This window comes from Parambassis ranga, chromosome 17 (genome assembly GCF_900634625.1).
Source record: "Parambassis ranga chromosome 17, fParRan2.1, whole genome shotgun sequence".
Taxonomy (NCBI): Eukaryota; Metazoa; Chordata; class Actinopteri; family Ambassidae; genus Parambassis; species Parambassis ranga.
Genome location: NC_041037.1, coordinates 8,664,919 through 8,769,809, shown reverse-complemented (window position 1 = coordinate 8,769,809; position 104,891 = coordinate 8,664,919). Strand labels below are relative to the sequence as shown.

The 104,891-nt window shown below is 40.5% G+C and overlaps 4 protein-coding genes across 7 annotated transcripts; 1 reads left to right on the top strand and 3 right to left on the bottom strand.

Moving 5' to 3' along the window:
• Window positions 1–2,301: 2,301 nt before the first annotated feature.
• pde1cb (phosphodiesterase 1C, calmodulin-dependent b) lies at window positions 2,302–74,434 on the bottom strand. Of its 4 annotated transcripts, XR_003671982.1 has the most exons (19): window positions 73,718–74,434; window positions 58,282–58,332; window positions 57,608–57,773; window positions 19,325–19,438; window positions 18,312–18,494; window positions 16,730–16,796; window positions 16,475–16,591; window positions 15,849–15,989; window positions 14,098–14,198; window positions 12,798–12,926; window positions 12,249–12,350; window positions 9,461–9,581; window positions 8,619–8,700; window positions 8,188–8,308; window positions 6,934–7,109; window positions 5,807–6,040; window positions 5,465–5,527; window positions 2,815–5,145; window positions 2,302–2,725 (listed from the first exon to the last, which is right to left on the bottom strand). XR_003671982.1 is itself a non-coding variant. In XM_028426929.1 (18 exons), the coding sequence occupies exons 1-18, from the start codon at window positions 73,977–73,979 to the stop codon at window positions 5,309–5,311; spliced, it is 2,247 nt and encodes a 748-aa protein (XP_028282730.1). In that variant the 5' UTR covers window positions 73,980–74,434; the 3' UTR covers window positions 2,302–5,308. The 4 variants fall into 4 exon arrangements, 3 of the variants coding, with proteins under 3 accessions (XP_028282730.1, XP_028282729.1, XP_028282731.1); XM_028426929.1 differs by having other exon boundaries at window positions 2,302–5,325; XM_028426928.1 differs by having other exon boundaries at window positions 2,302–5,145.
• A 1,479-nt stretch (window positions 74,435–75,913) lies between these two features.
• LOC114449911 (vimentin A2-like) lies at window positions 75,914–80,856 on the bottom strand. The gene is made up of 9 exons (XM_028427777.1): window positions 80,243–80,856; window positions 79,912–79,972; window positions 78,045–78,140; window positions 77,699–77,863; window positions 77,112–77,237; window positions 76,702–76,922; window positions 76,574–76,617; window positions 76,411–76,496; window positions 75,914–76,331 (listed from the first exon to the last, which is right to left on the bottom strand). The coding sequence occupies exons 1-9, from the start codon at window positions 80,767–80,769 to the stop codon at window positions 76,290–76,292; spliced, it is 1,368 nt and encodes a 455-aa protein (XP_028283578.1). The 5' UTR covers window positions 80,770–80,856; the 3' UTR covers window positions 75,914–76,289.
• A 5,700-nt stretch (window positions 80,857–86,556) lies between these two features.
• Window positions 86,557–94,795, bottom strand: LOC114449655 (oxygen-regulated protein 1). Its single transcript, XM_028427473.1, has 4 exons — window positions 94,115–94,795; window positions 93,044–93,200; window positions 89,275–92,777; window positions 86,557–88,401 (listed from the first exon to the last, which is right to left on the bottom strand). The coding sequence occupies exons 1-4, from the start codon at window positions 94,793–94,795 to the stop codon at window positions 86,557–86,559; spliced, it is 6,186 nt and encodes a 2,061-aa protein (XP_028283274.1).
• Window positions 94,796–98,639: 3,844 nt separating this feature from the next.
• On the top strand, window positions 98,640–104,496 carry tcea1 (transcription elongation factor A (SII), 1). The gene is made up of 10 exons (XM_028427624.1): window positions 98,640–98,895; window positions 99,913–99,975; window positions 100,058–100,163; window positions 100,731–100,833; window positions 100,925–101,073; window positions 101,174–101,230; window positions 101,500–101,654; window positions 101,733–101,879; window positions 101,978–102,049; window positions 104,066–104,496. Exons 1-10 carry the CDS (start codon window positions 98,821–98,823, stop codon window positions 104,072–104,074), a joined length of 936 nt encoding a protein of 311 aa, XP_028283425.1. The 5' UTR covers window positions 98,640–98,820; the 3' UTR covers window positions 104,075–104,496.
• Window positions 104,497–104,891: the final 395 nt, after the last annotated feature.

Here is a 104,891-nt window from a genome sequence, read left to right as displayed (position 1 = left end):
TATTAAACAGCTTGATATGCAGTGTCTACTTTACACGCCATGTGTAGTTCAGTGGTGAGAACATGCTGTCAGTTCTGGTTAGGTTAGAGGACGGTTCTCTAAAAGGCCAGTTGCACTGTCGCCTGACTGTGGCAGCATCAGAGCTCCGATTCAGGGCTGACACAACTTGATTAACCTATTCGTTTATCAAGAGATAAAAAGCTTCACTAAACACTGGCTCTGAGCCTTTCAATGGATTTCATGTAAGAACCTGTTTATTAAATACACTAAATATGAAGTCACTGTGCAAATCTACCTTATTTATACATTTATTTCACATGTCTTTATTGTGTTTCCATTTGGCTGCACTGCTGTTACATTCGCATTTGTGCATATATTATAAAGAGAGAAAAATAATGATTAGCAGTCAGGAAACAAGAGCTAAAGATGAAGGATGGTGTAAAAGAAAGCCAAGAGACTACATGGTTAGGTTTAAGTATCATAGTTTCAGTCGACAGACCTTTTTCACATTTTGCCAGGCACAGTTGCTGTTTTTCTGTTCCCCTGGTAGGAACCGGCTGAACAAAAATCCAGATTTTTCCTGATAAAGCTTCATAAAGGCCCGGAGGCCCCAAAACCTCTCCACTCCAAAACCCCTTCCATTTGCATGCATGCACATATTACAGCGTGTGTGTGATGTGCAGTTGAGCGCATCCTTCCTGCAGGTGTGGCTGTTTTCCTTTTGATGAAGGAAAAGCAAACTGATTAGCAGGTCCAGGTAACATCAGAGCAGCGGCACGGTGATTAAATCACACAGACCGAGTCTCAGGGAGACCCGTAATGAAGGGACAGGATGGTGGATGCCTTCAAACCCTCCTCCTCCTCCTCCTTCCACTCTTCCTCCATCACACTGCACTGGAGCTCAGCCTGAGCAGGAGGACAGGAGGAGGGGTGGAGCATGAATACCAATACACACTCACACACATGTAAGTGCTTAGGTTGAAGGCATACATGGAAGCAACTGACGATCTTAACATGCATGTTTGTGTACACGCAAAACACACAAAGACAAAGCAGCTGAAAGGGTTTATGTAGTTGTAAAACAGCTTTTTCATGACAAAATAATGGAGCCATCACCACAGGATGCACACTGTATCCAACCACCCTTGACTGGAGTTAATACAGCAAAGAAACTCATTTGCACATTTTATTTCCAAGCAGATTTGATAGAGTAAAAAAACAGCTCTGTAAATCAACAGTGAGCCAAAGCAACAACACATCTTACTCTGCAGCCACACTGAATTCTTCAAATCAGGCCAAAAATAAGCATTAAAAGCTCTTTAAAGTACTGTTGATGGCTTCTGGTTTACAGGCAGTCCCCATTCTCATGCCTGGCAATGGTCTTTTATGGTGAGGGACCTAATACAAGATTTCTGTTCTAGTGCAAACACAGTGGCCATGGGCACCAAGGAACAGCTGCCGTATAATTGAATTAACATTCGCCTTCTGCTCCGGCACTCAGCGCTGTGCTGAGAACTCATACACATCCCTCCACGAGCTCCATCAACCTGCTCCATGAATATGCATGGCACTGCTGATATATATGCGTTCTGCGTCTAATGTTTGTGGAGTTGCCTATATACAGCGGATAAAGAGCTATATACACTGAAGATCCTGGGAGAGTGACACAGTGCATGTCTGAGTCCGTTGATCATTTTTAGTGCTACAGGCTCTCAGAGGATGAGCGCGTCTGAGCTTTACTGTGATTTAAGGTCTAACAGAGACATCTAGTGGATCAGTGGTTAAACTGTGAGGCGTGCTGCTGGTTTGGGATTTCACTTAATGCTAACACTCAGCTAATTCTACACATTTCTTAGTCAAGGCTTGGTCTTATTGTGTCTCGATTAAAGACAGCTTTGGTTGTAATTATTCACATTTTGAAGGTTAATTTAATTTGGCACAATAATTCTTGTATTGAGAGTTATGACTAGAGTTTAAAAAAAAAGTTTGATTTCATGGTTTTCTTTTCATATTTATTGTGTGATTCTTTATGCCATGACACAGTCTGAGTGAATCAGTATCATAGAATCAGTGAACTTAAAATGAATAGAAGTGGACAGGACTTTGATAATGTTCTTCCTGGTCAGGGTACACACACATTTAAATCAATAGCCAGACTGCTCACATAAACATCTATGCATCTATGCAGTGACAGAGACTTACCAGTTAATATACCTCTCAGTATGAAATCAGTGGAATGTCCCGTATAATAATAGCAGAAATAAAGACAGGCAGCAGAAATAAAGACAGGCAGACATGATCTGAGCCCTTTGAGTCCAGATTTATTGATACGGCTGTGCAGTCACAGAGCATGGTGGCACACATGGCCGCCTGGCCGGCACGGGACAGTGACACACACATGCATGCACATACATGCACACACACACCCACACACACACACACACACCCACACATACACACACCATCACTTTCAGTCATTCTGTCTGTTCAGGGATGTAGTGGAGGGTAAAATAAGGCGGTTAACTCTTAGTTAGACCATTCACGCCATTGTTTTAAATTTGACTTTCATAATATGTCTGTTTGATGTAAGCAAACATTTTATAACATGGTGATTGGATTTCAATTTAAAATTTTCTCTCCCATACAAACAATTACCCCAACACAGTCATCGATGGAGCGGGTCACAGTGAGGAGATCAGAAATGCACATTAAGTATTTTGTGTCACTCACTCACTCACTCACTCACTCACTCACTCACTCACTCACTCACTCACTCACTCACTCACTCACTCACTCACTCACTCACTCACTCACTCACTCACTCACTCACTCACTCACTCACTCACTCACTCACTCACTCACTCACTCACTCACTCACTCACTCACTCTTTACATCCATCTAAGTCAGTCACTAGGTCAGCTTTCAGTCATTATAGTGATTCAGACTAAACAAGGAAACTAAACATTGAAACAAACAACACATAATGTGTTTCATCATAACCGTTACAAAACACCATGTTTAGAAGTCTTAACATGTCATAAATACAGCTATGATCATTAGTATGGTCGTTATAAATTCCTGCTAAATATTCATACAGTAGGCTATCACAGTAGCAAGAGTGGAAGGTAAAGCATACTACAAGACTGTACATGTGTTGGTCCCTTGGTACACAAAATATATTCTGCTTTACCAAGGCAGGCAGCCTTTTTTTAATAGAATAACTTTACTTTTAAATCTAGTTTTCTAAGATTGTTGCACTTTAAGTTTTACAGTTTTGATTTTGTTTGTTTTTTTTTCTGACTTCAGAGCTGGTGGAGTGAAACAGAGGAGAGACAAACTGAAACAGGAGACAACCTTATATGTTGAAGACATGGACGATTAATCCTCTGAGTCAAACAAGGAGCGAACAGTACAGTAAAACGTAAACATACACTATACAGCACGAAACTGCTAGAAAATAGATCTTTCCTAAATGAAACAGAGCAAAATATACTATTATAAATACTTCTGCAACATCAAACAGACTTTCCAAGTTCCTGGAAGATATCAACCGGTTTGTTTGTCTGCTTAGATCAGCAGATTCAAAATGACATCACAAACTTTTGCAGTGGAAAGGTGTAAAATGAAAAGGTGCAGATAAGAGGCACACATTTAGCCAGCTGGCATGCTAACCACTGACTGTAGTTTTTAGGTAGAAAGTAGCGCACTGCGTGAAAAAACTGTTGATATCTCACCACGGTGCTGATGCTTCTGTTAAAAATGAGGGGTTCGTTTAAAATAAAGGGGTTAAAAAAATCAACTGAGTTTAAGGTGTTAAAAATTTCTTGAATATACTATGTATAAGCTCATATGCCAAGAGCTGAATCTTGGCACATTAAATTCTGAAACAAGAAGAGAAGACGAGGTAATTAAATATTTCTAGGAAAAAATAAAAAGAAGCAAATACTGCCAAAATGCTTTTTTCCCATTATAACTATATATATACATAGATATATATAGATATATATATCTATATATATATATATATAGATATATATATCTATATATATATAGATATATATATGTATATACGTATATATAGTAAAAGCTGAACCAGCATTGCAGGGGGTTCAATATGTTACATATGCACAGTAAGCAATATTTTGCATTGTCTATACAGTTACATTATGAGTCACAGAAACCAAGTAGCAGATACAATTTAAACTCAAAGCGCGATGAAAAGTGGCAGGCGGGAACGGGTGTACTACGATCACGCTGTAAACACGTGGGTTAAACAACACGCCAACAACTTAGAGGGTAAAGCTGCACAGCAAAAAACAAACAAACAAACAAAAAACATAACTGTTTTCCTTAACCTGCGCCACTCTGCTACAGCTTGAATACATGTAAGAAGGCATCGAGAAGAAGAGTGTGAGGATGTCAGTGCATGATTCATATAGGACGTAATGCAAAACAAATTTAAATAATAAAAAAAGGTAAACAAAGACATTTTACATCTTTAAAAAAACAACTTGAGCATGTGATATGCCTGAAATGCAAAAAAAATAAACAAAACAAAAAAAAGTTGCATTCTAATTTTGGGATGATTTTTTACTACAATTATTTTACATTATATCCCAAAAAGTATGGATGAAGTTCTACCCCCCCCCCCCCTCTTCCTCCTCAGGTCTGCACATATACACACTTTGAATATGTACAACAAACAAGACAAACACACACAAAAAACAACATGTATTTGGCTGCAAGGAACACAGATGTGTGCGGAAAGCACTAAGGAAGTAAACATGTACAAATTGGGGATTATTTCAGAAGCTAATAAAGTATTGTGAATTAAACCCCAGTGTAATATGTTAATATATATTTATATGTGTGTGTGTGTGTGTGTGTAAAAGTCCCTCCGCTGTCTCAAACACAACTTCAAACACAACTGCATTTCTGTTCCCATTTACAATGACCAGAATGGTTCACTATGACATAATATGCAGCAGAGGGGTTTGCACAATGGCTATGTCTGCGGTTAACTTGAAATAGTGTCAGAATAAGACTCAGTCAGTCTGTCAAAGGCTCCATGTTGCCCTCACTGCTGTTGCTTTAAGGTCATTCAGTCTTCAGTAAGCAGGAAGGAAGGAATAATGCACATGGCTCTGCATACAAGAAGTAGAAACAATTCATCAGTAATAAACACGGAAGGAAGCGAGGGTGTCAGTGAGTCCTGTAGGGGGCGACACAGTCCAGCTAATGGTCTCCCCCTCTAAACTGGTTGGCGGCTGAGCAGCAGCAGTGAGGTTATGATGCTCCACAGCTTGCTTATTCCATCACCACCTCTGCTTGGAGATGAAAGATTAGACCACAATACAGTGGGGAAAGTAGGATTAATGAGTCACCAGTTATATTTAACATCTTAAATATGAGATGTGTTCCTGTATATTCTGGGTCAGGTTTAGGCTGTAGGGTTAAACTCACCATCAGCCCCTTTGTTCTTGTTTTCTTCCCCCTCTGGAGATTCAGCCCCTTCTGACAGCTCTCCTGAGGAACCAACAGAGTTGTGTTATTCATCACCGTGACTTGACCAACATGTTTGATGGGAGCAAACATGCATGCAAGTCCCAAAGGAATCCTCCAAAAGCTTTTAAAGTGCACTGTTGTTTCATTTATTTTAGGCTCTGGTGGAGATGTTGGAAGAAACGATCTACAGTATTTCATCTGAAACCTTCAAACAGCTGATTATGATCCTATGTATGCTGCATACTGTAAATAACCTTTTAAAACCAGGTGCTGTGGGAAAACACAGTGAAAAGGATATACCGTTCTGGAGTTGGGGGTTTGTGTGTGCAGCACTGCCAGGCTGCGTCCCTTGCTCCATTTCCCCTGCGTTGCCATCTGGTGGTCTGCTGACCTCTGCTGATTCGGCCGCTTCCCCCTCTGGTTTCTCCTCCTTTGGTTCAGGCTGTTCAGATTCTGTGAGGACACCCTGTGGCTCCATGGCCTCTTCCTGCTGGGCTTTCTCCTCTGCTTCCCTTTTAGCTCTCTCCTCCGCCTCTGTGGTCACCATAGGGTGTGTTATTGTGCATATGTGACAACTTCTCACTATAAACCAGTAAAAGTTTTAAAACCTAATGTGATGCAGAGATGTTAAAATCTATTTAAAATCAAGCAGCATTGACCACTTCTGGCCACTGGATGGCAGCTGAAACAAGCTGTAAACATATTTTCAGCCATATGTTGATACACTGAGTAAACAGTCCTTTACACAACCCAACTATAATTTCCTATTGGCTGACTACTATTCAAATCACACTAGTTACAAAGCTAACATGAACTCAGCCTGCAGTTTAGTCATTAACAACAGGTTTATCATATAAACTAATTGTTGACACCGGTGTATCCAGACACAGCGATCCTTGACTCTTCAGAGAAATATATCTGACTGCTGAATCCTCCATGACATTTACTGGCTTGCCTGTTAATCTGTTGATTATTTTTGTTTATTTATTTTTTTATTCAAATAAAAACTGCTGGTTACTGCATCAGTCCAGTCAGATATGATGACAGGTACACACAAAATGCTGAAGCTGACTATAAAAATACCGAAAACGATCTGAAAGACAATTTGTGACTTATACACATACAAATATGTTATTAAGTTCTAAATAAGGGATATTATGACAACACAATTTTACATTTTTTAATAGTCCAATATTCTTAGAAATTGGTGTTAACATAATTAAATTTATTAAGCAAATGTGTGTGTGTAGACTCAGCAGGGGTGGATTTTTACATTATGATCTAGAACAGATTATCTTCCCTCAAATGCCACACAGGTCATTTAAAATCCTCCTGTAAGTGACCTAAGAGCAGATGTTAGCAGCTTTATATGCCAGTTTTCCCCACTCACGTTTACCATGTTCACTAACTGTTTGGGTGTACGGTACCTTTGGCAGCCTGGGCTTTCCACCGCTCTCTGTTCTGATAGACCTCTTCATTCCACAAGGCCTTGAAGTTCTTCGTGTCCACCGTCAGCAAAGAGCTTTGGCCTGACGAGCCGCTGTCGGAGCCCATGCTTTTGACACTGTGCCTCTTGGCGTCATCTGAGCTAATACTGTTCAGACTAGACAGATACAAAATAGTGATGGAGGAGCAGAGTTAAAACAGGAATAGGAGTCTGCAGTCCCTCTTTGAGGCAGCAGAGCTTTGAGCTAAATGCTAAAAACAGCCTTCAGTTCATTATCACGATGTTCTCTATGTTTTTTTTAGCACAACTTTTGCATTTAGCTGCTAGCTGAAAAAGTAAGAAGCCATTGCATAGACAGATGCAGACATAGTTAGAAAATGCCTGAAAGCAGCTATAAATGCTGTGTGGAAAGCGCCCAGGTGTATTCAGACAAGGAGACGGCACACGTGGCAACACTATCTGAGATTCCTGCTGAGTGATGATAATAACTGCTTTTGAGGCGAGCGGGGAGGCTGGTATTGATGTGCAGGTGCAACAGAAGATGCACAGCCTCCCCAGGTATTTCTGTATTTTACAAAAAAGTGCACTTCACAAGAAAATTTAAACAAAAGGCAGACTCAAAGTTTTTAATTATCTTTCTCTGAATGGTTTAAATATTACTAACACAATCGCAAGTGAAAATTTTCTGTTTGGGTGCTTTCAAAGCTTTACACACACCTGATTTAGTACAAAGCTAAAGAAAATGTATTGAGCCAATTAATTAAAAACAGTGGAGTCAAAGAAAAATCACTTCCTTTTGTGTCTTAAGAGGCTTTTGTGTATGCTGATCCAGCCCATTCATGAATGAGAACGGTGACTTGGCTGGCTTCTCTAAAATGTCAATTTCAAGGTGTGTGGCTCTGCCTGATGAAAAGTGGAGACATTTCCATGCACAGAAATGGATTACTCATGGAGGAGTCATCTGTTGTTCTCAATACTTTCATTAGATATGCTGTTAGTGCAGAAGAGCTGCAAAGGTTTAATTATGTCATTGAACAAGCAGTCATTCACAGGTGTGACAGTTGAAGGGCAGAAAATAACACATTCTAACCCTGATTAACCCGGCAGCTTTATTAAGATATACTCAGATTTATTTGCTCACCCACATCCATTTGCTCAATAATTCCGCAGATAAAATAAAAAAAAAAAACATTTAATTCCCAAATGATTTCTCATACAAAGAACTGCAGCTCACCTTGAGCGCCGAAAACCAGCAAAACCTGAATGCGAGGCCTCTTCAATGAGCGGTGTGACGATACGCTCCATCATGTCTGTCAGCACAGTGAAGGTGGGCACAACAATGTAGTCTATGAAGCCTGGAGACAGGGACAAGACATCACTACAGTATGTCCACATTCACATTATGTACGTTTTGTCACTTGGTTTGTCAAACACTATGTATGTAACACCAGGACTGTCTATGGCTGAGCCTTTGGGATTAGGGCTAAGCTAACATAGCGAGGCTTTCTTTAAACTGTAGTCCATCCCGTGCTTTAGCTACTGTCTCCACCTCTGTGGTTGCTTCCATCTTTAGCTGTAGCTTGCTGTATTGTCAGTTGCAGACAGATTTACCTGGTCCTGATAGCATTAATTAGTAATGTGTGTGGGTGTGTGTGTACCACTTACCGATCTGGGACTGTGCCACCATTGTGGACTTTCTGTCACACAGTGGAGAGAACGGCAGCCCAAGCTCGGCTTCTTTGTCCCCCTGGAAACAAAATGCCATCTTCAGTCAAAAAAATTCCGCCTTTGATTTGAGAAAAATACCCATTGGGCACACACACCTATATCACTCACAAACACACACTTACCACTGCGCACCGTGTGCTCACACTTCTATCAGCACTTTGGATTTGTGTGGGCCCAAACCAAAGTGCTTTTGGGGAAAAAATGTGTTTCATTTTCTTTTCTGCTTTGTCACGAACAGATGAGATGTGTAGTCGAGAAACAATGTTCTTTAGAGAAGCAATTTATTGACAATTCGTATCCCGCGAGACGGAGGCCGCCAAAATAACAATAGCACTGATAATGAGAACAATGTGGATTATTAATGGAGGAGATGAAAGCACCGTTTCAACCACTGTCTTTCTTGATGGCATTTATAAACACACGATTTATTATTTATAGTCAAATGCATTTATTAAAGAGGTCACACTACACATTTTGGTCCTCTGTGGTGCTCTGTCAATTGGCCAAAATGTCAACAAATGCAGGATAAAATGCCACATCCTGTGATGACGTTATACTTTCTGATTATGTCTCCAAAAAACGCCACAACTACAGGACCGGTAGCTCAAAACTTCATCCATCTTTAGTGTTTTTAATGTTTGGACAGCAACCAAAGCCTAACCCACACACCACACACAAAGGAGATAGATGAATATCATGCGATGCAATCTCTTCACCTTCACACCTCCAAAACCAGCTGATGCTGTTTGTCTAATAACCAGCGGAGTGTCTCCACCTACCTGTCTGAAGAACTCCTCTAGGAGGGAGGTGGTCCAGCGGTGGTGGAGGTTCCAACTCTTGGCTGGGTGGCTGATGTCTGCTGTGTGAAGCAGCAGCGACAAAGCTTTGGGCTTGTCAATGCTGAAGCACAAAAGAACACACCTGAGTCATTTGTTGGTTTTACAGGCTTTTTAGATACTTTCACTCTGTCTGTCTTTTAAAAACATGCCAGCTGGAAGAAGGATAAAATGTCCCAGGCAGTGAGTGTCCCAGCAGAGAGTTGGTCATAAAAGGAGAACGGAAAAAATGTGGCACAGCTGTAAATGTGTTCTGTCCACAAAAACGGGACAGTTTGTGCATATGGGGTACAATCCTACTGTGAAAATCAGTTCAAAATAAAGGTTTAAAGGTTAAAAATAGAGGCTTCAGATGAGGCCCTCTTCACTATGAAACACATGTGAAAAGTCATCATTCTGTATGATAGTAAATCTGAAGGAAGGTATGAATTATGAAGGAGTTCCTATATTTCTGTCTTCACTGTAACTGTCCCTCCTGTCCTGGGAGTTATAGGTAGTTGTTTCTGTGTAATCAGTCTTTATCTCTAAAGTGCTGAGTTCCTCTTTTTTCTAGTATTTTCTGCAGCAGGATGATATATATGGCAATGTCAACACAGTTATAGTACATCGGTTCAATGGTTCCCTTGAGAATCATTGTGAGTTGGTTTTGGTCTTTTCATGTTTTTTTAAGCCTTTTTAAATACTGCAAAGCCCATGAAGTGGACGTTGGAATATACATAGACTTTTATTTGTATATACAAAGAGAAATGCACGGGCTCAGAGAGGAACTTAAAACATAAAACCACCAAAAATATACAAGAACAACCTGGGAAACATCATGCCCGTCAATCATGCTGCCTCCATTACGCTAATCGTCCTCCACACTAAAACACGGTGTGAAGCTGCATCATCTCACCTCATCAGAAATCAGTGGTGTCTGAGACATCACCTGATAACCATATCAAAACATCGCATTTAATGGACTGATGCATGAACGGACAGACCAATACGGACAGTAGGCAGACAAATGAAAACACATACACACACACACAGTACAAGGTTAAACAGAGGTGAGAAACACTGGCTCACATTTCCCCTTATTCCATTTGTGGCAGATTGGCTCTTAAAGTGCACTCTAAGCAGGCCTGCAGCAGACTGGTTTGAATTACTTCACATTAGAGTCTATTCAGCATCGCAGCTCTCTGCAGACTGCAATCTCTTACTCATGGTGCATGTGTGTATGTGCACCCTATAGTGCTGCAGCTTGATGATTACCTTGCAGTCAGCACTTTTTGTTTCTGCCATACATTTTACAAATACAGGAAGCATAATGTTGTCATTTCCCATATATACTCTAGAGAGCTACTTATCTCCGTATCAGTGCCTTCCGAGCAGCTTTCAGATTGTGTCGATTGCAGGGCATTATCACAACGAACAGAACGCCCTGAAGGTCAACAACTTTTTTTGCCGTGGTCTCTCATCAGTGCTGCAGAGACATCAGCAGTGATGACTCATCACGTCATATGATAGTCTGCTTGATGGCTCTTTTATTTCTGTTCGCAAAATGCCGCTCTGCGTCTGCATCCACAGCAGTTATCAGTCACTGTGCTTAAAATGTGTGGAAAGGAAGTTCTGTTAGGAAGTCAGCAAAGATATGTTTACCATAACTGTAATGACAAAAAGATATTTACAGTGTGGAAAAAGATGAAGATCAACCTGCCTTCTATCTTTCACTTCTGTTTTATACTTCTTTATTTGTGATTTCAATGCAAATATTAGAAGACTTCAAACGAAACTTGTAGAAAGCTGCTCACCCTACTGGATTTGAAAAGCATCATAAGAACCACTTCAGCTAAAATGTTCTATTTAACCTCGAATTCTTCATCATGTGGGTCTGTTACCAGTACTGCTGCCAGCTCTATTTGTATATCCAGCAGCAGAATGACCAGATAAAATAAAAGGACACAGCTCAATGAATGCAAAACATCCTATCAGCTAAATGTTGCCAGTAGTAGCAGTAGTGTGGCTAGCAGGTGTAACTTCATGACCTCCATGTTGTTTTTACAGGTTGATGTGTAATCAATAACATCTTTGTCCTCTTTGGATACGCTAGGGTTCATATGTGGGTTCATCTATCTTAAAATACCATCTAAGGACTCTTATTATGTTTTCCTGCAGAAAAACATCAGTGGACCTGAGATGGCATGAATTTAGTCTCCTAACCCCCTATTATTTTTTCTCAATGCACTCAGTTGGTAGCAGAGAAAAAAAAAAGAACACCGACAAACCTGCCAGCAATTTGTGGCACCGGCTGTTTTTCACCACAGTGTGTGCAAAAATATTTCACCCTGCCAACTCTGGTGTGACTACACAGTAACTCTGTAGCACACTTCAGAGAAAAACAAGCTTTGCCCGAGAGGACCTGTAGTTATACCCTGCTGATTACCTGTACTGTATAATGCATGACTTTTGGTGCTATTTGGCAGCAAAACACTGCATTTCTGTGTTTTATGTTAAGTAAATAACACTTCAATAACAGAAATCCTATCTTGTTTGTCTCTAACGGACCAATCCATCCCGTATAAAGGGTGTCTGTTGTGTTTTTCTACGAGCACCCCCTTCAGGGCAGGGTTAATTGGGTTGTAAACAGCAGGTGGTTAGTAAAAAGTGGCTGATATTAGGGTTAATGGGATCTAAATTGCAGGGGCAAGGGCAGGAAGTGTAAACAGTACTGAGTGTAAACTGAACTGACCCTTCAGGTTGTTGCAGGAAGTTCTTCATGGCTTTAACCTGCTGGAAGTGGCAGGACATATCGGTGGCCAGCACCATCTCCACCACCAGAGCCCGAAGCTCTCTGGATGAAAACAGAGGAGAGAAAAACATGAGCTGCATGTGAAACATAATAAACTCAAAGAAACTGACTTGTTTCAGAAGTTATTCTAATAAATGAAGGCAGTTTCTCAGAGCTAATTATGCCTGTTTTGACAAGTCCCTGCTTATGTGCCATGTTAAATAGGATTGCAGCTCTCGTCTTAAGTCTGTCATCACACACCAGCTCCATTTAGTACAAAGTTGTTGGACCTTGATTTTGACTGTTAGCTAAATGATGAAAATAGGACATGTGTTTTGAATAGGTGAACACAGTGAAGCTGTTCTGCTTGACCTGCCGGCTGTCACGACTGCACGTCTACTTGTTCTCACATGCTTGTATTTTTACATCAGAGATTAATTTCTATTTTCTGTCACTCAGCTCTTCCCTCTTTCTGTTCCGTGTGCCAGACTCCGAATCAGACTCACTGACCTCCAGTCGTCCTTGGAGAGGTTGTAGAGGATGTTCATTTCATCGTCCTCCTGCAGCAGGCGATAGGCTGCACTGACATGATGGCTCTCCAACACTGAGCGGTCATTATACAGGATTGCTGTGTCTGACCTGTCAGTCAAAGACAAGTTAACAATCTGTTGGTGTTCTACTGTGGATTACAGGCAGCTTAGCGAACAAACATGGATATTGCCACAGCTTTACTCAACAAAAATGAATCATTGTTTGTCAATTATTTGCTCATGTACTTTTTTTTCCCTCCACTTCTAATACTGCAGTTCATGCAGCTAGAGAGCAAAACTCATCTTCTCACCTTCTCATTCACAATAAAAATAATCTGATGTTTGTATATACAGAGAAATGTTCAATAACATACCTTGGAAATGACATATTAGCTAATCAGTGATCAATGTGGTGTGAAATAGGAGTACCATTAGATTTAGGCTCACATAAACCTGACCTGTGAGGCTGCAGTGACTGTTTTTTATCTTGGTGCAAAGATGAGTGAGGCCTGGATGTATGGAGTGCTGACATACATGGATACAAAGACAGCCAAATAAAAAGAAGAGGTGGATGGTGGCTATAATTTTGCTTCCCAGGAGACTGGTGTTTGTCTCCTCTCTAGTAGTGTTGCTTTCTTTTGCTTAGTGTAAAGGCACCATGACCCTTTGTGAATATAACCTCACTCTCCTTTTCACTCTCTGACAGTTTAAGGCATCTAAAATACTTAGTTAAGTTCAAAAAAAGATCAGGATTCGGGTTAAAACAGAGAATCTCTAAGCACTAAACACAATCTTAAAAACAATCTTTACCAAAGTAAAGATAAGTCAGACATGAAGTTAGAGCTAGTACTGTGGCTTTTCTGTTGCAGATAAGTTTCACCAACTGTAAAATTAACTTGCTTCTGAAATGATTCTTTAACAACATTTAAAAAAAATTACTCGATTTTAATAAACTCCTTTTTTTGTGCAGAGAATATTTGTGTTAATTAAAGTGATTTTTAGAAAGGCTAAAAAAATACAGGCCTGTGTAAGTTTGTAAAATAATATAAGCCTAAATTACAAAAAAAGTGTTGTTTTTTTCTCTTCGGGGCATTTAAAAAAATTAATTATGAGTCTCTGTGAATAAACTGTGAGGGTTTGAAGTTCACCTGCACTTCCCATCCTGCAGTGTTATTACTGCACTGCAGGCCATCAGTGTGAGTATAAAGGCCCCTTGCTGTAAATGAAAACATTGATCGGGTGAGTCAGTGCCATGCATTTTTGATTTTATGATCCATTACCTTGTCTGAATGTGGAAGTTGTTTGTGGTCCCTGTGTGCTCGTAGTCGTGCACTGCTGCCGCAAAGATCATGGCAAAGATCTCAAGCTCCGTCAACCAATGCTGGAGGCAAAGGAAGGAGAAGAAGAGGGGGGAGGAAGAGAGGTGGGTGAAGATGGAGGAGTGTGAGGAAGCAGGGGGGAAAAGATAAAGAGGAGGAGGATCATATCAGAGAGGAAAGGGTAAGGAGGGGGAGGCAACGAGATGGAAAAGACATTGACAGGAAAGAAGAAAAGTAATGAAGACACAAGGAAGGAATGGACAGAAGTTAGAGGAAGAGAAATGAGAAGCCAGTGAACAGAAAAAGGGGAAATGTAGGGAATCCCGACATGAGGACGTGGAGGAGAGCAGTGATAGAAAGGATGCAGAGAAGTATTTGGCATGAGGAATACATTACCGTCAGAGATGAAAGGAAACAAATGGGGAGAGGGAGAGAGAGGAAAGGTTAGAAAAGCAAAAAGGAAACTTTAGACAAGCTCTATTGAGAATCACATTTTAAACTGTCACTTTAACACTCCTCCTGCTGCTGCTGCTGCTGCTCTGTCTCTTGACGTCTGGTTTGTCACTGTTACCAAATATAAATACAGAACTCACGCTCTCATTTTATTAAGAGTTAATGTTCTTATGAGGTGAGACCAGACATCAAGCTTTTCTATTTATGTTTCTAGTTTAAGTCAGTGTATTTTTAGCACATTCACAGTACTGTAGGATGAATTATGTATGTATTCATTTATTTAGATGTCCATCTTTAATCTGTATGTAGCATGCACACAGCATTGAGTGGACACCCTTCTCTGAGATGGGGATCTGAGTGTGCTCATGTGCACACAGTGGGGGATTAAGCTCAGGAAAACCGGTCAATATTGGTGACTAATCAACAGAGGGGGGGAAGCAGGGAGTCATTAAGAACAGGGTGGGTGCAAGATGGCCAATCTACCACTCAACATATTTCCTCATGGGCCTGCTTTATGAATGACCTGTTGATTGTTGATTTAATGGAGTCTGGAGGGCCTGTGAACTGATAGATGGTGTTCTGCTGCTCCCCTAGGAGCCTGTGGTTCTAGCTGTAATGTGGTTTACTCTGCAAGGCACTGCCCAAAGAAACACACCATGTCAACAGCTGTCGAAGCCACCTTATTAAGGTGATTAAATAAAAACACTGGGAGTGGGGGCGGCCGGCTGGTTGGGGACTTTGAACTAAGGCTTGCGCATTTTTTTTTTTTTGGGAATGAAGCTCATTCCAGTGGGAAGGAGTGAAATATAGGCCACCACGAATGAAAACAGAACAAAACCAACATGAAATATGGAGTAGGACTGAAGCAGTGTCACACCAAAAATAAGTTCAAATGTTGATGCCATTTGAAGTGTCGCATTTGACTCATATTCTTAGAAATGTGGGTTGACGTTCTAAAACCTAAAACTAAAATTAAACTGTGATTTTCTTTGGGTGTCTTGGTTTTTTTTTTCTATAAAAATATGGTTCATGGATTTTCCAGGATGGAAATAAAGCCATATTTAGAAGCTGCATGTCAGGCAAAGCTGCAATTAGGCTGGCATACGTCAGCCGATAGAGATGTTCTGAATGCCATGTGGATAAAATCCTCTTGATTTCAGAGACTAAGCTTCAATCCAATGAGCTTTCATTCTTGGAACTACACCAACTGGTTTCTGTGGGTTTACATCAGGTTAGTGTAGTGAAAGCTGATAACTTACCACCATGCCGGTCTTCAGAAGCAGGTAGTGTACAGTCTGTGTGACATCAGCAGCATGCATCAGGTTGTGGTAAGGGTTTTTATGTTTGCTGTATCCAACCTCAAGAGCCTCCACAAATGACACCACAGCAGAGATTGGTATCTGACAGCAGACAAAAAGAGTGAAGTAGAGTAAAAAACACTGCAAAGAGTGACAGAAATCTCTCTGGTGATTTAAATGATGACTGCATACAATTTAAGTGTGCGCAGCATCTGAAATTGATAGTCATAAAGTCATGGATCGTGAATCATTCAGGCTTCTGCAGACCACGATTCCCTATTCGTATCAGCTCCATTGCCCGCGTCCATTTACTCTCGGATGCTGTCACTTCAAGTAAAGTGTGCTCAGCTGTAAGATGCTGTGGAAAATGAGCTCCACTACTATCAGACAAAATGAAGTATGTCCAACCCTCCTCATAAAATGGCCATTGTCGAGGCACAACAACATAATCTCACTCTTAAAGAGACTGAACTGTGAGGGCTTGCTTCACTAAATCAAGCATGGTGAAGGTTATTATCTACACTCAACACTTTATTCTTCTTTCAATGACAAAACAAAAGTCTACACTTTTATTCCTGGGATCTTACCTTGAAGCGACTAATGAGGTCATATCTTGTAAGCAATTCGTAGAATATGAACTTAAGTGCGTGATCCCCACTGGCCTCATTTAGAGCGAACACATCAAATGACCACTTGTCAACATTCTGTAAAGTGGAGAAGAAGAAAATCAAATCACCTTTAAGAGGAAAAGAATATTGAAAAAGGACGGTGTGTGTGTATCCAGATATTTTCTTTTACATCTGTGTATTTCAGCTCAAATGTGTGTGTGCACATGTTAATACCTTAAGCACAGATATGACAGACGCTGGATAGCTGAGTCCCACCATATTGGAGGTGCGTCGGTACATCCTGTTTGGATGAGATAAAAAACATCAAATGAAAAGCACCGCTGAGTGTAAACACCAGAGGTTACCACACCGGCCCCCACCCAAAAAAACCTCAGCCTGTAAGCCCCCCCACCAGGACTTTCTCTATCAACACAGCGCAGTGTAAACCTCTGTTAGAAAGGTTAAGGTGAAAAAAGGTAAATGCTCCTGCTAGTCAGCTTTTCCACAAAGGATTTAAGGCTTTATCTCATCTGAGGGGTAGAATATAGTTTAACCTAATCACAAGCTGGGAAACAAGCTGTGTAATTCCCCATGAGATCCGCGGAGTCATTAATTTCAGTAGGAGGAAATTGCTGTGCGTTGCTCAGTGTCTCAAAGTTTTGTGGGATAGAATAAATATGGAGTTTTACAACAGTTTAACTTCTACATCAGGTTGGATTTGTCATCAGGGCAGGCTGATGTCTTATCTTTTTATTTTATTTTTCTGCACCACACTGCTCCACCTTTCTCAATCCATCCTCCTGTTTCCAATCTTTCTCCATTGTAAAAACACAGTGTCTTCTGTAAAAACAGATTAAGAAAGATTATAGCTTACACGTTCCAGGCTTACTGATTTAAACAAATGCATGTTGCATGTTACTGTGTGATAAAGCACAGCTTTGGAGAGAGAGAGAGAGAGAGAGAGAGAGAGATAGCTGTCTGTAACCCTCTGAATAATGGTGCTTAGCCAGGCTTGCCAAGGCCGTGATGATGTATAGTCGACTCAGGTGAGCGAGCTGCTGTGCAGAGGATGCACGCACATTTCCAAAAGATTGAAATTTTAAAGGGGTTGAGCAGTTTAAAAGGCAAGCAGTGCTGCTTTAAATTGAGAATTATTTCCCTTCCTTTCAGGCTGCCAGACATTTTTTCTCAACCAAGCAACCACCGTACTACTTATGTATAAAAGAATATAAACTCTAATTTCAATATAGCAAAATAAATACAACTGATATTTGAATAAAGAACATGGAAGTTGAATTACCCGTCTTACCTTTGCTTCTTTAACACTTTTTTATTGCATACTGCATAAAGATTAGCCTGGTGAATTTATGATAAGTCATAATGACAACTTTTAATACTAAAACATAAAAAATGAAATCCAACAAACTGTGTAAAAGATGACATTGACCTGAAACAAGCAAGTTTAAAGACTCTGACTTTACAGCCAACTGTTTGTTGCCTGTAAGGTTAGAAAATGTTAATTCAAAACAAACAAACAAAAATGTCAGTAGTGTACATTTGCCTGCAGAAAAAAAAACATTCAATTGTGCAAAAGCAATGTCCTTGCCCATTTGGTATGCAAGGCCAAACTAAAGATGTTGATAGAAATGCTTTAAGTCGCTCTGGGCAATGCTGGGGTTCAACAGTGACAGATTGGTAACTTCAGAAGAGAGGGGCGGGGAGTAATGGAGACAATCAAAATGCATTATTTAGAAGTGATGACTGCATGCTTTTTTGTAACTGTGGTTGTGTTTACGTGCATCGTGCAGAGTCTTACCTCTCCACAAATATGCCAGCCTGAACGGCGTGGACAATACTGCGGAAACGAGGTTTTTCTTCATTGCGTCGCAGCATCAGGCCCATCTGTCTGGTGAAGGTGGAGGCCAGCCAGTCCCGCACCTCCGAAGGCACCGACTCTGACTGGATGTCACTGAGCTCATCCTCTGTGTCCACCAAACGCCTAGAACAAGAGACACAATAAGTGCAGATTCAAAAAAAGAAAGAAAGAAAAAGAAAGATACAGCTTTACAGCCTTACTGAAGTATTTAACATTTATTGAGGCTCTTCTTTCACAGAGGATAAAACTCAAATCCCAGCTCTGTCCGTCAAATAATACCAGCTCTTATGTAACATAGAAACATCTCAGGTCTCTTGAAACACCATGATGTAGAATTCAAATCCAATTGTGTGATATAAATCTCTAAGACGTGCTGTTGTGTTGACATGTGTGAGGATTCAAGAGAAAAGCCTGCAAACCCTCTGAACTGAATATGGCAAAGAGAAAACATTTGCATCACGCTGATAATCATGGTGTTACATGGATTCTGCACCGTAGTAGTTCATCATCCTCCATCCTGGAGTGCTCAGGCCATCGCTGACCCTAATCTGCCTGGATCTACATGATGAGAGGTTTACATAATTCCATAAGCCTGGTCATATCTCTGGTCTCATGGTTCAACTGCTGACATATACTATCAACATAAATACCTTACACATTTACCATGACAACATAATATTTTAACTGAGTATCTTCCAATGTCCAAACTCAATTGTGAATATATAAATTATAAATAAAGGTTATTTATTTATAAATAAATAGAACAGAGCTGATGTTTCACAACATTTCTCAGGCAAAGCAGAGACAGACACTAAATGGGTAAAGTCAATGGACATTCTGATTGCAGTCATCAATTTTGCAAAGCCTGGCCATTGTACATTGCTGTGCTGCTGTTCTTAACAAATGAACCATGTCAGGATTTGTTCCACTGCAGAAAGCTGTCGTTTTCTTACCTCGTCTCCTCGATATAAACAGATTCCAGCACAGACGCTGCATATTCCAGGTTTTTCTTGAGGTCAATGAGGGAAGCCTCTCCTCTCTCCAGTTGCTTCACCAGACATCGTAATCTAAAACAGAGATCCAACAGTCATTTAAGAAATGGGATTACACCCCTGCCATTTTGACATGATAAATTAATTGCAACTGATATTGGATTAATCTTGTCTGGGTTCCTGCTGCTTTTTTTGTAAAACCTGTTCCCTCTGCAAAGTAGGACTGAAACAGACAGCAAACCAAATACAATTTGACCTATAAGCTGGAGTAAATTGTGCTCATAAATATGGAGGCTGTTCCACCCACGCCATGGGACCGAACAGAACAACAACAGCAGAAAAAACTAATTTATAAGAGTCTTTATTATCTGCTCTCCAGCCCTTTTCAAACTGAAATGTGGGACCAGACCAAAAGCTAAATTAGGATGCATATTATAAAGAGATACAATGATTTGTCAAATGGTGGTGAAACTATGACTGAAATTCTTTCTATGTACGCCACACTGGCACTGGTATTTAACATCCTGGATCACGACTGGGACACTTAATTGGAACTGAGCAATCGTTAACATTATTAGTTCCACCTATGATCCAACAGTTGTCAATAGAAAGACTTTCCGTTCTAAAAACACACACACTCATCCATAATGTCCGCAGACTACACTCTGACTCATTTGCATGTGTTGGCGATTTCAGTAAAATGACCTTTAATGTTGCAGTCAGTGCTTTTGTTATGGTATGATAATCTATATTTATCTATTTTAGTGGTAATTTAACTGTGACCTTAGCTCAATGTGTGTTTTCTTCTTCGGCCATAGCAAAAGCCCACGAATAATAGTTTTTTTTTTCTCTACCCTGCAACCTCTTGCAGTACACCACCTGCTGCTGTGCCGGAGGTCACACATTCCCTTTCACAGTGAATGCCCAGAGAGCCTTCGCTTGTTGTTGAATTATTAAACAGAAGGGGAGAGAGAGGAGGAGGTTTGTGATGTACTCATTGATTACATTCCCTGACAGCAGGTACAAATTTTACAAAACAAATATTTCGAGAGAAAATGTCCCAGAAACAGAAATCCATCAGAAATCTCATTATTTATAATGCTATAAAAACAAATCTAATTTCCATATTCCTGAAGGAAAGTCACGTTTACAATGATAAGCAATTTTTACATATTATGATTCTCATTTCTAACACTTACTTATAGTACAGAATCGTGACTGCTAAATTAACCCAACCAACATACTTATGGCCGACAATAATAATGTAATGTAACACTACAGAAGTACCACTGCGGTTTATGGGTAAATTATTAGCTTTACAGGTAAGTAGCATGATGCTGTTAACAGGCTGGTGTTGTAACCAACTCAATCATTCAACCAATCAATTGATAAACAAATAAATTCAAATAAAGTGGGGCTTATTCCTCTGGGGAGCATGAATACAATAAGTACAAGGCACAGCCGCAAATAATAATAATAAAAAAAGACACAAACACAAATGTAATGATAAAAAACATTAAATAACAACAGATGCATCACGTGCTGGTATCTCTGGTAAGTTACTTAGAGCTATTTTAAGAATCACAGGGAAGTGAATGGGTGAAGGGTGAGCTGCAACTCTAGAATCACTGCACATGTGATTTGGATGGCACTAATGATGGTTATTAAGAACAGCTGTGGGCCAGTAAGCCTGCCTGCTAATATACAAGAACAGAGAGAATACCCTGCAGGACCTCGTGGAGAAATCTCCTTGTCAGACTGTTATGCTGCATACAAGGTTGAAATGTTTTCTGCAGATTGTTTGCTTTGTTACTTGTACCACAGTAGTGGCGATTTGCTTGTGTTGAATGCCATTAGGACAGGACAGCAAAAGAAAATCACATTTCTGTTTTTTTTTTGTTGTTATGATCACACAGCTTTTGTTTATCTAACAACAGCTAAGCCTGAATGTCCAATTAATGGTTGTGTTCAATGAAATGATAATTTACTACACGTGGAGCATCCAGCAGGGCTTTGAAGTGAGTCTGAAAAATGGAACTATTAAGAGAAAGATTTCTTTCTTTTTTTGCAATAAAGGATAAAAAATCCAATACAGCCATTCAAACTTCAGCTTTGTAAAGAACAACAAGAAAGAAAGAAAGACTTGTGATGATACACTGGATGCCAGGGCAAAAAATAAATAAATAAATAAATGAAGGTCTTTGCCAACCAAAAGGAAACTGGCTCGACTCACCTGCTGCCATTACTATGGGAGGTTAATAGTGCAGGTCAGCACCCAAATAGCTCCTAGGGCTCAGAGCCAGCTGATAAAAATGCCAGAGGCAAAGCTGGAACAGCCATGTAACTTACTCAGGCTTAAAACTGAGGGTATGAAGTAATTCCTTTTAATGTTATAACAACAAAACAGCATGAAGTGTCATTTTTGTCTAGCACAGGAACAGTAGGCCACACAAGACTGAACAAAACTGTTAGTAACAGAGAAATCTAGATGAAGGATTAGGATAGTTTGGGGCGATCAAATGATACTTTTACAGATTTTGTCCAATCATTCCAATTAGTTAACATACATTTCAGATCCAGATGGTTTGTATGTGAAGAGACCATTTATTAATCATCTCCGATAAAGCAGATAGACTCTCCAGCTTTAGTACTGTGGAGCAGCACCATGCAGACAGAGATATAAATGTAAATACTGTCACTGGTGAGCCAATATTAACATAAGCATATACAGAAAGCATAGCCATGAAAGAAATTTTGCTCAAACTACCATCCTGTGTAAATTGCTTATACATATACATGAGCTATATAGTTGACAGTAGTGAAAAATATAGTAAAGGCAGAGGATTAAGTTGGCACTGTATGTGACTTATGCAGGCATGTGAAAAAAATAACATTGCATTGACTTGAAAAAGACCTATTATGTTGAATAAAATACAAAAATTAAAGTGAAAAAGTGCAAAACCATTTACACCCTCACATCCACAACATTAGAATGAGGGGTTCCAGTTTAGGTATCAATGATGAAAATCAGCAGGTGAGATCAGAGCCTGTGTGTGGGTGGATTTCTTTCTTTGTTTTCCTGGTGTGGTATCATGAAAACGTCAACAGGAGAACCTCGAATCAGGTGTTAGAGTTAGCCTGTTTGAAGCAGCAGAAGTCATTTTCAGTGTTACTGATGTAGGCTACCCACAATGCCTCCATCATCATTCTGCTGCATGCAGTGTTATCAACACTGCAGCTGCAGCTGGAGTCAGACATCGCTTAACATGTGACAATGGTGAAGGATTTGATATCAAATGGAAAAACAGAAACTGAAACTGTTAATGAGGCAATCTGTAAACTTGGTCTGATGAGGGTGGCAGCATCTGGAAGCAGCCAAACTAATCTACACACACTCCTTCGAGTGCACCACAGGGGTGAAGCTGCTACAACAAGCCTCACAGCTGCATTAAAGATCAAACATTCAGTGACTGGATTCAAGTAAACTCAAGACGTGACTGATGCACAAAAACAAAAAACAAAAAATCTTAGAACCACATGCAAGTGGCTGAAAGAACTGTGTGTGCAACATTGTTGTACTCTAAGCAGTGCTGCACTATTAAGAATCCTTTTTAGTCAATACTCACTGCTGCTCTTTGTGAAAAATAACAAAAAAAAACAGATTTCTCTGTGAATTGCTCCTCTAATAAGGTGGATTTGAAGTAGAACGTCGATTTGGTTGGTGTTTCTTTTCCACAATTGTTAGGGCATTTATGTGAAAGAGTGGGTCTTTTAAAGACCCTTTTGTGCACACTATACTGTACATCAGACACTCACAAATCTCTTCTTTTGTTAGTCAGAACAACATGGTGTCATCTGCAGACGTGTGTACACAGCTCCCCACCCTGACCAGCTCCAAAGGCCAATGTCCAGACTTTCCAGACTTATGTTACTTCTACTGTTTGACAGGTCAATATTTCATGGGGTAGCTGCAGTCGGGCAGGGTCAGCTGGTGGAGCCTGACCGGTAGGAGCTACAAAATCCTGGCATGTGTATGTGAGCTGTCACGATGTGAAATGAGGGAGCACCAGCACATTAAATGAGTCATACAGACCTTTGTCCCTACAAAGATGGATTAGCACACTTTTTTATGTTGTTCGTCTTGACTGCAGAGGTCAGGTGGGAAGAGAGCTTTAACATGAGCATGAGAACTGTAAATCTGGACATAAAGCAGAACATATATGTGTCTGTGTGTTTTTAATTATGAGGTAAATATCAACATTTGGGATTTTTTTAAGTTCTCTCTAGGACAAGAAACAATAATTACTTGGACAAAATAATTTAACTCCTCATATCACTAATATTGCCTCAGTTTAATTTTCTTCTCTAAATTGTCAAATTGGAGTAGCCGCTCGTTTAAGCAGGTCAGTGACAGAGTACAGCAAAGACACGAGCCTCCAGCTGTTTGCCTCTGTATCTGAAGATGAGAGATTTATTTGTTTTCACTCATAGTGCTGAGCAGGGAGCACAGAGAGGAGATTAGTGTTGGAATTCAGGTTGAGGCTGTTTTTGTCCTCTATTCTTTTTGCCTCCAGTTCTTTGGCCTCAACTGACCCTCTCAGATGAAAGAATGGAAAATAAATCAAAGGACTGGAGCGATCTGGTGTCAAACTACAGCCACCCGGTTGACTACTGTGGGGCTCCACAATGCTCACCCTCTCGACAGCTGTTGTGACAGCCAGAAGTGAACATGAAAAAAGGGTAAATTAAACAGCAGAGGGTAACGTAGCAACTGCTTCCTCTAACAATTGCTTTGTCATTCAAGCAAAAGAAAAAAAAGCATGACCACTGGGAAAAAAATGTAGAAATGAAATGTATCCCATTGTAACCTAACATCATCATAACAGGCCCATTTCTGCACTGAGAAGCTGCAGCAACAGCCTTATTTTCCACACAGCAGAACACAGCAGAGGGATAAATGGGGCTGAGGGGAATGAGAGTACTGCCAGGATGCAAAAATTGGTCACCGCCTGTGTTCCAATGACATTCTAGCCTAGACGGTGTGTAATCAATGGCCTGGGGTCAATGTAATCACCCAGGGAGATTAGCGTGCTTTCAGGGAACACACGCAGGTTTTGGGCTGATAAGCGGAACAAGGCCTGTAAAAACATGATGACTCAGTTAAGCCGTGCTGCCACATATTCCGCAGCCTCCACCGTGATTTGTGACTGCAGCACGGAGGAGGCTCATCAATAAAATACTGCAGTCCTGGGACATCTATGTTTTGACAAGACAGATGGGGTGAAGCATCAATCAGAAAAATAATATAATATGAAATTGGTGTCTAATAAACAACAACAACACAACTGCTCACTGTTTAGCTTAGAGTTGATTTTTATTGATTATGCTAAACAGGACAGTTTTCCAATTGTTGCTTTTATCAGATCTATTGGTGTCTATCTATCTTTGCCAGGGGGCTAAGATGCCACATAAAAGGGAGTACTATTGGTGCAGAAGGAAGTAAGAATAGAGACAAGAAAAGAAAGTGTGTGTCAGCACAAACTATACAATCCTGTTGGTCAAAAGAAAGGTTTTTAAATCCATATTACCATGCTCTTTGTTGAATAAATAATATGACAATTATGGAAAAAGTCTGCAAAACACCAGCAGAGTTTTCACACTGAGCCGTCTTTTTCATTAAAGAATAGCAATATGTTCCTTCGGTGCTCCTAATGATAAACAATAAACAAATCTGGGAAAGAAGAAACATTAAATTAATTGCCAACCTGAGATTTAGTAACATCAAGGACAGAAAAGAACAAGCCTGTAAGCCCCATTAGAATGTCCTAAAACTCCTCCCTCCTCTCTTATTGAGCGCGTTGCTATGGAACGTGAGCTAAATGCCTTAATTGTATGTAAATAAAAATGTTAATGTGACGCCCACACTGAGCGTTGGTGGCCATTCAAGTCTTGAGTGGAAACAGCCAGTGCAGCCGGCTCGGGCTGAATGCTTCTGCTGCCGAAGGCTCTAAATAAAAGTACGAATACATCACATGCAGAGCACGCTCACTGAGCAATATTGGTAACTCCTCCCAAAAAACTTCCAATATCTGTTCTAAACAAAGCCTCTCCCGTGGGAGGTTCCAAATGACAGATGTGACAAGAATGGCGTGGGACAGAAGAAACCTTAAAAAAGATCAGTGGTTGGCTGAATGCAGCCCACTCATGTCAAAGTCTGCCAATCAAATCCATAAGATGGAAGTTAAAAAAATCTTCAACAATGCTATGAGCATCAAAAACAAAGAAAGAGAGAGAGAGAGAGAGAGAGAATCCTTCACAAAGCTTTATTCATATTGTATGTGAAAGGGCTTCAATGGTTTCCTTTTAATGCAACACAAAGACATCATAAGTCTGTAACATTACTACAGAAGCAAAAGACATTGAGTAAACTCTGCAATATATTTACTCTTCAGCATCTTTTACAGAAACTCAGGAGCTATTTCAAGAATCTGCACTCATCACTTCTTCTCTGATCACAGACAATGAACAAAATTAACCATACTCTGACATAACACACAACAAAAATAACACCAGTGGACCCAAGCTGGCATGATGCTATTATTGCAATAGTATTTGAAAGCTCCAAAAGTTTATATTATTAGCATTGATTTGGGTGCCTCCTACTTCCTGGTAAAGGTAATTCAGTATTGCTTTTATTTATAGCCATAACAGTAAAATCCATTCGCTAACACCATGAAGGGGTGCACATGGTCTGCAATGATGTTTAGCCATGTCTCACAGTAACAACATAAAGTTTCCCGGTAAAACACCAAGCACCAAGCTTCACACTGCCTCATGCCTCATTCACAGACCTGAGAAGAAAATCTGATCAAACCAAGTCACTTTGTTCCATTCTTCACTATCCAGGATTCACATAAAGCCTCTGAGGCAAATATAAAAATGTTTCTAGCACACAACGCTGCAGCATGCATACAAAGCTGAAACATTATGCTGCTATCAGTTGACTTCAACCTTGCATACCTCTACTTCAATGTAATATGGAGCCTACAGCATTTAAACTTTGGTTCAAAGCTGTTCCAGGCAGGTTTTTGTTGGAAACTAATCTTATCTAAAGGACAAAGCAACTGAGTCCACCTTCACCTCAGTGGTGGTAATCCATGTGTCTAGTTAAACACTGGTATGCAGAGACAGTGCACCATGAGTCATTTAAATTCAGTATAATAATAATAAAAGCACGTGTGCTTTTTGGTCATACCAATGTGGACCATAAAGCAGTAAAGAAATCCAGCTTCAGCACACAGTGAGTCAATGAGAGGCGATGAACCATTTGGCAACAGCAGAGGGTGGGTGTTTGATTTACCAGCAGCCAAGTCATCATTTTAAAAGGTTGAGCATTCATCTGCCATATGGGCGTTTATCGTCCCGCTTAACTCTGTATGTATTATCTAAAAAAATAATAAAAAAAAAAAAATTATCCGAGCTCCATGTGGAATAAAGTAATATAAATTCACAATGCAACCCAAGAATCTTAATTCATACACTACCTCCGATATGGAAACGGCAAGATTGACTCCACATGCACAATAATGGTGCAATATTGTCCCAAAAAGAACAATAGTGCCTGTTTGTTTAAAACATCCTAAATTTGGCAGTTGTTGAGCTATTGTACTCCAAGCAATTGTTGAGATTTGGCAACACATCAAGGCTACACTGTAGCTTGATGGACAACGAAGATCAGCCAAATTATCTGCAAGATCTCAGCTCATCTTATTGCAGCTGCTTCTTACTTCGAAAGTATCTAAATTATAGTGCACTGGTATTATCCTTTGGTATTTATATTTTTGAATCCCCATAATATTTTAGGAAATAAAAGTGGTATGAGAATTCATTTAAAGAAGCACCGAGGATGACAATGCAAAGGTTCTTAAATTGTAGTACCTCATCTCCTATTATGACAGACCACATAAAGAGACAAGTTTGGGTTTTAAACAGAGATTATAGAGGTTAAAGCTGTGAGTATTAAACAAACACATTACATGTATGAGTGGTTCCACTATCTTATGTGGGTTAAGGAGCAACTGTGTTTGTATTTGCGTTGTGCCTGCAGCATTCAGAAGCCTTCCTAAATCCAAACTACATTTCCTTTAATCCCAGTAAGTGATTTGTGAGTTCTCAGAAGTCATTTGTTCTGCAGGGAAATAAAAACAAAGCAAACAGCTTAACAAAGTACAGTCAGTATGTACGCAGTCGTGCAGCACAATGACAGTCAGTGCTGTGTCTCACAAATATCAAACTTTTTGTACTTTACTGTTTGTGTGTTGGTGTGGTTTACAAAAACAAGTAGAGTAGGCAACACCCAGTAGTGCAGCTGAGAGCCAGGAGGAGACTCTGACTTCCTTAAATCACACAGTAACACAGAGTTGGCGAAGCTGAGAGGAAAAAATTACCCTTAAAGGTGGTGTACTGGCAAGTTTACTGCATAAGTATATTACAAAGAGTAACGTAACACAGATTAAGTAACCATTTTGTTCACATGGCATACTGGGTTTAATCTGGGATTAAGGTTCAGAATAGTTGGTGTAAGAAAGAAATTATTTGAAATCTGAGTCCAAGAGCACATTTGTGTCAAATAACAAAATAAAGATATTCCTTTGAAGCAATCCAGAGATGTTGATCATGTTTGAAGAATAGAACGTCACAGCGACCTCCACCACGAATGCATTCCTAACATTGTCTTTATAAGACCTGGATGGACAAACCATTCGGCAGTGGCCGTCACCAGCCTGTAGGCATGAAAATCACTTAGAAACACTGCGAAAAACATGTTCCAAAAAAATACATGAAAACTTGAAAAAGCAGATACGGCCAATTAAAACTGTCTCCATGACTTCATACCATTAATTAGCAGAAGAGGGGAAAAAAACAGCAGCGAGGGAGCTGAGGTCAAATAGAAGCAAACAAACGAGTGGTAAAAATGCGAGCTTACTGGAACGTAGACACTGAGGAGCTGCATAATTAAGGATTTAATGGACTCAGTAATGACTGTACTTTTGTCTGCCTTTTGTTTTAGGTCTCAAGTGACAGCACGGAGAAGGATTTCAGTAATGCATTCTACAAAAAGCATTTTTTTTGTAGAAAACAGATTATTTGACATTGTACCAGAGGGAGCCAGTATTTACTGGTGAAACAAACATTTAGTTGGTTTAAACCCAGATTTGAGATGTGAATGTGTATCATGCTGTCTGGAAAGGATTTTCAAAGCTGCATTGTAAGTGGCTGACAGGTGGTGTTATGGAGCCCTCCTGGTTTGGAGATTAATGTTCCAGATGAACATAAATGGCTCCTTTCTGAGGATGTCTCATGTGAAAATATTTGTCCTGTGCACTCCTTGCCTCATTAAACTCTATAGCTGTGCTTAGTCCTGGGTGTTTCATCCTTTACACAGTTGTTCTGCAGATTGTCCTCTGTGTGTCAAAGGCCCAGTTTGGGTAACCACAAGTGCTCCTCCATTGCATCTGTACCTTCGGTCCCCTCTGTCCTTAGGGGGGTCAGAGCCCATATGGTTTACAGCTTTGCTTCTTTATAGTGACATACTTATTACATTAGCAATAAGGGGTGGTTGGTCTCAAATGTGGTCAGTAAGTTAGGTAATAGCTGTAATATAGAGTTATGCAATTATTACATGACTGACTGTTCTAGCATTCGTTTTCTTAACGTTTCAATAAAGGGGCCAAACACATTATATCCTTGAATTTTTGGCAAAGGTTTGATTCTCTAAAGGACTTTGTGGTTTGTATTCACCCATCCATGACATAGATTATTTAATGATCAGACCTACTTTTTGTTTGTAGCAAGTAACATCCATTTCTCAAGTCAGTGCAAGTTAAACAGGCCTTGCTGTAAGATTGAAAATCACCTAAACAATTGTATTGTGTGAATCAAGATAAACCACTTCCTCTCTGTTATGCTAACATTGAGGTTTTGTCACTTTTTCCCAATAAAACTATTGTTTTTTTAGGTAGTGCAGGGAGTACACTATGAACAATGGAAGCAACATGTAGTTCATATTTGCATAAATATTTGGAAGCACCCAGATAATATGCCTGTCTTATTCGCTCTATTGATTAACAAAGCCAGCAGAGTGAAGCAGCTCAATCAAATGTTTAACACGCCGCTGCACAGGAACTCAAGTCCACTAAAGTGCAACAGACAGTTAGACATTTGAAATTACAGAAACCTTGGTGTGGAATCAAAGTTCACTGGCCTGACACAAAACAACCCAACTGTACTAATTGACCTCACTGAGAGTCTGCACGACTTCTGTCACTCCAACAATTCACATGGGAAAACGACAAACATCAGACGGTGCTGGAACATTAATGTCCTTCTCTCCAGACTATGCCATCCACTAAAGCCACAGGACAACGCCTTCTTTTCCTTGCCATATGTGTCATTATGGAGTGCACTATAAATGAGCTGACCACTAATAAAGTCCTGCTATAGTATTCTTAGTGATTCGTCCAGGAAAACTATACACAGAATACACTACTGCCTTTCCTTTATCCTTTTTCATTCTATTCTATTCTATTCATTCTATTCCAACAGCCATACCTACAGTATGAGTGGTACGGTTAGACATGCTCTGTCCTATGACATGTGTGACATGTGTCAGTGCTGGGAAGTAATCCCCCAGCACACTGCAGTGCATGAGTTATGTAATCTGACAGATTAAAATCTATCCCTATCTATAGGAGACAGTGACACAGAAGATTTGTCATGTTGAGTATTTTTTATTTTTTTTGCCCACTACATAGTGTTTGAAGCAGTAAACGTTTTATGACCCCAACTTTTAGCCAGCTACTGCAATTTAATTGAAGTGTGACAAAAAATTTTCCAACATTACACTCACAGAATGTTAAGGAACAAAATGTCACTTTCAAAATGTTCAATATATTTATTGGTGGAAGAGCATCTATGAGCAGGTTGTTTGGTAAAAAAACCTGTCACACCTCATTTTCACATAGCTTTAGCCACCCAGAAGTCCATCTAATCCCACTTTATTTTTTTTCTTTTGTGAAATGACAGAAACACTAGATTCTAGAGAGACTATTTGAGGAAGTTGGAATTAGAAGTTAACTAGCTTGTACCAACTGCATATATAAAAATGTAAACACTGCTTAAAGGCACTAATTATACATTTGATGGCACTGTTTGATGTGCTAATTCAGTGTCTTGTAAGACTGATGCTAGAGCATTCATGTCAAAGGTCAGCAGCTGCACTGACGGTTGCATGGAATTTAGAGAATCTAATCCTAAACTCTGGTACTTAGATTGTCCATCTGGGACACAGGGGCTTTCAGTTACAGTATTGACCTGTTGTTCATTTACATTCAGAATCACCTCCAAACACTAGATACAACAAACAGTTACATTCATGAAAACAGAATATATGGACATCTTGTCCCACATAGGACAAACTGTTAACGTGTTACATTTATGGTAACAGAAGAATTGGATTTACTACCTAACATTATCCAAACATAGGACCAATATAGCCAGGTAGATTGGAATGCAGGGGTACAAGCAACGCAACAGATCATTAGTCAGGAGTCTGGGGTTTGAGTCCCCCTGACACAGAGAGCTGCTTTGTTTTCACTTGCTGAGTGTTATCTGTTACCTGTAGTTGGAGTTAGGTATTTAAAACTGCTGGTTAAGGTTAGGCATTAAGATCTGTGTAAGGGGTAAGTTAAATGGTTTGTCCTAACACATATAACAATTCCCTTGCATTTTGGCTGCTATCGCTACGACTCCCTGTCCCTATAAACACAAAGAGGAGGCCAGAGAAACTAGGACGTTCTGAAACATTGACTGACCTCATGTTAGACCTCCTAGTGGGGACAACAAGGTGAAAAATACAAACCGATTTACTGCCTGTGTAGTAGTTTATTTGTTTAGGTCACAGAGGAAAAACATATGCTGTATTTTGGGATCTGATTTGATTGGTAGAGTCACAGCAATTTTGGACATTAACGACCTCTCACTTATATTTTTGGATCACAAGGAGGGGGAAACAAATTTTAGCCACTTAAATCAAAAGAGGTAGCAGTCAACATCCAAACAACATCACAAATTCATGACATTCCACCTGAAATCACACGAAACACCATATAATGTTTTGTGTACTCTAGGACTGAGTCATCAAAGTACCAACTGGAAGAGAACTCTTCTACTGTAAATTGTTTTTTGATGATGCTTTTCAAAGAACGAAAAGAATTACAGCCTCTGTCTGACTTGTTAAGTAGCTGTAACTGAAGACTGGCTGGGACCCGAGGTTAAAATGACCACCAACATTTGAAGAACAGTTGCAGAAATTTGCTCAAGACATTTCTTTCACTGTCTTCATAGATATGCAAAGACAGATGGAAAACAAAATGCCGGACTGCAGCACTTGCCAGAGGCGAGTAAGTCACATACAGAGAGGACTAAAACTTGAGAATGATTTTTGGTGTGAAAAAGGCTGAATAAAAATGATACATGCTGTTGTGACCCATGTTTACTCATGTTTTGTCTGCTCATAGTGATCTCCACCATGTCCCCAGTTCATTACAGGGTCATTAAATATCAGTAATTCACTTACAACAATCTAATAAGGTAAAACCAGATTTTCAAAAGGTCATTGAATTCCCATGTCAGATGAGTCATGCAGGCCAGAGATTAAAAAGGCTTTCTGCCAGTCTCAGCCACAAAGACAAACACAAACACACACTCACGCTCATATACTCATATATAAAGTTGTGAAGCTGCAGGCGGTGGTAGAGTTTGCAAAAGTAATTTTGAAAGTATATGTTTCACTGCTTCGAATCCCAACTGGTTTCATGAATCACAGTGTGGAGAAGGAGGTCTTCCTCCTCAAACTGCCACCAGCGTGCCCTTAGGCAAATCAATTAACCCCACACTGCTTTATTAATGCTGCTCAGTGGCCAAAATTTAAAAAAAAAAATCCAGAAATATGAGGCAGCAGATGTCTGTAATGAAATTAATGTTAAGTAACTAGATGCCGACAGTCTAAACAAGGTGATCAGAATATTCAGGATAAGAGAAATCCCACAATGAAAAAGCTACAAAAGTAGCTCCCCAGTTACAAACATACACATTATCAGATCTAATTGCTGTGCAACAGTTTAAACTTCTTAATAACCTAAGAATAGCAATTAACTCAGGAACAGCCTGGTTTCACAATCAGATGTTATTTTTAGGAGCCATTCCAGCACTGATTAGCCATCGCCACACTGGATGCCAACAGCAGGTGTCATTGCCAAATTCTACCGCTACAATTTTTTAATGTGGATTCTTTCCAAACCGATGTGCACACAGCAAACACAAGTTGCCGAATAACAACAACCAAATTAGGGCTGTTGAGATGTGTGAGATGTAACAAATTAAAATCATAATTACAGCAAAAGAAGTGAAAGTAAATAACTTGATGAATGTGAATAAAGCCTACAGAAGAAGGATGGAGGGTAGTTCACAGAGAGAGAAAGGACATTGTGTTTTTGGCCAGCTCCCACTGAGATGTGAGGTAATTTCCTTGGATAGATGTAAATTACATTAGACAGGCATAAACAGCGCTTCAGTGGCAGGCAGTGAAATGTATTAAAAGTAATGAGTAAAAAGTGGAAAATTAATACATTTACAAACAATTCATAAAATATGTAATGTATGATAGGTATGTTGAATTCTATATAAACCTTGTGCAAACTCACACATAAATGTCTGTGTGGCCCTCACTGGGATGTGTGTTGAGTGGTAATATAGGTTGCAGAAGTTCAAATAGTAGCCAACACAAACTAAAATCTCTAAAAAACTAAAACGTCGGAGAATATAAATGCCTGAAGATACCTGCAGTGACTACATCGGATTATACAGTTCTACTTTTTACAGACTTCTCAGGTTAAGAGTGTGTGGGAGTGAGGTTGTTTTGAAATCCTGGATACTGCCTCCGTAGCACACCTGTTTGGATAAATAAAAGCCAAAGTAATCCAGCCTCCATTCATTGTAAAATAAAAACAATGCAAAAAAGCAATATGGTCACATTTTCACGGCACACCAGTAACAATAAGAAGTCTGTTCATGCTTAAAATTCATATTCTTAAATGCTGATGTGCAAAAAGCATCACAAATGACAAAGATGCACAGTCCTTTCATGGGTGACTTCAGTGTATGTGTTATCTTTTACAGAAGACCAACAAGCCCCAAGAAGTGTAGATGTCAAGGTTGTTGAAAGAGGACTGGGCTGACATAACCTTAAACCGTACGTGCTGCTATATGCTTGAAGCAAAAGGGGCTGAGGTGACTTATAGGCGCTCAAACACTCAAACACACACACACACACTCAAATACAAACACACAAACTCACATGGGTCAGAAGGCTAACTCAATGAAATAGGAGAGGCAGAGAAAATAGTGCTTTCAATTAGATTATCTGTTTGACTCTAAGCCAGCGCACCAGCATAATAACAGATGCATAATACTGTGAGTCTATCAGAGATTATTACAGCAGTAATCCAGAGATTGTAATAGCCAACTATTGCTGCTACTGTGACAATGAAAGCAGGTGTAGCAACACAGAAAACTGCCATATCTAAACCACAGTGTCTCTTCTCTTTTAAGTTGTATTACCTCTGTGGTGTTGTTGGAGGTCAGATATGTTCACTGAAACACATGAAGATAATTTGGGTTAAAACATAAAAGAGAGGGGGAAACGAGGAGAGAGGGGGGAGACAGGAATATCACAGCTGTCACTGTCCTTGTCCTTGTCACACACACACACACACACACGTACGGAAACACACAACCACATAGATGGATCAATAAAAGCTGAAAAGTGGTGCACAGTGGTAAGTGAGGTCATCGCTGATCTGTCCTTCAACCCCTGGACAACCAAGGACAACAGAGTGCACTTTATTTGGCAATGCACCACTTCACACAGGCACACATGCACTGTGCACAAACACAAACAGAGATTATTCCCAGTAAACCAATTAAGTCCAGTCAGAGTGGCCTGAATAATTCACTGCAGTTCACTATTTCAGCATTTCAGTCCATAACTGCGTCTGATAGAATGTTACCACATGTATGTCAAAATACTGAGCTTCACTGAAAAACACACTAAAAACAGACAGAAATATGTGATTGTAGTGTACTGAAATTTTTATCTAACTGAACATCCACTGCTGTAAAGTTTTACTCCATCCTGACTAAACCATGAACCACAGAAACAAGGTGGAAAAGCAAGTTTCTTCTGAGCTGCACAATTTATAAAGCAGTTAAATGATTTAGACTGAAAAAGCTGTTATTGATATCATTTTCCATCATTCTGCTGTTTTTTTGTTTAATGTTTATTTACATGACAGTTACTACTACATACTAATGTGAACAAAGTGGAGTAAACTCTCTCCTTATACTAAAAATACCTGGTTTCAGATTATGCACATTACATTTGTTTAATCAGGATTTGTGCTAATCAGGAGATTCGGGAGGATTCCTGTTGTGCCAAAAAGTGATCGTTTGCCAAAAAGTGATTTCCATCGCAGGAGCACGCACAGAGCCTTAAAGCCGCATCACTGACTGGAGCGGTAAAATTAAATATAGCAACAGAATCAGTGGTGACGAAGGGCAGCAAGAGGCCAGGTGGAGCCGAAAAGTCCAGATTAAAGGTAGGGTAGGAGATTTTATTCTGAAGCACTTTTTCACCAAAACACACCATTAATCACAAATATCCATCTGTTTCCTTTAGAAGTGTAACATATTACATCTTTATGAATTGAAGATATTGTTAAAGTGAAGTGTTTCTTACCAACATGCCTGAACTTACACCCAATAAAAAGGCATTTTAAGAGCTAGCTGCTGTTTCATCTATTCATATTTCACCTCCATGGAAAAAGTGGGCCGGTTTAGGCATGAAACTCCTGGGCTGAAAACGTGGCCCTGGCCAAGAGTGATGCACTACAGCAGTGCAGAGCAGCCTGGTACATTGCAGGGACAGTTGTAAAGACACTGTCTGCTGTCAGTTTAATTTGTAGAGAGTTGCATAGGCATTTAAGAAGTTACAGGAAAGCTTTGGCACACACAGACAGAATGTTCTTCCAAACTTCATCATCCTAGAAGACACAGGAAAAAACACCCAAAGCCACTGTGGCTGTGTGTAAACATGTGATATATGTACAAAGTCCCAGTTTGTTATCTTTCAGTGTTATCTGCATTTTCCTTATTCAAAAACTTCTAACCAGCTGTCTTTAGAAGCAACAAACTAACAAGGCAACCAAGTTTCTTTCTTCTTTTTTTTGTATTAGGGATTACACGGTCCTTTTACTGGCCCTGTAACACCAAATTAAAAATCACATGTCTACTCTATAGACAGTCAAGATTGATGACAACTCCATCTTTTCAAGGACAAAGTATCACCTCACATCACCTCACATATCAGTAAGGGAGGAAAATGTGATCTCAGTGACTCTGACTCTGTGTTTGAAGGTGACAAGTATTTCTGAAAATGTCGGTCTTCTGGGAGTTTCACCACAACTCTGGATAGTTTATGCAGAATGGTGTGAAAGAAAACACCAGCAGACAACAGTTCCGCAGAGGGAAACAACCAGAGTAAAATGGAGAGAAGAGACATTGCCACACTGATTCAAGGGGAGGAGGTGTGCGGTGGCTCAGATAGCAGCTCCTTACAACTGTAGTGAGAACAGAAGCATCTCAAAATGCATACACTTCACAACCTTTAGGCAGATTGGCTACAACAGCAGAGAAATATTGGGTTCCACTAGTGGCAGCCAAGGACAGAAACCTGAGGCTGCAGTGGATACAAACAATTCCTGTGTGCACTACAGGGTACCATCTTCTAATGGCTGCTTCTAGAGGGAAAATGCACCATGTCTCAAAGTCATTTTAATCTCTGCTGGACTTTACATGGTCCCTCAGTCATCTAATCTGAATCTAATAGATTACACCTGGGATGTGGCAAAACACAGCTGACAAATCTGTGCAAATTATGTGATACATTCACATGTCAACATGGGTGAAACTCTCAAAGGAATGTAAAGCTATTTTGAAAGCAGAGGAAGGCTCTGCCCAAAATGTGTATTGTTAAGTGCTGTTGCACTGATGCTAGTGTATTTTTCTTCTGACAAACAGTAAAGTTGTTGGGGGCTTGTTTGTTGATTCAGATAATATTCAGTTTTTATTCTCTGCCCTTCTCACCTGTGAACACCAACATGCACAAGAGAACCATTTATTTAGTCAGTCAGGTCAGTCACACTAGCGGTGATGAGCTATGTTTGGGTAGTCAGTGAATCATGGAAGGAAACCTAAAATGTCAGTTTTAGATTTTGTAAAGATCCTTTTCGTGTAAAATAATCAGCATGACAGACATGTATTAGATTTCTTTGATACCAGCACTGTTGTTTGTGCCTTGGTTACAGTAGTCAAGCAATTCCACCAAAATCAAACTATCTCTTTAAGCCATCTTGAAGTGTCTCCATCAAACACCATGGTTACCAAAATTAGCATGCCATTTATGACTCAATTAAGCTTCATTATATACAGCAGGAACAAACAGCAGTGTGGAGATGAGAGGATTGTCAAGCCCACTGGATACTCCTCTCCATCCTCGTGTCCCCCAGGGTCACTTATTTATCTCAGAGTTCTGAACTAGGAAGGCAGGTTTTAGTTAGAAACAACCAATTGGATGAGTCTTTGCTAATGAAGTGCAAATAGGGTGGAGAGGTTCTCACTGTACAGCGTGGAATATAATAGCTAAATAAAAAGCTCTGCATGCAATTAACCAAGACACCTAATGCATAGAACTGGTGTATATTATTATATATACCAAACATGTAAATAAAGAGCTTGCATATGGTATAGATTGCTTTTTTTAAGGTAGAAGTGCAATACTATATTATTGTGCAATATAATATTCAGTAAATAAGGAAGACAAAACCAGTGGGGAGCGAAAATGTGCATACTAAAATGTGAAAAAACATTGAAGATCTAATAACACTTTCTACAGCTCTAAAAATATCTTGTTTGGATGGATAAATAGAAAAAATAATAAATACATTTTCACATGTGAGAAGCTACAACCGCCTTCAAATAATGGTTCAATGATTATTGCATATGAAAACATTAATTTTCTGTCTATTTGTTGAATCAACTGGTTTGTTTACAGCTCTTGTCCAAACTTATACTTATTGAAGAAAAGCTGACAGAAGGATGTGATCACTATTAAGCAAACCAGGCACATGAGCCTTTTAATCTTGGTTCCCATGAATCTCAGTGTATAACTGTGAACTACTGCACTGAAAGTTTATTTTCTGGGAAGGATGTTTAGTCCGGCTTGTCCAAAAGAGTGTAATAAAAGCTATGACAGAAAACAGATTCCTCAGTGCGTCACTGGTGTGACTTCCAGCTTTCCTCTCAGATTATCATCAAAGAAAACACCGGCAGGTTTATTCACATGCTTGCACATTTGTGTAAAAATAATCCAAACACACACACAAAGGCAAGAACAATGCAGTCACACAAACAGTAGCACACAGCCAAAGTGTTTATTAATGTTGTTGCATCTGACAAAATCTGACAAAAGAGCTTTCTACCAAGTGACAGACAACATGTTTCACTTTACGCCAAATCCCTCACTGTCCACTGTTTACATAACAGCAATAAGCTGCAAAGCACCACATCACTAATCAAGCCATTATCTGCTTGGCTATCATCCTGTAGCAGCTAACAGCATGTTTATTCCAAAACAGTTAACACACTATTTTTAATCTGCTTTTTATGTACCTGCAGCTACAATCAGAATAACATAATGACAGTGTATTTGTAATTTGTAACATGTGGTTTTTGTTTTTCTGTACACCATGTGCACATTAAATCACATGAGCAAGACTGCATACCCAGACTTTGCTGTGATATACTTTATGGGGCACAATGATGTCCATCCAGCAAGCTAGGCTCTTCCCCAGACATTCACCAACTGCTCAGAACCTCTTCCCACTCTAGCATAGCCCACATCACTGTACCACTACCTAAACTTCCTCAGATCAGTCTTATCTATTCTTCATTTCAAGCAGGAAATTTTTTGACTTTCACATTGCTTATACCGGAGTCTGCAGGCCGCAGACGTTTAAATAAGCTAAGATGAATGAGAAGATGGCTGAATGGAAAGAAACACACACACACACACACACTACTCAGATTAACACACACAGATGGCTGCCACTCATCACACATGAATACACACCTTCATCATACAAAACACTGGAGGATGGTCATTACTTTCCATATTCATGCACAGTGTGACCAAATATTTTCACTCTCTCTCTCTAAAAATACATACTGAAAATGAAATATAGAGGGTTCTGCTCATCTTCACTCTAGACAAACAACTAGCAGAGGCCGTGGTTTAGAGGTGAGATAGTTGGAGGAATGCGGGATATAAACAACCAGATTAAGGAGACAATCTGCACAATAAATCTGCAATATTATCTGCTGCAGGCTGCAGGAAGGGGGAAGCCTGCAGAGCCAGTGCCATGAAAGTCGTGACGTTTATGTGCTTGTCACTGCTCAACTTAGGATAAAAGCCTATCATTCAGGCTTTGTAATTAATCAGCAATGCACTTAGCTCAATAATGCCTTTCTGAGGTAGGAAAAGATGGAGAAAGTAATCAGTGTAGAAGCCCTTTTGCTGTAAAATGAAATGGAGCACTCTCAGCGGCACATACATAATAGAGGCTGATAAATTTGAGGGGAATCATGAGGGACTTCCCGGGTATGAGAGCATAGACTGCAAATGAAGTTGGATTTGTCGCAAAAAGATCGAAAGGCACTTTTTTATTTAATAAGTTGCATTTCTTAATGAACACATTTTTCTTACATGCAGCATCTGTTTGTCTTGTTATAGAGAAAAACGCGTCCAATCAAGTGCCTTCAGACATATAATCTATATTTTCCTTCTGTATCGAAAATATACCTAATCACACAACCCCTTACCTGAGATTTAGGCTGACTTTTGTGAACCATTACAACCCTAATCTGTTCTGATGACTTTCTAATCGAAAGAACGGGAACAATCAATTTAAAAGTGATTTGCCTTTTTGTGCGCCTCGAGGGCACTGTTTGGCCTGAATGGAAAATCCACTGGAATCCACCAGAAAATCCATCGTGTTGCGTGTGTAACTATCGTACATTTGTAAACATGCATGTGGCTCAGTTTTTAGTGTGTGTACTGATGCACAAACTGAAGGGTGTCTCTCTCAGCACCTGCATAGTTTGGAAAATGGTGCAGTATGAATCGTGCTAAGTGAGCCGGGTACCAAAGGAGCACCTGATGTGATGCAGAGGGGAAAGAAAAAAGGAGGCAAAAGAGAAAGAAAAAGAAGCTAAAGACTGGTTGAGAAGAAGGTAATTAGGCCAAGCTCGGAGACTCATTTGAGTCAGTTAATTACCCCTCTAATCATCAGGTAGTAGGAGAGAAATGGAGACATGGCGAAGAGAGGAAGAAGGAGGGAAAGGCAGATCAGAGGGAGAAGAGAGGCCTAATCATCAATTTATCTGCTTTTCCAAAATCAATGGGGTTACTGCTGCATAAAATGGAGACAGACAACCAGCCACAGCACATCAACAAAAAAGGAAAACAATTACAAAGGAGCCAATAATAAGAGAAACTAGCTGGATTTGGCAAAGCATTTTAGATATGGCTGAAATGTAATGGCCAAATGTTTAATCACAAAAATGATTGATGAAAATCTGAAAAAAAATGTATTTACATTTTTTGTTAGACTATAAATCCCACAATACTTTGTAACCTAGAGTGAGGTACTTCTAATTAATATCTAATAAACAGTATTCTGGTCAGGCATACCCATTCCCTCTGTGGAATCTCCTCATTTTGTAGCCAGTTCCATTCAGTGAATAGTCACCATTTATCTGCAATGGGCTATATGTGATGACTTGCTGTACAAAAATACCAGCAGAATTGCTGATAACACCATTCACAGATGCACTCCACTGCACCCATTTTGGATGTCTTTTGTCGATACTAGTCTGGTTGTCGCCCTGCCTTCGTCACATGTTTCATTTCCACTTGGTTGTGTGCCTATCCAAATGTGTCCAGAGTACTGGTACTGCCCCCCTGGAAATTGAATCCCTAAAGACCGAACTAATTCTTTGTATAGTAAAAAGAATTAGGATGGCTGGTCAGGCTACATTACCAGTGTGCATACATCATCTCTGTTTTTTAATTATCCGAGCACATCATCATCTTTATTGCCACACTAATGTCTGCTCCTTGTTGCTGGAAAGAAAATTATTGGTTTGTTTTATGAGATGTGATTGTATTTTTCATCCAATAGTCAACGTATCCAAACATGAAACCAATAACAGTATTCCATTGTTGCCTCAAATGAATCATCTTCAATAAATAGCCCAATAGCTGTGGTGACTGACAAATGGCCCCAAACCACAGAAAGAGAAGCTCGGGTAATGGCATATAATGGGCTGTTCTTGAAAGGCAGCCGATGCCTGGATTTGCTCCCTGATTACTGACATTAACCGAAGAGTTCAATTTTCCCTTGTGACTCTCAGCCTGACAATATCTAGCCTCCTCTCCATTGTTCCTTCCCTTTTAACACTGTCAATGCGCTGATTTCTCTATTCAGCATTATCTCTTTTGTTTTTATTTACTTGAACATTGTTCAGTCATAAAGCCTACAAACACAGGAACTGGTATGCAGTAAGTTCAAAAGTTCCTACTGAAATAATACACATACTGTACATTCCCAGCGTCCTCATTGAATGCTTATGTGTTTTCCACTCTTCTTCATTTTCTAAGAAAAAAAACTGTCAGTCATTGTTTCTAGAAGTAAAGACTTTATCTCCTATGGAGTTTAACACTGCATATTTTAACATGTCCGCAATTACTTTTAATGGGTCGATAGTAATAGCCATGTGGCAACAGCTAAACTAAAATTTTTCTCTATTCACACGTGGGCATACACAGTTGCTGGTTGGATAAAGTCAGTGCCTGGCCACACAAGCGTTTTCCTCCAGGTTATGTCTGCAAAATGTAAGAGCTGTGGTGCATGTGTGAGGCTTAAGTGCCAAAATAAGAAGTGCACTTATCTAAGCACAAACAGAGCCTCTGTTACTGTCTCTGAATACTTCTGTCCAACAAAAACACACATTTACAAATACAGATTGAGTGTATGTGCAAAGTGGCCAGGACCAGGCTGCAGATGCTGCCTGAATTACTGCCACTGCAAACATCCACTGTTGCCCTGCAAAAGCCTCCAAGGCTGCAATCTGAATAAACATAGCAGACCTGGGAGAAAAAAGAAAGATACAAAAACCTCTTGAATAAACACACAGACACACACATTCCACAAAGTTGCCAACTGGGCTGACTACATGAGGCCATTTAAGGCTGGAGGCTTGCCTGGATCAGATGACAAAACACATAAAGCTTTTAAAAGCTGGCCTTCAATAAGTGACCACTGCAGCATATTTGCAGGCTTAACTAAAAGCCCATTTTATTCAGAGCAACCTAGCATTCAGGCACCTGTCAGGAAAGACAAAGAGGTATTCAAGCTCCTTACTTGTTGCTTTGCTGGGGAATATAATATAAGTGGTGGTCTGGTGATCGATGCCTTTTTGGCACAACATTTTTCTTGCAATGGTAAGTGGATACAATCAAATTACTTCCTGGCACATTTAGAAGCACCCGATTAAGATGAGATTTCTCAAAGTATGTTGTATTTCACTTTGTTACAATTAGGGATGTCCCGATCCGATCACATGATTGGAAATCGGGCCCGATTACGTGATTTCAGACTCGATCGGAATCGGATGTTCCCTCCCGATCAGGACTCGGATATATATTTATTAGGACTCTCAAAGTTAACACCTTCTGTGCAGGGTGGCTCTGTGTCCTGTAGTGTAGGGGTATGACAGTTGCTTTTGGTGGTCTCGATGAGCTGCTGCGTGTCTGAAATCACCTAGTGTGGCGCTCTGGACACACGCACGCACACACACACACACACAGGTTTTGCTGCAACGAGTGACTTGCTATTTGCTGCATTTATAGAGAATCTTGAAAGTATTGGATCGGGACTCGGTATCGGCTGATACTCAAAATCAAATGACTCAGTCTCGGACTCGAGGGCAAAAAAACCTGATCGGGACATCCCTAGTTACAATCTGATAAAAAGAGCCTCACTTGTGTGTTTACAATAAAGCATAAATCTAACCTCTGTCTCTATAAACTCTATATGATCCAGGGTGTAAACAAAACAAAATTAGACAAACAGAAGAACGATGCTGTTTCTGTGATTTCCATATCACATCCAGGTCTTCAGCTAGTGAAGACAATCATTTCTCAGCTGTTACTTGTTACTTTAGTGTTAGTTAACAGCAATAACATGCTTAGTTTACATTACAACAAAAACAGAGCAAGAACTGCTTACATGTAAAAACCAATCTGTGGAAAATCATGATATTCACAACAACATCTGGGTATGAAAGACAAAAGACAAGATGCTTTTAACACTTGACATGTAGGCTAGTATAAGCAAACTTTACTATGGCATCTAAGTCAAACACAAACTATTCCTAAAAGTAACCATATACATCAAGCAGAGCACTCCCAGCTGCCACAGCTAATGTTAACATCTAGTCAGCACTTGAGAACTCCATCATCAATCACTATTCACATAACTGCAAGGAATTCTCCATGTTGATCTGCCAGTACTATAATTGTAAACTGCATATGAACTGTGCTATGAATGGAAAGTTTGACAGCCATAGCAACAGTAACTAAGGGAGGTGGGGCTTATCAACCTGTTAATTTTTTAGTAAATCTGAGCACATAGATAGACCATGTGATAAAAAACTAACATAAAGGCAAACAGGTTCAGTACAGCCACCACCAACCCCACATAAAGACACAAAAACACAGACCTACACATTTTGTTCTTTTACAGCCTCACTTTCATCCCTCTTAACCTTCTTTCTATACAAACAGATGCACACACTCTCACAAACCCTCCTTTTTCTCATTGCTACATGCCTCCCTCTGTGAAGAGGGCTATCTCTCCCTCCATCTGCGTGTGTGAGGGGTTGTCCTGGTGTGTCAGTAATGACAATGTCCCAGTGTTCCTCTCTGCCAATTAGCCCAGCCGTAATTACACAGACACATATGGAGCTGTCAATCAACCAGCTCCTCCACACAGGAACTCACCCACCCAGCTGAGAGAGCGAGAGAGACAGAGAGACAGTGACAGGGAGAGCAAACGAGTTTCCAACAGCTAACTCTATACCGCTCCAAACGACCACACACTGTGCCAATAAGTAGCATGAGGAGAATTTCGTTCAATTACTCTGACTGTGAGGCAATCCCACAGTTCACAGGAAAATGCCATGAAACAGAATTGGAACTGTGCTTCAGCTACATATTTTTGTTTTGAACTCCATTTTGTTGGGTAGTTATAATTTTCCTATTTACAAAATTAGACTGTTGTCCCATTACAAACTGGCACTTCTCTTCATTTCCAGCCCCAGTTTGGTTATGTTACAAGAGGAAAAGTACTTGGTTACGTAAAGTAGGAGATGGTTTTGAAGATGGTTTGGCTTTGTTATTAAACATGGATAACTTGGTCAGCCTGTTTTCACCGGTAAAATGTAACATGAGGCCAATAGTTCAGTCCTAGACAGTTATTTTGTGATTAGAATCAGAACTTGGCTGCAGACAAAGACAAAACCTAACAGCTGGTGAAACCAAAACAGCCTGCGATGTCAGGGAGATTCAAACTTCGGACTCCTGAAAAAAAGTCTCTGGCCTCCTTAATCTCTAGTGTACTTTTGTGTCTGTATGATTCAGATGATGTTGGGAAATTAAATCATTTGTTATGTTAATGTCACTTATGATCATTAACCTATCCGGCAGATAGATTAGTGCAGATAGATTGTGTTATCAACAAAATGTTACTGGTGACTTTCTGTCTTGGTTACTTAGAGCCCTGGAGAAGATTTGATATGCACTACAACAGCTGTGTAGATACTGCTTAAATCATACTCTGGATTCATTCACCACAGACGTTTTCTCAGTGAGTTGGACTGTATAACATCCTGTTGCTGGAATACACACTGGAAAATGAATCAATGAACATTAATCCTCAATTGCACAACAAAAGCAACATATGTTTAAATCAATATCACAACATAACATTGTTTTTTTTATTTTTAAATCTATTTTAAAGATGTATATCTGCAGCAGAATTAATGGGATTGAGGCTAAGTGCAACAGACACACAAGTTAGAAAGTGATGAAAGACATGTCGGTGTGTTTTCTTTAGTCCTCTTGGGTCAGAGAGACATTTACTATGTTCACTGAACCGGTAACTAAATAAACACGTGATAGCATGTTCAACACAGAAACATCTTTAACAAATGATACTTCAGTCTACATTACCCACTTATCTAGTGCCATTAATTAATCCCTGCTTTACCCCTATGAATAAAGGGGGGGTTCTCCAACAGAACAAAACAAATGAAAGTTTTATAATGAAGATAACACAAATGGCCCTTGAGTTATTCGTCAGGCTTTCAAATTCTCTGTATCGTCTATGATGAATTATGTCCCCATCATTTTTATGCATTGTGTGCTAATGACAACAAGCCAACACTGAATCAACTGACAAACGGAAGTCAAGGCATTTATGAGTGCATTTCAAGACGTGTTATATTTTACAGCTACAATGTGTAAGCAATGGCAGTGTAGGGGTAATAGTAATAATAATCGTAGCAACAATAACAATTAATTTTATTTAAATTGCACTTTCAAAAATGTACAGTGATTTCAGTGAAAATCAACAATGAATGATGAAGGAAGGAACAAAAATATAGAAACAGTTCCATGAGTTCCAGTGATGCAGATGAAGGTGGGAGGAGAGAAGGGAGAATGTCAAGAAACAAGGAGGAGTTGAGGGGTAGGTGGGGATAAATAAGAGGGAGGGATGAGGAGGAAGAAAGGGAGGAGGTCCTTTGTCCCAGCAGCCAGTCTTACCTCTGGGACGTCTTCTTGTACTTGCGCCTGCCATAGAAAACAAACATTAGTCTCATAGCATGCAAGTGATTTAATCATTTGTCACATTCTCACACTTAAAATGAATAAATAAGCAAAGTTCAGATAGTCTGCAGAAGACTATCTGTTTAAACTGAATAAATCTGAAATGACAAAGATATATATAAACTAAACTTAAACCTGCAGTGCAGAAAATCTGTCTCCCCCTTCTGGCTCTGAGAGGAATTCACTGTGTTATTGGACAGGTTACAATTTGTTGTAGGCTATGTAGGTATGATATTCCCTTAATAATGTCTTGCAACTGTGGAGTTTCATTTTTATCTGGAGCTTCAAAAAACATCTTTGGATGCTTCCTCCTTTTTTCAACCAGAGGCTACACTACACTTCTAGTTGCTGTCACCAGCTCAGCCTCTAGCTTGGCTATTGGTGCAGAAAAGCAGGACTGTCACGATAATATGAAGCACATCGGGGTTGTGCTGATAGGCTTAATCACTGCATCATTGTGTGAACAATATGTGGCAGAGACTACATATGTGACAGGTGTTCATTTATGTGTAAAAAATGTCCCACCCTATGGCTTTGAAACTAAATTTGAATTCCATCATTATTACTTGCCAATTTAATGAAATTTTGTAAATGGAGCCGAACATGGAGCCTTAAGTGGCATTTAAGATCATCAATAGTGCAAATGAACGCATCTCACAAATGCTAAGGAGGTATTTATTGAGATGAAAATAGGCATTTAGCACATGTTTGGAATATCTAAGTGGTGGAGACAAAAAAAAACTACAGATGTTTGAGATGATGCTTCAAAAATGGCTCCTCAAAATGAGCAAGATGATCAGATGTGTGGATTTATAGCAGTTATCTTTAAAGTGTGGACTGCAGTCGCACATTGTACACACAGCCTGTAAAAACAATGAGTGCTAACAATCACTTATTCAAATGAGGGATTTAAAAGAGACATAATGATATGCAAAAAAATAAACATGTGCACACACACACACCACTCCACATCTGATATCTCACAAACTTCACTACTACTAAAAAAAAACCCCACACACACACACGTTTACACACCTACTGTTTCACTTAGTCTAACATTTGGCCTAAATCACACCCACACCTTCATGAAGTGATAACAGCATGGCCCTAAAAGCAGACTTCACCTATACACCCCCACCCACAGATGTGGATTTAAATTCCAGTCAGGTAGAATTCACAGCACTTAGCTTGATTTGCTTCTCAGTTGATTTCTGAGCTGAGTACAAAATTGCAAGCTAAGGAAGTTATACCCAGTAAAGAAATGTTAAGAGCTCCCTAGAAATTTGTGGGGAAAAGAATAAACTAATCATTTTGGGTCCATTAAGCAATTATAATTAAAACAAGATTGAGTGTCACAGTCAGGTGGATGTTAAATAGTGTTGGAGGTTCACATGCTACAGAATAAAAGAATGAAGGAAGATCTTTAAGAGAAGGTTATAATGAATAGTAAAAAGGGACAAATAAGAAAGGATAGGTAACTAAAGGTCAGGGAGAATCAGAAATATGACATTTCCATTATTTTTCACCTTCTCTTCTTACCTTTGTACCACCTTCTGCCCTCTTACTGAGCTTTATGTGCGTCAACAACATGCATCTTCTAATTATAGCTGCAAAGAAATGTGCTCAGTGAAAGGTTGAGGGGTCACTAGGAATTACTGTAATTGGTTAAAATGGACTCTGACAACATTTATCACAGCACTAACAACAACAACAGCACAGTTAAAATGTACTTTACTGGCCAAGACTGGATTATTGTCTTTTATTTTAGTGCCTCACCAGTCAAAGGGAGTAATAAATAGGTCAGCTGACCACCTTGATCCTCCTTGGGCCAACTCTACAGTGCCTGCCTCTTAAGGGAGCTCCCTGTGATGAACTGTTGATCAATTAATTAAATAATTCATTGATTTCCATTAATCAGTAGGTGACGGAGAGGTCGGGTCTGTCACAGTGATCTCATTTATTAATGGAAATCCAGTGGAAACCATTCACTGATGCAAAAATATAAAGGGGCCATTTGTCAGAGGGAAGTAATAAAAAAAACAACACACTGATCATGCCTTGATCAGCGGATGTCACCAGGCTTTAGACCGTGCCACTGAAGGTTGAGCACAGGGATAACTTGTCCAAAGCAAATGCTCTATCTGTCTATACAGGGATGATTGGTGTACTCTGTGGAGTACACTGTGCCAGAGAGTGAGCTGTGATAGTCATTCAGTGCATTCACACACAAATCATACAGCTGCCAAACAAATCTCCTAGGATAAGCTGGCAGCACATACAGCAAATGTCACCAAGCCGTCATATACACTCTCAAACACACATCCAATCTATATCAGCCGCGTGAGTATGTGCACAGTCAACCTTTCCCCATGTCGCACACATGTATGCACACTGCATAATGTCAAACACTCCCTATTAAAACACACAACATACACTGTGTGTCAACATCTGTGGGGGCTGCCTGTCAGTTGGAGCTCCCTCTCTTCAGACGGAGGCTCTTTGTGAGATTAAAGGCTAATGTGATCTCTGACACACAACAGGAGCCCTCATAGCACACAGCAAACTGCAGTGTAGCCCTAATACAAAAATAAAAGCCCGGGCTCCTGTTACATTCATCTGACTCACTATCCATCAATTATCCGAAAAGACAGATGGTTATGATGGTGACCAAATGGAAGAGACAATGAAGTCATCCGAGGAAACTGAATGTGGCAGGAGGATGATGGTGGGACCTCCAGTTTATATCTGGCTTTTGACACCAGAGAGAGAGTAGCAATGAACAGGAGGAACATATAACATATGACATACAAACAATACACATTATTACCCTAAACAGGCATCTCTAAAAGAAACTGTTTCATTCAGACCTCCAGCAGGAACATTAAAGATTTTTTTTTTCTGAAAACCCAACCCTTCTGGCAATAGTGCAGCCTGCCCTCACCCGCAGAGTAAGAATGATGAGGACAGAAAATGGATGAAAAGAAAATTCACACTTCAACTTACATATGAAGTGTGTGGGGAGAAAGGTCATTGACGTGTTGATTGGTTGGTAGAGGTGATAAAAGTAGTATTTTGGTATTGGATGTTTAAAAAATAACTGGCAATAATTGAGAGATGTTTTGCTCCAGGTGGTTTTGGAATCATTGGATGCATACATAGGATGTACAAAAGCAAAATTTCCCTAAATATCTTCACTGATCATTTTTGTGACTGAGGCTTATATTCCAGTTGCACCACATGTCTAAACAGGCAACAGGTGCTTATTGCGTATCAGATGTGGCATGGAATAAAAAAAATGGCCTCTGGCAGGAGAAGTGCAGAGAAACAGAAGAATTTTTTGGCACATAGGTGCAGAAAAAAAGTTCCTACATGATCCTCTAAAATGTACATTTTTCTTTCTTGAACACTGATGTTTTTTTTTTTAGGAATGACGTAGTTTTACTTGTCTTATATTGATCCTATTTCTTTATACACACAAATCAGTGTGTGTGTAAACAGAAGAAAATCCTTTCTATATGTCCTTTTGATTTACAGATAACCTGTTATTATAACTATTTCTGAAAAACTCCAATGTAAATACTTCAAACATGCAACACACAACACATATACAAAGCATTACTTCACACACTTGTTGAAAAGAGAAAAAGTGGATATACTCACAGTCCCCGGAGCCGGAGCCAAATCTTCTCTATCTGTTCCGGCTGGAGGTACTTCAGGGCTGTACTTTCAAACTCCTCAATCTCTCTGGTGGGTGACTCCATGTCAGAAAAGAGTTCCAGATGTGCCAACAACAACAACAAAAAGTTTAATCCCACTTAAGTGTGAGGAAGACTCAACACGGAGCAGACTAACAAGGTTGCGATGTGGTGGAACCCAGGATGTGACTGAGGTTTCCTCCTTCACATTTGCTGCGACAAGCCATCTGCCATGCTTCCCTTTTTTCTCTCTTTTCTCTCTTGTGATGTGAGAGAGTGTGTGTGTGACTGAAACTCAAAAACATTCAGAGCAGTGAAGTGCTCTGGCTGCTGTAACAGTCCAACTGTACGTCTGTCCCTTCCTCCCTCTTGTCTCTCTCTCTCTCCCTCCCTCTCTCTCTGTCGTTCACTTCTCTCCTGTGTGAGCACAGGGGTCCTGGAGCCGTGCCATGCTCTCCCAGCAACAACGGGATGCAGACGGCAGGGCAGCGCAATCCGGGATTAACGCTCACAGCCGAGCTCTCCACACAAGAGGGAGGGAGGAGAAAACAGCACCAGTCAAAGAGAGGGAGGAGTCTGGCTGATAATGAGAAACCATGTTCTGTTTCATCCACTGGAAAAAGAAAAAAACAAACGCAGGGAGAAAGACGAGTCAGGCTGAGGAGGAACAAGAGGGTGAGACCTTCAGGAGGAGAGATGACAAAGGTGCGAGTGGCTTGGAAATTTTATGGTTAAAGACCATAAACTGAGCATCTCCTAGTGAGGCATTGCTCACGTTTTACTTTTCTTTTTCATTTCCTCTTATCACTGGGTTATTTCACAAAACAAATTCACAGTCAATTCATCTTGTAGATCTAAAATGAGGTAAGCACGCACTGCAAATGACCGCATTAGAGCTGCTATGTTTTCATCTGAAATGTAGATAATATGCCAACAGGGATTAAATGGCATGCAGACTGTGCACTGACACTAATTTGACAGAGATTACTTTGATCCATTCAGCACATTTGGGACTGTCCCATTTCCAATCCCCCTAAATACATTAAGTATTACAATACATTAAATATTATGCCCCTCTCTTAGTCTGAATTCTTGCTTTATTTTCTCTAAAATATGCACAGCTCACTACAGAACCCCAAAGCGACAGCATTGCCTGCCAAATCCTTATGGGCAGAGACGTCTTTTCAGCTTCATTAGGTCAGTTAATGCAGCAGTTATCAGGCTAGTTTCAAATTTAAGACTTTATGACACCCGCAGTCATCCTGAGACAGATTTCTGCACATATGAGTTATCCTACTTGTTTAATTAGATACACATGCAGTAGCTCAGTAGGAGACATTCTGCTCATTATATTCCATATCAACTCACTGATTATGAGGAGCATTAGAAACAACACTATCATACATTGTATGCTGGAAATAGATCTGTAACTCTTAATAGCCTTTAGCTCAATGAAAGCCTCAAGAAAAACACATCATCTTCTTGCAAAGTCCAAAAGTTGCTACGATGACTCAACCAGAAGCACCCCTCTCCATCAATTCCCCCACCCCAAAGAGCCCCCTACCATACTCTCAGGTCTTTCAATTACTTGATGCAGGATGCAGGGATAATGCCAGGGCACCACCTCAAAGAGACTCCTGCTTTCATCTGCTGAGATGGGTCCTCGGTGAGGAGGGAAAAGTGAGGTTTGCCTGAGTGCCATGAACCTGCTGATGTTCTCTTCAAAGGTGCACTTATTCATGCCTCTATTTCTCTGCTATTCTCTTTCTGCCTGCCTTTCTTCAATCCACTCTTTATCACCATGTTTTTCTCTCTCTCCATTCTGTGGAGGTATGCTGGCCCCAGGAGACTTCAAGTCACAGGCAGAGATGACAGGTCAACTTGTGGGGAAAACACTACAGCAACTTCACATTTGGCTGCTTGCTGTTCACAGGTTTACACCCCGGGGACCGGATGTACCGTGTGATCTCTGAAACCCCGACTTCAGCGTGACATCAATTCCCACCAGACGCATTTCTGAAGTGTAGCATATCCATGTGTATGTTACAGGTTCCTGCTAGATTCACAAAGCCATGTAATACATGTTGGATAATGTCCTCATAATATCAGGTTGGGTTACAGAGCACATATTACTGAAACCTTTGTTTACTCCATCACCACACATATACAGGGCAGCTTTTCACCTTTCACTCTGAGAATGGTTGCTGCTTCTCTCCCTGCTTTTTCCTTTCCGATGTTGTCCTCTCCTCATACATGGCTGTGGCCGTTTCCCTGCCGATTGCAAAGTTAAATAAGTGAGAGTTCACGCACAGCGTTTGATTTTGAAAATGTATCGGATTCTCTCTGGTGTTCTGGTGTCTGACTTCCTGCCTGTTTGATCTGGTTGGTGCAAATTGACCCATCATGGGTGTGACACAGCTCCAGAATAGAGCCGGTGCGTATCTCTCACGGAGCAGCACGTAGCTACTTTTCTGGACGTTTCTGAAATGTGCTGTGTAAATACTCTCAATGACTAGAATTAAAGCGTTTCACAGCAGCTGTCACTATGCTTATGTTACATGTCTGTTACGTGGATGGTGTAAATCTGGGGTTAATCCGGGGTAAGTGTGACACTGAGCCTGGTCAAAAAAGGTTCAGTCAATAACACTGCACTTCAAGAAGGTCAATATAGGCTGCATAGTGCTAAGAATAAAGTGTTTACTCAAAATGTAAAATAATGTAAGCACTGAATGCAGAAAGTGGAAACTTCCAGTAACTGACTTTTGCATTTTGTAAGAATCATACACCATAATCTGGGTATGTACGGGAAGATGAAATGTACTCTTCTTGCTAAATGTCAATTTTCCAATTAACCTTACCTTATACAGCCACAAAAGAATAATGTTGAGATATTCTGTAAATCCCTGGATGATACAGATTATGGCATCAGGCTTTGCATGATATCCGAACATGGAAAGATTGTGATGATGGCAGGCAATGTGTGGTCAATGTGTCAGAGGATGTGTTATGACATTCAATTTTGTTGGTATTTAACTTTGGTGGGGTGTGCTTTTATTTTTACTATTACTGTGTAATAATGTAAATGAGAAAGATCAGCAGTCCATAATGTCTGTGGTGTATTGCATGATCAGGAATGCTGCCGCATTGAGAGATGTGGCCTCTAGCCTTCAAAACACTTTAATTACATTGCCAGCTGATGAATGAAACACCTTCTAGAAGAAATGCGCTGAAGAAATGTGTGGACCTCTGGATTGCAACAATGATGACTATGTGATGAAATACTGGGAACACACAGGAATTTTGTTTGTTTTTACATACCATGCTTCATTGATGCTAGAAAATCAGCTGCATTGAGTTTAAACAGGATATATTTGGAGATGTGACTTCATACAGAAAATTGTCAGAAAGTGATAAAAAGTTGCCTTCAGGGTGCTAGACACAGCAATATGTCTGAATAAAGTGATTAAGGAGACGAATATAATAGCAAGAGCAAAGATGGAATATGTTCCTAATAATCAAAAATAAATCCCTGATTAATTACTTCTGCAACAAGTGTTCACAAAAAAGACCCCATAACTCATTCCTTATGAAAATAAATTATTCGTATGACTATGACAAAAGAACCTGCTAGAAATTACGGTCTGCTGAGGTATTCTTGTCACTGTGCTCAGGCTCCCTCAAAGCTCACACACTAAAATCAAGACATTACCAGCCTCCGCCATTTGGAGGTACATGAAAAATTTAAATCTCATTTAAATTTCGAGGCAAGTCGATAAGGACATCTATGCATCAAAATAGCAAGCGCCTGTGCAGTAATGACCACATTTTGGTCAAGATCATCTATCATAAAATATGATTTCCTGCCTGCACTGTACATTCCTCTTTTTGTATTAGCCGTAGCAAAGAAAGATGGGTGGGAGACATCGAGGGCACTCGACCGTAAAGCTATATTTGCAGAGTGATGAAGGAAGAAAAAAATCTCCAGAGAAGAAACTTACTATTGCTTTATCTTCAAGACAGATACCGATAGGTCAAAGGTGACGCAACAGCTGAAATGAGAACAGAGGTGAAGATGGAAGCAATCACGCTTGAGCTGCATTAAGACACTTTACACAAGATGGATCTTTTCTTATACCAAAAAGCAGTGACTGCAGCATGAAACAGAGGTTTGTTCACATGAATTGTAAATGTTTTGTTGGAATTAAGTGTGCAGCATCTACTGTATCTGTCCAGACTGAAACAGGATTTTGTTGTAGTAGTAGCAGCACTCATGGGTCTGTGAAATATATTGACAACCTGCAAATAACCTTTAGCTGAAATTCTTACCAGTTGTTACAATTATTACATGCAGGATATTCTGCATATTCAGGGTATCAGAGATTAATTTTAATGTGACATTTGCTTTGATATATGATATATATCATATATAGATATGATATGATATATCTACTGGCAGGACTGGCACAGAGTTTCATAGAATAATTGTCCACCATGTCAGTCATGCACAGCATCCAAGGCTTAGCATTGACGTGTATCCTTCAGGTTTTCCTTTAGTATATACAGCAGCTTCCTTGACAAAGTGTGCACCATTAATCAAATTTAAAACTACAATACATACCTCAGGAAATGCAGCAACTTAACATTGGTCAGCTACCAGAGATTGTGCCATTGCGACTCTGTGATATTGTCCTATCTGTGCTTTCTTGGCACCACAAGGTTTTCACACAAAGGTACGTTAACCCTTCTATTAGCAGACTGAATACAAAAGTATGGGTATAGAAAGACAACCTTAATCTTAGTCTGCTACCTGATAAGAACAGTTTACCATGAACCACCTGCTGTATATAACTGTTGCTGTCCTCTATTGACCCACTCTGTCCACACAGATGACAGCAGGTTCTGTAAGCTTATTAGCATTGACACTAACTAACTAATGTTCCTAAAAAGATCAGCTGAGGTCATCACTGTTTGCCAGGTCACCAGGCTAAATACAGACTCTAAAACCCAAACAAAGAGCTAAATGCAGCATATAGGTGCAAATGTACACAGTGTTGAGTGTCCTCATATTCTAATAAAAACAGCCAATGGACTTTCTGTCTGCAGTCAAGGCTTAGGAAATTCCAAAATCACTTACATACATACATACGTCACCAACATAGCTCAAACTGACAGACACCGCAGCGATTAATGCTGCAGAGAGGAAAATACTCTACTGCCCCCGTATGTGCCTTTTAGCCTTTAACTGCACTGATCCTTTTACTATATTCATCCAACAGTAAATGTGCAAAAAAAAGCATCTACAGGGCCTATAAAAGAGGAAGAGGGTGACAGGAATAAGGTATTATATTGAGAGTTTTTTAACCTATTTATATTTGTGAATAGCAGTAAAGATAACTGACTTATCATAGTGGATGTCAATGCCAGTGAAAGAAAGAGCGCACAACAGTATACAGTACATCCAGAAATAGAGAGTGCACAGCAGTGACATAGCTTTTTAACATCATAACTGTGAGGTGTTGGGGGAAAAAAATGCCTCAATCATTGTGATCAATTGGTCTGCCATTTTCACGTATGACTCTAGCCAGCAGAGGCTCATTAGCCGACTAGTGAGGCTCGTGATGGAGCTTGCTGCCGCGCAGGGGATGTCAGCAGGGGTCTGTGAACCTGCAGCAGCAGCCAAAGCAGAGGTCAGCCTCAGAAACTGTGAGCTGCCATGATGGAGACAGCTGCCTTAATCAACTGCAAAGTTCACAGCAGCACACAGTATCCAATTAACCACCACATGAATCTTACTGCTGACCACAGACAACCATCAGCTGCATATGTGCACGGCAGTGATGATTGTGGTCACTACTCAACTAAAGCTGTGTCTCCTTCAAAAGCTGTATTTTGAAAATGAAGAAAATGTAAATTTAAAAAAACACAAATGTGGCCCTCTTTTTAAAAGCTATCTTAAACAAAATGCAAAACATGTACACCAGTACTAATAAAATCATAATAACAATTCTACAACCTTCCTATCAGTAATTTGACTCTGATCATTCAAGCTCTGCGAAAACCCTTCCACATTCCCTCCTGTGGAATGAGACCAGAACAAGCCTGATGGCTTTGTTGTGTTTTACCCTTTTTAAATGTTTGTCTTTTACAGCTGAGTTGTAATTTTAAATGGAAGCAATAATCAATCAGTCAAACTATTTAAGTGGGTGGAAGGTGAGTGCTAATCAACTCATGATGGTGCAGATCAAGCAGTATGATAATGCCTGCTCAGAATTATGTGAGTCGCACCAGCAGGCAGTAGCAATTAAAAAGAAAAACTTTGACTCAGTGTCACGTAATGAAGAAGTTAAACTAACATTTCAATTAGAATATGTGTTTACTATGGAGTATTATTTATTTAAAAAAGCCACTGCAATACCATGTCAAATGGTACGTACAAGTAACCCTGCATAAATATAAACATAAACATAGCATAAGTAGTAAATTGCAAGTGGTGCAATCACAGGTTTCACCTTCTGCATAGAGACACAGTGTAATCTTTTCAATTTGCTAGCCAGTGCTTTAAAACGCATAAAGCATCCCTAATGAGCAGAAACAACAGCATGACACCAGCCACACGGATGAGTCAGCATGTGTTTATACCCTAATGGCTCCATATTGTTTTTTAGTCCCTCGGTGTGACTAAGCTACACACTCAATTGTGTTTCAACAGCAGCTGTATTCCTACAAACAAGTTCTGAAGCAACAGCAGCGAACAATGGCTTTGTAAAGTAAAGGAATTAATTTCATTACATTCACCTCAGCTGGCTTCATTCAACCTCAAGTTTATGACAGTCAGTACCTCCTACGCCTTAACTCACTCCTGTCGTTCGCCCTGGTACACGTCATGTGACCCTCTCCATTCTCCAATAAAATCTAATTATCATTGCCTGGAGGATAACAGGCAGCTCTGTCCTCAGAGGTGACACTGTGGTTACATCATTTTATGGATTACTGCTAGTTCCACAGTCCTTTAATCACCCTGGACCATAATCGTGTCATTTGTCATTCAGTTGTAGCGTGCAGCTCCCGGTGGATTTGCCCTCTATTAACCACTGTTGGCCTGGCCGAAGACATCTTTGGCTTTGGTGGGAATTCCCAGACAAAGACATTAAAATAAGTCATTTGAGGGAGTGTGAATAATATTGTGAACCAAATTATGTAAATAAAAGAGATGAGAGTACATTTTACCTATTTAAACTGCTAGTCCTGCTAAAATTAATAATCTCCTTGCTGGCCGGTAGACAGCTATTCAGATCCAAAGATTTTGCCATGTTTGCCTCATGTTTGGCAGTCGTTCCCCCATCCTGATTAAAGCCAAAGCTATGGCTTAAACACATAGACACTGTGATAACTCAAGAGTACAAATGAACAGCTTACTCTAAGGAAGGTGAGATTGCTTTTAGCTGCCCCGTGCTGCCTATGTTTTCTTTTAAAAATCTGGGCAATAGCTTTTAAATGAAGGAACAGCCTGTGTCCAGTGAAGTGGAAAATCACTTTCTCCTTGTCACAACCCTACTCTGGAAAAAAAGGATCTGTGTTCTAGAGGAAACTATGGTGGAGAACAAAAGCACTGTAATCTGAGAAAGCAGAGAGAAGCAGCAGAGACGATGCTTGTTTAGATTTTGAAAGGAGAAAAAAAGGAAAATAGAAACTGAGACCACAAGATCCCCCTTTTCACCAAATTGTGAATCACTGCCAATACTTGTGGCCATATCTCCTTGTCTATTTTGCATACAATCAAAAGCTTGTTATCTAGTACTTGGTGCATTTTTAGTATCAACTGACAAATGCTCGCATCTCACCACCTGCGGCATTTGTAACAGTCTCCAAAGCCATCAAGGTTAATTGGAATCAGGCGTTAAAAGACATTCAATATTCTAAAAGTGACAACAAATTATGTTAATGGTGGTTTGAAGTCCTTGTTATCAAGGTGGAATCAATCATGGCCAAGTCCCTTGAGGTCAGCAGACATACATAGCAATTACTACTGTGTGTGTGTGTGTCTGTGTGTGTGTATTTAGAATTAAATGTCAGAGGAAGACTCTTTTTTTTTCCAGAGAAAGAAAGCAATGTTCAACTTCAAACCTCACCCGCTTAGTATTTAAAATCACACTAATACAAATAAACAAACAAACAAAAATCAATTTGTTCACTTTGTCTGTGTTCCCTACTGCTGGAAAAAATGTTGATAGAATGAAAACCACTTCTGTCTAACACAATGAGCTGGACATGGCTGTAGCCCAACACTAGAATCACTTCATGATAATTAACAAATAGGATCTATTTTTTTAGCATCGTTACTGGGACCAGCTGACAGCAGCAAACCTGATGGCGGTTTTCTCTGTGGCATCTGGCTCATCGCTTGCAGGAAGATCTTCAGCCAGAATCTCTTCAGGACTTCGTGGGTCATTCAGGGGGGCCTTCTGCTCTTTGCCTTTGATCCCCATCCCTGCCGTGATGGCATTCCACAATGCACTCTGGGACTTCGAGCCTGCAAACAAACAAACAAAGCAGCCTCAGCCTAGAGGTGTTACAGTAACCCTGTGCAATGTGTCATTGTGGTAGTTTATCATTTTATTAATTTGTAACAGTTTGAAATAAATGTAAGAGATTGTTGTGTATACAGTGGAAGTCCTCAGAATGTCACTGAAAAGGAGAGAGGTATGTGCCTATACTGCCCCCATGAGGATGAATACTGTCATAGGTGGCATTTAAAAGTATAAAAAATCATTTTCCCCTTTTAAAAAACATTTATGTTTTGCTATCTGATAATAAAAAAAAAAGTTATTTCAGTTTTATTTCCTAATAAATCTTGGTTTTTGGGTGGATTACTTGAAACATTTTGTTGCAAAGTTATTGACTTTCAGAAACATCTGCATTCATCGGCTTTCATTTCTAAAAATTGGGCTATAACAAACAAAAGGTGTGCTCTAAAATGTGAAATTAAATGAACTAATGTAGTGGACTGACTAATAGTAAGGAGCCAGTAAAATACTTACGTGCAAAACTGGCCTGCGGTCTGGCGGAGCTCTCTCCATCTTCATTTGCCACTAAAAGCAAAAAAACATCAATGTTATAAGACAACTTATGATAAAGGGATTATACCATATCTGTTACCATTTATTGTACGTTTGTTCTCCCAAGAATGTACACAAGAACACACTGAGTATGCATTAGTCTTAACTGCTGCTAATAACCAAATAACTGACAATGAGCTACTTCCTTTAGGTCATTAGTTCTGGATTAATGCTGGACCGTTCATTTCAATGAGACTTTCCATCTCCTGGCCTTACTGCCTTTGGCGTTTATTTATGTTTATCTTTCTATCTTTTCATGTTATTTAATTTGACAATAACAGAAGCAATGGTGCATCGTGAGCAAAGAAAGCAAATGTCTCATGCAGGCAGGGAAGAGTCATGGAGTTCATTTACTGTTCCATAAACCCTAGAATTGCCTCCAAGTGTGATTTAAATGATTGTGAAAGTACTATAATTGTTGCTGTCACTTCAGAGACTGCTTCCGTGGAGGCATCTCTGCCCACCAAACATACTGCACTCAGTATGTACAGTGGAGCTCGTTGAAAAAGACACAAAATGCAATGAATTCAGCAGCAGTGTTAAAGGAATCCTTACCTGACCCTAATACAGTGTTTCAATGCTTCAACATGTAGGTCACCTTTTAACCACTAGATGCTATCTTTATATAAGTAGAACTGTCCCTTTCACAATCATAAATGTGAAGATTCATTTGTCCCCCTGGTAAGATTTATAAATGATACGACCCAGCTGAGGTGTACCATCATCATAACAGAAAAACACTCACTGTATTAGCTGCAGTTTGAAGTCATCTTGTTGTGCAGCAACAGCTCTGTAAGCCTGGAGAATGAATTTAACATCTTTGGTAATCCATGTAAATTTGAGGCATCTATGAGCAAGAACTGATTACAATGCGTCTTAAGGTTTTACATTTTGTGGACCTCAGCTTGCTTCACTTTGACTTTTATGATCAGAATTGAGAGGTTTTTGTCCTCATTTCACCTCTCACCATTTGTTTTGGTTTGCATGACTGCTGTCGCATGTAAACTCTAAAGCCCATCAGAAGTGCAGCTTTTTAACAGATCGAGCGAAGGCCTTGAGACAAGGTCAACAAATCGTTTTTCACAGGATCCCTGTGTAATTGTCTGTACTCAAAGATTCTCTATAACACGACCCACAGTAGGACAAAATCCAGATGGAAGATGCCACATTATTATGGCTTTTGTCAACCCTGAGGGTCCACCACATCCTGCAGATATCAGAGATGAAAGATTAGCTCACCATAGACTCCCAGATTCCTTCAAATTAAGATGAATTCATGTAATTTGAATTTTGCTGGTTCTTTGCTGACAAATGGTTTTAATATTCTATTGCTGTAATAAACATTATCTACAATTTCATGTTACAGTTACTGTAGTTTTATCTCTGTGAGTCTCTGTGTTTGCTGTGCAGAACATTTACAAGGTCAGGCTGAGCTCAAGGTATTTCATCTTTACAGCCTTCTTTGAAGCTCAGTGGACTCTCCGTCTCTCTTAAAGGATATGGACAGTTGAGGGATACAATACACAGAAACGGTCATAAGAGAAAGAGAAATCGTTTATGAATTTCTTGCAAAGGCTTAAAGTGTTGTGAAGTTAAAGTGCTCTTTTTTCACATGACAAAAACATTCACCTGCTATTGCATTTTAACATTGTAGCTGCATCCAGAAACATTCATTATAGATTTACATCCATATTAAAGACATACAAAGAGCCAGCAAATATACAGAGATACGCTACAGAGATAGAGGAAAGACTATTTTTTGGGTTCTCCAAAAGGTCATTCAACATGGATGTCATCAGAAAGAGGAGAACATAGGAAAAATGTATTATGGCCTCACCATGGAAACAGAAGTAAGTGTGTGTATAAAATCTGTGTGTGACTTCACCACAGTGCCCACTGATGTTGGAATCTGTGCCCTTCTGCTTGAGGCTGTTTCTTCTTCCAAGTGAAACAAAAGACAGAGACAATAGAGAATGAGTACTGCCTTTACTCAAACAACAAAACAAGGGTCATTCTAGAAATTGTTTGGTTTCTATGACATGTTTGTTAGACAATTATTGTAAATTGTAAGTGTCTATACGGTGTTCCAAACAGCTACTCTGGGTATCAGAATAAAGGGACAGTCATTGTACATAATATGCTAATTCAATGCAGCACTCTGTCATTCACAATACGCTCACTCAAAAAGGGGAAGCTCAAGGAGAGAATTTCACGCTACAGAAATCCAACACTGAAAAAACATGGTCTCCAAAGCTTTCTATTGTGTCCACATTGCATGTTATCAGGATATTGCCTACCACATTTTATACACCTTATGTACAGGTTTTAATCTTTGTCAAAAGTCAAAGTGAAGAGTTATGTGTGTCCTAAACATATGCACTGAACCATGCAGAATAGTCACACCTAAAAAAGGTACATCTCTTCTTGACACTGCCGTTTGGTCCAATACGTCCTCACAAAAAACACATTTAGTCGATAATACATCCACCAGATATGATACATGGTTATGTTTCTACTAACATAACATATGGACGTGTTGCCCCTAATTATGTAATGTTTACATTAATGGAACATATGATCCTATTGTCCACATCATCCAATCATAGGATCATTACAGCTACAAATGAAGAGGTATCCTATCATTAGGAGTCCGAGGTTTGAGTCCCCCAGACACTGCAAGCCGTTTTGTGTTCACCCATGCTTGAGTTTCGCTTTTAATCACAATTGGATGGTCATTAAAAGGCAGGGCTGGCTGGCTGGCTGTTGTTTGTTCCTGTGCCAGCCAGCGGTCTGGGGCCAGAGGCCAGAGACTCCCACGTTACCAGCTGGCCCCTTAACATCACCTACCTCGGCGCCACTGGCTCTGCTTCAGGTCCTCGTCTATCTCTGGGCCACCAGAAGGCAGGCTCCACACAAAGTTCTGTCTGTTGTGTTCTGTCTCAGTGTCCCAGAGACCCTGGTGCCGTCTCCACTGGCCTCCGGCCTGGCCCCTTGAGTCTCCAGGTCTCCATCTCCACCTCTGGAGCCTTCGTGTTTGGACCCTAGTGGGTCCTTGTTTCTTCAGCCCTGAAGCTAGAGGGCCCTCGGCTAGTTGTTTCCTGCCCAGACCCTGGAGGGTCCCCAGCTCCACCACTGGTGACCTTCTGCCTGGACCCTGGAGGGTTCTTGTCATGGTCTCCACCGGCCTCCACCAGCCTCCTGTGGGTCCTCATCGCTGTCTCTTTATTTTGAATGTCTCGTCTTCTTGGCGTATTCCTGTGTGTTTTGCTTCCTCTTGTGTGTCTCTCTCTGGTGATTACCTGCCCCACCCTGATTGTGTTCACCTGTGTTTTGTTTCCTAGTGTTTTTAAATCTTGTGCTCCCCTATGTCTGAGTCAGTCTGTACTGTGAGCTCCTCTGTGTTGTCCTGGTGATGTCTCCCTACGTCTGCTCAGTGTTCCAAGTTATTTTCTTCAGTTTGTTTACTAGTTAGATTTCAGTTGTCGTATAACTCTTTGTTGTACTTAGTTGAATGCCCTTTGTTAGCTTTAGCTTAAGTTAAGCTCGCCTTATGTTTAAATTTTGCCTCGTCTGCATTTGGGTCCTTAAAATTTGGGTCCTAAAACACTTAAAACATAACTCTGATTAAAGTTAGGCATTGTTCCAATCTCAAAGACTGAAATAGTAACCCTCATTTACTTTTCCTAGTGTGGATGAGCTGGTTTGCTCACAATAACTTAAAGACTGGTATGAATCTGCCTTTTGTAAGGCTACAATTTCAGCAATCACATAAATGTTTATTTTATATGAATGAACAAGTGCCTGGAAAACCAGGAGGACTTGTCATGTAACCACTCACAAAAATGCTCAACTAGAACAAACACAAATACGAGTAGAGAGAACAAGAAGATCCATCCACCCATCCTCTGAACCTGCTTCGTCCTGCAGTGCAGGGTCACAAGGGGCTGGAACCTATCCCAGCTATCTACGGGTGAGAGGGAGGGTACACCCTGGACAGGTGAAAACAAGACGTTTTGCTACATAAAATTGGGGCAAATGGTCAGTGGGGATTTTCTGTGGTGCTTGTAAGCAGAGCGTTAACACTTGTGTACTTATTTAAATGTAGTCTTATGCATAAATCCCCGAATACAGGCATCAGTTTCATAATAAATCTAGGTACACTATGTCCACACTGTGTACACGATGAGCCATTCATAATTCTGAGGTGCTGATTGAGAACAATCTAATTAATGTCATTTTAATTCTCTCTAGGAAAAGATCAAGAATCATGTCAAATGTCTTTATAATAGTCATTATGAAAAAAAAAACAGACAAAAGACTGTCAGTAATTATAACTTTGTCTTCAATAGAACCATTCTTTGTTCAAAATTGGCACCCAGACACCAAACTCTATTGCACAAAGACAAATCAGACATCAACTGAACAGCACAAGTACAAGACAAGACAGGAACAGACAGGATTTAGGCAGATTTAACAATAAAAAAAAACTACATGTCTGCATAAAAACCAGATCCTGAATGCGCTGAAAGCAGAAGCAGGCTTCTCCTCTATAAACCTTGTAAGATCAACAGAAACATAACAAAGCTACTATGTCTGACATATGACAAAACACCTAAGCTAGAACCCGAGGAAAGTCTGTCAGCTACAGTTGAGGTTCAGTATTTAATAGAGAAGAGAGAGAACACAAGGAATCCAGCCAGGCAAAGAGGTACGGCGGCTTAGGAGTCACGCTTCAGGGGAGGTGATCGGTAAAACGCTGTGCAGACCGAAACCTGAGCCCAGTGAGCAATTGATTGTGACACTTGTAGGTTACTATGACAACTACCATGCTTGTGGGTAGTATGGCCGTGATACTGGCCACATGGGATTGCAGCAGGTTTTAAGTAAGAGGATGTGGCCATAAGAGCGGAAAATACAAGATCTATTTTCTGTGGGATCATAAAATCTCTTAAGGCCACTCATAAAGCTTTTTGAGAACATAATCTGGTAATCACTTGCACCATCTCCCTTCCTGTTTTTGTATCATGTGCAAGTAAGCTCCTATCAGTAAAATCATGTAGTGTATTATGCAGGTCTGTGTACCATAGGTTAAATACCGACTACGGTCTACATTACACAGACATCTACAGACATCTAAAGCAGTACACACTCCAAAGCCTAGAATAAAATAACAACTGAGATTAATGTTAGGTGTTTTATAAAGGCTAAATATTACCCTATGCACAAATAACATTTTTTAACTTTTTTTAAGCCCTTACTTTACAGAGAGGTTGGGTACCTTACATGTTTGAAAGAGAGGAGGAAGCAATGGCCTGAGCTGAAGAAGATAAATGCTACCAAGACAGCTGTTTTTTCTACTCTTAGTCTAGTCTTAGTTGACATTAGCTTGACACTTTTACTAGCTTTAGCATACATAATGCAAATGTTGTAGTAAGAGAACCGAAAAATGCAAGTACTGGCATCAAATTCCAGTCGCTGCTACTGGTGGTGTTAAAAATTTTGAAATCTAAAACAGAAAAGGACTTATCCAAAAGCAGAGCTAGCCAATTAACTGGCCAACTGGAGACAGTAAACATCCAGCAAATTGAATATGTTGTTATGGTGACAATGACAGCAAACCACCACCTAACAACTGTTAGGTCTGAGATTCATCCTTGCCAACATGTTTGCTGTTAATTGTTGCAGTAAATCTGGATTGAGCAGAGTAAAAAAACCAACTGCACACAAAAACAACACAATTATAAGAGAAGAGCGACTTGACCAAAACTGTGAAGTGAAGTGGGGTGTGGTGTTGCTGCAGGTGTTGCTGCAGGTGTTTATAGTCAACCTTGGCAAAACCCCATGCGTGACTGTGGCAATAGGGGTGCCGAGAAAAAGTGCAGAGACAGCATGCTGCATCATCTGATTCAGGGTTAAATTACATCTGAAAGCCAAAGTCCAAAAGCAAATGTTAGTCATTTTGAAAGGAAAAAAAACTTTCTATGATGACCACACAAGGCTGGGAATGTCTAACACACCATATTTTTTTTTATCACCGCAACGTGGTCACTTGTGACAGCAGGTTAACACAACAGTGTCCAAAACAATGCTGCAGAACTTGTTCTCATAAACTACTGCGAACACTGAAGACACATATTCTAATAACTACAGCACACTGCTTCTAATCGTTCTATTTTAAACACTGTTTCAGCACTCTCTCCTGTGAGAGTTTTCACAAGTGCAGAAAAAAAAAAACATACGATATGTGGCACATAAGTTCATCAACACTCTGGTTGTCAAGACAATAGAACGAATTCCTGGTGACGTCAGTTGCACACAGCTTTAGTCTGAAGCCCTCGTTTCCATGGTGTAGTTGCTTTACAGAGGCACGCACCAACTTCAGGAGAACGGACTAACACGTTGAGTTGTGCAGAGAGGCTAAAATGCAATGATGTGTTTAACGATGTAACTGTGTCACATTTATACGCCTCACTGCCTCATGCTCTCTCTTACACACGTATTCTGCAGCTCTTGTGCTCACTTTCAATCTCGCATTTAGCTCACATGCAAACACATTTATGCTTCCCTCATGCTCTGCCTGCTGCTCACATTCTTACCTATGGTAATGTTGAAGCCATCAATGCTGAAGGTAGCACTCCGACCCTTCCTGAATCGATGCTTTTTGGAGTTTGCTTCCATGGCACCCCTCCGGTTGCCCCTGTGCCTTACACTCTCAGTCTAATGCCTCTTGTCAGTTGCAGTGTGTTGTTTCAGTTTCGTTTGGTTTACTCTTCTTGTGGAGAGGAAGAAAAAAAAATGTAGTCCTCCGACTCCGGTTAGTAGGAGAACTGTCAAAGTCTCACCACTTGACGTTGCAGACAACCAGCTGGAGAATTTCTCTCAAGTCCTTCTCCACCCCCTGTCTTTGTTGAACATGTCTTTTCCCTCCCTCTCTCAGTTTCACACACCTTAACAAGCTCATTTTAAGGAGCTTATGGCTCTTGATTTATTTTTCTTCTCTCTGTGCTCCTCCACCCCTCCCTCTCCCTCGCTCACTCTCTCTCTCTCTCTCTCTCTCTCTCTCTGTCTCGCTTCCCCAAGAGGTACAGTAGGTGTGTGTGGTGGGTGGTGGTGGTGGTTGGGAGTTAAGGGCATCTCTAGAGGTGTATAACCGAACGTGACTCCTCCTACTGTCAAGAATTTATAGCAAAACATTACTAGAGTTGGTATGACAAAGTCCTGTTGGAGTCTATTCTAGTTTTGCTCACACACCCTGAAATACACAAAAAAAATGGACACAAAACACATTGTGTCACAAATAAACGGGAAGCGTGAGCACTAAGAAGAGATAGTGGAAAAAAGAGTGTGTGTGTTTAGTTTAAGCTAATCATTGAATCAATGCCACACCTTGTCTTTTTGCAGAAGTTATTTGCTGAGGTGCACATCAGTGAAGGCCAATCTGTTCGTCTGACAGAAAGCATTGTCCATATGAATAGTTTTTTTTTATGAGAATGCACAAAACCAACAAATTTATTTATTTATTTCCTTTTAAATGCCAGTTGACACTGGAGCAAGGACACTGATTTCCCTCACTTGGTGCCTTTGTAAACTGAATTTCATCACACACACACACACACACATCTGCACACACCGAACAAACAAAGGATAAAAAGCTGCACATATTAGCAGCATCTGACATTTAGCTATGGGATTTTTTTTCCCAATTCCTCCTCCTGATTAGTCTGAGAAACCTCTTTATGAAAGCTTCTACACTGTTCTCACACCTGCTAAATTCAATAGATGCAACTATAATACCATGTGCACAGGTCACAACACAGGATGTCTTTTATTAGTAATCTCCTTCTTAATCTAGGTATAAATCTGCCAGTAAACTGCTAACTCTTTCTAGTAACGTGGCAAACATCTTCTTTCCACTTGATGTATAAGTGCTCATGTTTAATCAACTAGGTATGTTGTTATTGTGTTCATTTCTGTTCTTAAGTCTGTGTTCTAATAAACAGCTACAGTCAGTGTAATATACTCTAAATACTGTGGCAACACAAGCAGTGGATTTAGGAGCATTAGCACATTAGCATTTTTTATATTATAACATCCATCTATCATCAATCATGTTTTAATAAAAGTTGTTTTTCCAATGAGGCATAGGTGAAACATAAGTGCTGGTGGGATTACATTCAGAGACAACATTTATTATTTATTTATTTCATGTATTCAGCACTGCATTTATTTAACTCCATCATACCCTTTTAAAACATACACTTTCTCCAGCTAATGTTTGCATCACTGCTGTGATGAGCACAGAATCATTTGACCTGGCAGTAAATACCTACTACACAGTAAATACCTACTACAAATACCTACTACACTACCTACTACACAAAAGCCATACTACTGTGGGAAAGTAAAATCTGTTTTTTTTTGTTTTTTTTGTTTGTTTTTGATTTTGTTAAGTGTAAATAAGCACGAGATGTCGCCAGTCGACCTTAACAAATAGCCGTGGGTTAAACAAAGAATCATAAAAATAAAACTCTACTATTTTACTGCAAAATCGTGTATGTTGATGAAAAAGAAATCATTTTATATATATATATATATAAAATGATTTCTTTTTCATTACAACTTGACATTAAATTATATGTTCTATTATTGTAATTATGTTTACTTCAGAAATTGCTGCTGCAATTAAGTTGTATGTCTGATTGGCACAGTAATACTTCAAAAGTCTGCCAAGCAATCATGGTAGGGTAATTTTAAAAAGTGATCAGCCTTTGTTATATAATCACTTAAGTATCAAACAAGGACACAGTCAAATAAAGGCGTACAGTATCATACTGGCCACATTCATTAATGCATTAAACAGAGATCGATCACAATCATAACAGAGCTGGTCTGACTCATCTGGTTCCAGCGGACACATTATACACTTGTAGATAATTACACTCTCTCATTTTGTTTGCGAGCTACAGCAAGAGCTCTTTATATTCTCCTTCCTCTGTCACCCTGCACTCCCCAGCCTCCAATTCATTCTGCATGTAGCAATTTGTGAAACTCCTAATTTTGCAACACTCTCACTGCACAACATCAAGTGGTTGCCTGTTCCAGGGCAGCTTTTATGCTAACAAGGCCTTGTGTGGGAATGTTGTAACTTTATTATCCTTTCAATTTATTGGCAGACTTAAGAGAAACTGTTTGTTTGAACGGCTCAGACTACTTATTATAGTTACAGTATATTTAAATGTAATTACCCCTTTTGAGGCTTTAGTTGTGTCAATAAGATTAATATCATCATAACACTGCAGGAGTAATGCTGTCGCCAATATTAAATTCATCTTTGAATAATGAGCCTAAATGAACGTGGGTAATTAAGAGGTATATGCTGAAGGGCAACATTATCCTTGAGATGTGTTCCATTAAAACAGTGGTCTACTGTATATAACAGTCAAAGTGTAGTGCAGTATATTCAAAGCCTCCTGTGTAATGCATTTAGGGGTTACAGAAGTTACAGAGGAGATTATATAATACACTTAAGTGGAGGAGTGTGCTTCTGCTTTTATTTTCATGCTGCTTTAAGAGGCTGCATCGTGTCCTACAACTTCATATATTACCAAAGAGGCTTTCCACAAAGCACTCTTACAGGCACTAAAGTGAAGATGACAGAGGCAGCCTGGCCCATTTGTTGTGTTAACAACAATAGATCAGCTGACTACCATTTTAATCCACTATATGGATATAACTATTTTAATCCAAACTGTGTTTGTTGGATGTCTGCCTCCCTCAACTCATATGCACACCTTGATGCTGACGTATGTGAGGCTGTGTGTGGTGTGTTCCACTTTTGTGGAAAAATTCCAAGTGTGTTTTGCCAGTTGCAAACAGACAGAAATATTTTATATTGTTAAGTGTGACAAACTGATAGACAAAGCAGACGAAATGTGACGTCTCTAGGTTCCTGCTCTGTTTAGATACTTTGTCAGATAAAACAAGCGCTATGATATCACAGTCATGCCCAAACCACGGTCAGCTACATGTGTATCAGTCACTCCAAATACACAAAAATGCTGGAATGGTCATGATGTTTGTGGGTGGGAGTGGAAACCTGCACTACAAGGTGGGAGTAGGATAAAGAAAACAGTGTAGGGGTGGACAGCTACTTAACACCTTAGTACATCCATTGTACTGAGCCCTTTAAATTTTGACCACTACTGTTCTAATCTCAAAGACACTTAAAGTATCCTTGGACAAAGCTCCACCACATTTGTCAAGATTCAAGATTCTTGAATCTTGAATCATTTGTCTTGCTATAGATCTCACACTATGATAAATGTAATGAGGTTTTGTTAAACTGTCACTGCTACAGAAATGCACCAGCATTGGTTGCTACTAGCAACAGAAAAATCAGGTAAACACAAATGCTGTTGAAAGAGAACATCATCTTAGAGCCATCTTAAAAAGTTCAGTTCTGTTTATGATATTATTCTGGTTAGGAGACACCAAAACTATATATATAGTGAATGCATACATCTATACATATAGTGTATCTTTCTCAATACGTATTTTTCAAGTGTTAAACCACATGCAAATAAAGATTTTGGTTCACACCTGTTAAATAGGTTAATCTATATGACCAAGTGTGAGGAGGATTTAATGCCAGAGCACATTTATAAAAGATCATGCTCGTGAACAGCTGCTTTGAGAGGTGTATCCTCCACATCTATTGAATCCTTGACAAGATCCATTTTCTTCAAGGGTCATTACAAGGGCAACGTTACTGTCGCCAGGCAACGGGAAGATCTTTCTGACATATATTGCATATTAGGATGACTATGAATTAATTTGGCAAAGAACACTCATTAGGTCAGTTTTATAGTTTTAAGTCAGTTTTATTTTCTGCATGTGTTTTCCCTTGAATCTCTGTTGGCCTTTTTTTCCTCCCTATATAAACCTTGTTTTACAGGAGATGCTGTCAGGAGATTGTTGGCACAAACGTGCACCTGCTGGCTGATGTCTATTGAGAATGAACTGTCCCTCAACCTTTGATCAGGCCATCAAACACCAGGACAGGCCATCACCAAAAGACATTAATTAGTCTTGAAGATAAAGGGGAGGTGAGGACTAACTACAGGGGTTAGAAACAGCCTCTTGTACCAAATTCATCTGAATGCTTAGACAATGTAAATATTATTTAAATCAAGGTCTTTAATCTGCAAAACTGTAGTCTCACACATACACGATGAACGAAAATCATAATGCTGACAATCCCCTATTTTATCATTTTGTTACTTCTGTTATCTAAACATAACATCAGTTTTGGGGGGTTTGATGTTGTGTAATCTGTCCCAGTAGCACTTCACAGTGAAGACAACAACTACGCAATCAGACAGAAAAACAAGCTCATTAAAGGTCTTGCTCAGACTGTCGAATGACACACACTTTGTCAGTCCCCACACTGCTGTCACCACAGTGACACGCTCATGTAATTAAGACACCCAGGGTGCTAGGGAGCCTTCCTTTTCCCCTGTTAAATACTCATTAGAAGTGCCTTTAAGGGTAATGTAAACCTGTGTTGCAAACCCGAGGGAAATGAGCTGACAAAACAGACAGCTCCATGAGGTGTCATCTGAATTCTGCTGCAACAAGACCATGAAGAAAATGGGCAAAGACCACACAGAGCACAAGTTTAGCTAATGATTCTTGCACCAGCGTGGTTTCACATCAAAGAGGGAGAACCAGCTGGGTGAGAGTTGGGTCAGCAGGGCAAACAAATGTAAACCTTTTGATTAGAGCCAAACATTTTACAAACCTCAGGCATCCTTCTCCCAACAGACCAAAGCAGCTGCTCTGTGTTATTTGGATGGACTCTGGAACCTTTCATGAAAATCAACAGACTTGACATGGTTTACACCATGTCACACAGGTTACAAAAGAATCAAAGTATTTCGACATATCTCACGTGCCGAAAACAAACCTTAGGGGTGTTTACAGTAAAAACATCTTATTCCATACATCATGTGCTTCAAATAAATGAATTCATACTTATACATTCTAACATATAAACAACCTTTCTTAGAGCTTTGACAAAATCTGCAAAAAAACTATTCTTCATTAAAAATGTATATACCTAAATATAGATACCACTGCAGTGACTCAAAACTACAGCTGTCAATTAATTACTAGATGCCATTATAAACTCAACAACAAACTGTGGGTCAGGCTCTCTATGATACTATTGCAATTATTATTATTATTATTAGCCTTTGTGTAAGGCCATGTGGTATAATTTACACTGAAGAGGTATAAAGTACTCTCTGATCCTAATTTATGCCTCCTCTCCTCCCTCACTCACATCTTTCCCTTGCTCTCCAGGTCCTCCTCCCACTGTGAAGTAGAGATGTGAAGATGAAGGAGTAGATGGAGCACATATTTGCCATATGGGGCTCACATTCTGGATCCAGTTGCAATTTTAAATTGATATCAATTACTTATGATATGTGTCACAGCTGCATCACTAAATTATTATGATGGTTTGTGTCTTACTGTTCCAACTATGATTTCATTATTTTGGAGGAAATAACTGTTTGGTCATGAAATTCGACTTGTTTTCATTTATTTTGTGCGAGTTTTTAAATTTGTCCATTAAAAGTTTTAACTTTTAAATTCTCATAAGAACATTTTTTTAAATTATTTATACCATTCAGATTTCTGTGTGAATTTTTAACAGCATTAGTTATGACTTTAGTTTATCCTATACAGGTTTGGCCTTATAGGCACTCCCTACCCATCCCAATAAGCATGTTAAATTATTAAAATTAGAAAACAAACAAATCTAAAATTTGTGTTGCCACACACTATATCTTTTACAGCGCCACCACATCAACCTCAATATTCAATTACAAAATAGATCTGCAGCCCGTGGGGTTTCTAATGCCTCTTTATTAATTTATTAATAAGCATGGATCATCATATAGGAGTAGCTGAAAATTCACTACAGCAAATTAATACTTCACTTTACGCCTCCTAGTACTGGTATGCATATATATACACACACATTTACTGTATGGTTTGGTCCAAAATATTTAACTAGTCTGTCATTCATGCATTCTTGGATGCCGACAGTCCTGACCCTCACAGCACTGCAGTAAACATCAACCATGATGCTTACAGGGATATAACATGCCAAGCACTGAGTATTAGCCTACACTGCACAACAACAAATACTGCTGTTGCATTATATTTGAAACAGTAGCCTATATAAACAACCTGAGGATTTCTAGCTATAGTCCATAGCTCTGGAAAAAGCTTTCTATTACGAAATTCTATTACCACACAACCTCACTCCACAGCCTTTTATCAAGTGTGTAGTTTATTAAAATACCATTCAGTGTGACTAATACTCTGGCCCCTTCAACACCACAGGAAACATGTATGACCTACTTCTTGTGCCAGTAATGAAATCAAGAGCGAGGTAATTACAGTTCTTTAACAGCATTACTATAATAGAATCTCTCCAACGCAGTCTTTACACCTGACTGTGTGACTGACCAGAGGAGAGCTGCAGTAGGTCTGGCAGGAAACACTGTGACAGCTGATGTGTCTATATCTATCATGAGGTGTGCTGTCTTATTTAGTGCAGCAGCTCAAATAATAGCCATGAGCTAAAAAGTTGTTAGAGCCAAAGTCAAAGTGTTCTCTGCAAACTTTTAACCTCAGAACTAAGCAGTGGTTGAGACCTGTACACCACTGGGACTGTCTGCGACTGATGGGACCCAACAGATAAGCTGATAGGGAGGTAGGCATCTGTGTACAGTCAGGTGAGAGTCAAGGAGGACTCCTCAACACACACATGACCATCACAGGGGAGCAAAAGGAAACTCAGCGGGAGTCCACACTGTCATATGGTCATGGAAACGCCACAGTACAGATGGTATTTTAGGAGCCAACCTGGGAGAGGTTTACTCCTCTGAGACAGACTGGAACTAGAGGTGGCAGCCGAGGAGTCAAGATAAACAGGATTAGCTGAAGGAAACACTGAGTAACACAAAGTTGCTGTCCTCTAAAAAAAAAAACATTTATTTGTTACAATATATCAAAGCAAGTATCACAAACTTTGTACTAGCATCTCTGTATATCTGCCAATTTGGGCTGCCAGGACTATTTTAGTTTTGTTTATTATATTCTGGGAGACATCCCAAACATCAAAGAGAGCTTTGGTAGTGGAGATATGTTGCATTGAGGCTGGTCTTCAAAGAGCTCAGCATTCATTCAGTGAATACCTTTTTTTTCAGTATGATGTTCACATAAGCCTCTGAAGTGACCAGTTGCTCTCATCTATAGACAACTGAACCACAGAGATGTGCAGGATAATGTAACACAGCAGCAGGATGCTCCCCAGAAACTAAGAAATACCTCATTTATGAGAAAAAATGTTATTAGCTGTTGTCATAAACAGACCAGAGTGGTTACTAATGACATTTCCAACCTACTATTTTCTGACTTTAAGTCAAAAAGAGTGTGACCTTCAACTGGGGAACAAGTCGAGGAATTAAGCAACATAGCAAACTAGTACTGCGAGGTAAATATGTCAAATAAGTCTGAAACATCACTGCACACCAGAGTTAATGTGGGGGACACTACAGCTGGTGTCTTGTCAATGAGTCTTCAGACATCTGGACCGGGCTGAATGCAGAGTCTGAGTTTGCTGGTGAAATCTCCAATAAAACATATAGTACATGTGCAAGTATGTAAAGAATAACATGACTACTGCAGCTGGTCCTTTATGTAAAAGCATGCTCTTTTATAATTATACTGTAAAATAGCAGTGCCAAAACTATAAGCACCATTTAAACTAAACAATGCCTTGTTACCCAGCGGTAGTGTAAAAAAAATAAATAAAAAAAATCTATTTATCATATCATGTCAAAGGTCATGTGCAATTTCAATGGATCAATACTTCTTCCACCATTGGATGAAGCTGTCCAGCTGTGCAGTTCTTTTCACAGCAGGCATGACGCAGCAGGACAAGCACAGGTGCAATCAATGACAATTAATTAGGACTCTGTTAATTTCAAGGACACATCTCTATTTTAGAATACAATTAAAAAAATAAGGTGTTATCTGAACATATTTGGGACACATTTTGTCAATGTTAAAGCAAAAAAAAATCAAAGCACCAGTCCAACAGTTGTAGATTATAATAGAAACAATTACTATTTTATTTTCTTTTATATGAAATGCATACATATGTCATTTAGTAAATAACTAGTGCTGGCAGACCAGCTACAAGCCCTCCTTCCATCATGTGTTTAATAGAGAATCAGCGCTCAAACATAGTAAACCTATGAGCCGTCTGTCGGCCACTCACCGCTCTGTGGACCCTCTGCAGTCTTCTTCCGTGAACTTTGTTTGGCTCCATCGGAGTCTTGTCGGCTCAGCACCTCAGATAGCGACTGCCGGGAACTCTGACGTCCGGTCTGGCTAGGGATGTTGAACCGCGCGTTCTTTTTCCTGGCTCGGACAGACTCCGGGGCGGACCGGCTCCTCTCTGGGTCATGGTTCTCCGGCTCTGACCCCACTTTCACCAACGCGTTCCTGGTTCTAGTTAGAGCAGATGTAACCGAGCCCATGACCAAAATGAAAGTTCAAATCGTCAGTCTGAACCAGTTTCTGCGAGTTTGTGTGGCATCTTATTTAAAACCGGCTCAAAGTTGACTCCATGTTTGTCCTCAGTGTGACTCTTTAGCTGTTAGCTTGGAACTTCATTATAAGTAACGTTAAGTGGCGACGAGCTAGAAATTTGATGACAGAAGCAAAAACGAGTGTTTAAACGGACCATGTCTGCATCTCCCTCGGTTCCTCCGACAGACACGTCACATGGAGAAAGTTGCTCTGTTGACAAACGCGCTGACCTCCCGGGACCAGCAGGTGAAAACAAAACACATTAAAGAACAGACGAGCATCCCGGACTATTAAAATGAGCGGAGACCTGACTGCAACTCGCATAAAGGAGGTGAACGCGATGATAACATTACACCTGTGGATCTCTTTTGTCACAATCGCGTGTCTTTACGCTCCTGGGAGCAAATGCTCGCGAGATTTGGGTACGTAAATGTGATTTTTAGAAGCTAATAATTAGCCAAAGGAGAGAGTTTATTTACACCAATCACCGACAGATGGCAGTCAAACAAAGCAGGCTGAGTAAATATGGAACATTATACAGTTTCCATGGATTTGTATCTGAACTATTTTACCTGTATCAGTTCAATGGACGTTATTATACTGATATGATATTGATATGATACATACTGATATTAGTATTACTGCATATTAGCATAATATGCGTATTGTGATATTACAAAGAAAATTATGTTTTTACTATTATATTAAATTATAACACAACTGCGTGAAAGTAACATGTTAAAATGCAAAAATGGTGCTAAATAATGTTATCTTCACGTCTATTTTTGACTTATATAATGCATGAACATATAGCATGGAGGCTCAACCTGCTTTTCATGACCAGTAAATAATATGTATTGAGTTAGATTAACACTGCCTATATGTCAGTCCTGGTATATGCTAGCAAAGTACAGGGAAATTCATCTGTTTACATTTGCTAATCTTGTGCAGCCCTGCACAGGTCATATGTATGTGGAAATCACACAACCTTCATCAGCAGATGAAGTTTGAGCAGCTGATTTGTAACCTGTTACCTGACAGGTCTCTTAAATAATAAAAAAAATAATAACAAATGGCCTTAGTGTCAGTCAAGATAGAGTCTTTAATATTTATATTTTTATGTGTTTGTTTTGTATGTTCTTTTGTTACTATTAGGTGAATAATACTTCAGACAACAACTTTTTACACTGTGATATTATTAGTTTAACCAAACAATTAGAAACATAAAAAGATGAGCTGCTGATTATTAGCAGGGTATTAGCAGGTGCTGCTAATAATCAGTCCTTGATAAATTGATCATCAGCAGGTGTGCAGACCTCTATAAAAGCAGACGTTGTGCTGCTCTGATGCATTCAGGTGTGTTAACACAATGCCAAGAGAGAAATACATAAACGGTGGTGTTAGAGAAGCAACTCTTTGCTGCACATCAATCTGGAAATTGATTTCCAAACTATTTGAGAGCCTAACATGAGAGAGATTATCAGAAGTGGAAAGCTTTTAAGACAGTATTATCCTGCCCAGGAGTGCACATCCCAGCAATGTCACCTTAAACTAAGACCACGCAGTGCTCAGGGAAGTACAAAAAACCCTAGAGCTACATCTCAGACCCTGCAGGCCTCACTGAGCATGTTAATGTTGAGGTTGTATTTGCCTAATATAATATGTACATAAAATAATAACACTGTATATAACATATTAGGTCCCACTACAATCAAAGGATTGTATGTAATGTTTTTACACAAAAATAGCTCCTGAATTAAGCTTCTAATAATTAAGTGATGTATGTTATGATAGCAATAACCACACAGGTTTCCCTGCTTATGCATTGCATCGCCTTTTTTCATATAGAAATAACACAAAGTACCACACCTTTGTCACAGTACTGAGTTACAGTCTCGGTTTATTGCTGCGTACAGGCATTCGTGACATCTTCAGCATACAGATTTCCTGGAGTGTGCATGCCGTATCGATCAAAAAGACTACTTTGGTTACAAAGAAAGATTTGTGTAGACCTCGGTGAGGGTTGCTATGTTGTGCTGAATCTGACAAGTGTGACAAAATACTTCTTAGCAGAGAAGGAAGCAAAATACCGTCTGTGTCAACTAACAGGCTCATCATCACATATAAAGGCACTTTTTGAAGCTGTTTGTGTGTTTGTGGTCTGTTTTTTTTGATTGCTTGCTTGTAGCTCTGGTGAATTGTGTGTTTCTTAATATTGCTTTTTTGTTTGGTTGTATGGCAGAGAACAAAAGCCGTTGTTACTCCAAGTCATCGTGGTTCTGGGTTGACTCATTGATCACCTGGAGGAAGAAGAAAAGGGCGATGAGCAGAGGAGTGACAGAGCTAACACTATGTCGGAAAATTAGACGAGTTTTCTACCTGACCATCCCTGGTCTCAATGGTCTTGATGAGAACTTTCTTGGTTGTTGTTGTTTCAATATGGGGTTTGAAATCAATCATTGTCTCTACAGAGAGAAAAACAGTGTTTAACAAGCAAATATAATCACTAACACTGCTGTGGACAGGCAGAATGTGATCTTACCTCTCAGGTTTAGAGATGAGAGGTTTGGCAGAGGAGTGGAGATTCTACACAAGGAGGAAGCACAGACTGCAACTGAATATCTGCATCGTTGCTGAGCATATCAATTGATCAATGTCTGCATCCCTCACCTGCTCTCCTCCCCTTCCAGCAGCTTCCTATAGGTGGCGATCTCGATGTCCAGGGCCATCTTGACATTCAGGAGGTCCTGGTACTCCCGGAGGTGACGGGCCATCTCGTCCTTCATGTTGTGAATATCCTCCTCCAGACGGCCGATGGTGTCCTGGTACCCAGACGTCTCCAGGGAGAAATTCTCCTCGACCTCTCTCATCTGGCGCTCCAAGGACTCATTCTGGGAACAAAATGACAGTTAGACTGTCAAAATAACTTTAAATGAACCTGATGTGCAAACGATATCTCCCTCTTTCTTATGTCATTGTTTGAATTCCTGCAACTTATTCTCTGAACCGTTTGCACTCACAGAACATTGTCTCTATTCCACTGTGTTTAGCACAGGGCAAGACTGAACTTGAATACTCACGGTTCCTTTCAGGGCATCCACCTCACAAGTAAGTGCCTGAACTTGGCGTCTGTAGTCATTGGCCTCTTGCTTGGACACCCTCAGAGCTTCATTATTCCTGGCCGCGGCTTCGGTGAGGTCAGCAAACTGGACACAACAAACATAAAGGTGGGGAAAACACTGGCGTTAAATAAATGATGAGTCAGAGGATTACAAGCAGAGGGCAAAAAGCAGGAAGTGTGTAAATTATGAAAGATGTGGCTACGATATAGGCTTGAAAGCACGACACTGCACTTTGAAGTCTGAGGCAGTTTTTATTGAAACACTGTGCTATTTGTGCCTGTTTATTTATGTTTCCTGTAAAAGTAGAAAGCTATGAAGGCCCTCCTCTATCCTCCCCTCTCATCTGCTTCAGCTGTGCAGCTCCAATGACCTGAGAAAGCACTACAACATCCTGCATCAGGTCTGCATGAGTGGTCATGTGGTACATTACTAAAAATATAAAATTACTGATTATAGCTGCTTTAGATTTCATGTCATGTGAAACTTTGTGTGCAGGCGTACAACTGAGCTGATTAGTCCAAATTCAGTCTTCTTCTTACACTTACTTTGGATTTGTACCATTCCTCTGACTCCTGAATGTTTTTGGAGGCCAGGTTCTCGTACTGCAGACGAACGTCCCTCAGAGCGGCTGTCAGGTCAGGCTTAGCCATGTCCATGTCCACCTGCATATGCTGCTGCTGCTGGACTTGATTGTGCAGCTCCAACATTTCCTGCAACAGAATCGGTAAAATCAATATCCTCTTGCACTGTATACACTTCTACAGTGTCCCTGAGTGTATCATATGTCAAATGATGTGACTCAGTTTTTGTTAACTATGTATCAGGCAGCACATGTGTATGTGTTTCTCTCATGTGTAGTCATTCAGGTCACTGTAAAAAAGGGATGTTTACCTCATCATGCAGCTTCTTGAGGAAGTTGATTTCCTCCTGGAGTGACTCTACCTTCCGCTCCAGGTCCAGTCTGGCGAGGGCAGCATTGTCCACATCCTGTGTCGTAACACCGACTCTTAATAAAGGTGACTTGTGAAGGTGACATGAATTATGGATAACGTGTTTGCTGACACAGAAAATAGGCTGTAAAGAGCGGTCGCACAATGCCTGCATCGCACACAGACAACCAATTGTGTGGGTGGCAAGGTCATAAACACATGCATCCAATAAAAATTAGCTATAGGCACATGACATGTCACTGCAGATGCTGGTAACAGACAAGGAGGGGTTTTCCTATGGGGTTTTTTTTGTTTTTAAATCGTGTTGTGTGCAGCACAGCAGCTTGTTAGGCCACGACCCCTGACTGCATCACAAACGCACAAGCACCGCTTTAAATGTACTTGTACACAAGTATTTCTAATCTAGTCCAGTCCATAGGGACATATTGGACAGTTTAGATTAAAAATACTACAGTCAAACTACCAAAACGTGGCTTCAAAATTAAGTAATAACATCTAATGTGAAGCAAACTGTTGCTGAAATTTAGCCTGAGGCTGTTTATTTTACAATAAAATAAGTACATTAAAGTCTACAGCTGCATGCCTGGTGTGCCTTATCTTTGGAAAAGTGTTGCACTGCAGAACACAGAGCGCCACACAGCATTATTAAAGAGACCCTTAATCCCATTTATTCTTACCTAACTACACACCTAAAACTCCCCACTGGCTATCCTGGTAGAAATATATGTTGTCATTCTATAACACAGCTGAATTATTCATAAGCATGGAAAAACATTATATTGTAGTCAAAACAGCCCTTCTTAGTCTGGTTTTATTGTTCCGCTCCCCTGCATGCCCGCCGTGGCACCACGCGGCTGTGCTTTGTGAGGGCGTTGGCAGCCTGGTAATTGAGGTATCAGCAAATGAAGCAGCTTTGCCCCTGCACTAATGCCACAAACAAAGTGTGCTATTCAGCAGGGTTTCCCAAACATCCCCAAGGCTGGAAGAGTGACTGTTTGCCTGACTGAGCAAGAGCCCACCGCCGGCCCTGCATTGTTGTCTGTGTGCCACCGAGCCTGGCCGCAGGGACTTCCTTCCTGCCATTCATCGTAATGATGGTGCAGTGTGTATTGATGACTTAAATGTCCTGTCTTAAAATGTACATAATCACTGAAATTTAACTATAGCCTACTCTCAGCTGTAAGTTTCATGACGTGTTCTCTAAAATATTTGCATGACTCATTATCCCCTCATTATAAACCCAGTGATGGGGAACAACCTCAGACCATTCAAAGTGACAGGTTTTTTCAAGTTCTGATGATCATGAACGAGACAGCCGGATCACATGGCGGGTTGCCGTCTCGCTCTGATAACCACACTGGATCCACATTGTTGTTGCGCCAGTGTCCAGCTCATTCAGTGTGACCAGTCAGACTTAAAAAAAGATATCCTCTCTCTCTCTCCTAACTTGGCCTTTTGTACCAGACTGACAGCTCTTTTGGTTGATGGCTACAATCCTATGTTGTGCCATCAAAAGTGTGCATTCCTGTCTGTGTTAGCTCATAAGTAATAATTAGATCGAGATCACTTTGAAGAGGGGCAGTTACACCTCATATCTACTGAAAGGTTGAGGCTTATCTAATCGTAGGATAGCTGCTTGTGCAGCAGTAGCTGAGAAGGCGGGGCAGCCGCAGGAGCAACTTCTACTTTAATTTATCACACTCAGACATTTCCTCCAAGATATACAAATATAAAACAGAATAAAGATTTTTCTTGTTGAAAACAGTGTGATCATGCTTTATTTACGAGTTTACTGGATCATACTGCACCTGTCTGAAGCTCTGCATGTTTGCTTCGGCCTCCTCCCTCTGGGAAATCTCATCCTGTAACCTGCAAAGACAAACAAAACACAGAGGTTTCATTTTATCACACAAAACTTTTACCCTTAAAAATACACAACTTCTCTTTATGCAGAACTTTGAGTGCTAAGACAAAGTAGCCCATATATATATGTGAAAGCATTTAGGCAATAAAATGTTTATATTAATATGTTGATACTTTTGCCAATAAATGTATCTATTGATTATTTTAGATCTGAACCTCGGGCCTACAAAACAACAGAACAGCTGCATGAGGACACAGAGGTGCCACGCCTCCTACTTTTCTCTCAGCCTGTCGATATCGTCTGCCAGGTTGTCCCGGTGAACTTCCACCCGGGCCTTCTCGTTGGTGAGCTGGTCCACCTGGCGCCTCAGCTCCCGCATCTCGTCCTCGTACAGATCACCGACCCGGGACGTGCCTTTGCCACGCAGCTGCTCCAGCTCCGCCAGCAAGATCTTGTTCTGCTGCTCCAAGAAGCGGACCTTCTCGATGTAGCTGGCGAAGCGGTCGTTGAGAGACTGCATCTGCGCCTTCTCGTTGGTGCGGTTCGTGATGAACTCGCTGTTTACAGCGTCGGACAAGGAGAAGTCCAAGTTCTCAGAGGCCAGTCGGGGCATGGCTGCGCTGCTCCGCAGCCTCTGGGTCTTCACTGCGTACACAGTCGGGGCAGAGGAGAGCCCGTAGGATACCCGGGAGGAGCGCACCGGGCTGGAGTACTGACGGCTGGTGTAGGTGGTCCTGACGGCGGTTCTGTCCCCGCCGAACATCTTTTTGTAAGAAGAGTGTGGAGCTGATCTATAAGACATCTTGCTTGAGTGTTTGCAGACTATCAGCTACCAGGGCTTTGCCGCCGATGTGAATAGTTTCTGTCCCAACAGCATCAGCAGAGTGCGCCTGGGAAGGCGTTCCCAACGCCATTACTTATTTATAGTCGTCCTCATGCAAATACATCAGCGGCGACTAGAGTGACACGCTGAGTGTCCAATCACAAACCAGAACCCACTCCGGCTTTTCATGACCACAGATACAGATCCTGGATCAATATTTAGAGGAATGTGTGTGCGCAGTGAGGAATGTGTGATTTGACATAAGAGTATGTCCTACTAATACTGCAATGTGTCCTGTGACTTAGATAAATACACTACTGTGTATTTTTACACAGTAGTGTAATTCAAACAATACACTTACACAGTTTTTTTATGCAGTGTTGTGTCATAAGACTACTCTGTTAGACACATCAGTGCATGTGTGAGCAGCATCAGAAGGCCGTTTTCATGTGAAGGACGACATGTGTGCAAGTCAGCAGCTTCGCATTTAGTGAAACATCACAAGTCTCACACTAATCCCCAGAGAGAGAGAGAGAGAGGGGGGAAAAGGGAGGTCAGTGTGTGGGGTACAAATCAAAGTCATTCAATACTGCTGCAGCCTATAGGAGAGTTAGCTGTCTATTTCCTCAGACTGAGCTGATATATGATACAGACAATAAAGATACATCACATGTGTCAGTCGAGTCTTTATGTGCTTCTTTCTTTGTGTGTGTGTGTGTGCTTCTTCTGCGTTGAGCTGTCAGTGCTGCAGTGCTGCTGACTGGCTAAGCTTCTGAAGGGAGACGCAGGGCAGCAGAGCTGAGGCAGTGACACTTTACACCTCCCGACCACGCCGCACTGGTGCTGCTGGGTGTGCTCTGTACGACATAAAACTTGAAAAACTTAGGGTGGGAGGTGGTTATGTTTAGTGTATGTTTAGTTTGTTTTAGTATTTCTTTCACAGTGATTTTAATGATCGTTGCCTGCAGGGCGTGGGTGGCTGCAGTGATTTGAAGTTGGCATGCTGCCCCCTGAGTGCAGGGACAAACCCAGCTACAGTGTGATCGCCCCTGGCTGGAGGAAGGAGTGCAGCTTTAAACTGTAACTTCGGTTTGTCTGAAACGATGAAAAACGATCAGAGGGGATGATTTTTGTTCTTAATGATCTGACACAGTATGATGTTATTACTAGAAACACACTATATTCCTTCATTGGTTTCTGATTTGTTGTTCATTGATTCCTAGACTAATAGTAGGAAAAATATACTATAAAAATACCCAGTTACCTAAAATGTTACTTTTTCATTAAAGATACTGACAATAAAGGAACAAATCGTACAGATTTCTGGTGATCTTTCTCAAGATGTGGAGCTATGTTTAAGTTCTTTTGTATAGTTCATTTAAGATGCTAGCAGGCTTGCCTACAAATAATAAAGTTAAAAACTACAATGTTTCTCCTCAAAGCATAATGGAAAGAAGCACAAAAGAAAACTGAATGAAATCAAAGTAGCTCTAAATGGCCCTTAAGTGCAGAGCTTTTTTTTGGAATGCAACACCAGCTACCAGAGTCCTTCTCTTACCTCTATTGCATTAGGAAACCCAATAAAGTGCAGTCCCAATAAAGACACACTCACTCAGCCTTGAAGTTATCTTGGATGGAACTATAAAGTGTGTTGTGAAAAGTAAGATTACGTGTGCATTTACCAACTTTGTGCATGGACAGATCTTTAAGTGATTAAGCAGAAGGTTTGCAGTTAGTATTTTTTGTGGTATTTCTGTTTTGAGTTCGATCTCGGACATAGTGACACACACGATCTCCTGTATGAGTAAACAGTGGAACCCCGTTACTAAAAGCAGCTTTGGAGATTCACATGATCAACACTCACTTGGCTAGGCTGGGGTGGGGGCAGTAAAAATTCCTGCTCCGGGGCCCATTATGATCCCACTCTGCCAGTGTCCTGGCCACAGAGACAGACAGAGGAGGCTGGGATTGTCACAGACAGAGCAGGGATTGTGTATTGCTGATCTGTCACCTAACTGCAGCAACAGAATGCCGACAGTAGGCCGTAATTATTGTTTGTAGCCCAGTGTTTGCCAAAGCCACCGTTTGGGCCAAATAGCTCTCATTCTTGGCAATGTGTAGAATTTTGGGGCGCTCTTATATTTGTTGCAGAGAGATTCCGGCTTCCTCTCCGAAGCAACAGGTCTGCAGGGGGGCTCATTAAACAACGTGAATCAAATAAGACTTTGACATTAGTCAGAGTTTGTCAGGCTGTAATGAGACAGGGCAACAGAAGCTAAATCGTGTTTCTGGGTGTCATCGTTTCAAAACCACAAGCACTGGGCAGCAGAAAGGCACTCTTTGTTTCATCTCCCATGATGGTGAATCACCGACCCGCGAGCCCAGTAGCCATAGCAATCGTTCCCAACTGTATTTGCCAGAGCTGAGATGGAGGAAGATTCAGAGGCTCCAGAAACGTTAGTTATTTGTTGTGCTTGGTTTGATGAAGCGATACCTTCTTTGTGGGTCATGACAGTGCAGATTTAGTGAAGAGAGTGTTGCAACACAATGTGTTCATTGCACATCAGTGAGTGCATGGAGAGCAGACTGCAGTAATTCTAAAAGAAAGAAACTAAGTTGAGGTGAATCCATGCAAAATAACTAGGTATTTTCATGTGTTTGGGGTCTGATTTAGTCCAGGAGCATACACATCCATGCTTTGTAGAGGTCAGTGTCTTGAAGCTCCATAAAGTGCTCACAGCACCGACAACATCATCATCAAAACATCAAGAAACTAGAGAAGGTGTGAATCTGTGAGGTTCGAAGAGCATTCTTCTCTCAGTGCTCGATGTTTGATATTCCTCTGTCATCAGCTTTAACAGTGTGACCCTTTTCTACCAGCAGCAACCCTTTTATATCCAAGAAAACCCAAGAGACCATCACCTCACTCTATTACCAAACTGATTTTCTTAGATGTTTCCACTGTTTTGATTGCTTTTCCATCTCATTTATGGTTAAAAATGTTGAATAAATTCCTCAGTATCCATCTGAAAATAGCCATAAAATGTCCCTTGACCCATTGTACCAAATTTGCTTTTCCTCTGGCCCAAGGGAGATTGGACAGCTTGGTCATTTGGAGCTTTTGTAGATAACTGCATGTACCCAGCATTGTTACTATGTACTGTTGTGTGACTAACTAACATGTCAAGAACATGTCATGGATCTTTTCTAGTCTCCCAGGATGGTGGTCTTCTTCCAGGCTCTCTCTGCCACACTCAGCAGTCCTTTTCTTTTGCCAATGCTGCAATCATTGCCCTTGAGATAGAAGGTGGCTGAATGAAGGCTGGACGTCCATGTTTTCTCAGTCATGACTTGCAAATTTCAAACATAAAAAACTCAAAGGCCTTCAAAGTGCAACATTCAGGGGTTTGCTTGTACTTCTGTCAATAGTTTTATTCAATAATCCTGGTACCTTTTGTGCCACTGGTTCTAATGAAGAATTTTCTTTTCTGCTCTTAAAGTGATTAGTTTTTTCAAGGTTACTGTGGACCTTTTCTGTCAGCGATAAACAAAAGTAGGGACAGGCGCTCATTTCAGGGGAACAGAGCTTCCACTGGATACCTTTGGACCATAGTAACAACAGAGGAATTAAACTGCAGGGGCTGTTTTCCAAGTCTCCATAGTGACTGACAAAACCCTTGGAAAGTGTCCAGAATGGTCACTTTGTAAAGACCTCTCTCTCACACACTCTCTCTCTCTTTGTCTGCCCCTTTCTTTGTCTCACTCAGTGCATGTGTGAGTGATTGGGTCAGGGACAGGGAGAGGTAACACACACACACACACACACACTAATAGCAGGAGCACTTCCCAGCATTTCCCATCCCCTCTGTTGGATTACCATAAAATCATGAAGTGTCAATAAAAATAGCATAAAATTGTCAGAATGATTTATCCCTGCCCAAATGAACACCTGCTGTCATCTGGTCATACTTATTTCAAGGATAATATCCTCTGGTCACACATGTTTCAAGCCGGTCTGTCGGTGACGATCACATCAAGTGTCACTTCCATATGCCTGACTGCATCAGGGGGGCATCAGTGACACCGACTGACAGCTGCAGATGACACGCGCTCTCTTCTCTGCACCCTCACCTGCCTGAGGATGATAAAGAAAGACAAACCCCACAAATACTTTTATAATAACTTTGTTTCAGAACGTTAGCGAACTAAAACATCTGTATTGTTTGAAGAAAAAGAGTCGAGTTTAAAGAATAAATGGAGTATTGTAAGACCAAGGCTTTCTCAGAATTCACATGCTGCTTCACAAAACGTCACCAGAGTGCAGAGATGCTTCCAGGCAACCGTCACAAATGGGATTATTTTTTACCAGTTTGTAAATCAATCCTGCAGCGTAATGAGGCAAGGTTATCATTGAAATCAGTTCCTGCTGTGCACTAATTAAACTGACAAACACACTCATTGGCTGATGATTGATTGATGAATTGATGGGTAGGGTGGTTGACCAGCTAATCAAACCAAATGAAATGGTCTCGTTGGTGCAACTATGGGTTTTTCTTTCTTACTTTGGTTTGCTTTATTTTATTTATTTATTGATAAATCTTTTTTGTACTACCTCTGGGAAACATTGACGTCATCAACGTGATAAGGTGTCATGTTGAAACAGAACGCAGGCACAGAGCAAGTTCATGTCTTAACAGAAGTGCCTACTGTTTTATAATATGATATATGACAAAAATGTTAGACACTGACTTTAATTTTCTATAGAATGCTTAAGATTAATAGCCAGAATGCCAAAATCTAGGCCTATTTGAAGCCTGCACCCCTATGACTAAAAAAAAATCAGCCACAGGAGAGCTAGTCAATGTAGCATCAAACAATGCAGAACAAAGAAGTGTCAGTGTTTGGTATGTAAATCACCCAACAACTAACCTGTATGATGATGATCTGCAGGATAGTCGTGATCCCTCTGCTTTGTGTGTGGACCAGGCTTCTAGTCCTCCATGCAACATCAGCAATAGTCAGTCTATACTGCACCCACAGTTTTTCCTCTTTGACGTCTTCTTAATGCCTGGAGCTGCCATTAAGCTAAATGTGAGTTCACCTGGTAGAGAATAAACTTCACAGGTCTTGTTTTTGATGCAGGAGAATATGGATTTCTAATTTTTCAGGCATAATTGTTCATTAGTCTGCCGGTACACATTTTTTTACTACAGTTTGAATCATTAAACATAAGTATGTGTGATCATTGCTCATTATAACAACAACATATGATGATGATGGTGATGTCAGTATCTCAGGGGATGTATAACAACAGAAGCAACAGCGACCCCTGCAGGAATATGTTATAAAACACATGCAAATGCTCTCCTTTTGGTATTTTCAGTTAATAACTAGCACAAGAAAATTGACACATATTGCACATTCTGAAGGAATCAAACAAACAGTCAAAGTAAAACAAGTGAAATTTAACTTTTAGATACATTCATTTATAAGATGCATGTATTACATTGACTGTACTTTAAATTACAGGTAATATGGTGATGGACAGTTGGAAACAGTAAAAAAACAGTTCTTAGTTTGCCATCCAACCAAATTCTTGCGTGTAAACGTACATTTTTTATTCATAATTAAGAGGCACAACTCTTATTGGTCACCGCAAACACACACATATCTAGAGGTGTGGTGAGGTTTGTAATGATTGAGCAAAGGTAAATAATAATCGGCACACCCTGCAGCAGCCTGTGTGAATGTTTCTGTGATGATATATCACAGTATGGGGCAGTATTGGCCACATCTCACATGCAGTGCATCTAGTGAGTCTTGTGATTGCAGTGCACTCCCTCTACCACTAGATGTCCTTCTTGGCTGTGTCACAGTTGAGGAGGGCTCACCCTCCGGATGCACTTTTCTGTCTGTGGGGATTTTAAACTCAACTGATGCAAATGAAGACAGGCTGCCATTTTTATTTGCCCACGTTTTAGAAGTATCGACAGTAGGTGACACCCTCACGCCTCTCCTGCTCGAATCTTTTTTCCCACTTCTGAAGCTGGAATCATCCATGAAGGGATCAGAGTCGCTTCCATGCGGCATGTTGTAGTAGGTGCACTTTGGAGTTAGAGGCTTCGCCATCTCCTCGAGCTCTGACGACGATATGGCTGCAAGGGGGCTGGGCTGGATTTTGAAATGAGGCGGGGATTCCTCGCTGGTGTTCTCCTGACCTGTGTCTACAGATGTGGTGTCCACATGACTGTACATTCCCTGGGAGACCGGAGGAGACTTCCTGATAAGGTGGTTCTCCTTCAGCAGCCATCTACCCTTATCAATCAAAACCCCATCAGCCAAGTCGTTTTCTGAGGCAGCAGACGTGCACCGTGCAGGCTGTGCGGCAGCTTCAGCGTCTGCTTTCAAAGAGCTTGCAGCACTGAAATAAGACAGATCCTTCGAGGCTTTTGTGCCAGAGTCGCTTGAAGATGAACTCCCTGCACTTTTTGCCACATTTGTTCTGTGTGCTGACTGTGAGGTTTTCTCTGAGACCTCCTCTCCGCTCTCTGTGATGATATCCAGGGAATCCTGGGTTTTATATCCACCGCTCTCTGATGTTTCTGGCCTGTAATCAGATAAATCAGAGGTACTGGGGCTCGGAAGACGTTTTAAACCATATGAACTGTCTTTTCTGCTTTTTGAAATCATTGTTTGTTTAGTTTGAATGAATCGAGCATAGTCAGGCTCTATCCTAATGTTCCCCTGAGTGTCATAGGTGAATATAAGTGATGAAGACTGTAGGGCGTGGTTCACAAAATCAAGTAATTCCTGTGAGATTTCCACAGGGTGAGACATGCTGTTGCTACTTTCCTCACACTGCTCGGCCCCCTCATTTTCGGTTTCGAGCTCAGTCCCGTTACCTTTGTCGTCTGCACACTGACCCTCAGAGGAAAGTTTGCTTGGTGATTCAGAGTCATGTTCTCCATTCGCTGCTTCACAGCTGCTGACCTGCTGCTGTAAGTAGGAGGCCTCTTCCAGCATGTGTTCACTCTCATCAGAAACACTGCCCTCATCAACCCTGCCTTCTTCTGCCTCATCCTTTGAATCTTCTCCAACCTCATTTAACTCTTCATCATTGTCCCTCTCCTCTTCATCATCTATACAAAGACCTGTAACCTTTTCCTCTTCTCCTGACTCTTCTTCCTCACTGTTATTTTCTGCTTCTATGTCTTCATCACTTTCTTCTTCTTCCTCATCTCTGGCCACTCCTGCTCTCTTTTCTTCTGCATTTTTGTCTTCAACATCCTCACCATCCTCCTCATCCTCATTCTCCTTCACTGCTTCATCACTATCCACCTCCATTATCTGCTCTTCTATTTCCTTTTCCTCATCTTCCTCATTTATCTCCTCCCCTTCCTCTTCCTCCTCATTAACCTCCTGTACATCCTTCTGAGCTACTACACATTCCTCCTCTCCTTCCTCCTCCTCTTCCATCTCTTGTGATATAGTTTCTATCTCATTTTCCTCACCTTCCTCCCCTCCTTCCTCCTCCTTTCCCTCCTCTTCTTCTTCCATCTCTGGTGATATAGTTTCTATCTCATTTTCCTCACCTTCCTCCTCTCCTTCCTCCTCTTTTACCTCCTCTTCTTCTTCCATCTCTGGTGATATAGTTTCTATCTCATTTTCCTCACCTTCCTCCTCTCCTTCCTCCTCTTTTACCTCCTCTTCTTCTTCCATCTCTTGTGATATATTTTCTATCTCATTTTCCTCACCTTCCTCCTTTCCCTCCTCTTCTTCTTCCATCTCTGGTGATATAGTTTCTATCTCATTTTCCTCACCTTCCTCCTCTCCCTCCTCCTTTCCCTCTTCTTCTTCTTCCATCTCTGGTGATATAGTTTCTATCTCATTTTCCTCACCTTCCTCCTCATTTACCTCTTCTACATCTTTCTGAGCTACTACACATGTTTCCCCCTCTCCTTCCTCCTTCCCCTCCTCTTCTTCCATGTCTGGTGATGTAATTTCTATCTCATTTTCCTCACCTTTCTCCTCTTCCTCACTTCCTTTTTCCTCCACCTCCTCATCTTCAGCATTAGTAAAATGACCTGGCTCTTCCTCTCCTTCTTTCTCGTTTTCATTCATCTGTTGTTCTTCCTTCTCCAAGTCCTTAGTAAACAAACCTGACTCTTCCTCCTCTTCTTCCTCCTCCTCCTCCTCTTCCACTTCTTCATTTATTTTTTCTCCTTCCTCCTCTATACACTTATTAAATTGACCTAACTCTTCACCTTCTTCCTCTTCCATTTCCTCCTCCTCTTTCTCCTCCTCCTCATCCTCTGTTTCATCATTTATCTTTTCTCCTTTCTCCTCTATACACTTATTAAATTGACCTAACTCTTCACCTTCTTCCTCTTCTATTTCCTCCTTCTCTTTCTCTTTCTCCTCCTCATCCTCTGTCTCATCATTTATATTTTCTCCTTCCTGATCTAAATCCTTGGTTAAATGAGCTGACTCTTCCTCTTCCTCCTCTGGTTCTTCCTCCTCTTCTGCTTCTTCGTTTATATCGTCTATGTTCTCCTCTTCACCTGTCTCCTCCATATTGTCATCCTCCACTTTCTTTCTAATCTCCTTCTTCTCTGTTTCCTTTTCCTCGCTGCTTTCCCTCTCTTCGGTGATGCCTTTCATTTCCTCATCCTCCTCCGTCTCTTCAGCACCTTCTCTCTCATCTGTTTCTTCAACACTATCTACTTCTCTTTCCTGTTCACTCACTAATCCTTCCTCTGTCTTGTCAGCCTTCTCTTCTAATCTCTCCGCCAGTTGTTCTTCATCATCTGCTGTCACCTCGTCCTCTGCTACTTCTGCTACCTTCTCAACAGATTCCTTGTCGCTTCCTTCCCCTGGTTCACATTCCTCATCATTAGTTATTTCGTCTTCCACTGCCTCCTTCTCTCTTTCACTCTCACCCTTTCCTTCATGCCCTTCACCATCAGCATCTGTCTCTTTGGTCTCTCCACATTCTTCCACTACACCTGCGTTTTCCTCTGTCTTCAATTCTTCATCATTTACTGGCACCTCAAACTCTGTCTGTAATTCTTGAGGCGGCTCTGGCTCAATCTCAGCATCATCATTAGACTGTTTTGTTTCAGTAATGTCATCAGATGTGCATGCTTCATCTTCTTTGACAAATTGTTCTACATCTTCCTCTGACTCTGACTGGTTTCTATCAGTTTCTAGAAATGTACTTTCTTCCACAGGGTAAAAAGCCTGTTGGATTGTTGAAGTAATCTCCGCTCTGAGTTCTTGTGGCATATTCAGCTCTTCCATCAGTTCATCTATAACCATATTCTGATCCTCGAACACATCACCGCTTTCAGAGACAACATCCAGTGCAAACTCAGTTTCCGAGACTTTGGGAGACAGCGGTTCACTCTCAAGTCTTTCTCTCAGAATCTGGAAATTCTTCCACCGCTCTCTGAACTGAGAAGATGCTCTGCTTTGTAGATCAGTCAGACTTGCCCTCTGCTCTTCCGCATCCTCGATGGCAGACATTTTCTGCAGTGATTCCATCATAAGCATGGCCTCTGAGGTGCTTCCTGATTGGCTACTTTCACCTAACACAGGGCTTTTTAGGCTGTCTCTCAGAGTCATGACTGAGAGGAAAGACAGGAAGGCTTTGCATGATGAGCCGAACACTGAGGCTACTTGTGTTGGGAAGTCAGGAAGGCTGCTGGACTTCTCAAGATTAGAGGTTGTTTGTTGATTGTTGGTGTCTGATGCTGTTCTGATGCAATGAATCGATGAACACAGTTGTCGCACAACAGGTGTTAGCTTTGCTTTGGGGCTTAGAATGTTATAAGAAGATGGTTGATCGTCAGCTGGACCGATGGCCTCTGCAGATTTATGTGACCTTAGCGTGCTCTCCTGGTGTGCAGCGTCAACTCTAACGCTGGGCATTGAAGCACATAAACCTCGTGCTTTCTGTTCACTGTGTAGCTGTGCTGTTGCTGGGCCTCCATAGGAATGAGGAACTGATAAACATGAAGATGATTTCTTCATGGGATCACTGGTCGTTGGATAACATTCATCTAAATAAGTCGGGCATTCAGACTTTTCTTCTGATTCAGAGTCAGCGCCGATCTTAAACACAACCTTTGTCCGGGGTTCTGTTCTGTCTTCGCTTACCTCCTCTGAGTATGGCACTGCATCTGGGCTGACTTTTTCTAACCAGTTCTCAACATATTGGTGGATTTCAGAAGGTGAAGGATTGAAAGAAGGCATGGAGACACTCTCACTCAGATTTGAAGACTTTGGGGGAGGTGATATTCTGTTTTCAATCACGGACCTTGGTTTGCTAATTGTCTTTTTGCCTGGCAGAGGTGTTTTCTTTGTTTGTAAAATGTCTGACATGTTCTTTTTCATTTGAGGCCTTCCAGTTGGAGTTTTTACATTATGGTCACTAGCAGCCTTATTAAAGCTTTGTCTCTTTGGTGGGGTTCTTTTTACATTTTCACTACTAACTGAAAGGCCCGAGTCTTTCTTGGGCATCTTTTCTTCTTTAAGTGATTTCTTAGACTGAGAGTTTTCAGCTCTGTTACTCTTTTGTCCAACATTAGCGTTTTCTGATGAGACCTTTCTTCCCATACTGGCATCACTGCTAATCTTCTCAGTTGAAGAATGTTTGCCAGTTTTTGATGGGCTGATAGTGCTTTCTTTTGTTTTTCTATCTGTGCTGCTTGTTGAGGTTGAGCTTTTCTGATTCCTAGCAGGTCTAATGATCTTCTTCTTTATACCTTTTGCATCTTTCTTTACTGTCTCCTGATTGTCTGTATTTGTTGCAGTTTGGGCTTCTTTCTCAGTCAGTGATGACAGATCATTTGTAATCTCCTGTGTCACAGATCTTGGCTCTGATGACAGTGATAACATCTCCTCTTTCTGCCTTTGTAGGGAGTCAGCAGTGGGTGGCTGCCAGCTACCATCTATATCACAATCATTGCTGGATAAATTAGACCCTGAGCCAGAGGATGGTTTGCTTTCTGGAGCAGGAGTGGAGCCGTGTAAAGGATCGCCATCTGCACTATATTCCTCATTTGCAAAATAGTTGTCATAGCAGCCCTGACTTTCATAAATATGCATCACAGTCTCTGTAACCTCCATGCCATTATTTTGTATCTGAAGAACCTCAGCGACTCCTGATGACTTGATGGAGGAGTTGGAGCATTTGTTGCTGGTTCCAGCGGACGGTGTTTTCCGAGGTTTTGGGATAGGTCTGTTGCTGCTGCTGCTGTGTCTTACAACGCAGTAGCCCTCTGTTGTCTCACCATCAGCCGTCCTCTCCATGTAGGAATAATGTCCAAGCAGGCTCTCTTGAACCCCTGACTCCGTGACTGTCTTCACACTCTCAACAGACGCCTTCTTATTAACATGTCGAGGACCTGGCGTAGGAGTGCGTTTGAAACTTGTTTTTGATTTTCCTGTGGTGTAGCCATCGTACGCACGCTCATTGTTAAAGCCGACAGCCTTTCCAGCTCCAGCAGAATAGTTCTCCTCTTTGGTTTCATCCTCAGTTATGCTAGAGGAGTCTTTGGCAATGGCGTTGTTTGAGTCAGGCGAGCTGTTGCCTGACCCAGAAACAGAGGCACAGACTGTCCTCTTGCTAAGGCTGGAGCGGCTGAGAGTGGTAGTCCAGTGGAGCATTTCCTCTTCTTTTATGGTCAGACGCACTTTCATCTCCACTGTCATGCTGCCATCTTGGTTCACACGAAAAGACTTTTCAATGTCATCGTCGTCCGGTACGATACATGTATGATGCTCATTATCTGCCCTCCCAGTTTCACATCTCTCCATGGACGTGTGAGGCTGGTTGATTTCTGTTTCAAAGGATCTGTTATGGTGGCGCAGGTGACCATTCATGCTGCCGCTTTGAGACTTGTTTATCTGGTTGACAATATATCGCTCTGACGACAGGGAGAAGTTCCTTGAGCCTCTTCCACTTGAGAAAGATTTGTTCTTCTCTTTGGTTGTAGGTGTTCATAATTAAAGGGAGAGAGAGAGAGAGAGAGAGAGAGAGGGAGGTTATTTTGGGCCTAGAACACATAGTTGGTTGAATTGGTTTGATAAGTTTTTAGCCAAAGACAGAGCCAGACTTGAGCGCACAAGCATCAATTGACTCTTAACTAATCCTTTATTGGGTCAGTGACATTATCTTAAGTTTGATTGCTTTGTAGTCTTCAAAATGATTGGAGCATATAGTCTAACCATATGGCATAGTAACACTCACGGGCTCTAGGTTGCATCGGTTGTTCCACAGTTTCTATGAGCATCGCCTGTGCCATCTGGCTCGTTCTGTATAAACTGTAGTTTCCTAATCTGAATGGCTCATTGCCCGCTGCCACAACCACTCCAGAACACAAGATGAGTGCAGCAAGACCGTCAACCTAGAAGAAAAAAACAAACATGTTCAGTACAAGACAAAAAAAGTCTTCACATTTATAGTTCTGTTGAACTAGTCACATACTTTACAGTGTAATACACTCCAGAGATCCTTAAAAATTTCGATTTTAGTTTGCAATTTCAAAATTAGCATTTACGTTATTCAAGAGTCAGATCAACAAGCACAAATAACAAAGACTTTCAAGTGGCGCTAGAGACATTTACAGGTTCTCAACACTCAACCTTGAACAGGAAGCTTGTTGTTGTCGTGAAAGGACATGCAGGATTACATGGTAACCCAGCAGGAGGTAGATACTTTGATAGCACCTCTGAGCACTTCTTGGAATCTGTATATCATGAAAAGTCAAACAGTCAAAGCCCTGATTCTTATTCTCTGCATATGTCTGACACTGTAAACAAAGCCCCTAACAGCTTGTTAGTTAGTTAGCACATGTATACAGTCCCTACTAAAGCACTATAAAACTATCAGCCATATCTGCACATCACCTTCTGAGGTGCCTTTAAGAGAACTGAATTGGTATAATTTGGCAAACAGAGTGGAACATTTAAGTTTTCACATTGCGTGACAACTGGGAAGACTCCATATGCTGACCTGTGGCAAATATCCAAGCCTAGTGAGTCAGTGCATCACAAGTTCAAACAGTTTTGTCCAGAACGAAGAAATTATTGTCAGACAAAAGTGAAGAAAAGGTGTAAATATGTGTGTTTATGTCTGTCTACAGCTTTTTTCAGTCCTTAATCTAGTTAAGATGCCTACTGAGCCTTGTAGGACATATAGAAGACAGAGGAGTCAGCATGGTGCTTTCACTTTACCATACTTACTATACTAGACTATTTTGACCAAATTAAGCCAACATCACAGGCTTAATTTGGCATTGATTTACAGTCATTCACTTACTCTTCTGCCATCTGTGGAGTAGAGTTTCAGCACTGGAAATTGCAGGATCTGGGACAGGTAATCCAGCAAAGCATCAAATGTTGGTGCCGTTCTTCTCTGCAGCACAATTGTGCGTTTGACAGTGGGGTCCCTGTTCTTGATGACCACAAGCCTCTTTGGTGTCCTTACTGCTGCCCTCTCCATGACCTTTGGTGGCCTGGTGGCAGCTTCAGAATTTCTACCAAATGGACCAAAGCTGAGTCCTTTCTGCCTTCGTCGTCGTGCACTTAGCGGCCTGGTGGTATTCCAGGGTACCTGCCGCCGGTTCACTTCATCTAAGTTTAATGGCTTCACTCGTTTCTGATCAGAACACACATAAGCTCCCCCGTCCTGCAAGTCATCCAAACCCTTAACGAGGTGAGTCCCCCGAGGTGTGGTGATGGTCCTCACTCCAAATGGCAGAGGCACTTTCTTGGACAACGCATCCAGTAGAGCATCAAATGTCTTGAAGGTGCGGGCACTGATGACCATGCGATGCCCGCTGAATTTATAGTCACCACTTTTGTAAAAGCACACTCTCTTAGAAGCAGAGGGATCAGAGCCGGGCTGTATGGGACGGGAGGGCAACGTCTGACCACTACCAGAAGACAGTCTCTGGGCAGGATGATCCTGAGGATGATCCTGGACAGGTGTGTTGCTCATTTTTGTGGAGGTTGCTGGAAGGAAGAAAAGAGAGAAATCTTCAGAATTCAGGTTTTACATTGTCACTTTACATTAATACTTACACCAAAAACTTTGTGGGAATCAGTTCGTAAAGTGAATCACAGTGGTTAATATGGCCCTATAAGTAAAAACAATATTTTGACATTTTTGGAATTACGCAATAAAGTTAACATAAAGTAACAAAAAGTAATAGTGATGGAAAACAGATGCTATTTTCCTAAAATATTATCGTCATCCTGTAAGCAACACTAGACAAATCACAAGTCATTTAAATGTGAGATTTGACACATTAATTTCTTCCCATCACTGCCTGAACATGTATATTTAAAGTGTTTACTTTGCAAAAAGAAATATAGTTGTTTACACACATGCGTGAAGCAAGGGGACAGAAAACGCAAACAGTCTTTTTACAGAATATTGGCTATTTTTCCATTATACAAAAAGGTAAGACAATAAATGTCAGTATAAAGCAATCGAGTTCAACAGCACTCTAAATTACACTCCACAATGTGACCATATAGTTAAATCCAAACCTCTAACACCAATTAATCAATCATAACCTATGAAGGATTTATTATAAGACTGCTGGTTTCGGTGTAAATGGCAGCTTTGTGCTACTATTATTCATATAATAATAGATGACATTGATACAGTTTACATAATAGATGCATAATACAGGCCTAAGGAATGTAACTTGCACATTTCAAAAGGCCGTGCTGTAGAGCCATGATGTTAATCTAGCCTGTTTAAAACATACATTTACTCTCCCGTAAGGAAAACAGGTTAAAAATGGAAGATTCATAGTTAAAATAATAACCTACTTACAGTACAGACAACAAGTCTAAGTTGACGTGGACACAGGTCTCACACACCTCTGAACAGATGGCCTAATCTGACAGATTAAACCCTGCATGTAATGAAGAAAATAAGCGACTGACAAATAAATGTGCCGATAAATGTAACGGAAAATGAAAACTTACCGTATAGCTCACATTTCACCTTAAATATAACAGCTAAAATAACACACAGTGTGTAACTCTGTTACTCCTCTGAGCACTGGGCAAAGCTTCTCAGCAGTGTTGGAGGGCTATTTTGGGACATGCACCATCATGGCCAATTTGCTTAATCTTTGCTCACGCTTAATCAGCATATCAAGATAAGGTAGCAAAAGGGATCACAGAGGAACTTTACAAGCAGCAGACTGGAAATGTATCCTGTTATTTGTGGGAAATTCAGTTATATTTTACATATACAGACAGACAATAACTTTAATTGTCCAAATCTGCGAAATGTTCATCAAGAACCTGGTTGGAAATATTACATTTAAAGTGTAAAAACAAATATTCCACACATCTACTCTGCTTTATGGACATTTTGGTAATGTCTTGTTATTTGCAGCAACATCACAAAGTGGGAAACATGTGGTAAACAAACCAGCGAGTAAAAGGCTTAGCGAGTACCAGAATAAGCAATCGGTGAGGAAGGGGGCGTCGAAAGTTCATGAAAGCATATGAACTCTCCAGGTCAAATGATATTGGTGAATCTTTACAGCTCCCAACAGATACCACTGGCGGTGAACTACCTCTAATTTGCAAGCAGCCAGCATAATCAGATTGGAGAGGTCTTGGCCTAATAGGGATTAGGTTAAAGATTTTGCGCACTTGCTGACAGCATGTGGCAGAATAAGGTCCCTACAGAGCACTTTTATCTGGCAGCAGGTTCTAGAAATCCACTGTCAGACTTCAGGGCACACCAAACATCAGTATTTGGACTTTCTAGATGTTACTAGAACAATATATAATCATAATGTAGGGAAATCTGTATAATTGTGTCCAATGTCAGAAGGTATATACGGTACATCCAGAAGTGTATAACATGTGATTTGGATTTTTGTCTTTTAAATAGAGGCTAATGGTGTAATTGCATCAGTAGGTGAGAGCTGTGTCACTATACTACAGCCACCAGACAGTGGGCCAGTTGCCGAGTACCCCTGACTGAGTTAAAGCTCCCAATAAGGCCCAGTAACACGTGCAGTGTCCTGAAAGATGGAGACTGAAGGACGGGTTTCTGTCTGTCCCACAGTCCAGAGACAAGAAGTAGCCTATTACATGGTGTATATTTTTTTCAAGTGTGTTATGGTTTTGCTGTATATTTTATGTCCTTTAATTAGCAGCATATGTCATTTTATGCTAAATTATTCAGACTATTGCAATGATTGCCTAACCTTCGATCACTAGGTGGTAATGTCACCTGCTGGTCTGTTTGGATTAGCAAGATCCAAATTAGCAAGTCAACAGTTGCAACATGAACACAGTATAAGATCAACAGTGTTGTGCCTGGATCCTGATACTTGAACGGTCACAGGTTTGATTTCATACCTGCCATGACTTCATCAGAAGCCTTAAAGCATTAAAACGCTCCCAGAACAAGAAAGAGATCCTTTCATGGACTTTTAATTACATTCAGTGACACACTGGTCACAACAGTGTTCATTGCTGCTCAGAGAAACACTAATACACACTTTCAACAAAAGAAACAACAGAAGGAAAGAAAGAAAAGAGAAAAGAAAGATCAGCAGGAGGTGAAGAAAAGAGTAAAGAAAGGAGAGAAGCAAAAAAAAAGAAGAAAACATGCTGCTGTCTGTGGTTCTGATCACACTAATCCACACTTCAAATCAAACCAAAAAAAACAACAAAAAAGAACAAATAGAAGAAGAGTGCAGAGACAAAGAGGAGAAAAATCAAACTAAAAACAACACAATAAAAAAAAACCCCTAAACTATACAACATCCAATTAAAGTGAATGGATTGTTCAGGTGACCTATCCAGGGTGTACCCCGCCTCTCACCTGTAGTTAGCTGGAATAGGCTCCAGCCAGGATAAAGCGGGTTAATAGCTGATGGATGGATGGATTGTTCAGGTTGAGGGGGGAAATACTGCCCCTCAGTGTTTGATTTCAGATATTGCAACAATAAAATGTGTGTAAATGTGACAGGGTTTTTAAAGGCTGTTTGAAGAGATGCTAACATCCTTGTTGGTGCACAAAACTACATCATTCATGCTACACTCCATTTACCCACAGATTAAGAACCTCTAACACAGTATTGCTAATGATATAGCTCTAAATCTGAAAATGAATCCAATCCAATCCATCTTTTTTTATAGAGTACTTTAAAAAAAACAAGGTCAGCCAAAGTGCCGTACACTTAGATTAAATTACTAATAAAATAAAATAAATATTAATTTGATAAAACACAGGAATATAAAACAGTATAATAAAACACCAGTCAGGAGTCAGGAAATTTAAATTAAATCAACTTAGAAAAGTTGGGAGGAAGCTACAATTTACTTTCAGTTACAGTAGACGGTATTATTTGTCTGGCAACATGTTGTTTGCCTTTTCTGCTCCCTCCCCACACACAATGGACATGAGGAGTTTCCTAACAAAAACACGGAAAGTTAGAGTTTTTGTATAATCTGTTAGTGTAGTAGCACCAGTATGGTTGACAAAACTGTTGTTTCACTTGGAATTAGTTTCTGTTTGTCACTGTGTTTTTGTCTTTCTCTGATATAGTCATTGAGTTAAGTGTTTAGTTCTGTAGGTAAAATAGGTGTTTAACAACCTGTTAAAATCCGCAGGAAATTGCAATTACTTCATATTATTATATTATTTTTCATAATATACTAATATACTTTTTTTCACCACCCACAGAAGGTGCCCCCCCCCCACACACACACACACACACACACACACACATTTTCTGCTTTCTACGCCACTGCTTGGATAGCTCTCTCAGTGGGATCGTTGGTTCTGTCTCGATTACCTTTCCCTGAACTCATCGTGCATCATCTAGTCAGGTCTGCTACACAGCGGAGGGTCCGTGTGCGGTCCCGGTCCGCCAAGTAGACGCCACCGCTTTCACTCCAGTGGCGTGGTCTTTGTCGCAGATTTTTTTTTTCCTCTTTTTGCTACCATTTTTTTCGAATTCCACCACATCTGTCAACATGGGCAAAAAGGAAGAAGAAGAAATCATCAGAATTGCTAAGAAGATGGATAAAATGGCGCAGAAGAAAAACGGGGTAGGATGCATGAGAGGAATGAATGCTTACCTGTTTAGCGGATCAGGCTGATGTTGTTGTGTAGCTAACGACTAGCCAACTGAGCCTCTAGCCGGTTCAGTCATTGTCAACAAAACAATGCACCAGTGTGTCATTTTACCAGCGTGTTTCTCAACTATTATCTACACTTCTGCAACACTCACAAGTATAAGCAAGCAAATGCACAAGTGTCTAAGACCTACCGGCTAGCAGCAAACAACTAGCACGTCTGTTAGGATCTTTGGCAGTTCTATGTGTTAGCTACATAGCATCCCACTAACCCGTGCTAACTGTGCCCCTTTAAAACACGATATGATGTGGTTATTTAACGTAACTCATATCAAACTGGCTATCTAACCATAACAGAAGTACAATGTTCTCTGGAATTTAGGGTTTAACTATGTATGGGGATTTTATAAACAGCTAAGTAGCTAGCTTAGCTTGTTTACAGTGTTAGCCGCCAAGGCTGCTGTTACTGTACCTAAACAAGTGTGGCTCACACATAAATAAAGATGCTGATGTCTTTTCCGTACATTACTATTCGTTCTCCCAATTTTTGCGATTACTAATTTGGTCTTTAAAATATTAGAAAGTAATAAAAAAACGGATTTAACACCCAAGGGATTCGTTTAAATGTCATATTATGTCACACTAATAGCCCAGAAACGAAACCAAATATTTAAAATAAAATGACCCGGAAAAGCAGCATCAACTCTCTGTTCTGTGACCAAAGCATTTTAACGCTTATTTGCCGAAATTGTTTCTCTAAAGATAAATGTAATAACCAATGATAATATGTGTACAAATCCAAATATTGCATTATATTTTATTTTATTCAGCTTTTTTACTCTTTTATTACTGTTTATTATTATATTATTACTACTAAGAAATCCAGTGTTTGTTTGAAAATGTGCTTATAAAAATGTGTCACAGAGCAAGCTACAGGTAAGCAGAGGCTCAGTGTTGTAACCGTTTCTTATCCTCCTCTCTCCCCTGCAGAGTGGAGCTTTAGATCTATTGAAGGAGCTACGCAATGTCCCCATGACTCTGGAGCTGCTTCAGGTATTTCATTTGTTCTCTGGCCTCACTGTGGACACAGACAACATCTGAAACACCTAAGTTCTGACACCATGTCCTCCTGTAGTCTACCAGGATTGGGATGTCTGTTAATGCCATCCGCAAGCAAAGCACAGATGAGGAGGTGACATCTCTAGCCAAGTCCTTGATCAAGTCATGGAAGAAGCTTTTGGGTAATTATTTTTTTGTAATGGTGATCATACTACTCTGATTTTATTTTCTGCTTCTTTTCCACTCAGTGTTTATATCTTGTAACTAATCTGGTACACTGGGGCTGTCAAAAATGTCCTGTTGCTCTCTCTTTTTTTTCTTTTTTTAAATTGCTGACACTTATTCTCCACCTACAGAGTTATGAGTAAGTGAGCTGTTCAGCAGTACAAACAAATGAACAGCAGCTGCATGTTCCTGTGGAGATTAAAAATAGTTTATACTTCATAATATAGGCATGTTCTGACACAGTGTTATAATGAACTTTCTTAAACTCATAAAGACAGCGTTTGATTCAGGATTGAATTCAAATATCATCTACTTTAAGTGTATGTGATATGGAGCCAGCTTTATGAAGTCATATCACTCTTACTTCAGTGATATTCTGCTGCTAGATGTGGTTTACCGTGTTTGGTTTCTGCACAGCTCTTGTCTGTTAAAGGCCATCACTTATGAAGTTATTTACTTTTAACAGCTGCTTGTATCCCTGTCTTCCTTGACATCCATCCTTTCTTCTATCACTCATGCTCCAGATGAGCCTGGAGGTGGAGATAAATCTTCAGATGAGAAAAGGAAAGAGCAAACTACGCCTGTTGTTTCACCCTCACAGGGAAGCCCAGAGGCAAAAGAAGAAAGGTATTTTTCTATTTATATATCGACAGTGTTACTGACAGTTTTATTCGTTTGCTTAGGTAACTGATTTTAGCATCTCTTTTTACTCCCATAGCAGCTCCAGTAGTAATTCCAGCAGCAAGAGTGAACCCTCTGAAGTTGCTCCTAACACATTAATCAACACCTTTCCTCGTGCTCCGAGCACCTCTGACTCCATCAGGCTCAAGTGCAGAGAGATGCTGGCCAGTGCTCTGCAGACTGGAGGTAAGCTGTTTCTGTAATAATAAAATATTACTCTACTAATAGTTACTTTTGTCTTTGTTTACATTGTTTTCAACTGTTTTTCTGCCCTTTGTTTTTACAGAGGATTATATTGCTATTGGTGCTGATTGTGAGGAGCTTGGAGCACAGATTGAGGAATATATCCTTTACACTGAATGCATTTGAAGCGGATGTTTGTGTCCTGTATTTTTTATTATAGAGCTTCCGGTTTAAGTATGCACATCACTTAAGTTTAAATAACTTTATGTATTTTGTCTGAGCAATAGTGAATAGTGATTATGATATTAGGCATAACAAACTATAGAAATTTGAGTGGCTAAAAAAGAGCATGCCTTAAGGGCTGGTTTAAGGCTCATGTTGTAATGAAGCATACACATTGCCAAAATTAAATTCCTTGACCTGTAACACGCATCTTTCAAGAATTTAAGAATACAGACATGAAATACAAGAACCGCGTACGAAGCCGGATCTCAAATCTGAAGGATATGAAAAACCCTAATTTAAGAAGGACTGTACTATGTGGGAGTGTAACCCCCGAGCGGATGGCAAAAATGACCGCTGAGGTTTGTTGGCTGTTGATTATTCATTCTTTGCTCACATTTTAAATGCGGTTACCTACTGACATTCTGCTACACCTGTAGGAAATGGCCAGCGATGAGCTGAAAGAAATGAGGAAGAATTTGACCAAAGAGGCTGTCAGGGACCACCAGATGGCCACCACCGGGGGCACTCAGACCGATCTATTCACTTGTGGCAAATGCAAGGGGAAGAGCTGCACCTACACACAGGTAGCGATTTCCCCCATTAGAAGCCTTCATTTCAATGATGAATTTATTGGATATGATATTGTAACATTTTTTGCTTCTTTGTTTTTGGCCATTCCCAGGTTCAAACCCGCAGTGCTGATGAGCCAATGACCACATTTGTCTTCTGCAATGAGTGTGGAAATAGATGGAAGGTATGTTGTTTATTAGAGGTTTTGTTGACTTTGTTAGCTTGTACAGTTCCATGACCTAACATGCAATAACGTTTTATGTTTGATATACTGAACATCATCACACCTTAAGCACCTGTAGTGTTTGTATATAGACAAACTGAAATTTTGCATGATTTCCATGTGTCTAAAGTTACATTCTCAAGCATCCAGTATTTATATATCTATTCATCTATTTTGATCTGTCAGTCTTTGCATTGTGCGATGCATCTGTAAAGTACACTCAACAAAAATATAAACGCAACACTTTTGTTTTTGCTCCCATGTTTCATGAGATGGACTTGAAGATCTAAACTTCATTCCAGATACACAATATTACCATTCCTCTCAAACATTGTTCACAAATCTGTCTAAATGTGTGATAGTGAGCACTTCTGCTTTGCTGAGATAATCCATCCCACCTCACAGGTGTGCCACATCAAGATGCTGATCTGACATCATGATTAGTGCACAGGTGTACCTTAAACTGCCCACAATAAAAGGCCACCCTGAAATGTGCAGTTTTGTCTCACAGCAAAATGCCACAGATGCCACAAGCATTGAGGGAGCGTGCAATTGGCATGCTGACAGCAGGAATGTCAACCAGATCTGTTGCTCGTGCATTGAATGTTCATTTCTCCACCATAAGCCGTCTCCAAAGGCGTTTCAGAGAATATGGCAGTACATCCAACCGGCCTCACAACCGCAGACCACGAGTAACCACACCAGCCCAGGACCTCCACATCCAGCAGGTTCACCTCCGAGATCGTCTGAGACCAGCCACTCAGACAGCTGCTGAAACAATTGGTTTGCATAACCAAACAATTTCTGCACAAACTGTCAGAAACCGTCTCAGGGAAGCTCAACTGCATGCTCGTCGTCCTCATCGGGGTCTTAACCTGACTCCAGATCGTCGCCGTAACAGACTTGAGTGGGCAAATGCTCACATTCGATGGCGTCTAGCACGTTGGAGAGGTGTTCTCTTCACGGATGAATCTCGGTTTACATTGTTCAGGGCAGATGGCAGACAGCGTGTGTGGCGTCGTGTGGGTGAGCGCTTTGCTGATGTCAATGTTGTGGATCGAGTGGCCCATGGTGTTGGTGGGGTCATGGTATGGGCAGGCATCTGTTATGGACGAAGAACACAGGTGCATTTTATTGATGGCATTTTGAATGCACAGAGATACCGTGATGAGATCCTGAGGCCCATTGTTGTGCCATACATCCATGAACATCACCTCATGTTTCAGCAAGATAACGCACGGCCCCATGTTGCAAGGATCTGTACACAATTCTTGGAAGCTGAAAATGTCCCAGTTCTTGCATGGCCAGCATACTCACCGGACATGTCACCCATTGAACATGTTTGGGATGTGCTTGACCGGCGTATACGACAGCGTGCACCAGTTCCCACTAATATCCAGCAACTTCGCACAGCCATTGAAGAGGAGTGGACCAACATTCCACAGGCCACAATAGACAATCTGATAAACTCTATGCGAAGAAGATGTGTTGCACTGCATGAGGCAAATGGTGGTCACACCAGATACTGACTGGTTCTGAGTCCCCAGACCGCCAATAAAGCAGAAACAAAATGCACATTTCAGGGTGGCCTTTTATTGTGGGCAGTTTAAGGTACACCTGTGCACTAATCATGATGTCAGATCAGCATCTTGATGTGGCACACCTGTGAGGTGGGATGGATTATCTCAGCAAAGCAGAAGTGCTCACTATCACACATTTAGACAGATTTGTGAACAATGTTTGAGAGGAATGGTAATATTGTGTATCTGGAATGAAGTTTAGATCTTCAAGTCCATCTCATGAAACATGGGAGCAAAAACAAAAGTGTTGCGTTTATATTTTTGTTGAGTGTACATCAGTCAATCTGTGCCATACGACATCCTGCTATCTGAAAGGGTTGTAAAGGGTTCAGCATTGTTTCAAATGTTCCAATCTCAACATGCTCAACATATTATTCTTGTGTTTCTCGTGTTCCAGTTCTGCTGAATCTGCAGGCGGCATCCACGGCACTCCGACTAGTAGCAAAATTCCTGGACCAGTTTGTCTATCTGCAACAGATTGGAGCTTTGTTATTCTGTGGTATGTGGTACTAAACACGCCATACAAAGATGCCACTGCATTCACTGTTTGAATTAATATCTTAATAGATTGAGGTCATTGTCCGTTTCCTAACGCCCTCCTCCCCCCTCCCCCCTCCCCCCAAAAAAACTTTTACTATGGTTATTAGTTGTTTCTCACTGTCAGATATATGCGATCAATCTTGTCTCATTCTCTTTTATCTGCATTTTTTTACATGTAGTTTTAACTCTTTGGACAATGTTGTTTTGCTTCCCCTCACAACATTGCATTGTTTTATTTAATTTCCGAAATAAAGTGTAATCCATTTGATTAAAAAGAAGTGCTTTTCATTTGTTGTCTTTCATGATGCGCCTTCAGTCTCTTCTGGTTATGTAAATCTTTAACATTATACTAATGCAATTAAGGATCTGAGAGGACAAACATTTTGTGTGTTTCTGTCTCCCTGTGTGTGTGTGTGTGTGTGTGTGTTCGAGGAGTATACGTTTTGTAATTGGAGGAATATTCATCACATCAAAGTGAATGCTGATGTATGCATATTAATCCATCTAGGGAGAGGATAATGTCATTGGCTGGACCAGGGAGGATGCACAATTGTTTTCCCTTCAGCTTTTTTTTTTTTAATTGCCAGGTGCACCCACTCTGTGTAGATGAGCTGCTGTGCTGCCTGAGAGACACAAACGTTGGAATAGTTTTAAAATATGAAGGGACCTGCTGATCAAAATAT

Coding starts and splice junctions, on each gene's coding strand:
- tcea1 (XM_028427624.1), top strand. CDS start 98,821: ATGGGCAAAAAGGAAGAAGAAGAAATCATCAGAATTGCTAAGAAGATG. Junction 99,976..100,057: donor TGACTCTGGAGCTGCTTCAG/GTATTTCATTTG, acceptor GTCCTCCTGTAG/TCTACCAGGATTGGGATGTC. Junction 101,880..101,977: donor AGAGCTGCACCTACACACAG/GTAGCGATTTCC, acceptor GGCCATTCCCAG/GTTCAAACCCGCAGTGCTGA.
- LOC114449655 (XM_028427473.1), bottom strand. CDS start 94,795: ATGAGCAACACACCTGTCCAGGATCATCCTCAGGATCATCCTGCCCAG. Junction 93,201..94,114: donor ACTCCACAGATGGCAGAAGA/GTAAGTGAATGA, acceptor TTTTTCTTCTAG/GTTGACGGTCTTGCTGCACT. Junction 92,778..93,043: donor ACCGATGCAACCTAGAGCCC/GTGAGTGTTACT, acceptor CTACAACCAAAG/AGAAGAACAAATCTTTCTCA.
- pde1cb (XM_028426928.1), bottom strand. CDS start 73,979: ATGGGCTCGGTTACATCTGCTCTAACTAGAACCAGGAACGCGTTGGTG. Junction 8,701..9,460: donor TAGAGGAGTTCTTCAGACAG/GTAGGTGGAGAC, acceptor TTTTGTTTCCAG/GGGGACAAAGAAGCCGAGCT. Junction 5,146..5,464: donor CAAGAACAAAGGGGCTGATG/GTGAGTTTAACC, acceptor TCTTGTATGCAG/AGCCATGTGCATTATTCCTT.
- LOC114449911 (XM_028427777.1), bottom strand. CDS start 80,769: ATGTCTTATAGATCAGCTCCACACTCTTCTTACAAAAAGATGTTCGGC. Junction 79,973..80,242: donor ATCGACAGGCTGAGAGAAAA/GTAGGAGGCGTG, acceptor TTGTCTTTGCAG/GTTACAGGATGAGATTTCCC. Junction 76,923..77,111: donor TGGATGCCCTGAAAGGAACC/GTGAGTATTCAA, acceptor TTTTGTTCCCAG/AATGAGTCCTTGGAGCGCCA.